Genomic DNA, 144,179 nt, shown 5'->3' with positions numbered 1-144,179 from the left:
ATGAAGAGTGTAGCATGTGTGTCACCTCCTCTCTTCCAGAACATAGGACTTCAGTAGCCTGTTGGTGAGATTGAGGACCTATGAAAAAAATCATTTGCCATCGATATGGCTTGACCTGTTTATCTTATTTGTGAGGAAACCAGGACCAGAGAGGTAATACCTATCCAAGATGGCACAGCTGACTAGCATTAAAGACTATATAAAGTATATAAAGTAAGCAGTATGTAAAGCATGCAGCTAGGGTACAGGTCTCCTCGCTCGCAGGCAAGTATTCTTTCTATTTTAGATGCTCTACCTTCATTTCAACATGGCTATGCCTCTTGTTTGCTTTAAAGTATATTTTCCCCTAATAATAGTGGGCACTTCAGGAAGGTGGGGTATGGAGAGATGGTGGTAGGGCTTAGACAGATGGAAAATAGGTGGGCATAAAATTTCACTTTGTGTATGTACGTGTGTATGTGTATCTATCTATGTATGTATATATATATATCCTTGTAAGCATATCAACAATGTGAATACATGATGTATTTAATTTTTTAAAGTAAACTCAAGGGACGCCTGGGTGGCTCAGTGGGTTAAGCCTCTGCCTTAGGCTCGGGTCATGATCCCTAAGCTCCTCCTTAGGGACTCCTCCTCCTGGGATGGAGTCCCACATCGGGTTCCTTGCTCAGCGGGGAGTCTGCTTCTCCCTCTGCCTGCCACTCCCCCTGCTTGTGCTCTCTCTCTGTCTCTCTCTCTGACAAGTAAATAAATAAAATCTTTAAAAAATAAAGTAAATTCAATTTAAAGATGTTGTTTAATAAGCTCTTCAAAAATTCGGAAGCGCAGAGCATCTCCATAAATGATATTTTGGCAACATTTCTTTTAATTTTTCCCCACTGGATTTCTACAAAGGTCATATTTTAACAGATTTAGGTTGATTCATCTTTGTAACTTCAATCGTTTTCTGAGAAAGAATAGAGCTTGAGGAAAATTTTTTGCCATGCCTCTTCCTGAGGTATATGGTTGGAGAGCTCACATTCTCTTTTTTGTCATCTAGATCTTTGCTATTCAAAATGTGGTCTGCAGGACAGCAGCATCTGCATTATCTAGGTGCTTGTTAGAAATGCTGGCTCAGGTGCCTGGGTGGCTCAGTTGGTTAAGCGACTGCCTTCGGCTCAGGTCATGATCCTGGAGTCCCGGGATCGAGTCTCGCATCGGGCTCCCTGCTCGGCGGGGAGTCTGCTTCTCCCTCTGACCCTCCTCCCTCTCATGCTCTCTGTCTCTCATTCTCTCTCTCTCAAATAAATAAAATAAAATCTTTAAAAAAAAAAAAGAAATGCTGGCTCTTGGGCCCCATCTCGGGCCTACTGCGTCTGCACTTTAACAAGATCCCTACGTGATTCAAATAGACATTTGAAGCTTTAGAAGCACTGGTCTAGGTAACGTGGCAGTTGCCATTTTGACCAAAGCTAGTGTCCTGAGGTGGCAAGCTGGAAAGCACAGTAAAAAAAAAAAAACCCATCCCTCTTATTAGATATGACAAACTTAGGCCTGACACATAACTTTCCTTTGAAAAGGGAATCATGATTGGCTTTCAAGCAGCCATAGTGGAGCTCAAACCCCTGCTGGTCACTGTATTAGGTCAACAATGAAGATGAGGTCAGTGATAATAATTGTAATAATATTTACAGTATATTAGATACTATACTAAATGCTCTACATGTATTATTTTAATGCTCACAATAACCCTATCTATTCCCATTTAGATAAAATGTATTCCCATTAGATAAAAAAAAATTACCAGAGTCTTTTCCAGCTCGGTTTTCTGTACTCCAGAAGTTGCAAGCTATAAACTACATTTCCCAGAAGCTAAGGTGCAGACATGCCACTCAAATGTATCTACTCAAGTCTTAGAGCCATAAGTGAACAATGTGCAGTGGAAGCCATCCTCTGGGAGATTAGATCTTCTGGTCTATTTGCAGGTGGGGGTATCTGGTTCTGCTGGGGCAGCGATAATGGGGTATCTGGCATTTAGTTTCAAGGGTCTTAGGTACCAGGCTTTGGGTAGCTGTGTCAGTGGTGTTTGGCTATTAAAGAACCACAATGTTGTTGGGTGATTGTCCTGCCTGTATTTCTGAATATGTGGTATCCAAGAATGATTTGCTGCACCTTCTTTCCCCAGAGATTCTGGGCACTGCTAAATGTCTTTTAATAAATTCCTATATTATCTTTTTATCTTTCCTAGAGTGGACTCTGTTTTCCAGTAAGACTCCAGCTGGTACAAAAATTGAGATCAGTTAAATCAACTAAAAATGAAAAAAAACAGTGGTACTAAATTATGGCACTTGAATATCAGTTTTCTAGAGAAGAAGGTGATGTTTGGAATATTGTAACACACAGATGTGAGGTTAGTATTTCCTAGAATAGCAGTGATGAAGGTGAAACTTATGTTAAGGGAACCAGTATTTTTTAAGATTTGTTGCAGTTCTCAAAATGTTCAATACCTAAAACAGATATATCTATAAGCCAAAGTCAAGTAGAGAACCAAAACAATGAGCTAGGTAAGTCATGAAAGGAAGAGAAGAGAAAGGAAATACAATTTCTTTGAACACTCATTTTGTGCCAGGCACTGAATTAGGGACCTCTATAAACATTAACAAGGGGATTGTAAAATAAGAATTATACAACATAATGGTTGGCAGGCAATGGTGGCTGGCGTTCAGGCTGATCAAGAGCAGTCAGAATTTTTATTAAAATAGATATATTTGGAGGCATCTGGGTGGCTCATTTGGTTGAGTACCCGACTCTTGATTTCAGCTCAGGTCATGATCTCAGGGTCATGAGATTGAGCCCAGTGTGAAGCCTGCTTGGGATTCTCTCTCTCCCTCTCCCTCTGCCCCTCCCCCCTGCCCTCTCTCTCTCTAAAAAATAATAATAGAATAGATATATTTGGAAGGAGATCAATTTTACACCATTAAAAACATAATATAAATACTAATAAGCAGTAATAATCTATTATGAACTTTCTGGGAAAAAAATAGATGCCATATGAGCAAGTCATGTAGGTGGATAATCTCAGTTGCTTATTATTTACCAAAAGGAATGAATGACTAAGTTAGGGTCACACAGAGAACCCCTTCTTAGTCTCCATTCCCCATTTCTTGCTTACCATGATTGTCCACTTCCTGTTTTCAGCCTCTGGGAATACTAGTGATCGTGGAGAATAAAACACTTCATCATCCACTTCTTCTGGCTTTCTGGGCAAGCAGTGTAAAAATGTCCAGTCAGAGGCAGCAACTTTAGCAGTCTAAAGAAGAGATGGGATGAGACTGTGTTTTGACTAGCATATGCGGCTATCACATTTGTCTTCTTCAATATTTAAACACACATATGGTGTGGAGTCAGAGACCAAATGCAAAGGGAGAGATGAGGCAGAGTGGTGGTTTAAATTCAAGGCACCAAAGGGAAACGTAAATGGTACTTTCAGCTTATGGAATTTTATAGCCATTTTTTTGATATGGGAGATCATTACTCCAAATTAAACCACTAACTCAGTTTTCTGGTTCTCTGTCTAGAGGGATTGTGGACATTTCAGTAAAGAGTTCTATCGGTACAATTTGTGGCTGATAGCAAAAGTCACCCATTATGCCCCAATATATTTTAAAAGTCACTTTTATGGGATTATGTTATATTTTGAGCTTATCTCCAAGTTACGGTTTTTAGCGGTTGAAGCACATTTCATCACTAATTAAGACACTTTTGAGAGAGCTTGTTTGGAGGTTCTAGCAGGGGAGCGCAGCTACTCGTATACCCTTGACCGAAGAACGGTCCTCCTCTATCGGGGAAGGTCGTCCTCTTCGACCGAGCGCGCAGCTTCGGGAGGGACGCACATGGAGCGGTGAGGGAGGAAGGGGACACCCGCCCGGCCAGCCAGATCAGCCGAATCAACCCTGGCGATCAATGGGGTGACAGATGTCGCAGCCAGATCGCCCTCACATCCTAAAACACTTTTGAAAGAGAGCGTGCTGAGATAGGAGTGCACTAAACAGGCTTATGGGCACTATGCACCAGAGGTTTCCTTCTTAATACAAAAGTCCTAACAGTTTCAATTTTCTCCAGCCATTAGTCCTAAAAGCTACATTTTCCCATCCATTTCCATTGTTCACTTACAGATTCAAAACTGCATTCCCTCATAATTTCTTACCTCAAAATTACTGCCTTTGTACTAAAATTTTGTTTTACTTCCCATACTTGTTCGAGGTTCAGAACCTTCTGAATTTCTAAAATAGTGGCAAAGTAACATGGGAAAGGAGTAACATTTGAGTCAGTCATACATCAGTGAGATGAATGTCCTTCAAGCCTGCAGTCCCAGCACCACAAAAATGCGTAAGGTTGGTCAAGGCAAGTACGAGATAAACCACAAGGAGTTTAGAATTTCTCCATGAACGTATTTGCCACATATATGACAAGGGATTAGCCATAATGTATAAATAATTCCTATAGCCAATAATGGCAAAAAAATAGAAAATGGGCAAAGGATAGGATAGCATTTTATAGAAAAACAGATGGAAATGGCCAGTAAACATGAAAAGATGTTTAGCTTCACTAGTAATCAAGGAAATGCAAAATTTAAAAAACATGAGATACAGATTTTAAAAATTAAAAATGTAAATAACTAAGAATAGAAAGAGTGTGGAGAGAGTATAAATTATCAATTCTTTTTTGGATGGCTATTTAGCAGCATTTATCTATTTTAAAAAGTATATACCACTTTACCCAGAAATTATTTTTCCAGAGATCGATTCTCCAATAATACTTGCACAAAGAAATATGTATAAGGATCTTCATTGCAGCATTGTTTGTAATTGGGATCATTGGAAATAGCCTAATTTATCAACATAAAACATAGTCCACCCAGACTTTGGAATTCTATGCAACCATTTAAAGGAATGAAAAGTATCTAAATAAATGGACAAGAAAATCTAAGATTTGTTAAGTGGGAAATGTAAGTCAGAATAATATGTCTAATACGCCATTTATGAGCAATCAATAGTTGTGTGTGTGTATGTGAAGGCATATATAAATACACGGAAAAGGTCTGCAAAGAGATGCATCAAACTGTTGAACAGTGGCTCCCTCTGGGAATAGTCACTGTTGAAGGGATGAAGGAAAGACACTTTCACTTTTTATTTTCCAAACTTCATTCTATTGACATGGATAAATAAGGAGCTTGTATTTATATATTGCTTTATCAATGAAATATGTACTGTGTTTGCTCAATCCCTGTCTCCACCAAAACAGACTAGCTGCTCTGCTGACAAAATCCCAATGTACACTTGCCCGGTAGAGTATTCCTCCAGAAGAGCCGTTCTCCAAGTGTGACCCGGGAGCAGCGGCATTGCAGTTCTTGGGTCCCACCTCTGACCTATTAATTCTGAACCCCAGGGGAGTGGGGTCCTGCCGGCTGTGTATTAACAGCTCCAGGCAATCCGGAGGCAGGCTCAACACTGAGAAGCATTGCTTCGGATCTTAATGAAAGGCATCAGAGTAGATGGGATTCCCCTGGGAATGAATGCCCTGGAAGCAGTAAGCAAAGCTAAACCGGACTTGAGAGGCCTTAACAACTAGAGGCAAGGACTAGCCTGAAGAACATAATTATGCAGCTTTTCTTAGAGGAGAAATCAGAAGAAACTGCATGCAACAAAAGTAGCAGTGTCTCTAGATACACACTGAGCAAAGCACTCCAATGCCTCCATGCCTCCATTGCCGTGAGAGGGAAAAGCTTGCTTCTCCCTTCCGCCCGGGTTGCAAATTCCTGCATCCAGGACAAAAGTGTCTTTCCAAAGGACATAGCTAAGCTTCAGGAGGAGAGAAATCCCTGGAGGATGCAGTCAGCGAGTCCTTTATAGGGAAGGAAAGGACAGTCGGCTGTCCCCAAAGTGAACGAGTGATTAGATGGTTCGGCCCTGTATGAATGGAATTAATGAACCTTCAGAGAGGCATCAATTTGTACCTTCATTGTAACCTGGTAACCTTGGAAAGCCTGGAGCCGCTTTTTCTTCTCCTCTTCTTGTCCCATGCTTATCCACGTGTCTGTAATTAATACATTGCCTCCACGAGCCGCTTCCAGTGGATCATTCGTCAGCGACAGCTTGGTGCCATTCTAGCATACACAAGCATGCCAGTTAAACCACTTCATGGGACAGAGAAAGGCCATTCTAAGTTTACATAAAAGGAGCATACCTCCTTGGCATATTGCTCTGCCAACTTGGTCACACTGGGATCTGGCTCATAACCCTGCAGAGGGAAGAATTCAACTATTATTTAGGCAATTGTTTTGTATTAGGCTGTCTTATATATGCATTATTTTACTCTCAACAGTATTCTCGCTGTCCTTCAAGTTGTAGCTCAGCCGCCTTCAGTGGAATGCGATATTTACATCTAGAATTCCAAACCTTCGGGGCGCCTGGGTGGCTCAGTTGGTTAAGCGACTGCCTTCGGCTCAGGTCATGATCCTGGAGTCCCGGGATCGAGTCCCGCATCGGGCTCCCTGCTCGGCAGGGAGTCTGCTTCTCCCTCTGACCCTCCTCCCTCTCGTGCTCTCTGTCTCTCATTCTCTCTCTCTCAAATAAATAAATAAAATCTTTAAAAAAAAATAGAATTCCAAACCTTCATAGTGCTTTTGGGAATTTAACAAGGTAACCAGCTGCCCCATCTTTCTCTTATTATCCTTGACCTCTTTAATTAGCAAGATAAACAGGGCGTGGTGCTTCCCAGCTCTCCGTAGTGCCTCTTCTCCTTCCTCTAATAGCGTAAAAGGATTATATACATAATTCTACAAGCTGATGCAGTTTTGTCTCCCATCTTTCCACGAGCTGTGTGGGTTTTTTGTTTTGTTTTGTTCTTGTTTTTAAGATTTATTTTTTTTTGTAACTTGTTTCTCTTTTTATTTCTTTATTAACATATAATGTATTGTTTGTTTCAGGGGTACCCGTCTGTGATTCATCAGTCTTACACAATTCACCGCGCTCACCGTAGCACATACCCTCCCCAATGTCCATCACCCCGCCACCCCATCCCTCCCACCCCCCTCCACTCCAGCAACCCTCAGATTGTTTCCTGAAATTAAGAGTCTGTTAGTTTTTTTTAATGCTTTTTTGTCTGGAATGCTTTGCTCCACTCACTTCCTGTGGATAATGCTTTCAGGTCTCAGCTCAAATGTCTCCCTCTCAGAAGAACCTTCCCCAAGCACCGCAGCTAAATACTCACAGGCCACGTAGCAGCATTCTGAGTGCAGGGCGTGCGCTTTGAAATGGCATTTACACCACAAGTACGCTGGTTTTGCTCAAATATATTTGTTTGGGATGGTTTGGTGAGAGCAGGGACGGCGCTTGGGTGAAGCACGCCAGGTGCCTGGGACACAGGGTCTACGCAGGCCTGTCAGAGTCTTTGTGAGCACAAATGGCACACCAGAGGAGCCTTGCTTGCTTGGCCTAGTCTCAACTCTAGGTGAGGGGACGTTAGGGGGCACTAAAGCCCCCCCCGAGCTATTCCAGACCCCCCGGTAGCCCTGCTGCCTCCCTCCCCACCCTCCAACCTGTTCTGTACACAGCAGCAAGGATTGTTTTCTCTGAAGCCTGCAGTGTTTACCACTTGCTCCTTAAGTCAAGGCTGATTAAGAGTCTCTCCCCCTGCCCGCATTCCGGGTTTCTGTCTCTTTTAATTCTTCTCAACATCTTGCTGCAGGAAAGCCCATCTTATTGTTACCGCCGTACATGTCTTGCCCTTTTCTGCCATCTCAGCCTTTCACCCTTGAACACCTCCCCCTGTCGCCTCCTGGGTGTCTTTGTTGGAACATGTCAGCTCTTCTTTTGTCAAACCTCTAGCCCAGCCTCACCTCCGGACCCTCCATATGGAGGTCTTGTCAGTCTAAACACCACAGTTATTCTCACCTTCCTCTATCCTTCTCATTTTCTTGAATTCTTAGCACTTATTATAAGTCGGGTTTTATAAATGCTCAGTGGAGCATTGTGGTGCACCCTGTGATATGCCATTCATATCCCCCCCTTCGTGAATAAAGGACTCATTCCCCCAGCTGCTAGGCGTGCTGCCAGAAGATGGCTTTCAGCCGCCAACCCTCTTTGGGCACTGCCTCAGCTGCAGAGAGCTGACTCATCCAAGGTCGCATACCCTTCTGGGGCGGCCTATATTCAATGACTGATTGACAGGAGGGGATGGAAACTTGACTCCCTCCTCCCAACTTGGAACAGCTCTAAATGGCCATCTCGGATCTAGAAGTCTCTGTAAGGTCAGATGAGGCTGTTGTTGGGCCTGCACTACGGCTCGGCTTCTTCCTCTGCCCACTCCTGCTTCCTTCCCTTCCCTTCCACAGATGTTGATCTCAAGGGCATGCCCTAATAAACATCCTGCACACCAAACTCTGTCTCAGAGTCTACTCCCAGGAACCTCATCCTGCCACAAGTATGTTCAGGTTCATTCATTTGAAACTGTGTCTATTTGCACACGAGTGTCTACTGTAGTTCCTTCTCTCATTACAAAATTCTCGAAAGAAACTACGCATGATGCTGCTGATGATGGCTGCAGACATTTTAGCACCCTCAAATAGCCATAAGTTCTGGAGCTTTTTTTATCAGGATTTGGAGAAGGTAATTAATAAAGCTTTGCTAATTTAGTAACTAATGTTGTGACCATTCATACTAGTAAACATAAATGAAGAGACTTGGCCATTACCCCATGTGCCTCCTGCCCTGAAAATTTAGCCTTCCCTCTAGAGAGCAGGTTTTATACTCCCTACATATAATCATTCTTACAGAAGGAATCAATAAGTACTTCGAGAACCAACAGAGAGGTTTGGAAATTAGAAAATCACCCAACCTTGCATGCACTGGGCCATGACTGAGAATACAAAGAGAAATTCTTTACTCACAGCTCAGCTTTCAATACTAAATCACTCATTGGCTTTTACATAAATCTTAAAACCAGAGGAAGAAGGTGATTAACAAACCCAGTTCAGTCTAAATATTCACTTAGAACAATGTTAAAATCATTACCATCAATAGTTTATGGAGCAATTTTACAGTCAAGGACAAAATTATGTTTTCTTGAACATGTAAGTTATTCTCAGTTGAAGAATGGGGAAATAGATTAATTATGGCCTTGGAAACTTCAGGGCTTCTTAAATTTACAATAAATCTCCTGGCTTTATCTTGAAAGAAAATAGGCCTACTTACAAATTAACTGAACAACTTCTGCACTATCGGACTTTCCCAAAGACTTTTTAAAACTCTAACTCCCACTAAGATTTAACAAAGTTTCAGCGCTCTCTGTCATTTAAATGAGTTTCTGCATAAGAACAATACTGAACCTACTTTGTAAGACTCAAATTTTTCCCTTTGGTGTTAATAAAACATCTCTGACACACCATAAAATGTTTAAATCCTATATTTTTCCAACAGAATAAAGCCTCTCCAGAAACATCTTCTAGCAGGGAACAGTTATTGTTAAGATATGTTTTCACTGTAAAAACCAAATGCAATCATAGTTTGCATTAATACAGAGCCTTTCTTCAAACTGGATTTGTAGTGACAGTGTGCTAACTTTTCCCATAAAGTGAAGAAGAACCGCCTTAAGCACATGTCCGATCTGACCCTTCATTTTCGTTTATGCTGAATGAAAGAGAATTATCTGCTGTAAGAGTTCTCTCTCTGAGTCCCCACAGTTTACTATAATAGGGTGGTTTCTAATACATGCTATGGTCCGTGCCCGCCATTCCTTCTGTGGCAAGTGTATTAGGTAGAATAGTATCCTCCCAAAATTCATTCTCAGCCAGAACCTCAGAATGTAACCTTACTTAGGAGGGTCTTCACAGATGTAATGAGTTAAGATGAGGTCGTGCTGGATTAGGGTGGGCCTACCTTAACGTGACTGATGTCCTCCTGTGAAGAGGGGCATTTGTATAAAGAAACACAGGCATAAAGACAAGAACATGGAGGCAGAGACTGGAGGGATGCAGCCACAAGCCCAGGAAGCCTGGGGCTGTGGAGACAGACAAGGAGGATCCTCTCCTAGAGGCTTCAGAGAGAGCGTGGGCCCTGCCACCATCTTGATTTTGGACTTCTAGTCTCCAGAACTGTAAACAATAAATTTCTGTTGTTCAAAGCCACCCAGTTTGTGGTACTTTGTTATGGCAGCCCTTGCAAACTAAGGCAGCAGGGCGCATTGACTCAAACTGGTTCAGCAAGAGCACTAGGGAAAAGCATTTTGTTTCCTTTTTCTTTGGCAGGAGGCAGCGGACAAGGCTGGTGCTCTACCCAGGTGCCATCCTAGGACTCCTTTTTATAGCTTTTGCTCCCTCTCCCCATTTCAATGGGCTTTTAACAGCACTTGCAGCTCTTCCTCAGAAGACAGCCCTCTGGCTACCCAGCTGCTTTTCCTACCAAAAGTGCCAGGGGATTTACCACCCTACCTCCCCTTGCTGCCCTTGACCAACGACTGGTTCAAAGGATGAAAGCCCACCTTCGGGGGCACATGGGTGGCTCAGTTGGTTAAGCATCTGATTCTTGATTTTGGCTCAGGTCATGATCTCAGGATCCTGAGATCGAGCCCTGCATCGGCTCTCAGTGTGGAGCCCGCTTGGGATTCTCTCTCAGCCCCTCCCCTCGCTCGTGTTCTCTCTCTCTCTATCTTTTTAATAAATAAAATCTTTAAGGAAAAAAAAAAGAAAGCCCACCCTCCTTGCCTCAGGTTGAGACAACTCTGGGGCATAAGTTACGCTCCTGAGCTCACCTGTGGGATCAGGCTGAAGCTTCCTTCTGTAGGATGGTGCCTGACATGGCACAAGCGTGACCAAATCATGCCGGTTTGCCTGGGAGTCTCCCGGTTTTAGCACCGATTGTCCGATGTTCCTGGAAATCCCTCCATCTTAGGCAAACCGGGATGGTTGGTGACTATAAATGGCCCTCTTAGATTCTTCCCTTTCTCTGTTCTTCTCCTATTCTCCTACAGGTCTTCCTTAGGAGTACTTCTTTAATAAATCACCTGTACACAAATCCTCATCAAATCCCTTGTGGGGAACCCAGCCCAAGACACTGATGCAGGAAGGGGTGAAGAGCACATGAAAGCCTTGGGGATTTGGGTATTTCCTACGAGAGAAATTCAGCCATTAACCCACATTGTGTAATTCATGTTCCTGGTGATTGGCAAATAAACATCTCAAACTCAAGAAGCAGAAGCAGGGAGTGATTTTTAGGCCTGACATATTTGCCTCTGGATGTCTTAGCTTATCAGAGTGAACCCTCGCACTCACTACTGAGATAACAGCAAACACATGCCTTGCCAGAAACACACTAGTGCACAGTAATTGTGAATAGTCATCTCTTAATGAGAGGGCCAATCCTATCTTTCACTTTGTTTCTGAAGCAGTCTCTGTTTAGGGGAGTTTTCCCTTTAAAGACTCCTGATTGGATATTAGTAGCCAATCAGAAACATAATGGGGAAATAGTAGTGATGGGGTATTTTTTTTTATTTTATTTTATTATGTTATGTTAATCACCATACATTACACCATTAGTTTTTGATGTAGTGTTCCATGATTCATTGTTTGCGTATAACACCCAGTGCTCCATGCAGTACATGCCGTCTTTAATACCCATCACCAGGCTAACCCATCCCCTCACCCCCCTCCCCTCTAAAACCCTCCGTTTGTTTCTCAGAGTCCATAGTCTCTCATGGTTCGTCTTCCCCTCCGATTTCCCCCCTTCATTTTTCCCTTCCTTCTAATGTCCTCCATGCTATTTCTTATGTTCCACAAATAAGAGAAACCCTATGATAATTGACTTTCTCTGCTTGACTTATTAGTGATGGGATATTTAAAAGGTTCTGTGGGGATCCTTCAGGACTGGTTTGTGTATGAGTCTCTTGGAGGGTTAATTTTTATCCTCTAAAATGCCTATTTATTTTGTATGAGACTGGGGGCATCTTAACATAGGGCTTCTCTTTGGGGCATCTATATTTTTTATTTGGGTGTATTTATTTATGGATGGATGTCATTTTGCAGGTAAAATACAAACATGTTAAGAAATTCAAACCATATAAAAGGATATACCATGAAAATAAATTCTCCCTCCTATCTCTGTCCTTGAACCTCCCAGTTCCCCTTCTCAGAGGCAGCAACCATTACCAGCTTCTTACATATCAAAAGGGTTACTTTGGACCCATGAAAGAAGTCATGCCTCCTGTACATGCTGTGTGAGATTAGCAGCAGAGCAGGCAGTATATAGGGGGCATTTTCACAGCCGCCTGGGACTCAGATTTAAAAAGCCGCAAGGCTGCTGGAGTTGAGTTTGAAATATAAGCTGGCGTAGATGCCATCACTGTGACCTTCACACTAGATTGACATTTTTCTACTAAATTGCAGTATTAGAAAAATGACAACATTCTCTCCATGCCTTGGGAACTCTATGCTGTCTGGATTTCATTGCTTTCTTCAGCCTTTTAGGAAAGCCTCACAGATGAGAGGCATCAGCCAAGAAGGGAAATGGGCACTCCAGAGGAAATGGGCACTCCAGAGGGAAATGGGCACTCCAGAGGGAAATGGGCACTCCAGAGGCCACATAGCTGTAACAGTAAGGCTGGTAACGTAGCTTTAAGTTTGTGGGCTCACCTATGCTTTCCTTGAATGGAAGAGAGGTTGTTTTCATTTAAGAAGGGCTTAGTGTCAAGGCAGAAAGTCCCCCTACCTTTGGAGTAGCCGCCTGAAGGTGCATCCCAAATTTTGCAGCACTCATCATGATGGAATGCAGAATGTTGTTCCCATCCCCAATCCAGCTGAGGGTGAGGCCTTTCAGAGAGCCATAGTGTTCCTAAGAGGCAAGGGAGGAGAAGATTACATCCAGGAGGAAATCCATTTACGTGAAAAAATTATTAAGGCTAAAATAAAGGAAACAGTCTTCACCTCATTTTTAAAGCTTTGTTGGAATGAATAAACTACTAGGTTTTGGTTGTTTTTTTTTTTTTTTTTTTTTTGCATTATACAGAGCAATTCAATACATGAATGTACAATCACAACAAATAGCAAAACGACTTAATATCTTAAACCATGACATCATATGAACTCATACAGAGACTCATAGTTTCATACATTTCAAATCTGAATCTTTGTTGTATTCATTCATTCATTCATTCATTCAACAAATTGAGTGCCATCAATGTCCAGAAGCTTTCCTTGGCCCTGGAGAGAGAACAATGAAGAAAGGAGACCAAAAAAAAAAAAAAAAAAAAAAAAAAATCACTACCTTTATGGAGCTTACATTCATTGGTATTAGAATGGGGAAACAATGCATCTGGAACAGTGGAACATGGTGTCTATGTTTGCATTTATATAAAGTTAAAAAACATGCCCATTAATATTCTTGATTGTTTACAGATATAGACATGTGTAGTTAAAGTATAAACACATGCCTGGGAATTATAAATACAAACATCAAGATAATAATTTCTTTGTGGGGTGAAAGGAAATGGAATCAGGGAGAGTTACACAGTAGGCTTCAACTCTGTTGAAAACAAAAAATTCTAAAGTAAGATTTGACAAAACTATGTAATGGGCACAAGGGTGTTTGTTTTATTTTTCTTGAACTGTCTGTAAGTTTCACAGATTTTATATATTCATAAAGATAATATTTTAAAAAGAGAAAGGCTAAGCAACTTTGAGATACAGAACTACTACATGGCGAACCTTGGATTTAAATCCAAGTCCATCTGATTTAGATGCCATGTTCTTAATAAGCTGCTATTTATTCATTCAACTACTGTTTTGAGTATCTTCTGTATGAAGGCATTGCACCAGGTCCTACAGGGGACAATATGGTGAATAGAAAATTTTATTGTCCTTCAACAAATTTGTAATCTAGTAATGATGAAGCCCCAGGGGGAAGCATTAAATTATCTGGCATATATGTAAAGCCACAGCTGCAAGCAGCCACTTGGTATCTGACATTGCTGTATCATCTTCTCTGCATGAATCTTATCCTCATCACCAAAGAGTTCCATTTCATTTTGAGTTTAACTTCACATTAATATGTGTGTGGCTTATTCAAATAAGGAGAAATATGGACCTATCCAGTTTTCCCTGTCTTCCCAGGACAGTCCATCGACACAGAAACCATGGTTGTCAGGATTCCCGGTGGCAAGACCATGTAGATTGGCTGTGGCAAACCAAATGAGATGAATATTTTCAAAGTTATTCAAGTTTCTAATTTAAGGGGACAAGGCTAAATTTGCCTCAATTCTATAAATTCTACATGTTCTTAACTCCAGTCTGAAACAATTAGTTTATTAAAATGATAGAAAACGACCTCCTTCTCAGAAAGTGATCTGGTAGTTGACCATTTTGAATATTCAAAGCATACTCTGCCAGTCTTCACTCCCAAGCCACAGAGCCGGATACATGTAGGGTTAAAAAAGCTTTTCGATTCTGTATGCACCAGCATTCTCTATTCATCCATTGTGTTAAATATGTCACCAAAAACCAAAATGATTGAGAGAAGAGGGGTTTGTGGGGGTTGCTAAAAGAGGTTGGGAATTGAGTTGTGAACAGAAGGATCTGATGATCTGTTTTTTAAATGCCTCGTCTCCCTTGGAGATCTAGTATTCACACATACACTATAATTCTTTGCCAAAATGATATTTGAAAACAAAACAACAATACCATGATTTAAATCATTCCATTTAGAGCTAGTCGGGAACAACTTATTTATTTTGCGCTTGTGTAAGGCAAACAAATAAGCCAACCTGGAGCGTGAGGTAATCAGCCAGGATCTGGATAGGATGGTACAAATCTGACAGCCCATTGATGATTGGGATGGATGCTTCTTTAGCCAGGGTATCTAGATCTGATTGTTTGTACACTCGAGCCAGCACTGCATCTGTCATGCTAGACAACACACTGCAGGAAACCAAGAAAAGATCATCTAAGTTAATCATGCTTAATAATTCCTTCTTTAAACATGATCTCAAACAGGAATAAACGCTAATAAATTAGAATTTTTGCTAAGTTACAGCTACCTATCAACATGACAGATTTAAAAGCTAATATTATGGCGCCTGGGTGGCTCAGTTGGTTAAGCATCTGCATTTGGCTCAGGTCATGATCCCAGGGTCCTGGGATCCAGCCCCACCTCAGGGCTCCCTGCTCAGCAGGGAGTCTGCTTCTCCCTTTCCCTCTGCGCCTCCCCCCATTTGTACTCTCTCTCTCTCATACTATCTCTCTCTCTCAAATAAATAAAATCTAAAAAAAATAAAAGCAATATTGAACATGTAGTCATTATAGAAGCCAGATGTTGTTCCACTGATCTCATCCAGTGACCACTGATTTTACTACTTTTTACAGAGATAAGAAAACAATTGTGGGCCTAACAAGTTATGATGATGAATTATAATTGATAAGGGGCAGTTGGTAAACTTAAAAGGGACAACACGAAAAACAAGGTATACAGAGAAACATTAATGACCTGGCATGTGGCTCATTTTCTTTGACATCATCCCCCAGACGTGTATACATTGTAAAATTGAAAGTACCTGTGTGGCAGTCATGAAGGTACACACGCAGATCGCCGCACCAGAGGAAACCTTCTGGGAGGAGTCCCATTAGCTGACAACCCCCAGCTGCTGTACTTTTGGGATACGCTGTAGGGTTTCCACTAAGGACACACTCCCCCCACGCTATTCCCAGCCAATGGCTGAGCCCAGTGGGGGCACCAGAGCAGAGCGATTGTGCCTGACATGGGCCTGCTCCAATGCGCAGTCTTTGCTCTGAGGTCCCCCATTGGCCTGGCCAAGGCTTTCTCAGAGCTGTGCTGCAGTCTCAGGTTCTTTTTACCCTCCTCCTTCTTCCCTCTTTTCCTTTCACTGGGGTAGGACCTGCATTGTGGTCTGAAGGCTTTCCCTGCCTACTCCTGCTTCCTCCCTCCTTCATCCTTCACAGTTCTTTCACCCTATAAATCTCTTGCATCTCTAATTCCATTTTGGAGTCTACTTCTCCATGAACTTGAATGACACAGACCACAATAAACTCCTGTAGGGGCCAAGCCTGAGAAGGCATTCAGCCTTTGTCCCTGCACCCTGTATAGCTATCAGCATCTCTGAAAAAGACAGAAAGTATTCAACATCGTAAACACAAAAATCCACCAAAAAAGCAACACGAACCAAATCATGGCTATGAATTCAAACAACACACAGAAAGATGGATGTAATTATTCTCATTTTATGGCTGAAGGACCTGAGACACAAAGAGGTTAAGAAACTTGCCCCAGATCACACAGCTAATTAAGTTGGAGGAGTTCATACTCAACCCAAAGTCAATTGAAGTCAAAAGTCCATGTTCTTGGGGCATCTGGGTGGTTCATTCGGTTGTGTCTGACTCTTGGTTTCCACTCAGGTCATGATCTCAGGGTTGTGAGATTGAGCCCCACATCAGGCTCTGTGCTCCGTGGGGAGTCTGCTTGAAGATTTTCCCTCTGCCCTTCTCCCCACTCGTTCTCTCTCTCTCTCAAATAAATAAATCAATCTTAAAAAAGTCCATGTTCTTACCATTACAACACATTGCCTCAACTTTGCACATGAAAATATCTGGAAGGAAAGCCTGGGATCCAGATTTTAACTTTTTTCCATGCATCAGAGTGATGGTGGTTCCTCAGCTAAATCTTCAACCTTGCAAGACTAGCAAAGATAGCCTTTGGTTTAAAATCTTGGTTTCTTATTATTTAAAGGGAAACCTCTACAACAGAGGCTTCTAACCATTCCAGTTTTAAAGAATTCTTTTTAATGACAAAAAAATTTGGAAAGCCTCTCATGATAGTAGTTAGAGTAAATATAGTCATGATTATAAACCATCTGGTTTGGGGTTCTTATTCTGGTTCTGTAACTTATTAGCTGTGTGACCTTGGAAATGTTATTTAATTTCTCTGTGACTGAGTTTCTTCATCTTTAAAATCATAATAATAATATCTATTCTATTGAGTTGTGAGGATTTCATGAGATTACCTATTTAAAGTGTATAGTACAATGCCTTATTCATAGTAAGAGATCAAAAAAGTAGTAGATATTATTACCATGTCAAAAGAAGCTGTAACTCAACACCAAAAAAAAAAAAAAACCCCACAAATAATCCAATTAAAAAATGGGCAGAGGACCTGAATAGACATTTTTCCAAAGAAGATATACAGATGACCAACAGACATGAAAAGATGCTCAACATCACTAATCATCAGGGAAATGGAAATCAAACCACAATGAGGTATCACTTTACACCTGTCCAAATGGCTAAAATCAAAAACAAAAACATGAGAAATAATAAGTTTTCGCAAGGATATGGAAAAAATAGAATGCTGATGCACAGTTGGTAGGAATGCAAATTGTGCAACTACTGTGGAAAAGAGAATGAACATGCCTCAAAAAGTTAAAAATAGAATTACTGTATGATCCAGTAATTCTACTATTGGGTACTCACCCAAAGAAAGTAAAAACATTAATTCAAAAAGATATATGCACCCCTCTGTTTACTGCAGCATTACTTACAATAGCCAAATTATGGAAGTAACACAAGTGTCTACCAATAGATGAATGGGTAAAGAAGATGTGATATAGAGATATATATCCACACACAATGGAATATTACTCAGCCATAAAAGGAATGAAATCTTGCCATTTGCAACAACATGGATGGATCTAGAGGTTATAATGCTAAGTGAAATAAGTCAGAGAAAGACAAATACCATATGATTTCACTCATATGTGGAATTTAAGAAACAAAACAAATGAACAAAAAATAAAAGAGACAAACAATAAAACACTCTTAACTACAGAGAACAAACTACCAGAAGGGGAGGTTGGTAGAGGGATGGGTGAAATAGATAAAGGGGATAAAAGTACACTTATCTTGGTGAGCACTGAGAAATGTATAGAATTGTTGAACCATTATATTGTACACCTGAAAGTAATATAACACTGTATGTTAATTATACTTGAATAAAAAGATTAAAAAAAATTTTTTAATGCATAAAAACTAAAGCTAGTATATATTCAGTAAGGTCCTCATAAATTTGTATTTTAATTATCATATATTTGGAAAATGAGTCCCTCTTATATATCTGAGATATATTATTTACCTCAATCGGTAGAAAACTGTTGGTGCTTATAAAATTCAAGAACCACTAAAAAAGCTCCTTGCCCCCAGGGATTAGAGAATCAAATACTGAAAACCATTTCCCTGTAACAATATCAGAGATTAGAGAATCAAATACTGAAAACCATTTCCCTGTAACAATATTCACATTTTTTTCAAATTTTCATAGATTTCTCATACCCATAGTTCCCAGATTTTCAGATTTCATGGATCAGCACAATTTCCAAAAACACATGGAGATCATAAGATTGCCAACTTTTTGCTTAGCTAATTAGGGGCATAAAACAACAAGCAATTATACACAGATAATATGTTAATATCTTCATTTAATAAAAGAAAGGGCATTTTATTTTATTTTATTTTATTTTAAAAAGGTTTTATTTTATTTGTTTGACATTGAGAGAGAGAGAGTGAGTGAGTGCACAAGCAGGGGGAGCAGCAGAGGGAGAGGGAGAAGCAGGCTCCCCACCGAGCAGGGAGCCCGATGCGGGGCTCGATCCCAGGACCCTGGGATCATGACCTGAGCTGAAGGCAGACGCTTAACCGACTGAGCCACCCAGGCACCCCAAGAAAGGGCATTTTAATGCCAAAAGAGGTATGAATGACCTAATCTGAAAGAATGATCCTTGAAATTGAATTAAATTAGGTTATGAAATTCACTATATTATCTTTATGTTTCTTATTTGACCACTTCTGATGAAAACTTCCAGGGTGCCTGCGTGGTTCAGTCGTTAAGTGTCTGCCTTGGGTTCAGGTCATGATCCCAGGGTCCTGGGATCGAAGCCCACATCGGGCTCCATGCTCTGCGGGAAGCCTGCTTCTCCCTCTTCCACTCCCCCTGCTTGTGCTCCCTCTCTCGCTGTCTCTCTCTCTCTGTCAAATAAATAAATAAAATCTTAAAAAAAAAAAAAAGAAAGAAAGAAAACTTCCCATGGCAGGGCATCAGTGGAGGGGTCAAGATTTGGAATCCAGTGCTCTTAACTATCTAAACACATTGTATATTGTAGCATGAAAGAGGTAAATGAAAGAGCCACTTTAAGTTTCTCTTGCAAAACAATTGATGTTTGATGGATGTCTAAGACGGGTTTTCAAATGTTTGCTGCATATAAAAGTCACTTAGAGAGTTTTTTTTTTTAATTCTTGGTGCCCAGACCATAATCTCTATCAATTATTGTCAGAAAAATAGAATCTCTAGGGATAGGACCTAGGGATCAGTATTTTTTAAAACTTTCCAGTAGATTCCAATGTGCATCCAAGGTTGACAACCAAAGCTAGCACCTCACTCCTCAGATAAACAGCATCATTATCACCTGGGAACTTGTTAGAACTGCAGAAAAGAAAGAGAGAGAGAGAGAAAGAAAGAGAAAGAAAGAAAGAAAGAACTACAGAATCACAGGCCCCACCCAGAAACAAAAGAAAGAAAGAACTGCAGAATCACAGGCCCCACCCAGATTTACTGAATCTGAAGCTGCATTTTAACAAGGTTTCCAGGTGATAATTTTCATGTTAAAGTTTGAGATGCCTAATAAAGACAGAATTGAGGCCACCATATTTTTAAAAGTACCATCCATTCTTTTCTTAGAACCCTAACCAGGCCAAAAAAAACTATCAAGGGATGGCAGCCCACAAAAACAGGATTTTGTCCATAATCTCTGGTAGGGAGTGCTTTCTAGTTCAACTGAAGGAAAAAGGCATCTGAAATCCTAAGAAGTGAATAATCCACTCCATTAAGGCCTCCCTCATTAGAATAACCAGGCCCTGAGCCATCTGATGACCTATGGCAATGTTTCCCAAACTTTGGTGTGTATCAGAACTAAATAAAAAACTAATAAACTACAGAGGCCCAAGCTCCTGAAATAGGGGAGAAGTCTGGGTCTTTGTACTATTACCAGGTTTTCCAGGTAACTCAGATAACCTTACAAACGTTGAGAACCACTGTTCTAAGGCAAAAGCTTTATATTAAAAGAATTTTAAATCTTCTTCCTTTTCTTCAAGATCTTAATAAAAATTGCCTCCCCAGTACAGATATACTGATGCTTCATGGTATGGAATGCAGGCTTTTAACTCTATCATGACGAAGTCACTTAGATGAAGGTAGATATCCCACTAAGGTTTATAACTGTAATCACTTATCAATTCCCTATTTCAGAAGAATTGGTTATCTTTATGATACCTAAAATCCTCTGAGAGAGAGATGTAGAGGAGTGTTTGACTGGAAAGGACTTCTTTAAATATGCATCACTTCCTAAATTGTGTACCAATAGGATAAAAAATAATCTGGATTAACCATTGCAGTTGACCTTCTAGAATCTCAGAAGGGAAGTCCGATTTTACTTCTATTGTAGCTTCTCAAATAATTTTAGGGAGCTAGAACCATGGGCCTCCAACCTCTTACAGTTTCAAGAACTTTACAATGTATTGGTGAGTTTTGCTAGATTTAGTGTGTATTACATGTAAATGTTATCTTAACCTCAATGATAAGGAAACCAAGGCCTTGCAAACCTTGAAGTAATTAGAGCAAGATTAGGAAAGAATGCAGAAAGATGAGGCTGAAAGAGGGAGACATGAGGGCAGCAGTTGGAGAAGTCAATGCCCTATAGACATGAAGTTTTCAAGATGATTGAAAAAGGGCAGTTGTGGTTCCCTCCCTTGAACAATCCCAAGAGCTCTCAAAGCAAAGCAGCCAAAAGGCAAGCATACATTTACTTGCCCTGTTTATAATATGGACTTGGTATCCCAGGAAACTGTATGGTAGAATCTTATGGGAGAGTACCTGGTCTGCTTTACTGAGGTTGCCCAACACCTAAAACAGAGGTTCATGACCTTGACTACCCATTAGGATCACCTCTGGAGGTATAAAAATCCTGATGCCATATTCTACCCTTTGGAAAGTTAAAGCCGAAGATATGGTGGAGAATTCACGTCGATATTTTTAAAGCTTACCAAGTTATTCCTATATGAAAACAAGACTGAGAACCATTGTCCTCAAAAATAGAGAGAGGAGGTGGGAGGAGAGTGGGATATTCTGCTGTGAGATGGAACAATGGAGAGGCAGAAAGTCTTAGTAGTTGCTGAAATCCCATAGTATAAGAAAAGTAAGAACTAACAACATGATATGCTATACTGGAAAGAACAAGATCTTATACACTTATAAAAGAGGTATTTTCGGGGTGCCATGGGTGACTCAGTTGGTTGAGTGGCCAACTTTTGATTTCCGCTCAGGTCATGATCTTGGGGTTGTGAGATCGAGCCCTGCCTCAGTCTCCACGCATAGCATGGAATCTGCTTGAGATTCTCTCTCTCTCCCTTTCCCCCTCCGTGCACTTGCTCTCTCTCTCTAAACAAATAAATAGATAAAATCTTTAAAAAAAAAAGACATATTTTCCTTTCAGCTCAGTCACTACCAGGAACAGTCCCATGGCAGCAGCAATAGCTATAATCTTTTCCTCTTCAACACTTCTAAGTATCCCTAGTGCCCAGAATTTGGTCTTAATATTGTTCTATTAAGAAAAAAAAAAGGGGGAACCAGAAACTATTACAGGAGAGTCGATTCTATGTCCTTAGGCTGGACAAAATCAGTATAGATCTATAAGACCCTGTTGTTTCCAGGAGGCAAAAGCGATTTTAAAATGGTAGAGGCAGTGCTAAAAGGAAAAAAAATCAACTTAAAGAGGCTCCTATTTGTCAAGTTGTGATCACCTATAGTAATAAAAATCATCAAATAAAACAAGTTGCACTTGTAAAAGTCCATCATGCTAATAAAGAGTTAATACAAGAAAATGTACAAAAATATAATTGTAGTATCAGTGAAGAATGACTATTACCATGTACATTTGAATTTATTTACTAAGTAAGAAGGTGTTTATATATAACTATATATACAGATAGATCTTTTATGGGTTCCTGTTAAGTATATTTCTTTTTTTTTTTATGTTCAGTTAGCCACTGTATAGTGCATCATTAGTTTTGATGTAGTGTTCAATGATCCATTAGTATATTTCTGTTTATAAAGCATAGATACATACCATTTTTAATGTGTGTAAATCACAAAGAATTACATTAACTTATAAGCCAAATTCCTAGAAATGGTAGAAACTAACATAAATGAGCAGATGCCATCAGCATTGAGGTTTTATATAAAGTGAAGTAGAAAAGGAGTCTAGCAGTTAACTAGCACCAGTTGCCATATACAGTTTCCAGTTAGAAAGACGATACGACCATTTATTCCAAAATAACTTAGTTAACTGTCCTGAAGAAGAATCTAAATTTTCAGACTCACCTTCCTGCCTCCCTGGGAATAAAACTTCTTGATGACCCGACTAATTATAAAACAATGTCATTAAGAAAGGCATATATTTTAAAATATCCAAACCAGGCCAGGTTAATATATCATGAAGAAATTGCGGTGGGTCTGCCAGAGATGAAAAACAAAGAAAATAAAACCTAAAGGATACCTTATCTTTTAATTTCTGTGAAAAGTCAGAATCTGTATGAAAAAACTAAAATCAGAATCCTATGGTAGACAGAGTCTTGCCCCACCCAAACATGCCCATGTCCTCATACCCAGAACCTGTGATTAGGTTACCTTAGATGGCAAAAGGAATTTTGTAGATATGATTAAATTAAGGGTCTTGAGACAGAGAGATTATCCTGGGGTGGGCCCAATATAATTACAAGGTCCTCATAAGAGAGAGGCAAGAGGTCAGTCAGAAAAGAGAGAAGATGCTAGCTAGCTGTGCTGCTGGCTTTGAAGATGGAGGAAGGCTGGAAAGGGTAAGGACTTGAATTCTCCCCTGGAGCCTCCAGAAGGAACACAAACCTGTGGCCTCATTTTAGACATCTGACCTCCAGAAGTATAAGATAAAAATTTGTGTTGTTTGAAGTCACTTAGTGTGTGGTAATTTGTTAAGGCACCAATAGGAAACCAATATAGATCCATGCTAAAAAGTGAAAGTGATGTGCTAAAAATATATTCAGCCTCGTGGCCAGCCATGTGAGTTTAGTTCATCTTGAACTACCACAACCCAACCAAAACTGAGTGTTCAGCAATCCACTTAACCTGCATTCCCTACCCTCCTGAGATACTCTTTTTTTTTTTTTCTTCCTTCCCAGTTTGGTAAAATTACAGAGATAAGTCCTGAAAAGGTGTCAGAGTAGTCTTTTGTAGAATTCCTAACAAACCAGCAATGTAGAGAAGTTTCAATTCCAGGGCCATATAAGGATAAGAATAAAAGTAGGGATAAGAATGTAAAACAACATCTATGATATTTATAGCGTGGTGCCCAGTTTTGTTGTTAAAATATTAATCAGCTCTGTAATCAATGGGCTATTTTATCTGTGTCTTTTCCTTTTTACAATGTTCAGAGCATCCAAGGAAATCAAAAATGCTAGGCTTGTGATTAAGTTAAATGTTTAAAAGCATTTGATTTAAGTTTGCAATCGGTGTTCAAACGGTTGAGGAGACTTGTTTTGTTCATTTAATATGTATTTGATTTATTGGTTAAGTAGTATGTGACTGTTTAAAGCAGTTGTTCTGAAACTTGAACACACGTCAGAATCACCAGGCGGGCTTGTTGGAACACAGTCAGTTGGGTTTCTGATTCAGTAGGTGTGGGCTGGGGGTATAGCTCAGTGGTAGAGCATTTGACTGCAGTAGGTGTGGGTTGGGGCCCCAAAGAACTTGCATTTCTAACAAACTCCCAGACACTGCTTATGCTGCTGGCTTGGGGACCACACTTGGAGAACCACCAAGGAATGCTAACTCTTTTATGTTTAAAGGAATGCCAAATGCTTGATAAATTCATAAGATTAATATTTTGGACTGTCAACAAAGTACAAAAAGTAGGGTCCATGGCTTTAGGCACAGAAAGCCCCGTGGACATTCAAGCATCTCTGGGCAAAAGGGAGTACGACAAAGCTTGATAGAAAATGCCACTTCTATCCTTCCACCACAGAAGCTGAAGGTGAAATAGAATTAATGATACAAGGGGCAAAGGAACAGCTCCCAGATTGTTTTCACACTGGAATCACTTATGGAAACAAAGATAGTAAAGACCTTTACTTACTTGGTTCTATTATTTTGTCAATGATGCTGCTTTCTACTTAATGTTTAAAGTTGCTATAAATCATAAAGAAATTACCACTCTTATTTTTCTTCTTCCAGGTTACTAAAGATCTTTTTAAAAAAACAAACAAACAAACAAAAAACCTTTTCACTGGAAACAATGACAAAGCTATAACTAGAGCTGGACTTACAGAGCCATTAACGGTAATCTGGGCTTTCTGTGCCTCTCCATCAATTTGAAACCCCAGCTTTAAGCATTGTAAGAGCTGAGTTATATGTGCTACAAATGAAAGGCTGACAAGTTAAAATACTCTCTCTAGCTCTATAATGACTTGATTTTTGTCCCTTTTCATTTCCATTGAATATATAGAGTTCTGTTTGCCATTTGGTGGATTCCTGCAGCTTTGTAGACAATCTTGGGCCTCTGTCAACGATGGTAGCAAAACAGCTTTTGCACAATCCGAATTACCCAAAGTTAAAGTTTCTCATATGTATCACTTTCCTCTGAATGTTCAATGGCCAATATTAGGGTTTATAAAAAACAATCCACAAGTTAAAACATCTATTCAACTTGATTTTACTTAAATGTTTAAAATGTGGTCTATTCCCCCTACCCCTACCCCCATCACCTCTTTTCTGAGGCATAGGACTTTAAATGGAAAGATGGTTCAGGAGATAAAATGTTAACATTGATTATTTCAGGATGATGGCAGTATTGGTTCTATCTATATTTTTCTATCTCTTTTAGTATTTTCTACCAAAAGGATGATTACTATAATAACCAAGGGAAAAAACCTCATATCATTCAAAAAAGAACATTTCTTCCAAACATGATTTTGAAAGTAATTGAGAATGAATTAAGGCTTCTTAGAGCAATGGCTAATTCTTAGCCTTGGTAAAGAAATGTATAAGATGAGCCTGGAACATTTTGCCATATCAAAAAGCAAGGGCGTTATCAAAGCCTGATAGAGTTATGTCAAAATGACCCAGTAGCCAACTTGAGGATGGATCACATTGGCCAAATATGGGGTAATTTGAGCAACAATAAGAATAATAACTGCAATGAATTGAAGCCTTCGAACATATTAAAAGTTCGAAACTCAAAATGAGTTTATAAAGAGATGAAAGAGCAGAAGAACATTGACAGGAGTCGTAAGACCGATTCAAGTTAATGTAGAAGAGAACTTTCAGGCAGTTTGTATAAACTCTTATCAGAACAGTCAGACTGCATAAAAATGAGACAAGATCGCATGGTATGTAGAGTGCCCTGATAGTGGATATTTTCATGCAAACTCGAGGACAATTTTGAAGAAATGGTGTGGAGGAGGCATGAAAAGGATGGCTGATCTAAATAACCCATAAAGACCTTTCTGACCTCGAATTTCTATTATTCTTTGATATTTTTACCTTTGGTGTAAGATCAAAACTTTTTTAGGAATTAATTAAAACCCCCAGAAGGCCAAAACAAAACAAAGCAAAACAAAGCAAAAAATACCGTAAGCAAAGTCCCCCATGTCCCCAGGAAGGCCTGATGCAGAGTCTATGTGGTTGGGTGAACAGACACTAAAACAAAACAAACACCCCCAAAACAAAACAATCAACAAAACAGAAAAGAAAACATCAATAGTGTCCTGGGCCAGATCTTAAGAGCAAACATGGATACTGGTGAGTGAGATGGACGATCATACAATAATCCTGATGCTGTTAGAAGTTGAATTGTTCCTAAATGTATTGGAACATGGTGAATGTGTTGCAAAAGCCAAAAGCAAACGGAACTTGTATTCTCATGGGGTCCTTCCACGCATTCTTCCTTTTGTCCTTATCCTGCCTTGAATCAGATTGTGTGCCCCCTAAATTCCAGTTTGTTATCAGTGACACCTCCAGTTAGTTGAATAGCTGACTGGCAAGCAGTGGGAGGAATTTTTGGCTATGCATAATACCACGGAGAAATCTATAATTATTAAAAAATGGATAGTTCCTATTTTTATTTTTTATTGAAGCAGGCCAAGGCCTTAGAGGAGGCATAAACTTTATCCCCAAAGTAAATTGGTCAAGGAATAAACTGGTTAACTGAGTCTCCCTCCAGGATGGAGAATATTCCAGTGCTCTGATGTCTCTACCCAGGTTATAATTTTAGTTATATCAATATAAGAACAATGAAGACACAAAATAATACCTTTAGCAAACGCAGATGGGCTCCTCTCAAATGGGCTGGTGTTAGAAGAAATCCAGGGATGTTGAATAATTGCCACATGCAATTTATTCATGAAAGCTTCTATAATGGCCAGATTATTTTGACTTAGGTATTAGTGCCTAGTTTTGAGGACCTTAGGGATAAATGGGTAGGGCATAATGGCATTGAGAATGACCTCCTCAAAATGTGCTATAGGAATTTCAGTGTTGGGTCACTGTAAGCTGACTATGAAACCACAGTGATGTCTCGAATTAAATTAGAGCTTTACTGAGATTGAATCAGGCCATAACTTGGTTCAGTCAGTATTGCTTGAATTTATTCTGTGTGCCTGTCCCTTATAACCATTATCTCATTCATCCTCATGTAACTCATTGAGATAAGTATTTGTACCTCCATTTTACAGCTGAGGAACCTAAGACTCAGAAGCAACTAGTCCAGTGTGGTATGAGTTGTGACTTAAACTGAAGCCCAACCTTGCTTCAAAGCCCCTGCAGTTTACACTATGGGAAACTGCCTCTATACTATGAAGAGTCATAGTTCACGTTGTGAAGGACTGAATTTTGTTACCATTTACCCAAGAACATAAAACAGCCATGCCTGCTAGCTTTTTGGTGACCTCTGTAAAGATTCATGGAGATACCATATTTTCAATTTATAGATATATCAATTTATTAGTACCTAATTAGGTGCAATATTTTAAAATGTTTTAGTAAGAAATCTAAGATTGCCTTTTTCGGTCTTAATATCACTTGTATAAATACCTTCGATAATAGTATTCCAGCTTTTTTAAAACATTCCTTTCAATATGATAGTGGTTCACTCCTTCTCTTGAGGACTGTGTCTCATCCACAAATCCCTCTATAACTTCCATTATTTGAGCTGTCAGAATGACTATGATTTGAAACCTTTCCATGCTGTTGCAGGGGCATGTGGATGTGTGATTGTGTAGTGGGTTGAATGGTGTCCCCTAAATTCATATCCACCTGGAAACTCAAAATGTGACCTTGTTTGGAAATAGGGTCTTTGCAGAGGTAATGAGTTAAGATGAGGTCATACTGGAGTAGGGTGGGCCCTACATCCGATAACCAATATCCTCATAAGAAGAGGAGGGGATACACAGAGACATACAGAGAAGATGCCCAGGTGAACATGGAGGCAGAGTTTGGAGGGATGCAGCTACAAGCCAAGGAACACCAAGGATTGCCGAGAGCCATCAGAAGCTAGGCAAGGCAAGGAAGGATTCTACCCAGAGCCTTCAGAGGCAGCATGGCTTTGCTGACACATTGATTCTGGACTTCTAGCCTCCAGAACTGTGAGCGAATAAATAATCTCTATTGTTTTAAGCCACCAAGCTTGTGGTCATTTGTATGGCAGCCCTAAGAAATACAGTAGTTTCTGCTGATTTTCCTTTCTACTAGTTTTACATTGGTGGAACACATTTTAGCCATTGCTACTGTAAGTTAATTATGTCTATAAGGAAAATAGAGTAGAACAAGGTTACACTGTTTGGTTTTCTGTGGAGCCTTTCATACACATCGTTCCTGAGGCTGCATCACTAGGTGCTGTATGAAAGTGAAGATGAGTGTAAAGTTATTATACCCCTTTCAACGGCGGACTCAGAGCATTAGACACCAACAGCCATCATTATGGAAGACACAGAAAGCCTTGAACATGGAGAGATAATGTCCCATGGCGTTGCGAAGTTCCATCCAATTTTAAACTTCCAAGGAATCCATGATCTCAGTCATGCTAAGGTGTCACTTCTGGGTGTCACATCTAAAAGGACAAGCCCAGAGTGAAGGCTTAGAGGTTAAGAGTGGGACTCTAACCCCAGTAGAGCACCAGAGAATTGCCAAAATCTGAAAACACCCTCAAATCTGAAGCAAATTTAAATGAAAAAATACGTATTTTTTGTGTCTTATGATATGTTAGGGATGAAAAAGAATTGCTAAGAGACTTTTCAAAAGAGGGAAGTGAGCAATGATTGATTCTGTCTGTTGGGAGCTTGGCCCTACAGGGATCCACACTGAACTGAGGAAACAGTTTAATTCTTGAGGCTCTCCTTCCATGGATGCAATATATACTCCCTTACCAGTTAGAGTGTATCTAGGTAAAGGACATTTAGCAAAATCCAGAAGGGATGAGAAGCCAGCGGTGCAAAACATGAGTTAACACAGCAGTCCTGAGATGGCTGTTTTTGAAAGACCTACTTGCAGGGTTGGCCCTTGGCTGGCATCTGGGAATTTGGTCTTCTGGAGGGTTCCACCATTCTTGGAAATAGTAAGGATGGCTCACTGCCTAAATTGTATAAATACTATGGATTATACCGGAAACTTCCCTTCCTTCTGGGAGTCTAGAATTTGGGTTTATGCTAGCCTGAGGGTGCCTATGTCGCCAGCCCTCAATAAAAATCTTGGGCACTGAGTCTCTAATAAGCTTTCCTGATAGACAACATTTCACATGTGTTGACACAACTCATTGCTGGGGGGAATTAAGCACGTCCTGTGTGGCTCCACAGGGCGAGGACCCTTGGAAGCTTGTGCCTGGTCTCCCCTGAACTTGGCCCCATGCACCTTTTTCCTTTGCTGATTTTCCTTTGTATGTTTTTGTTTGTTTGTTTGTTTGTTTTGGTTTTTTTGGTAATGGATCTTAGCCATTAGTATGACCATATGTTGTGTCCTATGAGTGAGCCTTCCTAATGAATTCTTGAACCTGGGGGTGATCTTAGGGAACCCGACACACCAGCTCTTCCACAGTATCAACCAACAGCTCCATCTCAGTGCTCCCCTTATTCCCCATTAGCACCCTCAGATTACACAATACTGAACTCAGACTCAGCTAAGGAGAATTTGCCCACAATATTTTGAAGAGTGGACAGGTTTTATTCTTGTAGTCAAGAAAGTAAAGAGCAATACGTTTTATTTTGAATGTGTATTTAGGTGCTTCTTGGTCTGATTTATCTTTCCTTTGGTGGCTAAGACAGGACCAACTTGTAAGGGTACTTTTTTAATTATCTGAAGATCTAAAATATGTTTACTTGCAAATTTTAAAACATTGCTTGCTGTCCTTCTCTTCCTGGATACATTAAACTTGTTCTTGCCTTAAGCTTTTGTAGCAGCAGTTCTTTCTATCTGCGATGCATTTTCCCACAGGTTTGCATACGTGCCTCTGCCTTTTCAGTCAGTTCTCAACTGTCAGCTCCTCGGAGAGAGGCCTTTCCTGACCACGCTATCGAAAGTCAGCCCCACCCCACCCACAGATCACCCTGCTTTTGCTTCATCATAGCACGTATCCCAACCTGCTATTCTATTCATGCTTTATTTCTTTGTTTAGTGAAAGCCCTCTTCCACTGAACTATAATTTCCACTCAAACAAGGATTTTGTTTGATTTGATCAGCGTTTTATTGTCAGTGCTAAAACAATTCCTGGAAGAAAAACTAAGCATTCAATAAATATTTTTGAATAAACAAATAATTAAATCATTTGACTAAATAATTAACACTTTGGAAATTGCACTTAACAGCTTTTAGGAGACTAGCCCAGTTTTGCCTTCTTTTTTTTTTTTTCCTTTTGCCACATTCACTGTATTCCCCCTTAGGTTCTCCTTTCACCAATGGGCAGTCACTGTTTTCATTCCACCAGGCCCCCAAAGTAGCCACACAGGCAGATGGAGAAGCAACACCATCAATCAGTGTGAGGCGTGCACTATTCTCTTGATTTGAAAAGGCCAGCACTGTCATTTAAACATCATCCAATCTCTGCATCTTACAAAGTTGGACTTCCACAGAAAGCAAAGAGGCAATTGCTATGGATTGTACGGTGCATATTGGCAGGGTAGATGTCATTAAGATTCACTTCCTTGCTTCTCCAGTTCAATTGCTTCTGTGAAAGGCAGTGGATTTCTCTTGTCTTCTTCAATTTAGATTTATTGAATTTCTGAATCTCAGCCATATCTTGTTTGTCAGATATTTTGGCAGATTAAGCAGTAACGGGGTACATAGAAGAAAGTCAGATTCCACAGTAGCTACTGTGCCCCTCTTTCTGACATCCCCATTGCTCATTTCAGCCTCTTCTGTTATTGCACTATCCTTATTCTCCTTGTACCCTAAGCATTTCCTCCCTGCCCTTCCCTAACTGCACCTGTCCTCAAGGTTCAGCTTTCTGCAGTTCTCCCACAGGGAGATTCTGGAGCTCATTTTCTACCACTGAGCTTACAGTTCTATTTATCCAGCTCTCAACTTCACCCAAGGTCTATCTCCGGTGGCTTGTGGACATTTGCATTGGAGGTTCAGCCTTTAATGCAACATATCTAATACCTAATCTAGCACCTGCTCTCCAAAGCAGAAACTCCTTTCATTTTTCTGCTTCTGCTAATGTGTCCACATATATTTTAAGAATAACAACTCTGAAATCATTTTGCCTCCACTATCAGTGTACCCTTCACAATCAGTTATCATGAAACCATATACATATTTTATTAGCTGACCCTTCTTTACCATTCCCTTCACTCACACACTACCATAGATTGACAGCACAACAGCCCAGGATCACTACACAGCCTTCTAATTCAGGGTTTCGCAAAGTGTGGTCCAGCCACCCATGCAAAAGAATCATTTGAGGAGCTTGTTAAAATATAGATTCCTCAAAACGATCTGAGCTCTCACTGTAGAATTAGAATTTCTGAGTGTGGGGCCCAGAATTCTGCATTTTTCTGCATTGGGATACACCTCTGTGTAAGGACCACCACTTGATATCTAATACACTCACATGCACTGGAGAGTATAAATTGGACCTTAAGGATCAGAATGCCCTCATCTTATAGAAAAGTAAACTAAGGGAAGTTTTCAGAATGCCCTCATCTTATAGAAAATAAACCAGGGAAGTTTTCAGCTATGAGTCACAGTAGGTAAGTGCAAAGCTTGGACTAGATCTCAAGCTTTGTGATTTTCAATCCATGCCTGACTAATAGCCTTTTAAAGGCCTGTGTCAGGGCGCCTGGGTGGCTCAGTCACTTAAGCGTCCGATTCTTGATTTCGGCTCAGGTTATGATCTCAGGGTTGTGAGATCGAACCTGGTGTCAGGCTCAGCGCTCAGCGTGGAGCAGAGTCTGCTTGAGATCCTCCCCATCTGCCCATCCTCCTACTCTCTCTCTCTCTCTCAAATAAATAAATAATTTTTTTTTTTTTTTTTAAAGAAAGGCCTGCATGTAAGGTTGGCCTTTGGATGGCATCTGGGAACTTTGATTTGGGGAGGGTTTCCAGGACTGATAAGAGTGGCTCACTGTGCCTAAATTTTTTTTCTTATAAACAGTATGGTTTAAAGTGAACACCAGCTTTCCTTCTGAGAGTCAGGATTTGGGTATATGTCAAACAGAGGATGCTATGTGATCAGCCCCCAATAAAAACCCTGGGTACTGAGTCTCTAAGGAGCTTCCCTGGTTGGTAACATTTCACAGGTGTTGTCACAACTCATTACTAAGGGAATTAAACATGTCCTGAGTGACTCCACTGGGAAAGGACTCTTAGAATCTTGCACCTGGTTTCCCTTGAACTTTGCTACATGTGCATTTTCCCTTCATTGATTGTGCTTATACTTCCACTGTAATAAATCATAGCTGTGAGTATTACGACTATATGCTGAGTCCATGAATCCTCCTAGTGAATCATCAAACATGGGGGTGGTCTTGGGGACTTCATGACATGCAAGCCAATGCTTTCCATAATGTATTTCACTGCCCCTCTTGTGGGCTGTATATAAGAGGTAGTAGGGGTAGTCAAAACAGCATCGCCTTAAAAAAAAAAAAAGAAAAAGAAAAAAGCATGATCTAAATGCTGATTTAGCTGCTAAGCTCCATTTCTTTTCTGAGTCGTGGTTTTGTCGTCTATAGAGCTGGGCCAATAATATATAATTTTTAAGGTTTTTACAAAGATTTAGAGATAATAGTATAAGAAACCCATCCTTTAGGGAGGAGCTATTATTTTTATTCAGAGTCTTTTGGATAAGATGGAACGATCAGAATGAATTCTATGGATCCACTTTTATGTATCCATATATCTATGTAGCAATGGAACTAATTATATAGACTAAAAGGTTCCAATTATGTTAGAACTTGTGAGCAGATTGTTTTTCTCAGGTTCTGTGTAGAGCTCCTCTAACTAAGGACTTGAAGTGGGAATTGTGTGGACAGCAAGCACAGCAAAGAACACGTTTATACTCATTCTCAGCTTTCAACCCATGCTTGGTTATTTGTCTCTTGCTTTTGGGTCCCACTCCACTGATTTCTGGGTCCTGACCTCTTTCTGGCTGCCAATATGCACTCCTTAACTCTTTATTGGATGCTCAGCTATTCCTCCAACTTTATCCTTTTCCAACCACTACTTCACACAGGATTTATTCACCATCGTTCTCTTGGTTCTATATGGAGGATCCCTACTGAAACTTCTCTCCTGGATGTGCCCCTGGCTTCATCCCTTAACCAGCCTGTAATATTTGTATTTGAGTAAAGTATAGTTTACTTTTGTGGAAGCAGAATTAGTAGGCAAATGTAATCCCAGTCAGTGGCAGCATAGTTGGAAAAAAAAAACTCATTTATGTTTATTTATTCTTTTAGTTCCATGCATCCAGAAGATGAATGCCACACTTCTTAATACTAACATTGTCCATCTGAAATAATGTCACTAAAAGACTTAAAGATGAGTTATTTCAAATCTCTTTAGCAATTCAAATGGGGTAGATTCTTTAGTATATACTAGAGCAGGTACCATAAAAAGTAGTGTTGCGAGGAGTTACTGATGGCACATCATTTTCAGGAAAAAAAAGTCATTAGTCTTTGATATCAAGGGCGAAATATTTAAACAAAGACATTTGCTTTGTATTTCTCAACCAAACATGATATAATGGTGACAGCATTGCATGGGGAATCAGGGGGCCTATGTTTCAGTCTTTATAATATAATTGTTAAGAGGCTTTTCCTACTTCTACTTTCATCTGAGTAGGGGTGAGCTACTAGTACTTGCCAATAGAATGGGAGTGGATGTGATTGTGTCACTTCTCTGCTAAGATGAGTTTGAAGCAAGTATCCCATCTCCATCCTCTCTTCCCCTAGGTCCTGATGGGATGTTAACACCCAGAACAACCTTGGAGGCTCACGCTGAAAATGGTAGAGCCATTCTCATTCAGAGTCCCTGAAGGGCCACATGAATAATTAATCCTTCCCTCTTACCAATCAGGAATATCCACACTATGTTAGCCACTGACATTTTTATTTTATTTTATTTTATTATGTTATATTAATCACCATACAATACCTCACTAGTTTTTGATGTAGTGTTCCATGATTCATTGTTTGCGTATAACACCCAATGCTGACATTTTGAGATTTTATGTTATAGTAGCTAGTACATTCCTAATTAAGTTGTTTCACCTCGTTATGCCAATCTATTTGGGTTGTTATAGGATTAAGTGAGTTAGAACAATGCCTAACAAATAATAAATGCTCAATAAATGTTAGCTGTTAATAGTATTACCTGCTCTGGGATGCTAACTAAGTTATGAATCATTGACCATGTCAGTTTCCCTGGACATCTATTTCTTCAACTGTCAAATATGAGTTACACTTGACGCTTTCTAGGTTTCCCTAAGTTTGAAATTTTATAATCAGAAACCTCTTCAAATTGCTAAGAAAAAAATTATCTTAACAGATAGAAAGTGACCAGAGGATGAGGGGAGAAGCATTCAGAACATCAGGTAAAGAGAGAAAGGAGGAAACAGAACAGTACAAAGGATGCTGAGAGGGAGAAAAAAAAAAAACCTTATTTAAAGAGAAGCATATTTTCTTTTTGAAATTCATCACTTCTGAAATAAGCTTTGAAGAGAAGATTTACAAACCGGGCTGTGTCCGTGAGACTTTCATTCACACCCAAATGAATATCTTGTGTGGTAAGAAAACAAGGGTGTCCTCCCAGAAGTGCAAAGCCTACAATAAAAGAAAAAGGGAAAAAATAGCACTTTGAAAAAAAAGAACTAAAGTAGAAAACAAAATTATGAGGAATTGACACCATCTCAACTGAGAAGTCAAACTCTTTAAAGCTCTGTAACATCTCTGCTAGGGAATTCCCAGGCAAAGCAAAATGAGGAACTGAGAGAGGTAGATGAAATTTTCTGTACACCCAACTCTCCTTCAGGTGTGTGTCCATTTCTCCACCCTATTGTTCAGAACCTGGCAATAATGGGGCATTGTTTCCTTTTGGAGGCCATGCCTGGTTTTGGTTCTTTAAAATATATGATGATATTCATCGTGAATTACAGTGGAATACTAATCAGTAATAAAGAGGAATGAGCTACTAATATATACAACATGGATGAATCTCCCAAACATTATGCTAGATGAAAGAAGCTACATACAAAAGAGTAGATAATGTATAATTCCATTTATATGAAGTTCTGGAACAGGCAAAACTACCAGAGAGTGGCGGAAATTAAAAGAGCAGTTGCTTCTGGAGAGGGTGGGTACCTGGGAAGGAACACTGGTGAACTTCCTAGGGTAATGGGAATGTTTTATACCTTGACAGAGTTTGTAGGCCAAAAAAAAGGAAAATAAAGTAAGTAGTTCCTTCTGAAATGGAATGAAATAATTATATTCTACCTATCTTATACAGTTTAAGAGTGTTCTCTTAAATATGCCCAGAGCAAATGGTTTTTAGCTAGAGGGTACTATGTTCTGACTCTAGCAATGACTATTCACAGAGCACTACCATGTGCTGGCACTTTATAAACATTCTTCCATTGAAACCTTGACTCTAACAAAAACACAGTAGATATTACTATATAAGAATTTTATAAGTCAAACAGAGAAAGACATGTATCATATGACCTCACTGATATAAGGAATTCTTAATCTCAGGAAACAAACTGAAGGTTGCTGGTGTGGTGGGGGGTGGGAGGGATGGGGTGGCTGGGTGATGGACATTGGGGAGGATATGTGCTATGGTGAGCACTATGAATTGTGTAAGACTGATGAATCACAGATCTGTACCTCTGAAACAAATAATACATTATATGTTAAAAAAAAAAAAAGAAGATAGTAGGAAGGGAAAAATGAAGGGGGGGAATCGGAGGGGAAGACGAACCATGAGAGACTATGGACTCTGAGAAACAAACTGAGGGTTCTAGAGGGGAGGGGGGTGGGGGGATGGGTTAGCCTGGTGATGGGTGTTAAAGAGGGCACGTACTGAATGGAGCACTGGGTGTTATACACAGACAATGAATCATGGAACACTACATCAGAAACTAATGGTGTAATGTATGGTGGTTAACATAACATAATAAAATAAAATTTAAAAAAAGAATTTTATAGACAAAGGTTCTGAGAGTCAAGAGTTTAAAACCTTGTTCAAGATTGTTTTTAAGAACTTACAGCCCTAGGGCTTGCCACAGGGGAGCCAGCCTCTGAGCCAACTTCCATTGGAATTTGCAAAGACAGGAAAATATAATGAAATTGTACTCAGTCATTTTCATCTGGAAAATCAAACAATTTGCCTAGAGCCCTGAGATCCCTCACAGATGTGATGTGCTACGTCCCAGGTAGAGTCAGAGAACATGAAACACACTAACGATTCTACTTGCAATGGGTCCTGTAGTAAAGAGTCTGACTCCATTTATGATGTTTCACTGCTACCAGTTTTCAAGCCAACCATCACACTCCCTTATCCTTCTGCCCTATATCTGGGCAAGCTGGTAAGAAAGTGCACATGCTCCCTCCCTTGGCACTAGCAGGAGGTTCAAACTAAACAAGGCCTGCCCTGTGCATGGGAAGCTTCACCCCAGCCTCACCTCCTACCCACACGAAAAGCCCAGGCCAGTATCATTTCTCCACTCTCTAATGCCACTTTGAGACCAGCGTGGGAGAGAGTCCTACCCTACCCAGGAAGCCACATTATGTGAGTAACAAACTTTTTCATGCTCTCCTGGTGCGTGTGTGGCATCCTCACTGTCAACAGTCAAACCAAATTTTGGTGGAAGGCACATTTCGTCTCTGTGGAGTGATCACAATAGGCCCTGGCATCACAGCATAGTTCTGAAATTTATTCATTCATTCTAAAAGAATGTGCCTGGTGATATTCTAGGCATTGGGGAGAGCATTATAAACAACAGAGTACAAGTCCCTGCTTACCCAGAACTTACATTCCAATGGGGAGAGCCAAATAATAAACTGAATGAGTAAATTAAATATGTTGTATGGTAGACGTTGGTAAGTGCCATAAGAAAAATAGAGCAGGGAGGGGAGATAGGGAATGTAGGGAATATGAGTTGTAATTTGAATGTGGTCAAAGAAGCCACACTGAAACATACCAGACAGTGGAAAGAGCATGTCCTGAGGTCCTTAGAAAGGAGCATGACTGGTGGGTTCAAGGCACAAGAAAATTGGTAGGGAAGGTACAGAGTGTGTGAGGAGGAGAGTAGTAGGAGGTGAGGTTGCAGAAGGAAGGTAGAAAGGAAACAACAACTTTGACTTTTGTCTGAGTAAGATAGAAAGCCATTGGAGGATTAGAGCACAAGACTCACATGATGGACTTATGTTTTAATATAACATCTGTGGTGGGGCAAGGGCAGAAGCAGGGAGACCAGTCCCTAGACCCGTTTGCAAAACTCTGGGTGACAGTTGATAGCTTGGACCAGGATGGTAGCAGCTGAAATGATGAGAAAGTGATTGGATTCTTGATATATTTTGGAAGTAGAGCCAGCACTCAGCAGATGACCTTGCTTCATGTGTCACTATAAAATGGTAGCAATCAGAGAACTTCCAGATTCCACCACCCATTTCCCCACCTGCCAGCATCTGTACCTATATATTCTGCTTTCCTTCCTATTAAGCATAGATGATCTTTTCATGCCCTATGTATGTACTAGAAGCCATGCTTCCTTGCATACTCAAGAACATTGCTCTAGCAATTCTTTCCTTTCTCCCTTACATTACCTTCATCATGAATATGCTATTCTCATTTTTTCACTCATTAATAAAAAACAAATGCAAATTTCCTCTTGTCCCTCTTTCCCCTGCTATGTACCCCTTTAACTCTTTGCTCGCTTTGCAGCAAAATTGTTTTTTCTTTCTCTCTTCGGTGCCTCTTTTCTCATATCCCCATAACACTTTGCACGCACCTCCCCCCCACCCCCCACAACACTGCACCAAAACTCCTCTCGCCAGTTACCAATGATTCAGCTAATGGCCATTTCAGTTCTCAGTTTTCTTGAATTACCAGCATTTAACAAAGTTGTTCACCACCTTCTCCTTGATAAACTTTCTTCACACACTGCCCAGGATACCACACCTTCTTGCTTTTACATCTACCTTAGTAGTTGCTCCTTCTCAATCTCCATTGCTGGTTTCTTCTCTTTTCCTTGACCCCTTAATGTTGATATCCCCCAGGGCCAGTCCTTGGTCTTCTTCTCTCCATCTATACTTAATCCCTTTCTAATCGTATCCAGTCTCATAGCCTGAAATACCATCTATATGCTGATGACTCCCAAATATCTCTAGGGTAAATCTCACTGCCTTCTCAACATCTTTGCTCATGTATCTAACAGACGTCTTAAACTCAATACTTCCCAAACTGAACCCTTGATCTTCCCTTCTATCTTGCTCTAACTGGTCCATCCTGTTCACAGTTGCTCAGGCAGAAACCTTGAAGTCATCCTTAACATCTCTTCTCTTACCCAATACATCAGAAATCTTGATGGCTGTCCCTTCAAAACATATCCAGAATGTGTCCCTCTTACCCCTTCCACTGCTACCACTCTGGCCCTTGCCTCCATGTATTATAGCTACCTACTGATGGATTTCACTGATTCTGTCTTGTCTCAACCCCCAACCTCTGCAGTTTATTTTCAACAGAGCAGTCCAAGAGAGCCTTTTAAAATGCAAGTTAGAGGTGCCTGGGTGGCTCAGTCGGTTAAGCATCTGCCTTCTGCTCAGGTCATGATCCCAGGGTCCTAGGATCGAGCCCCGTGTTGGGCTCCCTGCTCAGTGGAGAGCCTGCTTCTCCCTCTCCCTTTGCCCCCCACCCCAGCTCGTGCTCTCTCTCTCTATCTCAAATAAATAAATAAAATCTTTAAAAAAGTAAAAAAAGTAAAAAATAAAATGCAAGTTAGATCATGTCCCTCTGTTCAAAACCTTCCAAAGATTCTTCATTTCACTCAGAGTAAAAGCCAAATCCAAATAATGGAGTACGTGTTTTGCCCTCAGTTCCAGGAACATTCTTCTCCTTGTTTCCAACATACTATATCATCCATCCACTTATTTATTATGTCTATTGTTTATTGTCTGTGTACCCACTAGAACATAAGCTCAACAAAGGCAGGAATTTTCCTCTCTTTTGTTCACTGATTTATCATTCTCAAGAACCTAGAATAAATACCGGTACATAGTAAGGACCCAACAAATACTTACTGAACAAATGTAGGAGGGATTTTGACTCTGGGGAGGGGACCCATTCTTTTCACTTGCAAACATCTCTTAATATTGTTAACAGAAAGAACAGAATTTTCTATTATGTGTGAAGTGAGCTGATGGAATTTAGTGATGATTATAATCACTAATCACTCTTGAGTATTTAATCCGTTTCTAAACAGGGAATATCACCTACACAAATGTGAATACTGCACATTCACCAAGAAAGGACTTACTGTGCACCTACTGTTTGCCTAGCACAGAAATGAATGTCATTGAGGGTTGGAAACTATGGAGGAAGGTTTCAAAGAGTTTAAGACCTCCTGGCAGGTCTGCTCCAAGTCATACTCTTACTTCGACTAGAAGTCATTTTGCTATAACAATGCAGGATTAGGTTGCTGCCTTTTCACTTTCCTCTTTGTTCTACAAGGAAGACTCACATCAAGCCTGGACTTATGAGGTAGGGGTAGGGAGAGGGGTTATAGAAAATGTTAAGAAGTAGGAGTCCAAGGGGCGCCTGGGTGCCTCAGTCGTTAAGCGTCTGCCTTCCACTCGGGTCATGATCCCGGGGTCCTGGGATCGAGCCCCTCATTGGGCTCCTTGCTCAGTGGGGAGCCTGCTTCTCCCTCTCCCACTCCCCCTGCTTGTGTTCCCTCTCTCGCTGTGTTTCTCTCTCTGTCAAATAAATAAATAAAATCTTAAAAAAAAAAAAAAAAGAAGTAAGAGTCCCAGCCTTCAGCAGTTCTCGAAGGAGATAAGATGGGGGGACCTTGCCTCTGAGAAGGAATTTCTTCTGTAATTGTGGTCACTTGTCAGAAAGAAGCCTCAGACCCCAGTTTAAAAGCACAGGTCAAGCATTTGCCAGCTTCTCAGACCTGGCTGGTGATCAGTGCTTCTGGAGAGTACCAGGGGTTCAGAGCCACCTCTTGGAGCTGCCATTGCTGAGGAGAGGAGGGCAGAGGGACAGGGCTCGCCTCTCTCTTCACCCTTCATCCAGAGAAGTCTGCTTTTATCTGTCATTTGTTTATGCATGCATGTTGGATATTTTTTGAACAAAGGGTTTATTCTGTTAATATCTTAGGTTCTGGCTGGGAAAATAAGTGTACATCTGATTTTTCTCTTTTCCTCACAGATCTGTGCAAGCTTTATTTCTATTTAAATAGAAGCCATGCACTGGAAATGTGAGGGCTCTGAGGGCTCTTGCTGGTAGAACTAAGGCAGTATGAGCCTCTCTGTGCTTCACTTTCATACCTGCAGTATAGCATCACGATTTTTTACATTGTCACCTTTGTAAAGATGATGCATTTGAAATAGCTTGGAAAGCACCAGCTTCTCTGTCACCTTGAGAGTGAAATACCAAAGTTAAATAATGAAAAGAACCATCTCTTAGGATGCCTTGTGCATTTTTTCTATCAGCTACAGCACTTACCAAGATTAATAAATGTATCCTTCTATCTGCTCACTTAATTTGCAATAAAAGAATATAATCATTGGTAGACACATAGAAGAATTGCAGTTTGCCTGGCAGGCATACACACAGAATGGGGGAGGAATGAATGATCTACAACTACCACAGCGACGTCGGTACATCTCACAAACATAATGCCGAGCAAAAGAAACCACACAGAAAGGAGCATATGCTGAATGATTCCATCACAGGCAAAACTAACCTGTGATGTTAGAAACCAGGATCATGGTTACCTTGGGTAGGGGAGTAGCAACTAGAAGGAGATACAAGGGAGGCTTCTGGGCACTCTTAATGTCCTGTTTCTCTTTCTGGGTATTAATTACGAAGATGTGTTTACTGTAAGAATTCATTGAACTATGTGAGCTTCAGGATTTGTGCACTTTTCTGTAGGCATGTTACACTTTAATAAAAATATTACATGAACAATTCAGATGGCTTAAGTTAAGTGGCGAATTTTATTCTGTCCCCTGAGATAAGTAGAAATACGGTTGTATCTCTGCAACTCAGGCTGGGGAAGGAATCCTCAAGGACTTTCCTATGAGGAGGCTGGCACAAGTCTGAGGCAATAATAGACAGTTTTAATTACATCCTACTTTCATTCTAAATACCAAGGTAACAGGTTTTGATGGAAAATTGTGCCAAAGGACAACAAATAAGATGCACATGCGCATTATAGAAATGCTCTGCTATGGGTTTGGTTGAGGTTTACTGTTTCTGTAAGCATTTAAAGCAACTACTTATTCTGACAGATTCTCCTCCTGTTGAGTTTGGCAGGATGCCATGTACAATTAGACTCATGGATATTTATTGAAGATAATGATGAATACTCTGTGAACCATAACTTTTTATAGTCAGATGTTGCTTTTCTCATGTATTTGTTGTTACAGTTTGCAATTTTGTGCCAGTTTTAGAGCGCTTCTAGATACAAAACCATCATCCAACAAACTGCTTAATGCCATCTGTAGAAACAATTTTACTGGAATAAAACATGACTATTACCTGTTCAAATTAAATTAGGTCCTTAAAAAATACATTTAATCATAGCTTACAATCCTAGGTCTGCCATTTATTAGCTATGTGTCTGTGGGCCATTTGCTGAACCCGTTTCAGCCTGTTTTCCTCAATTGTCTTGTCCTCATGGAATTTTCATAAGGATTAAATGAGATAATCCCTGTAATTAATGTAGAGCACTTGGCACAGGGTCTGCACCCGAAGGCTTATTAAGTCTTCACTCTTAGTTTTATTAATAGCTTAACTACCACATTATATGTGAATGGTAAAACTGATCCTTATTCAGGGATATTTGACATCAAAAATAGCATAGCATCTGAACAGAGAAAAGTTGCAGAAAACACCAACAACTAAGAAAAATTAATTTTAAAAACCTTAAAATTGAGAAATGTCTATGTATTAATCCATTCTTCTGATGACTTCAAAAAAGAACACCTCTCCTAAGTACTAATGATAAAATAAAATTCTGCCCAACTCATAGAAGGCTGGCGTTGAAAAGGAGCAGAATATGAGAATTACTGACTGGTTTATGCAATATTCATTTTCCTCAAATGTCAACATGATTTCTTAAAGGAGCCATCTTTAAAGAGCAAAATGTTCTCATCTGTTTTCTTCCTGAGACTTAAAGACTAGGTGACACCTTATATGGTTCCTCTCACCCTCCTTTCTTCTCTCCAGGGGCAAGGGGAGTGCATTAGTAAGAACAGTGAACTTGAGATCTGTATCCTGGTGCTATTTGTATTACCAAGTCACTTAATCCCTCTGAACTTTATTTTGTTATATATTTGATGAACCTCATTACTGATTATTACAAGGCAAGAACTGTGTAAAATAGTTGTTTGCTTCTAAACCCTAGAAAGCTCTTATGGGGCGCCTGGGTGGCTCAGTTTGTTAAGCGTCTGACTTGATTTCGACTCAGGTCATGATCTCAGGGTTGTGAGGTCGAGCCCCACGTTGGGTTCTGCCCTGGATATGGAACCTGCTTAAGATTCTCTCTCTGCCCCTCCTCTCTCTCTTTCCCTCTCTAAAATTAATTAATTAATTAATTAACTAACCCTAGAAAGCTCTGATGCTTGTAGATAGGATGAAATATTTGAAGAATCAACCAATGTGTTTTTGTTTGTGGTACCTCCTCTTTGATCCTATCCATTCGTCCATTTGGGCAGTCATGTTATTGATTCAAGGGAGATCTGACAGAGCAGAAAGGCAGAGAAAAAGAAAAGAGGTGATATGTGGTTTATGAGTTTCAAAATGGACTTTTTGAAACATAACAGAGATAATAGTTTGAGAAAAAAGAAATTTTGAGTTTCAATAGCTTACGATTCCAGGCACAAACAGTAGATTTGAAAGAAATCTTGGATAGTCAGAGCCAGTTTTTTCTTCCTGCTTCATCACCTAGCCTCCAATACTGGGACCTTAGAGCAGAAAAAGAGAAGCAAGAGAGAAGCAACAACAGAAATAGAAATTGATGGACCTTTGACACTGTGCCCTGCTGTCTGCCCCCCCAGGCCAACTACTGAGGGGTGGGAAGCATGATGGAAATTTCAGATGAGTCTGGGGAACCCCAGAGTTGATAACACCTGTGTCTCATTTTTAAGACAGAGCTCTAGGAGGCAACACATGTTATAGAACTCCCTGGCACTCAGCCTGAAGAAGGAAGGATAGAGAAAGCCTTGCACTATCTCTGTACCCAGTATGACATGGAGAGCTGCCAAGGGTTGAGAGAGTCAAACCAAGAAATATTTCAGGTCCTGTGATCCAAGTGAAGCAAACTCCAGTGAATGGGAGACAGGCAAGGTCCAATGGGGATATAGAAGTCCCAGTGGACTCCAGTGTGGATATCTGATGATGATGTCCTGACTACCAACGCTCAGATTCCCATAGCTCTAGACATCTCCTTCACGTACTCTCCAGGGCTTACCCATGACTGTGGGGAAAGGGAGAAGAGAGCCTACATTGACAAAGTAAGCCCTGAAATGACTGAGGATGCCAAACATTGCAGAGATTCGGTTTCCACCATCCTGCAAAATTGGAGCAAGCAAGAAAAAATTCTTTACCTATTAGGACACATTTCTTACCCACATGAGTTTGAAGGCTGAGAATTTGTGTCCACTCATATTTTGTACTGAACATGAAAAGCTCTTTGGGACTTGTAATCAATTCTTCATGGAATTCCTACAGATGACGCTAATCTTTCTGCTTACAGCTTCTTTGAGAATTGGAAAGAACACTCAGAGGCTCACACTGCTACTCCCAGTGACAGTGTTTTCCCTTTGTGCTTGCTAACAAGACAGACAAATTCCCCCACTGGGCAACTCCTCCCAAATCCTCACCCTCTGGCCCCCTCTTCAGCATAAGTGCGAGTTTGTCTGGGGACTCACCTGTTTCTGTGGACAGTCTTGTTCGAGTACTTCTTTTTTCAAAAATCATGCCTAAGGACTTCCCTTGTAATAAGGGCAAATACTGAAAATTAAGGACAAGAATACAATTAAAATGAAAAATATTTTATATCCAATATCAAAGATTATGTTTCAAAAGTTATTCTTTACATTACCAGAAGATGTAGAATAATTAATCACTGCTTCCAAATAAGCATTCAAAATATTACTTAAAAAGTGAATTTAAAGTGTTTGTTTTTTTTTTTTCATGTTCTATACAAGTGGAGGAAAGGAACAGGAAAACTCCTACAGCTTATTGACTTGTAATTAGAAAATATTAGTTGCTCGGGGTTCAACCTGAACACTTGTTCCAAAGTATCTTAATATTTCCAACTGGAGCCATCTTTTTACCTAAATCCATGGAAACCCATATCAATGCTCAATGACCTTGAAGATGCTTGGTTCAGAAGTGTTTTCTCAGCTAGAAACAATGCTACTCTGTCACAACATGGGGCATTAAGACTCCTAAAGATGAAGCCCCAACTACACTTTAATCATGCATCCTTGTGGGAGTGCAAAGGCTTTGTTTCTGGAAATCATTTGGAAATGATCTGGAGAGTTTGGGTGTGGGGTGGGGCTTTTCCTCCTTCCTCTTCTCGTAGATAGACTTCCCGATAGGATGAGTTCTGGAACAAATAGATTCCTGCCAGCTAACTTTCCTTACACACAAAGTATGAAGAATAGGCCTGGGGTAGTGGGGGACCTTTTCTCCTTATTTCAGGTCTTATATGGGAATGTCAACTCATAATAGTTGGAGACACTCCTGTTTTCTAAACTTGGAGAGCTAATGAACTAGATAAGAGAACCAAGGTTGTGTAAAACTTCCTCAACCTGAAACCAGCTCTTTAAAGTGCTTTTGAACCAGCTTGGAACACGAAAATGCTTTCACAATTAAGCAGCCTAAATGAAGCTGCTGCATTAATTGTGTTTCAAACATAAATTGCTCAAAATGCAGAATAATGCTTACCGCTAAGCACCATATCCCATCTCTTCTCCTACTTGGTTACCACTTAATTGTTTCTTTGCTAATCTAAATTATTTTTAACACTGTCACATCACTATGAATTTTTGGACATTATCCTAATGATCATATAGCTGATAGTTATTCACAACTGAAATTTTTTGCCAGGAAAAAAAGTATCATCCTTATTTTTAACTTGATAGAAAACGCACAGAGACAAGAATGAAGGTATAAAAATAAAATCTTTCCAGAGAAATGGTTCCTTAGGTTCTGATCCAATTAATAATGAATTTCAACATTCCACATGAAAGAAGTGCAATGACTTGTCACTGAATAACTGATTCTTATGCTTTTTATATGTCTGTACACTCAGTGATAATCAATTACCTTGACTGTGTGATTTCATTACTTAGCTACTGTTTAGGAATTTTAATATATTTTCTTTCCCCTCCTTCTTCGGAAAGGCTGTCTTTAAAAAGGCTGGTTGGTAGTATCAGAAAGTAAGATGAAAATGCTACATACCTCTCCTTTCTGTTTTATCCTAAATTTTAGATCTGCCGATAGCCATAACATATACTTAATTTCTTCTTCTGTAAAGTTCTTTAGAGTGAGGAGGTCACGACCCTTCAGCTGTACTTTATTTTGTAGTGGTTGTCCACATCTACAAAAAAGAACAAAGAAAAAGAAAGAGAAATATATATTTAAGACAAAAAAACCCATGACCTATGGTGATTCATTGTTTTATTCTTGAAACAAAACATAGCAAATCACATGGAGCCTCATGTGTCTCTGCAAAGTGCTAATGCATTAAAATTGATATGGCTTTGGTTTACATTTTAGATATCCAATATTTTGGATGTTGAGAGAAAAGAAACCTTTGAGGAAGGAGTTGAATTCTTATTTGCTGGGAATAGCCATTTGCTGGGCTTTGCCACTTACTAACTGTGCAACTTCAGACAAGTTACCTAATCTCTCTCTGCACCTAAATTTCTCCCTCACCTAGAAAATGAGTATAATAATCTTATAGGGTTGTGAGGATGAAATGATTTAATGCATGGAAATCAGACAATGCCTGGCATATAATAAGCATTCGATAAATTTTAGCTCTTTTATTGATTGGTTATATGATTGATTATACAAACAGAATTTACAATGTCCATACAATAGAAAACATTTTCATTCTTTTTACCCTACCGCCCTTCAAATCTATTCTGGGAGATTTGTTCTTTACTTGTCCCAAATACAATGGGCCTTGTGGCTTTTCTAGTAACTTTCAGAAAATAAAATTAAAAACAATCCTCTGTGCTTACTTTATTCCTCCCCTAAGAGTCTCAGTAAAATAATGTGTAATAATAATAATGACTTTTTTTAACTTTAAGAAATGTACTGCAAGTTAACACCCTTTTTCCTTCCAGCTCATGCCTAATTCAAGCTGGCCCCCTCTAGAGGGAAGAGGGACCTTGAGCTGTTTGCTCTATTTCCCTGCCTTTAGTCCCTCCAAGTAAAGCCTAGGGAAGGCGAGGAGTTAAGGGTCAGACAAAGTCTGGTTCTGTTCTGGTACTTGAGGCTCTCTCTCTTGTGGGGTGCTTTGGAGGGTCCTTCGGAGAACTCTGTCATCACTGGGAATTTCTCACAGTAGTCCTTGGTGGTGGACAATTACATTGCTCGTGCCATCTGAGGGAACGCATCCAGACTCCTTTTGCAGAGATCTCCCCAACCTCCAGAGGTCTCTTGGCCATCATGTGAAACAATACCATGCTCGGTCTCTTTCTCAGTCTGTATTGGTTCATGGGAAGCTCTTCGTGCTCTTTGCTGTGACAAGAGTCAGTTTCCTTCCAGTATAGACTCTCCTCTTGTTCTGCCATCAAAACAGCTAGGCAACCTGTCCTTCTTACTCTAGGTTTCCCAGGTATAGGCCTGGATTTGGTGTGTGGTGTCCTCAAGCTGTCCTATTAAAGATATCGATGCCCTTGGAGGTGAGGGGAGAGTACCTCTCCCTGTCATACACAGTGGTAACACTTTAAAAGTCCTCTTCTAATCTACAACCCATCTCTTAGTTTCTGCAGTCCATTTTAGAAGCTGGAAGTGGTCACCAGTGGGTTGCAAAACTAATTCTTATGTATCTCCTTTGTTCCTGTTTTAATGGCATAGCATCTCACTTTGGAATGAGGGAAGAGTAACACCTATTGGGCCTGAGCAGAAACTGGGATGGAAAGAGTCCCATTTTAACATTTGGTAACATTGTGATGACAATAATTATTATTTGGGGCAATCAGTATCTAAAATTGAAAATGTTTATTCTTTCATTTTCCCAGTGTTATCTCTATTTAACAATAATTATATTGTATACAATTAGAAATTATGAATAATGAAGGGCAAATTGTGGTTCACCACAGGCACTAAACATTAATCTTACTAGAAGTAAAACAACTGTCACAAAATGATCATGCTTGAATTTCAGCTTAACGAAAGAGCTTGGACTACTTGAGATGAAGAGTAAATTCTTTGGTGGGATTTATGTATGTCTTGCAATGATGACAAGAGGATAGGTAGGAAAATCACAAATTCACTCAATTTGTTGTTTCCAATGCATGATGTCAAATAACTTAGATAAAGGAATATTTCACTAAACATCCAACTTTCTGGCAGAGTTGATTGGTTCATTTAGTCTTTGATAGATGAATAGATTTTTTTCAGTTGACTTTTTGTGACGTTAAGCCCTTCAGAGATTCTAGGTAGTAAGGAAAGGAACTTCCATAAAGATCGAGGGTTTATGAGTTAGTTGGCTAATGGTTGACTGATTGATTTAATATAAGATACTAATGACAGGGGCGCCTGGGTGGCTCAGTTGGTTAAGTGGCTGCCTTCAACTCAGGTCATGATCTTGGGGTCCTGGGACCAAGCCCCTTGTCAGGCACCCTTCTCAGTGGGGAGTCTGCTTCTCCCTCTCCCTCCGACCCTCTCCCCTGCTCACACTCTCGCTTCCTCTCTCTCTCTCTCTCAAATGAATAAATAAAATATCTTTTAAGAAAAGATACTAATGATATTCAATTCCAATAGAAATTAGTGTTTTCAGCTAATATGTGGATCAAAATTTTGGTCAACGTAACTATTTCAAAGATGTACCATAGCCTTCAACTTTTATTTTTTTATTATTTTTAAATTTTTTATTTAAATTTTTATTGACATACAGTGCAATATTGGTTTTAGAAATAGAATTCAGTGATTCATCACTTACAACTTTTTTTTAAAGATTTTATTTATTTATTTGACAGAGAGAGAGAGAGAGAAAGCACAAGCAGAGGGAGTGGCAGGCAGAGGGAGAGGGAGAAGCAGACTCCCCGCTGAGCAGGGAGCCCGACATGGGGCTGGATCCCAGGACCCTGGGATCATGACCTGAGTCGAAGGCAGATGCCTAACCAACTGAGCTACCCAGGTGCACCCATCACTTACAACTTTTAAAAATATGTCATTCATCTACTCTCTAAATGGAAATTTCTTTAAAGCAATGGTCCACAATTTATTTTTATTACAGACCCCTAACATTAAAACATTTTGGACATGGATCTACAATGTATGTTTACTTATTTATATAATATATGTGTTACTACCCTAATAGACTGTGTACAAAACAGAACATTAGAAAATGTAAAAGTTTAGACTGAGAAGAACCAAATATTTAAAAAATAAATTTGTAAATATACAAAAATATCTTGCTGGCTAAACAAGTTTCTGGAATAGACCTTCATTTTCTTCCTTCCACTTGAACCCTAGTAAAAATCTTACAAAACTGTGTCCAAGATTTGGATAATACTATTCAGAAATTTGATAATTTAAAGATATGACATTTAGGCAGAAAATGTATTTTTACATATGTATTTTGGTTATGTGTTTGGTTCTGATAATGTTAATTAGTGATAACATTAAGCAACACTTGGAATAAACAAGTACTGATATTGTTGAGAAGTAAACCCTTAAACTGATATTCTTGCATTTCTTACAGTCAACTGAATTTGGGTATCTGTAAACAGGTTTAACATCTGAGTTGAAGTAGAGGCATGCAGCTTAAACTTTCCCAATTCACATTTAGGGCATCTTTGCAAAAAAAAATTTTTTTTTTCTGGAATAAGGTCCAAGTAAGATAAAATCACAGGGGATAAACTCTCTTGACTCTGTATCTCAAATAAAACATTAATATTCTATGGCTTAAGACTTCCTCCAGTATTATTTTTAAAAGGGAAAAAGCTTTGCTGGAAAACCCTGCTCCCCAGGATTTGAGAAATTTTTTTATTATGTTCAATTAGCCAACATATAATATTTGTGAAACATCACTATGGTTATTGAACTCCCATCGACAACAGGAGAAACCACTCATATGCTAATTTTGAGGAATTATTTTTTGCTGAGAGCTCAAGCTCATTCTCCTGGCAATTTTGGAGCCCAGAAAAGCTGAGTCATCAGGGCAACACTTAAGGGATTCAGTACCCTCCCAAACTCTCAGCCCTTGCAGGGTTGTGTTGTATCTACTTCCTTCTAAACACAGGACTACAAGTTTCATTCAAGAGAATAGCATAGATCTTGGAATTGTGGTGGTGGTGGTGGTGTTGAATCTCAGAGAAAAAGAAAGGATGCATGGAACTTAATTTTTCTCCCCCTTCCCATGAGAGAAAGCAGGAAAATAATGGTGAAAGAGGAGACCCAACATCATCTTCAGCTACTTCAAAAAAGCTCCAACTTCCAGCTCTTATAAGCAGGAGACAGATTGGGAGAAGTAAAAGGTCTCTGGGTGTTTCTCAGATTTGTCCTTATACTCCAAGAAGTTGGGATTAGGGTTGGGTTAATGTTGTGCTGTTGGGATTGCACTGTGAGATGATGTTCTTGTTATTTCTCCATTGACAGATTCAAGTTTAAAGATAAAAGGAAGATACAAACATTCTGCTTGAATCTTCCCATTTTATCCAGAACTTCCATTTTAAAATTTATATAGCAAGAGAAACCTTATTTCAAATTATTTCTTTCAGACCACAAGTAATCAGAAGAATACCTCCTTGTGACTCCAATCTCCATAGGGCAGTTACTGATAATATCGCCTTCACTCTTGCCCTGGGATTGCGCCTCTGATAAGTATTAGCAGATAAGCTTTTTCTTTTCTTTTCTCTTTTCTCTCTTTTTTTTTTTTTAAATACAGATCATTCTGGCTTTGCATGGTAGTGTGGGACTGTAAATGACCATTATATCTGCAACCGTGCAGAGCAACCTTAATAATAAGTTAGGAAAAAATCACAATTGTTCCGTGACTTTTAATTTTTTGTCAAGACATGAAACACTCTCATATTTCCAGTTATAAATGTGTAGGGAAATGAAAAAAAGAGTAAAACAAATATATTTATTACACTGTAATTTAAAACATTAGAAATATTGAGACTTAGAGTGTTTTATTTTTTGTAAAACTGTCAAGAGTAGTTTGAACCATGCATGCTGTCTTCTTATTATATAGCATATGTTACAGAGCAAACATCTTGTCTATGCTCTGGTGAATTGCCGTACTTTCTAAGTTTGGATCAACTTCCAACATTTTATCCTTTGCACTTTCAATATGTAAAATATCTCTGATAATTCCTTGAATGTCTAAGTGTTTTGCTGGTGTCACTTCCTCTGGAACATCTTTATACTTTATGTCACAACCATTTTCCTCATTTATGTCGGTAAGTTTGTCTTCACTCAATTCCTCTGACTGCATAGCTAGAGCCTCTCAAACAGTAGCAGGGTCAACAATCCCACCATCAGCTATTTTTTCTATAAATGCATTCCCATTTGATTCAAATGTAACTGCCAGTGTTATTTTTTATTTCTCTGCTGCACTTTGGTCTCTGTCAGACAATTCCTCCTTTCAGTTATTCATTTTTATAAAATGGCACATCAGTTTGTCATTGGGGAAAAAAGCAGCGCAACTATACTCTTTGCTGTTTACGTAAACTGAATAACAGATGCACAGTGAGCAATCACCGAAACTTGATGTGATTGGTCACTGATCATGATGTGCAGCTGTTATTTACATAGTGATTTACATAGTGATTTGTATACAAAAGTGCCAGCAATGAGGTTTTTACTTTATGCAGCTACTCACAATTAATATACTATGGCAGCTGAAACTTGAACTGTGTACTTGAAAGACTGGTGTTATTTGACTCAACTGCACTAATTGAAATTCCTGCATGTTGGGACCTTGCAAAGGAAGGACTGCCTATGCTCCAAATGCTTTCTCATTGTAGGACTCTTTCACATACCATTCTTTCTGTCCAGAACGCTATTCCCTCAGCTCTCAATGCTGGCTCCTTCTCATCCTTAGGCTTATACACCACCTCCTGGGAGATTCCTTCCCTGACTGTACTAAGTAGTCTCTGTTTTGCCTTCATTTTGCTCATGATATTTACCACAATTCTTAAATATATATTTGTGTGTCTCTTTATATTACTTACTTTTTACCTTCCCGTTGAACTATATGATCCATGATGGCAGGGATCCTGCCTGTTTTATTTATTAATATATATGCAGTCCTTATTGCAATGTCTGGGATATAGTAGGTATTCAATAAATATTTCTTAGGTAAAAGGATGAATGAATGATATATCTCTGGGAAGAAGTAGAACAATTTGTATATGAATGAATTCAGCAGATTTCTGAGAATGAATTTAGAGAGATTTGCCATGATGGATTTTCAATATCCTGATCAAACTCTGATGACGAAAAAAAAAATACCAAGAGCTCCCAAAACAGAATTAATGTTAAGGGAAAAGCAAGTATGGGCTGTGGCCCAGGCTGAACACAAGGCTTGAGAGTCATGGAGGAAAACTGATTGTGGCCTAGTGTGTTGTTAAAGTTGAAATTCCCCAGGGCTCAACTATTCTCGGACAGTATTTACACTCCTGGGAACAATAGTTGGACATATGCACGTGAAACAAGAGCATTATAACCTTGGATCTCAGGCACAGCAGTCTGAGTCAAGTGCAAAAACCTGGAAAGCTGGTGAGAGGACCTGGTGGGACAAACTTCTGCCCATAGCACCATGAGAGCCAAATCCAAAGTACAGTAACAGTGAACTATACCAATACTATGGTTCCCTCTCTCCATGAGCCCCTCTTGTACAGAATAAGTCCCCAGGGTACTTGGGGACAAAAAGGGTAGAGAGGTAGATTCTGGAAATTTTTTAATTGCATCTCAACCAGTGAAGGGGAGTCATACCATTGAAAAATCATTAGAGGAGTCACCACCTTTCTCGATTCTATTCAGGAGGTGGGGCAGGAAATGTTTGCATAGGAAAAATAGCTGTTTTTCATAGATATCAAGAACTAACCAGGAAAATTTATCACTGGAAGGAAAGCAAACACAATGGTTCAAGTTTAAGTTCCTATCCTGTTTACTGTCTCCTCATAGACCTCCTCTTGGCTCTGAAATGGAGCTGCCACACCTCTTTCCTAAGCTATTTAAAAATTCGAGAAAAGTAGAAGAGTTCCACAATTGTACCATGTTGAAATGCCTCTGCCACAGGCCCCCTTTTTTTCTGGTCTGTATCAAGCATTTCTTGCTTTCTGGTGATAAATCGATAACTCAAATCAGCCAGCTAAAGCCACTGGCATAAATGGCTTCTAAGTTCTTATAGGGACCCCATGCCTCAGTTGGAAGCAGCCTACTCTGGTTCTGGAGCACCTGAACCAGGGCCAGAATTACTATTTTAGTGCTCGCATAAAATACTTGGTTTTCTTATACTTCAGCGTGTCTCCTTGGTAAACCAGACCTAAACCACATTATCATTTTTCAGCCAACACACAATAGGGAGGATACAGTATTGGAGAAAACAATGAGAACCATGTGCAGATTTTCTGTCAAAACTGTCATTGCAGTCTGGCTAAAGCCAGAGCTTTTGAAAAAAGCAAGACTAGTTCCTTACATTAATTTTATCCCTTGAAGAAATAATTACATAGATTTCTCAACCCCAAATCACTGAACGCTAAGAAGTTAAGCCAAGGTAATAGTAGACCTTTGTGTTAGCTTCACCCAAATATCTTCCTAGCTAGAAAATGGAAGCATATTCTGTATTGGCAGAATAAAACCTTTCATTGCAAGAGTCTGTGTTTTCCAACTCTGGTAAATTGTTTGGAGCACGGAAGGAGATCTGGATGTGTTCCCTTGTATAACTGTATTTTGTTGGAAGAGAAAGTGCTTGATTCGAGTAAAACGTGGTCAGTCAGAAACAGACTTTGCCAGAATAGGAAAAAATTCAGTGTTAAATGGTATTTTGATCCCCATGGAAAATTTGAGATGAAGACTTTATCTTCTGGAGGCATAAGAGGGAGACAGTGGGCCTTATGGCTGAGATTTTTGTCTTTCTTTAATGTTGCAGATTGATGCAACCATTAAAGCATATTTTCTTGGTGTTTTTTTTTTTCCTTTACTGAGATATTTTGGCTGTATTTTTAAAAAGGAGATTGTGCAAGGGTAGAATGACCAACTTGATCAGTTTGAAAAGATCAAAGTAATCAAAGCAGCGGAAAAAAAAGAGCAGTGGTTTTAATTATTCCAATTCTAGTCCTAGTTCAACTGTGACCTTGGGAAGATCATTTTCTATCTTTGGCCTCAATTCCTCATCTGAAAAATTAAGAAAATCAACTCAAAATCAGTGATCCATCTTGTCTTCATCTTCCACAACATCCATGAAGTTTATAAACACAAGACTTCCCATGGGTCATACTGGAGCCATCTGAATGCTCAGTGACCCGCCTTTAATTTCATCCCTTTCTTGCCATCTCAAGAAGTCATACTGCAATGCATGCGAGGGAGAGTGACTTTATTTTCACAAAACCCTTGAATCTCATCCTATACTGATTTGAAAAAATAAAGCACTAATTATCTCCAAATTTCTTTACTTCATTAACAACAATAACAATAGTCTATTACTAAAAATTGACCTGCAGCCTTTCTCACTGTTGCCTCATGCTCTTATGTGGTCTAAGTCACTGTTATAACTGAGTGACAGGTGGTTTCTAAGAAACCTGAGATCGTCAACCTTCTAAACTGGCATGACTTCCCATCATCTGAAAATTGAAGAGGGTTAGATTTGTACAGATACATTAAAGGGCTGGAACCCCGAAACTGTTGAATATCTGTATCTGCCTCTACTTCTTCTATCTCAGTTAAATCACTAAATTACTAAAAATAACAAACTAGAAATAGACTCAAATTTTACTGATGGCCAAGGGAAACATCATAACCCGGTTCCATGCCTGATCTCAGACCTTGTCTAGTTTTCTGAAGTCAGGAAATATGTTTTTAAAAAGGCATTCATTTTCAGCTATGACAGAAGATGTGAATAATCAAAGAGGATTATTTTCTCTCCTCTAGGCAAGAGCATGGATGGCCTATAATTGCTTCATCCATGTGTCCACGTGCATAGAGATAGTATGTGTGTGGGATGAAGGGAGCATAATGAGTTATGTAAGCCCTTAAGAGAGGTCTGGAATGAAATACCTGAAAACGAGTCACCTCCACCCCAATCCATAACCTCCACAAAATTGGGTGGCTTAGCTCAATATTCTCTGAAGAAATTTCTATTTGTGAGATGAAATTGAACTGCACTTACAAATTGGTCTTCTCTGATAAAGAAAGAGATTTTTTTAGTGGTTTCTTTAAAAGCTATAAGTGGTTTCCCTAATAGGCAACAAATCATGGGACACTGTCTATTATCCAAACACCTCCAGGCTCTAGAGCCTTGTTTGTGAGATGAAAAGCCTATGGATTGGGTGTTTTCGGCAGTCTTGGTGTCTGAGCCTATTGATTTTGGAGAAAAAAAGAAATAATAATTGACTAAAAATGATTGATTTGAGAGCCTGCCTGAATGGCTTCAGCCTCACTTAAGCTGTTATTTTTATCCTGTCCATGGCAATATGGCTGCTCACTTCAAAACTGGGCAGTCCCTATTTTGTGGCATTTCTTATTATGCTCTAGTGTTAAGATCATGTGGTACATTCTGTAGCAAGGTCTCTCCACCTTTCCCAAGGGATATGGAGGAAATAAAGAGCTCGAATCTCGGTGGAAGGCTGAAAATCAAAGTAAAAGTACAATACAGGCAGAGTTGACAAGGAGCTTTTCTCTGTTGCTGAGAGGTCATCAAAAGCCAGAGGTCTTACTGGAGACCAGCAATTCTGAGTTCATCTCGCTGGCAGGTTGCATAGCTAACTAAAATAGTTGGAAAAAAATACCCATGCCACATGAGAACGATACCATTTCAACATTATCCCATTTTCACAAGAGGCTTATGCTCTTAAGTTTCTAATGACATGGGTGATTCAAGGCTTTCATATTTTCAAATAGCAGGTATAGATTCAGGCTGATTTCGCCATGCTTTTGCCTCAGCCCCCATTCACTGTGAGAGATGGCTAGCCAAGACTCTGTGAATTACAGTCTGGCTATTGGATAGAGACGATAGAATATTAGTAAATACCAAAGAAGCCCAAATATTTGGAAGGGGTTTTACTTGCAAAAATTGAACTTGTCATCCTTATTTTAAAAATCAATCATCACTGTAATTTTCAAAGAAGAGTATAAGTTTAAGCTCCAAGCTTTGGTTATTCATTCAGTTGATTATTTTCAGCTCAGTGATGATTCTTTGTTAAAAACTCGGGAATAAAATTTCATCATACTTTTATCTGATGTACCTCAGTGGGATGGAATAATAAAATAATGAACATTCGTCTGTCACTTTACAGTTTGCACACATATTATCTCACTGATTATCAGTAGACTATGACTTCATGTGTCTGGTATGAAGGACCTTCCTTACCTTCTTTGCCACTGTATCCCCAAACCTTGCAGAGAGTGTGGCACAAAGTAGGTGCTCAGTAAGTATTTATTAAATGAATTGTTGAACGACCTCGTGATGTAAGCAGAGCAGATATTACTCTTTTTCCCATTTTATAGGTGAAGCAACATTACAGAAAATTTTAGTGACTTGCTCAAGGTCAATATAGCCAGCAAGTGGTGGTGCCAGGCTTTGAATCTAGTTTAGACTCCAAAACCTGAGCTTTCCTCCATATCTTTAGGTTATGTGATCTAACTCTAGTACTAATCAGTAAATGCCATAATCTGTCTGGGCCTCACTGACCTTACCTGTAAAATAAGAGAAGGCTAATATTCTGTGGCTCTGCAGTCCCATCTAGGTCTAATACTACAGGCTTAATTTACAGTATCATTTACAATGTCATCTGGCTTCCGAGAGTCTTCTCTTCACTGAAGAAATGGTGCTCGTAGTAGAGTCCAAAGAACACAAAGCTGCCAGGTGGCCCCAGAGGAGGTACTCAGGGCCACTGTCACAGGTCTGCTTCCTAACAGTGGGAGAGAACTTCCAGACTAGAAGCTTCTCCCTTTAGGAAGTCAGTGAAGTTGTTCTGAGGTTGGTTGTAAAGAGTCTCTGGGAAAATTCTATGTGATTGTTAACGTGCCATTACTCCAGAAGCTTTCTAGCAATGATGTGCACATTTCATGGCCTTCCTACCTTGGTTAACTTATTATCCCTGTCCCCTTCCCCACAGACACACTCCACGCCACCTTCCACTGCACGTTCAGTGTAGTGGCTGTAACAGGATGTCGCTTTTATAATGAATTCATTGGAAACAGCCTCCATTCATATGCTACCAAGAATTTCAGGGATAGATTTCAAATATGGATTTCATTTTAAAAAATATCATTATATGGGGGCGCCTGGGTGGCTCAGTTGGTTAAGCGACTGCCTTCGGCTCAGGTCATGATCCTGGAGTCCCGGGATCGAGTCCCGCATCGGGCTCCCTGCTTGGCAGGGAGTCTGCTTCTCCCTCTGACCCTCCTCCCTCTCATGCTCCCTGTCTCTCATTCTCTCTGTCTCAAATAAATAAATAAAAATCTTAAAAAAAATAAAAAATAAAAAATATCATTATCCTCATCACACCTAAGGCTCCTTTGCAGCAGCTTTGTAAATATTTATCCAATTGTTATTTGGAGTCTGGTTTTTTTATTTTATAAAGAACTGATTAATCCACACTCCCTAGAATGATAATTTTCCAGCAAACCCAAATACAAACTGAAGGCCCTGTGTAAATTAGTTCTAATTTTCTTCAGCCAGTAGCCTGCTTAAAATGTACACAAATGGAAGATGTCCAGAACATTTAGTCTGTTTTACCTGCCGAGGTTAACGTCCCCCCCCACCCACCCCACAAACAGCCTGCTATGAAATCTGATTACAGAGGACTGAGAAATGAAAGCTCAGCTGGAATTAGAGACAGCTGTCTCAAATAAGGGTCGAACCCAGCACTACACCCTGCAGAAAGAGGCCTTTTCAGGCTGCACTCCTTTTCAGAATAGAACTTCAGTTATCACTATGGTTCCTAAGTCAGACTCAAATCGCTGGCCATCACTTACCGAAAATTTCGAACCACGAAACTGTGACCATTTCTAAGAGCTGCATTGTTCAACAGGATCCTCAAATTAAACAGCATCTTCTTTTGATAATGAAAAAGATGATTCTATGCTCTTGAAAACGCCTCACCAAGGTAGACAGTGGGTCCACCTAAAAGCTAAGAACGATTTCAATTGTGGTGAGAGAGCAAAGGTAATATCAGCCTTCAACTATCTAATCAAATTCCCCTGGTTAGCGATACTGCCGGGCAGGGTACAGGAACACCTGAACTTTAAGCCAAGCTCCACCACTCTGTGTGTGTGTGTGTGTGTGTGTGTGTGTTTAGAAGGAATCCTGATTCTTTTGGTGCCCAAACTCCTCATTTTTCATAATATATTTATGCTGTCACATGCTTGTATGAAATCAATTGACAAGTACTCATTGAGCGTATTATATATGCAGGGCATTGCAGTACTAGCTGCTGTGAAGATACATAGAACTAACCCTTTCAGAAAATGTGAATCATCAGTGCAAAACCCCAGAGGTAGACATGACAGCCCTGAGTATTTCCAGTGATATTACTTTTGTAACTCTAAGTCTCAGCTTTCCCACAAAAACAAATAGAAAGAAATGCCCTGGAGCTATTTTTTGGTGGCAAGAAGCTGGAGTGGGGATAGAGGTCTAATAAAAAGATCTCAGTCCTGTAGCTCCCATTGTGCCTCGCACATAGCAGGTCTTCAATAAGCAAGTAGTTGCCTATTAATTCTTGCAGGGACCCACAATCAGTAGACGTGGGGACGGAGTACCATATGTTCCTCCTCCCCTGGTAGCCTCTCCAGATCACTAAGTGGTCATCTGACACTTTACATTCATTCATTCATCCACAGTTGTAAGTCAGATATTATTCAAAATCTGTTCTGTATCAGATACTGGACTAGGCTGGAATTTCAGTGAAGGAAGATGATCTCACTCTCACAGAGTTTACAGTTCAGTAAGGGTGATATGATTTGTAAATAAATATCGATAATACAGACCCATAGGAGAGGTCCAGATAAAGTGCTGCCATATCACAGGGAAGAGAAAGTACTCTAAGCCGGGAAGGGTGGGAGGCAGGGAAAGAGCGAAAGGGGTGGGGGCTGCCTCTTCTGATCAATTTATACAACTTTCACAAACCCAGGTAAGCACATGCTAGAACTTTATGCAATGCAAAAAAAAAAAAAAGGTGTTATTTAAAAATCAATAATGGCCACTACAAGGGCAGGGATGGTTGTAATGTCATAATTAATATCAGCAGGGAAATAAATCTTGATACTATTCCCTTCTACTTACAAAGAATGATGTGAAACAGAGAGGGAAAGACTGAAATGTCCAAACCTTTACTAAATCTTCTGTCCTGGAAAGAATATTCCAGGTAGAGGCAAGTGTTTGCAAGGGTACAGAGGTAAGAAGGTAGAGAGTGAATGTTCCAAGTGGGAGAAGAGATGGCTGCTTTGTTGGAAAAGACTGTAAAGCATCTTTGAAGAGGCAAAAGAAGCCAGTTGGACAGGTTTCCTAGAGTGAAATTGTTCTACGTAATACAAGGAAGGAAACTGGATGTTTGCAGTGAGATTCAGGGAAAAGAGTTCAAACGGCATGCTAATGCAAATCCTGTATCTTAGTCAAGTGTGCTACCTCCACAAACAACTCATGTTAGCAATGCTGGGGAAGAAATCCAGAAGTGCCTGAAAGGGGGCAGCACTTCTGAGATGCCAAAGCAACTCAGAAACCCTTGTAATTCTGTGGAGGTAGGAGCTCAGTCCCCCAGCGGGGACTAAGAAAACTGAAACCACCCATAACCCCAAGAGAGATTGGAAGAGAGAAGCTGCACCACAAGTGGGATGAGGTTAGAGGCAATTTCATTGACTCTCAAGAGGCAAAATATCTGGGTAACATGTGGGAAAGCACCTTACAGGATTTGACATTAGTCCTCAGAATTCAGCCAGAGGCTTTTATTGACCCACACCATGACTCCTCTAATTCCACGTCGACGCCTGGTTTGGCTCCCTACCTCGTTCCCTTTGTTCACCCAGTCCTCCATTCACTCATTTTTCTCTTCCACCAACAACAGCTGTGCAGCTGCCACAGGCTGGGTCTCTGTACCAGGTGGGCTCTGAGGGATAGAGTGATAAACAAGAGTGATGAGTACTTTCCCACATGGAAATGGAGTCAACCATTTGGGATGACTCCAGAGGACAAATTTTGTCTCCCTCCCCTGAACCCAGGCATTCTAACCAAGGGGGAGGGGCTTGTTCTCTGCTTCCTTGCATCAGGCCCCATGGGACCTCCAGCTTGGCTTGCTCTTCATCCAGCTTCCATCATCGGGGGGTGGGGTAGAGATTAGATGGGGTTCCTGGAGGTGGTAGCATTGATCCTTGATGAGTTGGGAAGAGTTATGGAGTTGTCAAAACTGGAGGGAGCTACAAAAGATATTACAGCAAAGGAAGGAACCTGTGAGTAGACCCAGAGGAAGGAATAAATAGGGTGTGTGGGGTAACAACAACTTTCACAGTGATGAATCCACCTCATCACTGACCATTTAAATGAGGCCCCACTACCACCCAGGAAATTATGAAAAACATAAAACCATGAGTGTCCATATCCTGTTTGTATCCCCTTTGCATTCAGTCTCCCCCTACGTACCTGCCACTTCTTAAGGAGAGCACCCACAGCTGTCTGCCTCAAGACACTCCTCACCCCTGTGTGGCAACCATGGGGCATATTTTACACAATCCCTTAAAGGGCCCTGGTGGGACTGAGCATTGATTATCCACAGTAGTAACCTGCTCATCCGTGTACCCTGTGGTAGCTGCCGTCCCTTCATTTTCTCCCTTCACTTGTTCCCCCACCAGTGCTTCCTGGGATCATCTTCCAAATAAATCACTTGACCTCAAATTCCTCTCTCAATATCTGCTTCTGTGGGAACTCAATATTTGCCCAGATCTACCTTTTCAGTAATTTTTCAATGCTGTCTTGTGTTCTCTTCCCGCAGACCCTCTTATCTCTTACTTGGTACCTGGGCTTTCAGTGTCAACATCTTCGTTCCCTACACCATATGGAACCCTCACTCTCAGACTGAGCCCTGGTTACCTTGAAACTGGTAGTGTGCTAGTAAATGTTTAATAACCAGCTCTTTAAAAAAAAGGGAAAAAAAAAGCTCTGATCTGTGGCATTGACCAATCTGTGTGGTGTATATGCTCCCACCATGGCCAGATTCAGGCTACCAAAGTGACATCACCGAACATGGAGTTGGGAAGAGAGGTGTAAAATTGGCTCCTGCAGGCCATTGTGAGCACACCACCGCCTGTGACTCCCACCCAGAAAGGAGAATCCTCTCTCAGTTTGAAAAGGGATATTGGAGCCAGATTGTTGAGGGCCTTGAAAGCCAAATTATGGGGTTAAGAATTTAATCTGTAGTCAAAAGAAGATTACTAAAGTTTTAGAGCTGGGGCAGACAGGTGGACATATGTTATTATCTGCATTGTATTTTGAAAATATCAATCCAGCAGCATTGTGTAAGAAGTACAGTGGACAGAAAATTGAGGCAAAGAGACAAAGGTTATTGTGTTATAACAAGGACATGAGTACATACTGAGGATGTGGAAATAGAAAACAGGATGGATGCCAGAGAGATTTAGCGATTAGATTCCACCTATCAGAACAGTTGATAGGATGTTGACAGAAGGGAGATGATAAAGTTAATGAGACTCCAGAATTTCAAGTTTATCCTGTCACTTGACATTTGAGTCTAAAATTCCAAATGGCCAAATGTTCCATTGGGGATATAAAGAATGTTAGTTTCTTGACATTTAAAGCTTAGAAGCATCATGTATGAATTTGCAATATTCCTTTGAAATTGCTTACTGTTTCCCTAGTGAAGTCCAGGCATTGAAGGGGGAATCAATGTGATGTAAAGAATTGTGGGAAGGATGCTTGAAGATCAAATGTGACCTCTGGCTGGGTTGCTAACAGATAGTGAATTTGGCCAAATCACTTGGTTCCCTTAAGACCCTCAGAGTCCTCACCTGTCTAAATAAAGGTTTTACAAAATGAGCTATTACACTACTTGGGAAGGTTTAACATGCTAACCAAACATGAGGTACAGTGTCTAAGAGCCTTGGCATAGCTATTGCCAAAGATCTATTGCAAATTTCAGCTCTGTACAAATAAGACATATGGCTGTTACTGCAGTGAGAAACTCTGTTTATTTCAGTGTTACTAATGACATAAATACTTTTTATAGCTGGTTGTCTGAAATCTTTAGGATCCTAAGAAACATAAAGCTTTTGCATGCAGTATACACTTTAGTTACCAGCTCTATGGGATTGTTGCTGGCTCTCTATCGTACACTAGATAAGAACAAAAAAATCATGTATCCCTATCTAAGACCAGAAGCCATCCCGTGACCATGAGGAGAAACAACACCAGAGGCCATCCTGTGACCGTGAGGAGAAGCAGCCTTAGAATGAAGTTGTGGTTGGCCAGAATGCAAGAAGGAAGGAATCTTGGTCATTTATGACATCGTTGAGTTGCAAAATCAACCATCCTCATGACCCTCCCTACCACTAGACACCTTGTTATATAAAACAATACATGTCCTTTTTGTTTAAGTCACTTTGGATTGAGGTTTTTGTCACTTACAACCAAATACATGCTAACTAATATACAATTTGGCTTAGGTTTTTGAAGGTTTATTTCTCATATAACAACAGGAAAACAATAATGTCCTTCAAAGATGTGGGTTTTAGTTCAGAACCTATCATTTATTTATTGAATGACCTTGGGCAAGTCAGTTTCCTATCTGCAAACAAAAACAATACTCTTTTTCTCTTCTTTTTTTGAAAAAGATTTATTTATTTATTTGAGAGAGAGAGAGCATGAGAGAGCATGAGCGGGAAGGGCAGAGGGAGACAGAATCTCAAGCAGACTCCCCTCTGAGCAGAGAGCCCCATGTAGGGCTCAATCTCATGACCCTGAGATCACAAACTGAGCAGAAACCAAGAGTCTGACTCTTAACCAACTGTGCCACCCAGGTGCCCCATCTTCATTTTTTTCAATTTTGATTAAATTTATTTTGATTAAATATTTTTATTTTGATTAAAAGAACATACTTAATATGTTGTGTAATTTAAAGTTTAAAAAAATTTTTAAATTAGCATACAGTAAATATGTAAATATGTAATACATATTTAGCGTACATTTAGCGTACTCATAGCATACAAAGAGCTATGAGTTGTAGCACATCTATAGATCCGTGTAACCACTACCGCAATCAGACATGGAACAGTTCCATCTCCCCCCAAAATTCCCCTTTAAATTCTTTTGTAGGCACCCCCTCCTCTCACCCCCAATCCCTGGCACACTGATCTTTTCTCTCTCTCCTATGCTTTTCCCATTTCCAGAATGTAACATAAATGGAATCATACAGTATGTAATCTTCTGACATTAGCTTCTTTCACTCAGTGTCTTACCTTTGAGATTCATTGTATTACTGTGTTTATCGCTAGTTTGTTCCTTTTTCTTGCTGAATAGTATTCCAGTGTGTGTGTATGTGTGTGTGTGTGTGTGTGTATCATAGTTTGTTTATTCATTCCCCATTAAAGGACATTTAGGTTGTTTCCTGGTTTTAGAACTTATAAATAGAGCTGTCACAAACATTTGTATATAGGTTTTTTGTGTGAGCATAAGTTTTATTTCTCTAGGGTAAATATTTAGGAGTAGAGTGGCTGGGTTATGTGGTAGGTATACATTTAACTTTTGAAGAAACTGCCAAAATATTTTCCAGAGTGGCTATACCATTTTGCAGTTTCCCTAGTAATGCATGAGAGCTCCAGTTGTCCTGGGTCCTTGGCAGCACTTGGTATTGTCCGTATTTTTCATTGTTGCCATCCAGATAGGTATGTAGTAGTTTCTTTTTTCTTTTTTTTTTTTTAAGATTTTATTTATTCATTTGACAGAGAGAGACACAGTGAGAGAGGAACACAAGCAGGAACACAGTGAAAGAGGGAGAAGCAGGCTTCCCGCTGAGCAGGGAGCCCGATGCGGGGCTCGATCCCAGGACGCTGGGATCATGACCTGAGCCGAAGGCAGGCGCTTAACGACTGAGCCACCCAGGCACCCCGGTACGTAGTAGTTTCTAATTGTGGTTTTAGTTTGCATTTCCCTAAAGGCTAATGATGTTAAGCATCTTTCCATGTGCTTATTTGCCATCCGTATATCTTCTTTGGTGAAGTGTCTGTCAAATCTTTTGCCTACTTAATTTTTTGTCCAGTTTTATTGAGAAATAATTGACATACATCACTGCATATGTTTAAGGCATACAGCATGATGGTTTGATTTATATATGTTGAGAAATGATCACCACAATAGGTTCAGCTAACATCCATCTTCTCATATACATACAATAAAAAGAATAGAAAAAAGGGAAAAATTTTTCTCTTTGTGATGAGAACTATTACTTTCCTACATTTCATATAGCATGCCTATTTGAATTTTTAATTGAGTCATTTGTTTTCTTACTGTTTAGTTTTGAGAATTCTTTATATATTCTTGATACAAATCTTTATTAGATATTCAATTTGCAAATATTTTCTTCCAGTCTGCAGCTTGTCTTTTCATTATCTTCATAGTGTATTTTGCAGAACAAAAGTTTTAAATTTTGGTAAGTTCAACTCAATGCTATATCCATGAGCTCTTTGCCTAAGCCAAGGTCACAAAGATTTTCTCCTATGTCTTCTGAAAGTTTTATAACCTTACATATTACATTTAGATCTATGATCCATTCTGAGTTAAGTTTTGTTGAGGTATGAAGTTTAGGTTGAGGGTTTGGGGGGGGTGGGCATATAGGAATCCATTTTCCCTTTCCTTAAAAGCCCTCTATGTCCTAGGTCATATCCAATTTGCTGAAGAATTCAAAAAATCCTTGTATGTTAATGTCCCTGAAATGCTTTGTGAACTGTAAAGCTATGCTCTATTGTAAGAACATATTTTGATGTGGCTTGGATATGCATGGGAATTGACAATAGAAAATAAATTAGGATTATGATTGTGAAATAAATCACCCATCAGCTGGCTACCATGTTTCTCTCTCATATGTATATCACTCACAGAGCTCCTGCTTTACAGAGAATTTGAAAATTACTTTTTAATTAACAGATATTAATAGGACTTTGTCACAATATTGATTCAGGGGTGTTTTCTTGCTGCATCACTGCTAAGTATTTGTTCAAACATGCAGGCCCTAGGGGAAATTGTGAAATCAGTGAAGATTATCTCTGATCCCCTCTCCACCTTTTTTCCCACCATATCCTTTCAATTGAGGCATGTGAAGAAGGTAGACAGAGTCCTACATGAAATCCCAAATTCTGAACCAGAGCATGAAATGCTGATTATCAAATTCAAGCGTAATCTCTTTTTTCTCTTGTCATAAAATCACATTTCCATTGAAGTCACTCTTCTGTTAATCATTTACTCTGGCAGTTGGTAATTTTAAGCAGGACCTCAAATTTTTCAGAGCTTAGATAAGGACAGAAATCTCAAGTTTTCCTACCTGGTGTTCTTTGTTTTGTGATCCAGTAAATTCTGAACTTAGAAGGCAATATTAGGAAATGCACACACAATTTATGAGGTAGGAAAAGGGCAAATAAATGTGGTTAATGATCCAACCTTAGTGTCAGAGGCAGATGAGATGCAAAAGGTGAGGTTATCTTTTATGGGTGCCCTTTTATTTGCTTAAGCTCCCACCCAGAATCCTAGAGCCATCTCTTTCCCAATAGGCTGATTCCAAATCCTCCCCTCAGAAGCACAGAGGTCAATCTGTGCATAAAGGAGATTTATTAGCACACCAAAGGCTATCAGGCATTAAGCAAACAGGGAAATCATAGCGGTTCAAAGTCTACCAAGGGCCTCAACAATTACACCTGATGCTCCCTAGGGCCCCAGATACTTCTAGAATTTGAGTGATGTGGGGGCCCTGTGAGGCTATTGGCATTGCTTCCCGCTGCCCAGCCCTTGGTCTAGAAGCACTGTCCCAAAAGTAATATCTGTGGCAATATTCTCACCTTGAGCCCAGGACACATTTCCTGGATGTCCTCAAAAATCACTGGTGAATGCCTTCCCCAACCTGTTCTGGCTCTTGATGAAAGCTACAGTCCTCTTTGTGGTTGGTCCCTCTCTTCAGACACTACCTGCAAAGTCCTCTTTATGTGTTCAAGATTGTTTTATTTGACCATATCTTCTAAGTAATTGTTTTATTTGACCATATCTTCTAAGCTCTGCTCTCACCTTAAGTGACTAGCTAAACATAGCCTTCTTTTAAGGCTGCTCTACTGGTAACATTTTGTGGCCTATAAAGATGGGACCTAACCAGGGTCCAGACGATAAACTATGAGAATCTTGTTTCTAAAGTGAAAGAGAAACAAGCCCTTTTCCTGGAGCTTTGTTGACCATTTGGAGTCTGGGTCATGGGGATTAGGCACTCATCATGACTGATTCCATCCTTCAGAATTCTTCAACTGGAATTCAACATCCTTTCTTCCAAAGAACCAAGGAGTTCCTGGCTTCCCAGGTCATCCTCTATAGCTCCTCAGTGTATTACCATTAAGAAATAAGCAAATCATCTGGGAAGCCGTACAAAGACAATTAATCCAGAGATTTCGGAGTCAGTCAATTACAGTTGAAGATCTATTTATTATGAGAAAATGCTTCATCTCTAAACCTGTTTTGTCCTCTGTTAACTGGTGGTACGATCTCATGACTTTGTTGTGAAGACGAAATGTGACTGATGGATACAGAGTACTATAGCAGTTCAATAAATGTTAGCTTTTAGTAGTTACTGGCATCAGAACATGCGGTGAGAGCCCCTACCCCCTATCCCAGTTGTTGGTTTATTATAGTCACTTTCCTAGAAATAAGAGAGAGGTGCGCCCTACTTTTTTTTTTTATCACCATTGTCCTCTAAATTAATCAAAAATAAGAAAGAAATAAAACCAGTGTTTCTCAGTGAGGACCTATGATGTGTTTTCTTCTCTCTTCCTTTTCCCCCTCAGTGATGGGAAAACCAGGGACTTTGTTCTCCCTCAGTACTTCAACTAACTTTTCATGTTTCGAATCTTTTACTGCCTATAGTATTTTCCTTCTGTAACCCTACCATGCTAACCAACCTATCCCATTTGAGATGGAAATAAGATAAAGTAATTAATGATTAAGTGCTTTGAAAATACAAAGGACTCTGTAAATGCCAACAGCCAGTGTTGCTTTCCAGTATAATGAAACAGTGTAATAAAAACAGATCATAAAATCTTTTTGCTATCCTGGCCACTACTCTTTTTGCCAGTTAAAATTTATAATTATTGCCTGTTTATGCAAAGCAATGAGGGACATGAAAACAGTCCAGTCGATTTTCCAAAGCAGGTGTCCCTAATCAATTGAACACAAAAAGTCTGGAGACATCATCAATACATTTTGCAAATTTCATATGAGAATAACACATCATGATCACCTTCAGTTTCCAATGATATGACTGACTCTTCCCCCACCCACAAGCTCTTTTTCTGCAAGGAATGTGCTGTTCACATCTCATGTCTTGTATGAGTTAGTTTATATCACTACCAGGTGTTTTATTTTATTTATTTTCTTTTATTTATTTGAGAGAGAGAATGAGCAGGGGAGAGTGGGAGAGGGAGAAGCAGACTCCCCTTCGAGCAGGGAGCCCGATGCGGGGCTCGATCCCAGGACCCTGGGATCATGACCTGAGCTGAAGGCAGACGCTTCACCGACTGAGCCCCCCAGGCACCCACTTGCAGGTGTTTTTGTGCACCATGCATCATAATAGCAGGACACTAGACACAGAGGATAAATAATCCAGGCAACCTTAGGTTAGGTAGGGGGCAAAGAGTAAATGCATTATTGAGTTTAGAAGACACTGTTTGATCAACTTAAAGTGAAAGCTATTTGCTCGTTTTCCTATTGTAATTCCGAATGGGACAACGTTTTGAACTTGCTAGGTATAACTGCCATACCTGGAAGGCCACCTATTTCTTTGTGTTTGGGGAAGCCTGGGAACTTTAGTATGATTCTACAAATGGCTGAGACATGGTGAAGGATCCAAAGAATTGGGTTTCCGTTAGAGGCTCTGGATAGATTCACCACCCAGGATTCAGGGTTGTTTTGGAACCCAACTCATATAAAAGTGTTTAACAATTTTGAAATTGATCACAATTTTCAGAACATTCTGTGCTATTTTTTTCTTTTTCATCCCGACTCTACCTTTTCATTTAACAAAGTAATATTGGCACCTGACACTCTTCCTTAACTCTATTAAGTAAGTATAATTAAAAGTTATTTATGTTCGATTATTTGCTTATCTGCCTCTTTGATTGTGCTTTCTCTTTTCATCAATACCAATTTTAGCTTCATTTAATCAAAGTGGTGAAATAATTAGATAGATAAGAGATTTAAAGTAAAACTGATGTATCAACCTTGGTAAGACTCTAAGGCCTCCTGGAATATTAACTTGCTTTATCACTCTTCTCCCTAAGGTTCACCTTGATTTTTACACACCTCTTAACTTGGATGGGGGATACTGGGGAAGCTATTAAAATCAACATGGAATGTCAAAAGGCAAGTACGGTTAGAATGCTTCAATATCTAATGTCATAGGAGGAATTCCACAAATACTATGACTTGCTGATATAGGTAGAAGTTTCATAGACAATGAGAAACTGGGTCAAACTGACTGTTTAGAACTACTCATTAGAAAAAAGGAAAGATTTTAGGCTATGCATTTATTAAACGTTTAATGTAAGCATAGTATCTTCCTTACTAGATTCTTGAGAGTTCTGAGATCATGGAATATTAGACATAGATGGACCCTGAATATCTTAATCCAACTCTCTTCTCCAGAGGACCAGGGAAATATAGTGACGTACTCAAAGTCAGGTAAAGGAGGGAGAAAGAGAGAAAAAGCAAGTGAGAGAGCAAGAAATAAAGTGGCTTATTGACTGTTAGAGAAAGCTCTTCCCTTCACTGATTGACAGAAAAGGAGGGGTCTTCTCTGCCCCCTCTAGTTCTCACTGTGGAATCTTAGTGTAGAGTCTTAGTGTAAAACTCTTCCCTCCCTCCCTCCACTCCCTGCAAAGCCAGGTCATGGACACATAATCAATCCAGCAGACATTCCCACCTGGGGCTTTGAACCTTGAAGGACCAAAAGAAAAAGAGCCAGGGAGATGAGATTTACAATGCTATAATCTACCAGCATTTCTGGCTGTGTCCAGTGGCTAACACCCTCTTGCCATGGTAACTAGGCCCAGTGGTGGCTGTGGACTACAGCGAAGTCAGCAGAAATATCCTCCCCCAATCTCTGGTTGCCTTGCCTTCCTAGTCTCCCCTCTTTGCCCAAGCTATTCCTCTCCAGACAGACCCTCTGTTAATTCTATGGGTTCCCTGATGATTTCCTACTAATCCTCTTCTCCACTCCCCTGCAAGAACTCTGGCTGATTCAGAAATTGGTACCACAAAGTGAGCTGCAGGCAACTGACCCTCAGGGAAAAGTGATAAAATCAGGGTTGGTTGACCTCCCCTTAGAAATACAGTGGCAAAACAGCCAATTAAATAATTGCTTATGGTCACCTGGAATGCTGGTTGAGAGTACAATTTAAGGAGAAGTGTGTGAAGGGTATAAGGAGTTCAGTGATAGCCAATGAGGTGGCTGCTTCTTAATGGTGAAAAAAGTCATCTGCCTCAGCAGATCTGAGATGGTCAAAGATAAACTCAGACTTTGGTTTGATCCTGTGTGCTGATGAATTACAATATCAGTGGTATTCACAGCCCTGGTTTCAGAGGTGTATATTGTGGCATTATCTGGGTTAGACTGAACACTAGAAAATTCACATGGAAATATATGAGAGGATTTAGAGAACCCTTCATTCTCATTGACTCTCCCTTGCCAGCTCAAGAAATCTCTCCTACCCTGTCTAATGACCCTGTTCTTCCCTTGATTGAAGATGTATTTTTACTGAAGGGAGTTACCTTGTAAGATGAAGGCAGTTCTCCTCATCCTCCCCCACCAATTTCCAAGATTGTCAGATCTCATCATAATTCTGGGAGGGGGATGGCAATGATAAAGTCAGAAGCCAAGTAGGGCAAAGAACTCCTGGATTTCTAGTTTATATTGAAAAAACTCTGAAAGGGTGTATGAGAATAGAGTAAAAGGATGCTTGATCAAGGATGAGAGATGTAATTTTGGGTTGGTCTGGATCCAACAGTTTAAGATTCACTGTAGATTGGGTAGCTATATCGAATCCAAGGAGTAAAGAAGGGAAATGCTCCTAGTGGGCAAAACTTCAAGTACAGTACCTTGACTGGCATTTAACCTGGAAGGAGAGAAGCCCTGAGGCATGAATCTATAGGAATTCACAAGGAGTTGTTAATGGTTTGGCCAGATGATTAGAGACATGGAAGGGACAAGATTAAAGACTGGAGACAAGTGTTTCCTATATGAATAGCAGCTGAAAAACACCAACATTGTGTTGAAAGAAATATATGTTCAATGGAGTTTAGGTATTAACAACCCAAGAGGTTTAGGTGTTCTATCAGGAAAACACTGATTAGGGCATTTTATTGGGTGGGCTAATATATATATACTTTTTTGGCTGCCCAGCATTTGAACCCCCAATTAGACTTAAAAATCTTATTCCCGCTCTCTTATGTAAGGATCTAGAGACATAAAGGGAACTTCCTAAGATTGGGAAATGGGGGAAGGAAGGAAATGAGAGAGAGAGAGAACAAGCAGACAACTAGAAACAACAACTAAATCTCTGTACTCTTGCTGATAGTCTTACTATCAGATTAATAAAGGATATCTAGGAGGTCATTTGTTAATGGAGATTTGTCTTTTTTTTTTTTTTAAGAGGAGACAAAATTGTTTTGTTTTTGAGCTCTTTCCAAATTTCTAGAAATCCCCAAATGTGTGAGTTTTGAAAGAAAGCAGCAGCCCAATTCTCATCAAGGAAGCCAAAGGAAGCAATATTCCCTGTCTTCTCTCCCCTTGTCAAAGAAGGTGAACTAGTAGGTGAACTAGCCCCAGCCAACTGGATGCTTCCACCCAGTACTTTGCTCTCAAGAATGTGGCCAAAAAACAAAGGGACAATGAGATTAGAAGCATGGTGAAAGCAGTGGCTTTGTCTAGCAATAGTGTCCTAGCCAGATTGCTCCTGCTGGGTAGCTTTCCTTGATCTATGACTTTTTTTTTTTTTTTCCGAGCCCCATTCCCCAATCTTCCCACTGATTCTGTGCATTAGTTGATAACCTCAAGTACTAGATATCAACCAGGAAAGTTGATTTGCATGGACTACATCAATGAGCTCCCTTTTCTTCTAGCTTCTGGTTGAGCTGGAGAATAGAGGGAGGGAGTAGAGTGAAGTCAAAAGATTTATCCTTCTGGTTTCTCATGAGGTCACCTTGGGTTGGCTGTTCCTCAACAGAAATTCACTGTTCCTCCCAAGGTGGCCTACTCTACACAACTCTCTCTCCTTCCAAGTTCTAATAAGCTCACCATCTCTTCGTCTTTTGGGGCCAAAGCTGTCAGCCCTGGGTCCTTGCACCATGCCTTGTGGTTGCCCCAACCCCCCAACACTTTGAAATGAGTTCCTTTGTAAATAAACCCTTCTCCAATTATCCTAATAAGAGGGTGTCATCTGTTTGTCAGAAACCTGACTGATATGCCTTCATTTTCCGGTTAACTTTGTGCCAAAGAAACCCAACAGACTTAGCATTCTGACAGGAGGATAAAGAAGGAGCCAAAGCCCAGAGTTGGGGTCAAGGGTGAAATTTTCAGTGAATGGTAATAAATGAGACTGAATATAGCCAAGGGACTCTGTTAGGAAAAAGTCACCCATGGAAAGGCATAGATAAAAATAGCTCAAAATCCACTTAGAGTCTTCAAACCTGACCCCTAATCATAAAGGGCAATGGCTAACAGTTGATTGTAAAAGGAAGCTTCTGTTCACAGACATACAATTGCTGAATAGTCGGGCCATTCATTTTTAAGTGTCTGGACAGTCATTAAGTCTTCCCTCTCTCTCTCCCAAGTCCTATGGTGTTTTACACAAAGGAAAATGCACATAGGTTCTTCCACATGTCTCCTCTACAGTTTTCTTCGCTGTCAGAGAGACACAGCTGCACCATGTTTGGAACAATGCAGCATGAAAAAGCTATTAATCTAGCTCCATCTAGACGCACCAAGCCTAACTGCAGGGCTGCCTCCAGTTTCATTATTAGAGTATGTACAAAGTAATGAAATTCTACAAACACGGGCCGTGAAACAAAAACTGGGAATTAAAGTTATGGAAGAAAATAAACAATATGTGAAGAGCCTGCTGAAAGCCAGGCCCCACAGATTTTGTACCCATAATCTCATTTAAACCGTACAGTCTTGCAAATTAGTAGTTATTCTCCTGATTTAACAGGTGAAGAATCAGAGGCAAAGAGTAAGCAACTTTCCCAGATTACTCACATAACAAGTGGTAAAGTCACAACTCAAAGCCATGCTATTCCAAGCCTATTTTTGAAATTGAGGCATGTATCCCCCAGGAGATCGTCAAGACAATCCATTTTGGTGGAGCAAAGCCAATGTTAGAACTTTTAGTTATTTTAATTTTTATCAGATTATCTGAAATCTTTGTGTGCATGTTTTATAATATACATAATAGGTAGTACAGGCAGACAAATATGTAAATGCAAGTGTATTGCTTCTACTGGGTAGTTTTCCTTGATCTTTGTCTTTATTTTTTCTGAGCCTCATCCCTCAAACTACTCACTGATTCTCTACACCAGCTGATAGCCTCAAGTACTAGGTATAGACTCAGGAAAACCGATTTGCATGGGCCACATCAATGAGCTTTTATATCATCTGACTTCTTGTTGGTTATAAGTGATGTGTGATCCAAAAAATTTGAAGACCACTGCTCTGTGCTCTTTCAAAAGGCAGTATAGTGTAGTTGTTGGAAGCATAGGTTCTGGAACCAGGTTGCACATGTTCACACCTCAAGCTACCATGTTTTAGCTGAGAGACGCTGGATAACTTAACTTCTCTGTACCTCAGTTTTCTCTTACACAATATGCAGATTTAATAATTAATACATAGAGTGCTTAGACCAATATCTGGCAAAATAAGAATATAATAATATAAGCCATTATCATCACATTACATGATCCTTCAAAGTCATCATCCAGGAAAGCACCTTGTCATAAAACTACTGCCATATTTCCCTTACAGCTCTTCTTTGGTACCTGGCTCCTGAGTTAGTTTGTGAGCCACCTGAGATCATCAGATCCATTTCTTAATAGTCACACTTTATTTATTGCCCCAAAGGATATTTTTCTTCTTGAAATTTTTTTATACTTTACATCAACTGAAGTTTCAAGTTATTTTTCAAAACAAATCTATTTTCTAAAATCTAATACAAATGCAAAGATTAAGGACTTACATTTCTGTAGGTTTTTACAGAAACATACCTCAAGCTCTGGAGTTTCTTCCAAGACGGTCAAAGCACGTTCTCAACAATTTCAGTGGTGCTAGACTAAGTGACCTCCCGAAGAAGGGGAAATGTCTCATTTGGATGTCTTTTATGTCTAGCAAAAGTAATGGTCATTTTACTGCAAAAAAATTAACCATTTTATTAGAGCATGGTGTAATATAGGGAGTCTAATCATCAGTGTCAAATAAAACCAAGTTTTATTCCTGGTTCAGTATTTGCTAATAGAATCACTTACAGATCATTAACATCTGTAAAGTGATTTAAAAATTCCTTGCTGCAGGTTCTGAGTGGGAGATGAGCTCAGTGAGGTGGAGAGCCAGATGATGTAGACTACTGTTAGGACTATGGCTTTTATTTTCAGTGAGCAGGGAAGCCATTAGAGGGTCTTGAGAAAGAGGAAGGCATGTCATGCTCTTAAAAGAATCCTTCTGAGGGGCGCCTGGGTGGCTCAGTCATTAAGCGTCTGCCTTCGGCTCAGGTCATGATCCTAGGGTCCTGGGATCGAGCCCCACATTGGGCTCCCTGCTCCACAGGAGGCCTGCTTCTCCCTCTCCCACTCCCCCTGCTTGTGTTCCCTCTCTCGCTGTCTCTCTCTGTCAAATAAATAAAATCTTAAAAAAAAAAAAAAAGAATCCTTGTGACTGTTAGGATGGAAGCAGGGACACTGATTAAGAAGTGATGGCAATGGGGGCACCTGGGTGGCTAAGTTGTTAGGCGTCTGCCTTCGGCTCAGGTCATGATCCCAGGGTCCTGGGATCGAGCCCCACATCAGGCTCCCTGCTCTGCGGGAAGCCTGCTTCTCCCTCTTCCACTCCCCCTGCTTGTGCTCCCTCTCTCACTGTGTCTCTCTCTGTCAAATAAATAAAATCTTTAAAAAAAAAAAAAAAAAGAAGTGATGGCAATGGTCCAGGTGAGAGGTGATGGTGTTTTGGGACTGGGAGGTGATAGTGGAGGTGATGAGACATAATGAGCTTGCAGGTATTATATATATATATATATATATATATATACACACACACACACATATATATTCTTTTATTTTATTCTCTATAATATATATATTCTTTTATTTGAGCATAGTTGACATACAAGTTACATTAGTTTCAGGTGGATTTGACAAGTTTATACATTATGCTATACTCACCACGAGTGTAGCTCCCATCTGTCCCATTACGTCACTATCACAATATCATTGACTATATTCCCTATGCTGTGCCTTTTATTCCCATGACTTATTCATTCCATGACTGGAAGCTTGTACATCCCACTCCCCTTCACCCATTTTGCCCATCCCCCTATCACCTGTCCCTCTGGCAACCATCAGTCTATTCTCTGTATTTATAGGTCTGATTCTGCTTTTTTGTTTGTTTATTCATTTGTTCTGTTTTTTAGATTCCACATATGAGTGAAATCATATGGTATTTGTCTCTCTTAGTCTGAAAATTAAAACTAGAAATACCCTATGATCCAATAATTTCACTACTGCGTATTTACCCAAAGAACATGAAAACACTATTCAAAAAGATATATACACCCCTATGTTTATTGCAGCATTATTTACAGTAGCCAAGATATGGAAGCAACCTAAGTGTTCATCGATAGCTGAATGGTTAAAGAAGATGCCACACACACACACACACAGGAATATTATGCAGCCATAAAAATGATGAGATTTGGCCATTTGTGACAACATGGATGTACCTAGAGGGTATTATCCTAATCTTGCAGATATATTTTGAAGCTTGATCTTTCTGAACATATATTTAAAGAGATAATGTACGTAAAAGGCCTCAATCAGGTATGTGGTATACAACAAAACCAATAAAGAGACATAATCATTACTACTTTATGGTCAAAACTTGTACAATAATCAGTAGATGGCCAGTTTGTTCAGGATTGGTATGAACTAAGATCTTATATTTTTTCCTTCCTGACATATTTTCATTTTTCCTCAATAGGCAGATAGCATGGTCCTGAGAACTAGGGTTCTGTAGCCAGACAGGTATGGGTTCAAATCTTGGCTCCATCTCTTACTGTTTGACCTAGAGCAAGTTACTTAACCTCTCTGTACCTCAATGTCTTTATCTGTAAAACGAGGAGACTCAATAAAATATACCCCAGAGAGTTATTTGAGGATTCACTAAGTTAATGTACGTAAAGTACTTAGAACTGTGCCTGCCACATAGTAAATGCTCATGAAATGTTAGCTCTTATGATTGACAACTTCTATTAGTTGTTTGATTTCTTATTTTTCATTTTGAACCCTTTTGTTTTGATTGAAAAAGCAAATTGTGTTAATTGTAAAAAAAATTAAACCCATACAGATATGTATGACTTAGAAATTAGAAGGCCTCTTAATTCCACACCCCAGAGGGAACTACTATTAAACAGCATAGTAAATGTTGCTCCAGATTTTTACCTATGTGTTTATCATACCTATCCATATATGCACATATGTTAATTTACTTTTTATGAAATGGGATAGTACTCTGCGTATTATTTTGCAATGTGTTTTGATCACTTAAAATTTGATCTTAGATATTTTTTCCATTTAAGTTCACATAAAACTATTATATTGATTTTTGTGATCGCATAGTATCCCCTTGTATGGAAGCCCAATAATGTATTCATTCAGTAGCTTAGTGAAGTCATTTAGTTGTCTTTATTTTTCTTTTTCACTGTAACAAACAATGCTACAGTAACATCCTTGCCCATATTCTTGGTGTAAATTTCTATATTTCTGTAGGAAAAAGTTCTGAAAGAACTTATCTGTAGAAATGGTTACATTGAGTAACAATGATATACCATTTTTTAAAAAATTATAATTTTTGAAAAAATCATATTTTTTCTGAATTTCTAAAAACTGTGAATAAATGTGCTTATTCTCCTACTAACCATATCCTGGCAATCTTTTTTTTTTTAAGATTTTATTTATTTATTCATGAGAGACAGAAAGAGAGAGAGAGGCAGAGGGAGAAGCAGGCTCCCAAGGAGCAGGGAGCCCAATGCGGGACTCGATCCCAGGACCCTGGGATCATGACCTGAGCCGAAGGCAGACGCTTAACCATCTGAGCCACCCAGGCGCCCTCCTGGCAATCTTTTAAATCTTTGCCAGTTTAGTAGGAAAAATAAATATAAGTTTTATGGTTTTATTTGCACTTTTAATAGTAGAGTTCATTGTCTTTTCAAATGTTTAAAGTTTAATTTTTTTTTTTTTGTACATACTCCCTATTTTTCTGCATTGATTTTTTTTTTGGTTGGGTTCTTTTTATTTTTTCCTTTTCTCTTCTTTAAGTTCTGGAAAAAGCAAGCCATAGGCTGGCAGAAAATATTCACAATACATAAAACTGACAACAAACACTAAGTATCTACTCAAAAGAAGTTTGAGCATTTGTCCACACACACACACACACACACACACACACACACACACACACAAACCCATGAATAGCCGTAGCAGCTTTATTTATGAGTGCCCTAAACTGGAAAGGACCCAAAGGTCCATCAACAGGTAAATGGATAAATAAATTAAGGTATATCCATAAAAAGGAACAAATTATTGATAAACACAACAACGTGAAATCATTTCAAAAACACTATGCTGAGTAAAAGAAACTAGACATGAAATTATACAAAAGACAATACTAATCTATGACTGGTGAAAAATCAGAATGGGTTTTTTTTCTAGGAGAGGGGAGTGGGAAGGGGAGGGGGAAATGTTTACCTGGCTTAGGGTGGTGGTCACATGGTGTAATGGTATAAACCTCTGCCAAAGCTCATCAAAGTATACACTTAAATGGGTGCGTTTAGTTTATTTTGGTTATGTCCAATCAAGTTGACTTAAAAAGAAAAAATTGTTTTGTTTCTTATTTTTTTAAGATTTTATTTATTTGAGAGAAAGAGAGAGCACGAGGGAGAGCACAAGCAGGAGGAGCGGCAGAGGGAAAGGGAGAAGCAGGCTCCTCACTAAGCAGGGAGTCTGACTCCGGGCTCGATCCCAGGACCCTGGGATCATGACCTGAGCCGAAGGCAGATGCTTAACGGACTGAGCCACCCAGGCACCCCTACAAATGTTCTATTTTTCATGTTTAAATTATTTTCAATAAAATAGCATCATATAGTGCATATCACTTTGTAATTTTATTTTTCTCAACATTACATTTTTTAGAGAATTCTTCATGTCCATACATGGAGAACTGGTTCATTTGTTACAACTGCTATACAATATTCATTCCTGTGTGAATAAACAGTCTTTCCATTCCCCTACTGATGGACATGTAGGTTATTTCCACTTTTTTCTAGGATAAACAATGCTGCTGTGAACAACTTCACGTATGACTCTTTGGGTACAGTTACGTGTTCAGCTTTATTTTGTTTTGGCAAATTATTTAAATAATGGGATTGTAATAATTTGCATTCTCACTAGCAAGCTTCCTGTTTTCCTAAATAGTCAAACACACTTAAAGTCAATAATGTTACTATTTTTGCCAATAATATGAGTATAAAACGTTATCTCGTGATTCCTTATTTTGCATTTTTGTTATTTCCAATGAGATTAAATATCTTTTTATATGTTTATTGGCCATTTGGATTTTTATCTCTGCGAATGCAATATCCTTTGATTATTTTGTATTTCTTATATTTTTGTCTTTTTCTTATTGACTCATTAGTATTCTATACGTATTCTGAATACTAGATCCTTTATCCAACAAATTATCTATAGTCACATTTACCAGCCTGTTTGTTTATTGCTTCAATAAAGTACTTCTTAGGCTTTTCTGTGAGTTAAACTCTTTCTACATAAAGTGTGATCCATGGGCCAGGAGCATCAGCATCAGCTGGGAATTTGTTAAAAATGCAGATTCTTAGGGCCCACCTGAGACCTGCTAAATCAGAATCTTAATTTTAACAAGACCACTAGATGATATTTATGTGCATTAAAGATTTTTAAATACTGGATTAAGTGATTAAGAAAGTGCAAATTTTCTTCCCTGGGGTAATAGCATAGTAGTCCCCGCCTGCTTTCTGCTGTTTTTTTTTTCTTTTTTTAAAGATTTTATTTATTTATTTGATAGAGTGAGAGAGCACAAGCAGGGGGACCAGTAGAGGGAGAGGGAGAAGCAGGCTCCCCGCCAAGCAGGGCGCCCGATGCGGGGCTCAATCCCAGGACGCTGGGATCATGACCTGAGCTGAAGGCAGACGCTCAACCATCTGAGCCACCCAGGCGCTGCTGCTGCTTTTTTATAAAAGAAATTCCTTGGCTTTGGACCTGTATGTCCTCAGTTCATATATCCTGGAGCTGTACCACAAAATTTCAGAAATCAAAGAAGCTATTAGAATCTGATTTATTGATCTCGGGGCCATGAGATTGAGCCCCGCATCAGGCTCCCCGCTCAGCACAGAGTCTGCTTAAGATTCTCTCTCCCTCTGCCTCCCCCTGCCCCCCAGTGTGCACGTGTGCTCTCTCTCAGATAAATAAATCTTAAATATAAAAAAAAGAATCGATTTGTAAGTCTGGATGTTTATGGGATTTCGTAGTGGGGTTTTCAAAGTGGAGATACACCTGTTTTTCTGATTCCCAAGAAAGAAACAGTGTTGGCAACTGCATTGTAATGCAATTCAAAATGCAAGCCTTGAAGGTTTTGTTGAATGCTGCCAAGAAAGGAACTAGTTCAGCCAGGAAGCATAATCCATCAAATGCCTTCCTTGTTCGTACATGCCTCTATTTTTAAGTTGACACAGAATGCTCCAGAAATGAATAACAACTAGAATTAATAGGGGAAACTGCCCAGAGTTGTGCATGTCGTCAGACATGTGGTGACTCCTCTATATCAACATGATTTCCTGAGGTTGGCCAGCTAGGAAGGGGAGCACACACGGTGAGAACACAGGACTGCAGCCGAGAGTCGTAAAATTATACCTCAGAACTCCCTGCCTTCTCCAGCACGAGGGAAGTGACTCCACAGGTTGAGACCATCTGGCTACGGGGGTGTGGTGGAAATACGTACTCCTTCCTGAATGTCACGGATGCTCCCCCCTATCCCCGCCTGCCCGTAGTATGCAGGGGCACAGAACACTGGATCTGGCAAGGGGTGGTAAGAAGCAGAAACGTGTTCCCTCTGGCCTGAAACATTTCATTTCCTGCTTCCTCTCTCTCTAGACCTGCTACGGCAAGCAAAGAGGTCAGGAGTCACAAATGGTGCAGCTACGAGATCAGTGGTCCCGGCCCCTGAGTGATCAGGTAAAGCAGATCCTCCCCACTGACCCCTGTTGGACATGTAGCATGAGTGAGGGAAAGAACACTTTTGTTTGTGTCAAGCCACTGAGATTTGAGTGTTGCTTGCGATGTAGCATAGCCTGGGTTATGCGGATACAGTGAGTATAGATGACTCTGCCTTATTCATGAGAGCTAACACTGTTGAGTGTTACTCCCTAGCCCAGGCACCACACTGTGTTCCATGTGCATGATCTAGTACCTCCCCTTCCAGGACAGACAATAGTATTATATATTATATGACATATGCGATATGTATCTGTATCATATGTATCAAGTTTATGTAGATACCATCTTTTTATATGTATATATATCATATATAAGATATAGATATGATATATATATGATATATATATATCATATATACATGCGGTATATTGTGCAAGGAGGTTTTCTTCCTTTCTTCTTGTTATGCTAAAGTAGTGTCTCCCCTTCTAGCTAAGACTAGTCCCTCCACAGGCAATCTGGATACCATCTCTTCCTCCCTTATAGTATTGGTTATTCCTTCACTCTCCTGAATCTGTGTTTTCTCTCCTATTTGCTTTGCCCCTCACCATTCTCAGGTCTCTCCAAACTTAAGAGAAGCTCTCCATCCACCTCTCTTGCCCCTCCAAATACTATCTCCTGTCCTCTCCCATCCCATTTCAGTCTCCTGGATGTCCAAACTGTTCACCCACACTTGTTTCTTTCATCTTTTCCCACTCTCTACTCCAGTATTGTTTCTTCCTCCATCACTCTACCAAACACTTCTTTTCAGCATTAATGATATGCATTGAGAAATTCAGGGGGCAGTTTCCACCTTACTTCATTTCTCAGCATCACGTGACACAACTGACCACACCCTCCTGTTGAAACCCTATTCTGTCGGCTCTCTCTCTGTGGCTCCTCTCTGCTTTCGAGCTTCATCATCTCTTGCTGGGCCATTAAATGTTGGCCTTCAGCACGACTCATCCTAGCCTCTCTTTCCTTTTCATTCTATAGTCACTTTCCAGTCTTTCACCTAGAAGTCTTTCCCGAGGCTACCTAGACCCAGGCACCCCCAAATATGTCTCTCCATCTGGGGCTCCTACTTGCCAATTGGCTGCTCAGCTCAGCACCTCCACTTTGATGCCTTAGTGTGCTCAAGGCTGAACTGTAATGTTCTCCCCACCCCGCCTGCCTAACTCCACCCTTCCTTCTCTTTCCTCGGTGTGCCCCATCTTAGTGAATGGCACCACCCTTCCCCTTTTTGCTTATGTTGAAAACCCGGGAGTAGAGCTGCATCAATACTTTCTGGAACACTCAGCAGCAAAATGTGCTTTCTCTTTTTGAAATTTAAAAAAAAAACAAACTTGGGGCGCCTGGGGGGCTCAGTTGGTTAAGCGTCTGCCTTCGGCTAAGGCCATGATCCCAGGGTCCTGGGATCAAACCCCACATCGGGCTCTCTGCTCAGTGGGGAGGCTGCTTCTCCCTCCTCAGTGGGGAGGCTCCTTCTCCCTCCCCCTCTCCTCCCGTGTTCCTACTTTCTAGCTCACTCTCTGTCTCAAATAAATAAATAAAATCTTTAAAAAAAAACTAAACATAGCATAACTAAAGGAAGTTTTTAAAAATTCTTATTTTCCCATAGTGACTATTATGATGCTTACACGAAGAATATCTTATTTTTCCCAAAATAATTTAGGGCCCTTCTTTGCTGTTGTTCTTTTTTTTTTTAAGATTTTATTTATTTATTTGACAGAGAGAGACACAGCGAGAGAGGGAACACAAGCAGGGGGAGTGGGAGAGGGAGAAGCAGGCTTCCCGCCGAGCAGGGAGCCCGATGCGGGGCTCAATCCCAGGACCCTGGGATCATGACCTGAGCCGAAGGCAGACACTTAACAACTGAGCCACCCAGGCGCCCCCTTTGCTGCTGTTCTAAGAGCTCTTTGGTAGTCCTGCACTGCCTGAGTCAATAGTCAGATACCATTTCCTATTGATTCTACCTCCTAAGACATTTTCAAGTCGGCCTGCTCTAGATCTGCCAATACACCATATTCTAAGCCATAGTGACTGGTTGTTGGTATATCTGCAGTAGTCTCTGAACCCTCCTCCTTGCTCCAATTTATTCCCCACAAATCAGCCAGGCAGAATGATTCCAGAAATACACATAGCTGATCCTGTCACTCCACTGCCTAAAACCCCTCAATGGCTTCCCATTGTCCTTAGGGTGAAATCTCAGATCCTTAACAGGCCCACAACCCTGCCACTTTGCCATGAGCTGGTGTTACCTCTTTGAGCTCCTGGAAAGAGCTCTGTTCTTTATGAGCCTTTGCCCACGATTTACTTTCTGCCCAGAGCTCTCTCACCTCTCCCAGCTTATCCTTCTTCAGTTCTTAGATTTAATGATGTTTCTTCAGATAAGCATTTCTTAACATCTCACACCATGTCAGTGCTCTCCATTAAACACTTTCTTTGTACCCCCCACTTTGCTTTGTAAGTAAATGATTATTTGTGTATTGCCTCGTTTAATCTCTCCTTCCAGTTTTAATCAGACTTCCTGAGAAAGTCAATAACATGCTCTCCTACACACAAGGTCCTTGAATCCAGCTTTGATTCCAGAGCTCGTGCCCACAACTAGCACATGTACATACATTTCCTCATCCTGGAAGTTGGCTTTTTGCCTCTTTGTTTTATGGTGTATGGGAAATTAAAGTTTGACTGTAGAAAAATCTCTCTGGATGAACCCTAAAGCAATGGTGTTCTAATGTTGGTGAATCTCTTTGTGCATTTCCTGTCAGTAGTGGATGGCGCACCTCAGCCTTCTGGGGGAGGACAGAGGGAGACATTCAAAGCTGTCGACAGGTTGGGCTGGCTAAACTAGACCCCAGCTCTCCTCCACTGTATAATCAACACATCCACGAGGGAGCAACATGAACCACCTTACAGGACTGCGGTAGGACTCATTCATTCGTTAAAGATTTAATGAGCATCTAGTATATGGAAGGTCTCGGGTTACATGCTGGGAATACAAATGCGTTTTGGATGTTTAGCAGAGTCCCTATTTCATTTAGTTAGAGACAGTCACTTATTACTAGTACTATTACAGTTATGTGTCGACGTTTGCCTGCGTCACACAGCATGAGTGACAGAGCATGTGATATTTGTGACGTTTGTCACTGTGCTTACGGGGTCCCTGCGGGGCCTAGATAAACCGCCAACATCAGCGTTGCGGGCTCAGAAGCATCACTGCGCGGCGTGGCCGCCCCTCCCCTCCCGGCCACCAGAGGGCGCGCGGCCTCTACCGCCCCGCCCGCTGCGTCTGCGCCTGCGCCTGCGCCGTGCCAGCCGCCCGGCCCTCCGCTCCCCTCCCCCGGCGCCGGCCCCGCCTCGCGCCCTAACGTTCCGCCTCCGTTGCCCCTAGCGGCTGTTTGTTGACTTCCGGGGACGCGGTAGTAGCCGATGTCCGGGGTGTCGCTATGGGGGCCCGGGGGGCTTCCGCGGCCCGCGTCGGGACTGAGGTGCTGCCATAGGCCCCACCGAATCGCCTTTGCCACCTTTCCGGTTCAGGCGCAGGCTCCCCGCACCGCCCTCAGCATGGGGGAACCCGAGGAGGTGGTGCCCGGTGAGTCGCGTCCGCGGGGGGGGGGCGGCGGGCCGGGAGGGAGGGTCCGCGGGCGGGCGGGCGGGCGGCCAGGTCCCGCCTCCGGGCCGCCCCGTCGGGGGAAAGGCCCGGGCGGCGGCCGCGGGACTGGGTCTGGAGCTCGGGCCGCGCCTCCGCGAAAGCTGGAGAGGAGCGGAAAGGAAGGCGGGGGGAAACACGGGGAAGGGGGTGCTTGTGTTTTCTTCTCTTTCTTTTAAAATAAGCTTTCGATGAGTTTCTCGAACGCGGGGGCAGTTTTTACCTCCCTATAAACTTCCGCAAAGTACCTCCCTCGAGGTCCCCAGGACCCAGTCATGTATTGAATGCGGTAAAGAGTGGGTGACTAGAGAGCGTGGGGTAAAAGGAAGGGGGGAAACAACTTAGAGAAAGGGGGTGCAGAGGGAGCCATTACGAGTGCTCTTTCAAGACTTTTTCTCTGAGCTCCAGAAATACAATTGACATTGTGACGCCGTACCACACGTATAGTGTAACAGACGTAGACGTTTCATGAAGTGGTGCTTATTCTAACCACTTGGTATGCTCTCAGATCTTTTTTATAGTACATTCCTTTAAAAATGATAATCGTGACCCACTAAATTGATTTTCTGACCCACTAATGGGTCGAGACCAACAGTTTGAAAAAAAACTGGATTACAGCAGAATCAAGTGTGTGTGTGTACATATATATTTAGCGTTTTCTGCCATGCTCTTGGCTCTAACATGATTAGATTCCTGACCTCCTGGAGTTCACAGGCTAGTAAGAGATACTAGAAAGTAAACAAAATGACAGTACCATTTCACAATAGATACCAGGTGACAGAGCAGTGCCACCAAACCCTGGCTTGGGGTGAGGGTATCAGGGCAGGCTATCTGGGAAGCCAGAATAGAACAAAACAAAATTATTCATTCTAGAAAAACCCAGAGTGTGTTCTAGAACCTGGCCTCTTCAATTTCAATTATCAGTTTGAATTGACACACCTCACAATTGTTCTCAAAGGGTTTTTCACAGTGGCTAGTCCCTTGTACATTATCATTTATTATTAATACTTATGTTCCCTATGTGTGATTATTCTCCTTGAGATTTCCTCAAAAGCTGGATCTGGCCTTGTGTGTGTGTGTTTAAATGGTTATTGAAAACTGGTAGGGATTTTTGGTCTCTCTCTAAAATGGTACTGGACCAAAATAGTCTGTGAATACTACTCAGATCAGGTAGTATTTAATGACTTAAGAATGTTAAATCTCAACATCCTATATCGACATGATGCTAATGATGAAACTCAATACTGTCCTGTTCCCATGTGTGGAGAAAAGCCTTCAATCGGGCTAGACTGTGAGGTGTTAACCAGTGTTAATGGGGCACGGATTTTATCAGTCAGCTCATTCCAGGGAGCAGGTGGTCCACCTGGGCACGGCAGGACTTTTAGTATCGCGTTGAGAACTGCCTTCCTTTTTTTACTTTCCACCAGTAAATAATACATATTTAGTAGATTTCATAAATAAAACCAGAATAAAGTCTGAGGAGTGAGACTGAAGGTAGAAGGAGGATGTAAACAGTGCTAGAGCGGAAGCAAAGCTGCCACAAGACAAGGAATCTGTATAGATAAGTTACTGAAAAAAAATAGTAACAGACAACATAGTAAAAGTTGTAAAATATACTGTCGTATATTTGCAGGTTCGGGTGCTGTGTTTACATTTGGAAAAACTAAATTTGCTGAAAATATTCCCAGTAAATTTTGGTTTAAAAATGATATACCTACATTTCTTTCATGTGGAGATGAACATACTGCTATTGTTACAGGTTAGTATTGAAATCCTAACTGAGGATGGTAATCCTTAGAGAACCCTAAATATTATAGATGTGCTGCGTTTCAAACATGTTGAATATATTTCCTTTACCAGAATAATGTTTTTTCTTTCTTTTATCAGAGAATTCTTGACAATTTGATTCATCAAGAGAGTGTTTTAAATTTTGAATCCCCTTGGTATATTTAAATATGATTTTGTATACACACTACTTTCTTGGAATAAATTTATTTTAATATATCTATATGATCAAAAGTGATTACTGCATAATCTTAGAAACATTTTTTTAAAGATTTTTTATTTATTTATTTGACAGAGAGAGAGACAGCGAGAGAGGGAACACAAGCAGGGGGAGTGGGAGAGGGAGAAGCAGGCCTCCCACTGAGCAGGGAGCCCGACATGGGGCTCGATCCCAGGACCCTGGGATCATGACCTGAGCCGAAGGCAGACGCTTAACGACTGAGCCACCCAGGCACCCCTCTTAGAAACTTTTTTACACCTAACAGAATCTGGTAACCCCTAGATGGACAGTTAAAACAATTCATTTTAACCTGTTTGTAACCTTGTAACCTGTTTCAACACGGAAAAGCAATACAACTTTTAAGTGTAGCTTTTTTATTGCTTTGTGATGACTTCATCTCATATGACTTTATGTTGAAAATGCTTCAGTTTCTTATGTCTTTTTCCTTCCCACCAGGAAATAATAAACTTTACATGTTTGGCAGTAACAACTGGGGCCAGTTAGGATTAGGATCAAAGTCAACTGTTAACAAGCCAACATGTGTCAAAGGTTTGGGGTCTTTTCTTCTTTATTGCTTTAAATACTTGCACTACATAAAGTACTTTTATTGATTGTGATGTTCTTTAATATCATATTAGGAATAATAAAGCCTTTAGTTCTTTAGTTTCCATTATTTACCTATTATTGGTGTTTAACTTTATTTTTTATATGATAATCAGAACTGCTTTTATATATTAGGGTCTAAAAATCACATTGCTTTTTAAACCCGAAGAACACAAAGGAAATAATAATTCTCCAGTATTGCACTTGAATATCCTTTTATTTTGCCTGTTTGTTAACCTGCTTAAATATTACTGTTATTGTATATACAAAGAACAACCAATACAGTATATAAGAATTTTGAGCTTTGTCTCATTTGTTAGAGTTGTGGACATCATGGTTCTATGTAGTTGTTGGTTTTATGAATTATGCTTTACCCTGCTGCATATAGTGAGTAGCTGTACTGAACGAGACATCGGGACTAGGGGTTAATTAGTACTAGTGTCCTTACAAGAACAGGACAAAATATTTTAAATCAGGACTGTCCCAGAAAATATGGGATGTATAATACCTTTACAAAGCTTTCTTAGCATTATGTGTAAAGCTTCTGTTGGGTTGTTACCTGTGAACATCAGCTAAGTTTGAGTGGTGATGGAGATTCTTTGGGATGTGCCAAGAGCAGTATTCTTAATCTTCTTAGCTAAATTTTTAATTTCAGCTCAAAATGTCATTGTAATTTAGCATATCCATGCTATTTATAGATAATGTTATGGAATTTTCAAAGTATTCTACTTGGTCAAAAAGTGTTTATTGAGCACAATGTACTATAAACCCTAGGTTGTTTGGGGTTTTTTTTGTTGTTTTTTTTTTTTAAAAACCCTGGGTTTATTCACATGATCTTTACTCTCAGATATCTAATAGATGAAGTAACAGATTGTCTAGACTGAACTTTGACACCAGGGACTCTGTCTTAGTGATCTTTGCAGCCTCTATGCTAAGCACTTAGGAGGGGTTCTGTAAATCTTTTTTGAACATGTAAATGAATGAGTGAAGAGCTTTACCATAGGTTATGCCTATGAATATTGGACTTGTAGTGTTTCATTGTGTGAGGTAGAAGGTGAACTTGACAATGGTGGTAGCAGATTAGGGAATAGATCAGGTTGGTGAGGAGGCAGCATAAAGTGCCACAAATCTCAGTACATATTCATGACCTGTGGAGATTTGAAAAATACATAGCAGACCTACTGACTCACATTCCCCAGGGGTGGGGCTGAGCTATCTGTATTTTTTTCAAAGCTCCGCTGGTTATTATGATGCACAGCATGTCCTGAAAACTTTTGGCTTATTAGTTAAGAACATCAACTTTGGAGTCTGACGGGCCTGGGTTTAAATCTCGTTTCTACTGCTTAGTTACCATTTGACCTGTGTTATTTATCATTTTTGTAACCATTAAATCTTTTAATTGTCATATTTTTTTGTATTTTTAGCTTTAAAACCTGAAAAAGTGAAATTTGCTGCCTGTGGACGGAACCACACCCTAGTTTCAACAGGTGTAGTATTCAATCTGTATGACTTTCTTTCCCAGTTTGAGGACAGAGTTCTCATTTGTGGCTTTGTAAAATTAATAGAAATGGTACCTTGGCAATAATAAGATTAGGATTTTTAAAAATGTAAATGGTTAGCACACTTGTTTGCCTTTGAAAATACATAGATAAATGTTAACTGGCTGCAGAAAATCTTCTTTTCTTGGATTATGTCAAGGGGAAGCCCATCCTTACCTATGCGCACACCTCAGGGGCTGCTTGCTCCTGATCTTGCTCTTTCTTTTCTTTTTTTTTTTTTAAGATTTTATTTATTTTTTTGACAGAGAGCGAGAGAGGGAACACAAGCAGGGGGAGTGGGAGAAGCAGGCTCCCCGCGGAGCAGGGAGCCCGATGCGGGGCTCGATCCCAGGACCCTGGGATCATGACCTGAGCCGAAGGCAGACGCTTAACGACTGAGCCACCCAGGCACCCGCTCTTTCCTCTTTTCTGAGGGCGAGTGGAAGCCACCCCCAAAAGGCTATTGATGTGAGCACAATTCCAATCAGCATCCAAATGGGCTGTGTATGTCTCTGTGTAGAAACTGACAAGGTGATTCTAAAGTTTATATGAAAAAGCACAGGACCTAGAATAGCCAAAACAGTTTTGAAAAGAACAAAATCGGAGGACTAACACTACTGATTTCAAGACCTCTAAGGCCACAGTAATCAAGACACTGGGCTATTTGCAAAAAGAGAGACAAAGATTATCAGAACAAAACAGAGTCCAGAAGTAGACCCACACATATATGCCCAACTAATGTTTGGCAAAAGTGCCAAGGCAATTCAGTGGAGAAAGAGTAGTCTTTTCAACAGATGCTGCTGGAGCAAATGGACATCCAGGCACTGATCACCGAGCAGCCTTTCTTACCTCCTTCTCTCCCATAGCCTCTTCTGTGTTCAGGTTATTCTCACCACCTCCGGCTCCTCCTCAGGCCTTTCCCCTTATTCATCCTTTTTCCTTGCTAAAATATCTTTCTCTCATTCAGATTCTTATCTTTTAAGACCCAGTATAAGTCTTCTTCCATGGAGCTTTCTGTGCCTATTCAACTTTGACTCATGTCATGCTCTGAACTGCTTTAGTATTCCACCAACTCTGGTTCACGCGATATGTGTTAAATCACGTGGCCTTGTGGTATGTTCCGTTGGAAAGCTAGTCTTGGTTCGTCAGCTAGGTGTCATCTTTTCTAATATAATCTAACTTTAAATTTTTACTGATTCAGGCTGATTTTGCCCTCAGTTTCCCCTATAATTTAGTGAGGCTTTAACTTCATGTGCATTTGTATGACAGGTATAACTAATTTTTAATATGGGTATGTTTTTAAAAATCTTCATTATTTTTGAGCTTACTGGCAATTTTTATTATCTGGGTATGATACACTTCATATTTAATTAATAAAGTAATTAACACACATTTACATAGTGTGTACAACAAGCAAATGCCATTCTAAGAATTTTATAAATGTCAGCTAATTTGATCTTTATAAACAACTCTGTGAAGTAGGCAGTATTCTTATCCCCATTTTGCAGATGAGGAAAATGAGCCACTGAGAAGTTAAGTACAGCTTGCCCTAGGTCACACAGCTGATGAGTGGCAAGCCAGCATTTGCACCCAGGAAATCTGGCTCTCCAGTCCTTTCTCCTAAACACAATACTATACTGCCTTCCTATTTAGCTAGAAAATTAAAATACACATAGAATTTTCATGTTTCTAATGATACTCTTTTTGGATTTGCCTCATTTTACTCGTTACATATTATATCTTAACTTTAATGGGTATGGAAGTTAAAATTAATGAACCACATCTCTTAAAATAGTTTGATTTGGATTATAAACTAATTTGGAAATTACTTTCCTCTTTTTGCTCTGATTTAATAAAGTGCTGCATTAGCAAGAAAATACATTCCACACATTCTGTGCATTTCAGTTGCTACTTAAGCTCTAAACTGATTTAGAAAATCTCACAAACATGTATAATCTTGCTTGTTTTGCTTGATTTTTGATACCGAATTAAAGTTGTTCACCAAATGGTAGGATAATAAATGGTAGGATAATGTCAGCTTTCAGCTTTCTTCACTGTTAACAGGGGAAATATCTGGTACCTGGCCTGTCTCGTAAAGATGGTGACTGTGGTATATTGATGTTTCTTTCCTTTTCCATGTGCAGAAGGAGGCCAAGTATACGCAGCTGGAGGAAATAATGAAGGACAGCTGGGACTTGGTGACACTGACGAGAGAAACTCTTTTCATCTAATTAGTTTTTTTACTTCCCAGCGTAAGATTAAGCAGCTCTCTGCTGGATCCAATACTTCAGCTGCACTAACTGGTGAGACTTTGTTCCACTTCAGGCTGGGAACCATCCCTTTCCTTTAGACCAGGATATACCAACTGAGTCACCTGACCCCAGCATTGCTGTTTCATTTTCTTTCATTAACTATGTGTTTATGAAGACATAAAAATTGAACTTTGAATCATGACATAGAGTCCAGTTTTGTGCTTATTTAGAGTTAGATGTAAACACACACGTAGCTGCCATGCCTCCATCTACTCCTGTAGATATTAAATCGTCATTTGTGTGTTCTGAACGTTATATTTGCAGCCGTTATAAGGTTGCTGTCAGAAACATAGAAATCTATTAGATATGTGTTATCAGAATATGGTCTGGCGGCACCTGGCAGGCTCAGTCGGAAGAGCACGTGACTCTTGATCTTGGAGGGTTGTGAGTTCGAGCCCCACCTTGGGTATAGAGATTACTTAAATAAATAAACTTTAAAAAATAAAATAAAATATGGTCTGTATTGGTCATTGCATCTCTCTGCCCTCCCTCTCAAAGCCCATATGAGAAGTGTCTTTAAAATGGGAGCCAGGATACACGCAGTGTCTGTGAAGAAGCTGCTGTGGGCTTCTCCGCTCCAGTGGGGGAGCTGTGTGGCCCATGGCGCTGCTCCGGCTGCCGGGAGGGCTGGAGTCACATCTGCAGCGTCGTGCCCGCAGTACCGTCCACCGTCCACTTAGCCTCTCAGCGTCCTTGTGGTTCCTGTTTTCAGTTTTCCTTTGATTTGCCTTATTATTAAACCACTTCAAAGATTTGAAAATTTTAAATTAAAGGACGTAAGTCTTGATAATTTCTAAAGTATTTTGCCTAGCTTCACTTTTTCTTCCATTGAAACCCTAATCAGAAAGAATACACGCTAATGCATTTGGGAGATGCTCTATGTGCTCAGATATCTCCTTAATCTCTGAAGTTATGGTATGTGTTTTCAAGTATAAATTGTAAAAAAAAAAAAAAGTGAAATGCATTTCTTTTTCTTTTTTGTCTTTCTTTAAAACTTCGTTTTTATAGTATTCTCAAGAGCAAGGTCCTCCAGGCCCTTTTGACCTGGGACTTGCCCAGGAAATGTCCAGTGTGGCTCATGCTGTCCAGTTCAGTTGCAGCCTGACTGCTTGAAAAGAAGAAACATTTGCTGTTCAGAGATAGTAGACTAAGAAAAGGTTGAGATAAAAATATGGACACGATTAGCATCATGTTATCCTCTGTCCTTTATCATCATAGAAGCCTTTCATAGGAGAAATTGAACTCTTATGCAGCTAGCTGGTGTGAATGTCTTAGTAGCACTTTTCTCTCAAGACACGTAGTTTTTCTAAATTAAAAAATAAATGCTGTGTTGGAAATATAATAACTCGATAGCCTTGCTACCTCTTAAAACCTTTTTTTCCTCCTTGTGTTTTCTTTATAGAGGATGGAGAGCTTTTTATGTGGGGTGACAATTCTGAAGGGCAAATTGGTTTAAAAAATATAACTAATGTGTGTGTCCCTCAACAAGTGACTGTTGGGAAACCTATCTCCTGGATCTCTTGTGGATATTACCATTCAGCTTTTGTAACAAGTAAGACAACATTTTGGATTCATTATGTTACCTCGTACTTCTAAGTGTTTACTCAGTTAATGATAAAATCTAACATTTTACAGTTCTGTAGAAATAATGCCATGGCAGCCTATGTAATGAAATAATTGTGGTCCGTTTTGGGTCACAATGCCTCTCCATTTTAGTAATGACAGTTTATAATTCAAAACTCTGAGATGTTAACTTTTTTAGTGAATATTAGAAAATATTAGAAAAGCAAAATGTATGTCAGAGACTTCTAAACTTTGGTTCTCAAACTTCTTGGATTCCTTGGCGTTGGAAATGAGATCTATGGGCCACTTTCCCTTGGGTGCACTTGCCTCTGTACTTAGACCTACTCTACTCTTGTCCTGCTAATTAGCTTTTATTGTTTCAGTAAGGGAGTCATAGACTTTCACTGTGAGAGCAAGGATGTAGAGTAGATGGAAAAGGAAGATTGCTCAGTATGAGATAAGATTTCCTTTGCTGGAACTTTCCTTACCATCCCCAGTCTCTCCCTTTCTGGGGCTCCCTGGCAACCTTTTCTGCCTTAGTTAAATATTTGAAATGTTATAGTCTGTATCTACACAGGGAGTGATAGAAGTATGATCATTCCATCTTATTGGTGGTTTTTCTAACAGCATAAACACCTAGAGGGAATAGTTTTGTGGCCCCTCTTAGATATCTCTAAATCTTTTACATTCTATGCACCTCATATTCAGATTTAGAAAGTGCTGATTGACCCATTCCAGTGGCGCTCAGATTTCCCAGTGAATTGGTAGCACCATGGTACCAAGAGAGGGCAAACTCCCGACTCAGCTGGCATTGGTTGCCACTATATCAGCTTGTATCTTGAACAAACTAATAATAAATATCGTCAAATGAGGAAGTAAGTGAATGAACAATTCATTGTGTTCCTTGGGGCAATGCTACCTACCAACTTATTGGCAACTTTCTGGCTCCTGGGGTTGGTGTAGTCTATGCTCACTTTGTTTATGAGACAAAGAAACAAACAAAAAACACAGACGGAAAAACAAATAAAAGTCCAAGCAAAAGCATTGTCTTCTCTTTAGATTTTAATAAAACTGCCAAATTCAGTTTTATGACTAAACTCTAGCCAGTAGGAAAACAAGGAATTGCTCATTGTAGCCAACAGGCATTGCATTGAGCTTTTTTATTTTGTTTATATTTATGCCTTTTATTTAAAAAAACAGCTTTGTAGGGTGGAATTTAAGAAACAAGACAAATGAGCAAAGGGAAAAAAAGACAAATTAAGAAACAGACTCTTAACTAGAGAACAATCTGATGGTTGGCGGGGGTAGGAGGGATGGGTGAAACAGGTGAAGGGGATTAAGGAGTGCACTGTGATGAGCGCCAGGTGTTGTATGGAAGCGTTGAATCACTATATGGTACACCTGAAACTAATATTAACACAACTAACTGGAATTAACATTTTAAAAATTAAAGAAAGTCAAAGAACATACACAAACCCAGCTTTATTGACATACATACTTTACATACTTTACAGTTCACCCATGTTAAGGTGTGAGGAGCAGCAGGAATTTATAGACAAAAGTAGAAAGAAACTCATCTGGACTTAGTAACTCCTTTCATGTAAGAGGCATGGGAAAAAGAGGAAGGGAGCCGACAGAGCACTTCTGTGCTAGTGTTTGCTAAATACTGTATAGAAAACTGTGGTTCAGAAAATTTCATTTTCTGTGCAGATCAATCCAGAAAATCAGTAGAGCTGGGTTTGTAGTATTTAACCAAGTTTTAAGTGGTGCATACTATGTGTGTTGGATGTCCCACAGCTTCCCCAAGTTCTGTTTTGCTAGAAGGACTCTCAAGCTTCAATAGCTTGAGAGTTATACTCAATGGCAAAGATTTATTACAGCAAAGGATACAGAGCAAACACAGCTGGAAGGAGATAGGTGTCCTCCAGAGAAGTCTAGCATACACTTCCTAGTCCTTACTCTTTGCTGCACAGAACGTGCTTTGAACTACAGGGATGTGTGTGTAATGTCCCTGCCCAGAGAAGCCCACTCTATTCTCAGGATCTTTGGCTTTTATGTGGGGGTGCTGATTGTGTAGGCATACCCTGCTAGCAACTAGTCACAGCAACTGAAACTCCGATCCCTCAACAGTGAAACCAAGTGTACGTTATCAACGTTGATGGTTGTTCAAAGCAACCCTAAGAACCCAAGCTGTCATAATTTGTTGTTCAGGTTACCAAACAAAATCATCAGTCACTAACATAAAGAACACTCCAAGGGCCGCATTCCCAGGGGTTGGTCAATGGTCAATCATGGTTCTCTTGGAGACATGCAGATAATAACCAACCAGATATGCTGTGTTACCTCTCTCCTCACATGAATGGTGATATGTTTTGTGTCAGATCAGGTTATGTAGCTACAAAGGTGTTTAAACTCCTGCCTTATAGAACTCAGTTCAGTTCATAGAAATGAATTCTAAAAAGTTCCTGCTTTCGAGAAGCTCATAGTCATAGTGTGGTAAGAACATAAAAAATCACCTACCAACTTATTGGCAACTTTCTGGCTCCTACAATTCCCAGATGGAATCTGTTTCCAAGTTAGAAATGATTTTTTTTTAGTAGTGTTAGTATGGACAAGACAGTGATTAAATGTCACGAGTTCCTTGATAAGAGAATTTTTCCGGAGGAAGTGCTATCTAACTGAGCAAAATCTGCTCTCTTAAGGCTCACTCAACATATTTCCTTCACACACAAATGCATTTTCTAAAACAAGTTTCATAAAAGCAGTTATTCATTTAACAAGTATTCACTGAGTGTTTCATATATCAGACACTGCTAGGTTCTTGGAATACCAAAGTGAGCGAGACAAAATCCATGTCCTAATGGGGGCTTAATGTCTAGTCGTTTTGCTTTACTATAAAAGGAAGTAGAAGAAATAAGATGGTCTCTATGTGAAACAGCTAAAATCATTTTCTAGTTCATTAGTAGCGATGGTCATGAATTCATAAAGATTTTGGATTAGCATAATCAAGCTAAGATTTTAGCTTTATTTCCTTACCATACAGTAAAAATATCTCAAGAAAGGGTAAATTGATCAAGTTGTCATTTTCTAAATTTTTTATTGAACATGAGAATGTGTACCCCAAAGACTAGTATTTTGTCCATAATTATGTCATCCTTGATCATTGTTCTTTTCCTTCAATAGCGGAGGGAGAACTGTACACATTTGGAGAACCAGAGTGTGGGAAGTTAGGTCTTCCCAGTCAGCTGCTGGTCAATCACAAAATGCCCCAGCCGGTGCCTGGAATTCCCGAGAAGGTGGTCCAAGTAGCTTGTGGTGGAGGGCACACCGTGGTTCTCACAGGTACGTGTGGATCCTGCTGCTCTGTTCCCTGCTTTCTGGGGTGGCTAATAAAAAAAAAAAAATTACACTCATTTTCTTCTGTTGTGATAAAAACACAACATCTGATCCACTCTCTTCACAGATTTTTAAGTCTATAATACAGTATTGTTATCTACAGGCACAGTGTTGTACAGCAGATCTCTAGACCTTACCTTGCATAGCTGAAACTTTATACCCCTTGATTAGCTGCAGCCCTTTCCCCCTCTTAGCCCCTGGCAGCCACCACCCTAGTCTGTGCTTCTGTGAGCTTGACTTTATTAGATACCTCATACAAGATGGCCTCACATCTTTTTTCATTAAGATCCCCATCTTTGATTTCCATAGTTAATACACATCTTTGGCCTATGGAAGAAAACTGTAAGTAGAAAAAAATGAATCTTGTGGAATTGTTTTTGCTAACATAATGGACATTTTCATGATCTTAACACCTTTAATGGCAGCAGATAACATTGTTTTTAACTTGTTTTCAAGGACAAACTGCCTTGCACGCGCATGTGTGTGTGTGTGTATTCTATATTTATCTAAAATTGATATCACTTTTCCTGAAATACCTTCTTTTCCCTGTTCATGCTGTTTTCTATATGTCATTGATAATTCTTTTCTTTGTGATATTCACAATGTAAAACTTGGTAATTTCTTTGTGATTTTTTATGTTCTATTATAGTAATTCGACAAAAAGTGTTAAGATTTTAAATTACAGATATTTAAAGAAAGTTAGAATCTTAATAGCAATGTCAATTTTGGCTTCTGAATTTTATATTTGGTATGACATGTCATTTTTCAGGATTCCAGTCAATACGGTAAAATATACATACTCCCTGATAGTATGCTTACTAAATTGTTGCCTCCAAATTTGTTCAACATTAGATTTATTTGAGTAGCATACAGGTAATACAGCTAGTGAACTATTGTATTTTTTTGGTCAAAAAGAAATTAACAGTTTCTGAAGTCACCACTTAATCTTCAGTAGCCCAAAGGTAGCAGTGTTGTAGGCAAATTTTGAATAATATCCAATTCTCAGATGATATGCTTACTGTTGCAAGGTGATTGAGCGATATTTTATCTTTAGATTTTCCTCTCATATTGCTTTTCCTTGACTTTTTGTTCTAGTCCAAGTCATGCTTGTTAAGCGGTGGTTTCCCAGAATTACAATTCCCAGATGGAATCTGTTTCCAAGTTAGAAATAATTTTTTTTCAAGGCCTCCATTCTATATTTGGAAATAATTCTGAGGTTTAAGATTTCTTTGATTTTTCTGCTAACAAAATGGATTTCCATATTTTTTTTTTTTTTAAGATTTTATTTATTTATGTGACAAAGAGAGACATAGCGAGAGAGGGAACACAAGCAGGGGGAGTGGGAGAGGGAGAAGCAGGCTTCCCGCCGAGCAGGGAGCCCGATGTGGGGCTCGATCTCAGAACCCTGGGATCATGACCTGAGCCGAAGGCAGACCCTTAACGACTGAGCCACCCAGGCACCCCGGATTTCCATATATTTTTAAGAAGATTTATTTTAGGAATTTTAAACTTAGAAATTAATCTATAAATTATCTGAAAATGTATTCTGTAGGCAGAAATTCAATTTATTCCTTATGTGTTCTGTAATTTCTCTAGTTTAAACAAACATTATAGAATTTATTAGGTGATTGAAGGTTACTCTAAAGCACACAAATGTTGATTATGTAAAAATAACATCATTCAACTATATATTATAAAATGTCATTACATAAAATGAGCACCCAGATAATCCATGATACTTTTAATTATACTTAAAATTTAAAAATGCCCTGAAGTATGATATTTTCTTGAAATATTATAGACATTTAGCTTTCTGTGGACTTAATTTTGAGGTTAAAAACTATGTTGCCAGAAATTATTCTCTCTAGATTTTTGTAGACTTTGGGATCTCACATACCAGTATGTGAGTTTTTGTATTTTAAGTTTTTAATTTTGTGACAAGAATATGAAGACCAACAGATGGTTGCGATCTTCTGATCTGCATTTGGCTAAATACGGCATTGCGAAAAAATGCAACCTTTTCATCATTGTATCATAAATAAGGGGGCATTTCAAAACAAAAATTAAAAAACTCTCAATTTTATTGTAAAAGATACCCTCTTAAATTATATTCACTTATCTGTATGGAAAATTTACTGCTTTGTCTGTTTTTCACATTTCTCCGTGGACCTGTGCAAGCTTTGTTATGCGCCAGCCCTGGTGAGAAACCTGTGTTCTGGAGTACAGTGTAGACAGAAATAGTCCTAACTGATGACGAAACAGACCTGAAGCACATATTGATTATCAGTTTGACTAAGTACTAAATTGAATACCTAAGAGTTATAGAATACTTTGAAGACCTTAAAGGAAAGAATAGCTAACCATCTGTTCTAGACCATTCCCTTCACCAAAGGGAAGGGCTTGGATTAGATGATTCTATGGGGGCCCTCCCTAGCATTGTTTTTCCTTTTGTCTATAACTCTGATCTCAAAATCTGTTTGGGTACCATTCATTAAACTACTTTAAAGATAATTTAAATTAGTTTATTGCCAATGAATTTATTTAAAACATAATACTCCACGTGACCGTAAGAGGTTAGAAAATAAAACTATTGGTTGTGGCGATGGTATGATTAGTTTCTACTTTGAATCGGGAAAACAGTGGACTGCTGAGAAAGTGTCAGCTTGGAACTTGGGAAACACTAAGTGAAGCAGAGTGATATACGTAATCTGAAATGTCATCGCCAGCATTAGCAAAAGCTAAGAAAGTTATAAGATGGGGTCCACAATGAAGTCTGGATCCCAAGGGAAAATAAGAACTTATCTTAACTTCTCTAGATTTGGACAAACTCAGGATCTCTACAGGGCAACAAGTTACTAGTCATGAAATCAAATGTATTCTGAGAAATCAGAATAATACTCATATGAAGCCACCTACTAAAACCTGTTTTCCTAATAGAGTATCATTTGTCAACATCGAATTACATTGTTAAATGTTACAAAGATGATAAGACCAACAATTGGATGAGTTGTTATATGTAATGTCCTTAGGTGAAAAAAAAAAAAAAAAAGGTAGAAACTGTCATCACTGCTAATCAGCCAAGTACCTGAAAGCGAACCCGATAGGGTAAGGAGCAAAACTTCTGGCACGTGACTCCGGCTGCCTGAATGGCCTCACTTCACAGGCTATCTCAGCCCACGTAACCTAGAGTGATCAGCAGCCAGCTAGAGATGTACAGATGTCTTCATTTACCCAGCACTCTACTGCTAACCTGACATTCAGAACTGGTGACATGCCATGCGATTATTAATTAAACTAAGAGATGGTACTTTTTACGTTAAAATAAGGATGTTTTGCCATAGCCTCAGTGTGGCTTCGTATCCTGACACAGCATATTTTCTTTAAGAGGTATTATCTCTTTGTCTTGTTTATGAAGTAAGTATTATTAGGAAAAATGTAAAGCCATACGACAGTAGATAGTTGTGTGTTCATCAGGATCCTCCACTGTCAGAAATAAGATGAGTCGATTAGTTACTTTTTAGAAAAATGTTCTTAAAACGGAATGTCCTAGTGTGTGTTCAAATCTGCCTGAATGCTTTCTCATGTAAGCCTCACAGCAACTTTATTAGAGAGGAATCATAACATCAGAGAATTTAGGTAACTGGCGTGCTGGCCACAGCCAGTAATAATGGAGGTTTGGACTCTCCTGCCTGAATCCAAAGCTCTTGCTCTTCCTCCTGTAGTGCAGAGAGGCGATGTGTGGGACTTTGGAGAAGGAGACCACGCTTCCTGACTCAGCGCCAGCCAGAGTTGTGTGTCTGAAGGGACCCTTTTGTCACCACCCATTTATCCTGTTTTTGTGCTTTTCCATTTCTCGAGAACATATGAACTAATGTTTACTAAGTTATTGGAGGTCTTTGGAGTCAAAAAAAATTAAAGGAAAAGCTTTTGTCCCCCCTTTCATTATTGTTGCGCTTCCTAGTAAAGGAACTTGACCTGTGAGTAAATCAAGCATATCTACGGTGAGTTTCAATTCTCATGCAAATTCTCCTCTGAAATTGTTTTACAAAATAGATTATTCTGTTAAACTATTTTTGAGAAGTAAGGAGTTCTTCTGTAGGAAACACTACTCTTTTTTTTAAGGCAATGAAAGGAATTAGCTTAATGACAATTGATGCTGTTTTTAAAGAGCTGAATGGTAATTATAGGGACATGTTAGGTAGTTCACTGACTGATATGTCTTTAGCAATTCTTTTTACAGTCATACGTAAAAGGTAAAATCAGGCCCATGCCATAACTTTTATAATCGTGTGCCTTGTCATTTTTCTCCTCCTTCATCATTGAGAATGTATACCTCAGCATTAGGTATTCTTACATGGATATTTCAGAGGCACTTAACTTTCATCACAAAAGTTTGAATGCAACAGTTTTCTAGATACAATGGTGACAGCGTCCGCTTCCCTGCAATCTTTTTCTTGTATTTGCTCATTCCCTTTCAGAGAAAGCCGTGTATACCTTTGGGCTGGGACAGTTTGGTCAGCTGGGTCTTGGTACCTTTCGTTTTGAAACTTCGGTACCCAAAGTCATTGAGCATATTAAGGATCAGAAAATAAGTTCTATTTCCTGTGGAGAAAATCACACAGCTCTGATAACAGGTACAGATGAGAATTTCTGTTACATATTTCTAGAACGGGGTATGTTTTACTACAAAATAAAAACTGTTGGAACGAATGTATCTAATGTAAGCAAAGGAATCAATAATTGAGAAAATGGGAGTTCTTGTTTAATATGCCAAAGTTGCCAAAGTGTAAAGTTGTAAACTCTTTTTTAACATTTCAGTTCAATTTCAAATCAGTGTAAATGATCCAAAGATTTAGAACCTCAAAACAAGTCAGTGCTGTCAGAGGTAATATCATAGTATTATACTTTGGCAGAAAGCTGGAATCTGTTTGAAATTGCATCAGTTTGAAGACTCTTAACTCTGCTCAGGCCAGAGGGAAAAGTCTTACAGGAAAGAACTTTAAAACGTTCTCCATGTTCAGTGTGACACAGCTACATACAGGCTGAGTAGATTCCTATGACGCTTTTGCCGCTAGGAGGCGTTTCCAGGAGTGACTGCTACTTTCTCCACAGTGATAGAAACACACCTCAAAGGCCACTAGGTGGATACCTGGCTCCTCTAGACCTTTTGCTCTGTACTTTCTCCTTTACCCAGGGAGATACTGCTTTGGGCCTGCTTCTCAACCTCAAAAACTAGGTGCTGCTAATATGGACCCAATAAAGATTCTCCCCTAGAAATAACTCACTTACCTGTAGGTAATTGATATACTCCACAACTGTAATTGCTTTGGAACAAAAGCCCCTGTAATTTCACTATTTCTAGCCCACATTTCAATCTAAAAATGAAATTAAGCATTAAAAAGGCAGAAATCATACAGTATTTTGCAATAAGCCAGATACTGGTATTTCTACATTTGTTTCCTTCTTTCTAAAAAAGCTACTGCTAAATGGAGCTCATCTAATGGTATCTAGTTGGGGCAACTAGTAATCCGCAAATACAATGTATACTACCGTATACTGTTCCTTCTTCCCCAAAGAGCCTTTCAGAGAGAACTACCTGCCCATTTTCAAGTGTCAATGTCTTTGTTAATGTAGTGTGAAATAAAACTATATAGAATGTAAAGAATTATTATTCACTCATAGTCCCAGAAGAGTTGTTGATATGTATCCCTTACTGCAGGGTCCTAATGTCAATTTCGCTGTCCTTACTGCTCTTTTTCATCAACCCTAAATTGCCATTGATGGGAAACACGTACTTTTTATGGATCATCTAACACACAATTAGATTATTTGGTTAAACTTTCATACTACCTTTCCCCCTGATGAAAGAAGTTACAGCACTAATAATTGACCATTAACTTTGTTTGCTTTTTGCTCATAAAGCTTCGTCAGGGGACAGGTGTTATGAATTTTTTTCTTTCAGGACTAACAAGAGGTGTGTAGTGAGTTATTCTGTAAGTTCTTACCAGTTCCCCATTATGTAGCCAGTGGCTCATGGTTTAAAAAAGCTTTCAAGTTCGAAGTACAATCAGGTAGCTTGGATCAGAGTTTATCTTTTCTGGCTAAAGATAATCAAGTTAAAACACAAAGCCTAAAAAGCACTTTGGGTAAAAAAAAATCAAGGGTCAAAAGAAGAGGAAAAGGGAAAAGGATGATAAAGGAGTATATGTAAAGAAAGGAAATAGGTAGCTAATAGTAAGAAATTTAATAAGAGTCTAAATTTGGGGTTTAAATACTGGTTATTGCTTATTAATAGGGCATTTATTTTCTGTATTTTTTTTAATATTTATTTATTTGAGAAAGAGAGTGATCGAGGGAGAGAGAGAGCAAGCACACAAGCAGGAGGGGCAAAAGGAGAGGGAGAAAAAATCTGAAGCATACTCCATGCGCTGAGCACAGAGCCCGACTCAGGGCTTAATCTCATGACCCTGAGATCACAACCTGAGCTGAAACCAAGAGTCAGAGCTTAACTGGCTGTGCCACCTAGTCGCCCCTCTGTATTAACTTTTGAAAATTTTACTGAATTATATTATTTTTTCTCCTCATTTTTCCTTCGGTTCTCTTGGATTTTCTTAGTATGAGATTACTTTGCCATCTTAAACTAGAAGTTCCCTTAGAAATGATCTTATCATTTCCTGGCTTAAAACCATTCATTCAATTTATTGCCATTAAGATAGAGTTCAGAAATTCTTAATATGAACCAACAGGGTCCTCTGTAGTGTGGTTCCTTCCTACCTCTTCAGACTCAACTCATACCACTGGCCCCTTTGTGCTCCAGGCACATCGGTTGCCTTTCAGTTTCTTGACTGTGTTGTTTTCTCTTGATTCAAAGCCTTCATATGTGTTTTCTTGCAGCTAATACCCTAATCATCCTTCAGGTCTGTTTGAAAGCCTTCCTTAATCCCCAGACTAGAAGGAAACCCCCCTCTTCTGCCCCCATCCTGGCCCCCTTTCCTTTCCTTCTGCTTCCATGGCACTTTCCACCACTTGAGAGAGAGGGTGTTAAGGAGGGCTTGAGAAGAGGAGTGAAGGTTCAGAATAGCTGCTCTGGCAGTGGGCAAAAGGGTTAACTGGAGAGAAACAGCAAGACTGCTTATCATTATCGTGAGCCATAGAGGGGCCCTCGCCATTGCTATAGGGACTAGTCAGCATGGTTGGTTTATGGCACTTCCCTCAGCAGCGTTCCACAGCCCAGGAGCTGAATCAGTAAAAGAGACAGTTGGATTGATCTAAGCTGGTAGTTTTCCACCAGCGGCCATTTTGTCACCCAGGGACACACGACAGTGTCTGCATACATTTTTGATCGTCCCAGCTACAGAGGCAGGGTGTTTTATGGACATTTAGTAGAAGCCAAGGATGCTGCTAAACATCTTACGGTGCACCAGACAGTCCCACACAACCGAGAATTATCTAGCACCAAATGTCAGGAGTGCCAAGGTTGAGAAACCTGAGGGGGAAAAAATAGATTGTATTGGAACATAGGGGGTCAGAATACAGAAAGAAGTCCCCTTCCCCTTGAGAAGATGGTGTGTATGAAGAGATGGCTCATGCTGGGTTGCTGCTATTCCACACAGTGCCTCACATGACTGGGCTTCAAGTTCACAAACCACCGATGGCTTAGTGATTTATTCTCACAGTGTCTGTTGCCTAATGTTACATGCAGGACCACAGAGACCACAGAGAGTGTGGAAGTATCACTGGATCAGAGTAAACTCAGTGCAGCATTTGAGGGGGAAATGGTAATTGCAATATAAGTAAATATATTTGCCTACTTACAAATAGATGCATACAAGTAAGGCTTCTATAAATCTCTCTCTTTTTTTGCATTTTAGATATAGGTCTCATGTATACTTTTGGAGATGGCCGACATGGAAAATTAGGACTTGGACTGGAGAATTTTACCAATCAGTTCATTCCCACTTTGTGCTCTAATTTTTTGAGGTTTATAGTTCAACTGGTAAGGACATCACATTTCCCTGTTTACATTTTCATATTCCTATATATTTGAGTCTTGCAGTATTTCATAGAAAATAGATACTTTTATGTTTGTTGAAAGAATATCATGGCTATATCTAATCAGTATACTCATTTCCTAAAAGTCAAATGTCAGACATCATGCCACTCAGAAAATCTGTCCCTTTCCTGATTCTCCTCCTTTGAGCATCGTCCTGAGTTCTCACCCTAATCTTGACTCTCCTGCTTTGTTCCCCTGTGTCTCTTGAGAACCAGAACTGTGCCATGCCTGGAAGCTTGGTTGTCTGCTCCAGCAACCAGCAGAGTGTCTGACACAATCACCTATAAATAAAGACTTATTTAAAATAATAATAATTTCACAATATTATGAAAGAAATGTTCAGAGTATGCTATTCTTATAACCACCCTGTAGAACACTATAAAGTTGCTAAAAAAATCTGTGTATTACAAATACTACACAATGGTTTTTTAGGCATTTTATTGAAAATCAGTTCTTTCTCAAAATCCTTTGAACGTTGGTTTCATTTTTCCTTGTTCCACCATAGTGCATGCTTACATTTTGCTCTAAGGACTTTTAAGCATTGAACTTCAGAAGTGTTCATGTAAAGAAAAAGGTTTGGAGACATAATTATCCCAAGAGACTGATTTCTTCTTGGATCACTTTTTTCCAAGTAGAACTTCTCTGGGTAATTTTTTTTAAGGTGTTTGTGTTACTCTCAGATTAAAATAACATTTTCTGACTTTGAGGAGGAACATAATGTGCCAGATAAATTGGAAGTAAAATGGTGTGTTAAACTTGTTCTAATTTTCAATTGTAGTGTTTAAAGAAGACATATTATAATTCGTGTGTGTGTGTGTGTGTGTATCTGGGAGGAGGGGAGACACACACTGACTACCTAGGAAGTCTACCATTAAGTAAATATTTTGTAGCTGAAAACTGTTAAAAACCCATTTGTGTTTGAAATCAATGTTGATTAATCAATATGTGGTTTTTTGCTGCAGGTGGCTTGTGGTGGGTGCCACATGCTTGTTTTTGCCATTCCACGACTTGGTGGGACAGAAGAAATGGAGTTAGAAGAAATAAATGATTCTTACTTCCCTGCAGCACCTTCTCTGCCCCTCAGCGATCTGAGCTCAGGAAATGTACTGAACAGAACTCTGTCAGCACGTGTGCGGCGAAGAGAGAGGGTATAGAGTTGGGGCCAGTTCTGTATCATGGCACTACAAAGAGAATGGGAAAAAAATGCATTTTCTTTTTAAATCAAAGAAGGGTCTTTTAAGATAGATTTACTAAGTAAAATGGTTAGAGGTGCAGGCTTACAAGCTTAAAGCAAATTCAGAGTTAAGCTGTTAAACACACAAATGAGAAAATTCAAATAATCATGGATAACCTTGACTTAATAGAGAGTGGATACAAAGCAAAGATACAGAGCATCCTTTTAGAGGCCTATCTTCGCACTTCAGCTTGAATGCTGAATTATTTTCTCAATTCCATATGGATTGACTTACTTTGCTTTTTATCTTTTAGTTACACCTCATGAGCCGTGGAAGGTTATACACTATAAACAATGAAATGTGGGAAACAGAGAAATAAGGACTTCAGTTCGAGATAGGGAATGTTCTTTCTCGTTTAAATTTAAAGGTTCTCATTCTGCTTTAAAATTATTTCAATGACACTTGTATTTAAAAAAAAAAAAAAACAGAAAATGCCAAATAATTTTTAAAGGAGATGTTCCTTTTTTAAAGAGTTGCTTTAAGTTCCAAAACATTCCCTTTGAAGTAAAAAGGTTAAGTTTGGCTTTTTGTTATGAAAAAGTAATATATGGAAAGACTGAGAAATAGCAGTATTTTGTAGTTATTGTTTGTTTAGGTCTCGTGACTAATTTTTTGTTTCCTAAGGAAAGCAGAGAGAATACACATATACTTTTCCCCATCGTGTGAAAAACAGGCTTCTAATTTAACAATTTAGAGCAACTTAGATGCAGAGATAACAAAACAAAACATTTTTGAGTCCTTGGGGATAATTTAAAAATGAATGTGGGACAGTGGGCAACTTTGAAGTCTCTCTCTTAAATATTTTTAGCAACTGGGGGGTAGTTTCTGTCAATACTAAACATATAACATCATCTAATAGTTTATTTAACCTGTTTATTTTAAAGGAGAAATCACCCGATTCTTTTCAAATGACACAAACTCTACCTCCAATTGAAGGAACTTCTGTGCCACCAGTTTGCTTTTCCCCCAGGCCAGTTCCTTTCTATATGTCTGCAAGTAAGTGGCCAGGGAAAATGATACTTGAAAAGGAGGACCCCATGCTGCCAGTGGAACCAGGTAACAGCTGATAACTCTGCCTGCTCACAGGAAAAGTGTACTTTTTATTCCTATTGGTGTCATGTTTATCTTAGGATGTTCTTGCCAATTAACTTGTTTTCTTCCTAGTTGGAGGCTAACATCTCTCGTTTGAGTGCCAGTCCGGGAATACTCTTACAAATACAAAGCCTCACCAGTGACCCTAAAAATCCCATGTAACAATAGCAGCATATTTGTATAGAGCAAATGTATAACATACGTGGTACCTTCTCTTATGTTACCTCCTTTAAACCCTGAAGCAGCTCCATGAAATAGGTGGGAGTTCTAAACTCTTCATTTGGATAGATGAGAAAAGCAAGGCTTGAAGAGACTGACTTGGCCAAGGTTACTCAACTTATAAATGAAGAGAGCCGGAGTTGAATGTGAATCTTCTGGACCTATGTGAAGTCTTGCATTTAGGCAGTATACCAGAGTGGTCAAGAACATGGGGTATCGGGGCGCCTGGGTGGCTCAGTTGGTTAAGCGTCTAACTCTTGATTTCGGCTCAGGTCATGATCTCAGGGTTGTGGGATCAAGCCCCGTCCAGCGTGGAGCCCTCTTAAGGTTCTCTCTCCCCCTCTCCCTCTCCCCTCCCCGCCCTTGCATGCATGTTCTCTCTCTCTCAAGAAAAAGAAAAGAAAAAAAAAAAGAGCATAGGGTATGGAGTTAGACTGATCTGGGGTCAGATGCCAGCTCTGACATTTATTAACTGTGTGCCTTACTTTGGGGAAGTTACTTAATTTCTCTAACCCTCAGTTTTCCTATCTTTGAAATGAGTTTAATAATACTTCTTTAGAGTGATTGAGATTAAATGAGATAGGGTATATAAAATACTTAGCACTGAGCCTAGCACCTCTAGGAAGCTCTTTATAAGTTATAGTCATGGTTATTATTAACACTTCTACCTCACTGCTTTTTAGATACACATTATATTTTAAATTGTAATCCCAGCTCTTTGGTTATTATACACCTCTTTTTTTAAAAAAAAGATTTTTATTTATTTATTTGACAGAGAGAAAGTGATAGAGGGAACACAAGCAGGGGGAGTGGGAGAGGGAGAAACAGGCTTCCCGCGGAGCAGGGAACCCGATGCGGGGCTCGATCCCAGGACCCTGGGATCATGACTGGAGCTGAAGGCAGATGCTTAACGACTCAGCCACCCAGGCACCCCTATTATACACCTCTTGTAAATAATTTTGTTTATAGGCATTTGTGTATCTTGAGTGTGTATATGTTACCAAAGGGCATATGCTTGAATAGTAGGGGCAGGGCAAGAAGCCAGGATCAAGAGATCAGAGTAAACAGTAGGTTTGGAATTAAGATGATTTGGGCACCTGGGATTAAGAACCACAGCACAGATAATTTTTAGTTATCTTTGGGATTAAGAACCTAGGCAAAAGTTGAGGTAGTAAAAGCAAGAATTGTGGGCCATGGGAATAGAGTATTATCTACAACTAGGACCTTGATCATTAGCAAGTTTCTTAAACTGTATTTTTTCCAAAGGTTTATTTTACTTGTTTTAGAGAGAGAGAGAGAGAGAGCATGCATGTGGGGGGAGGGGCAGAGGGAGAGGATCTCAAGCATGCTCCATGCTGAGCTCAGAGCGCAGTCTCAGGACCCTGAGATCATGACCTGAGCCAAAATCGAGAGTCAGACACTTAACTGACTGAGCTACCCAGGTGCCCCTGATAATGAGCCAGTTTCTCGCATCTCACACAGAACTTTTGTATGCTTCATTTTGAGATAAGCATTACTGACACCCTTCAGGCCTGTACATGGAAAAAGTGGAGTCTGACAACAGTGTATACAAGGAAAAGAGAAGTTTATGGTTTGGGGGAAGTTGTTTCCCACTTCAAGAGATTTGAATGTGAACATATACAGAGTTTGGTAGCTAGAGCCAAAGGAAAAGCTATTCCTTATCTTTTTGTGACTGTTTGCTAAAACTGTCTTAAAAGTATTCTGAAAGTTATATCTAACATATAACACTTTTTCTAAATTATTTGCAGACTTCAGTGTTTATCATGGAGGGAGGAAGGTCAGGGAAGACCTTGCTGAGAAGGTGACGTTTAAGCTAAAATATAAAGGATAAGAAAGACAGCCACATGAAGAGAGAGGTTATGTGCATTCTAGGCAAACAAAATCATATAGGCAAAGACTTGGAGGCAGTTTATAAGAAAAGGAAAGAAGACTGTTGGAGCTAGAGAATGCGGGAAAAGGCTAGACAAGATGTTGGAGAAAAGAGTGAAAAAGTATTTGTGATTTTATAGGCTGTGAGAAGCCTATTTGATTTGAGTGCTTTTCTTAAGTGCAATAGAAAGTCATTAAAGGGTTTCAATCAGTGGAGTGATGTGCTCCAATCCAATTTACATTTTAAGATGTTCACTTTTGCCTCTGTGTGGACCGTAGGCAGGAAAGACCAAAGGCAGGACGAATACTTAAGAGCCCTTTGCAAAAGGTTATGGTGTATGGTCCAGGATGTTTGCTGTGGAGCTGGAGAGAAGGGGGCAGACTGGGAGTGCATTTGAGACCTAGAACTAACTGAATTTACACAGAGAGAATCAAGGATGATTCTTAGACAAGAGGATGGTTGACAAGCTTGAGGGGAAAAAAAAATCGAGCTTGAGATACCTGCAGGACATCCAAGCAGAAATATGGAGCAGGCAGTTGAATATGCAAGCCTAAAGTTCGAAAGGGAGGTCTGAACTAGGGAGATACATTTGGAACCCAGCAACACAGAGTTGGTATTTACAATCCATGGGACTTGGTGAAATCACCTGTTAGATAACAGAGTAGCAAGACAAGAGAGCCAGGAGTCAGGCTGAAGAACATCTAACATTTAGAGGGTAACGGAGAAAGAGCCAGCAAAGAAATTTTCCTCAGCCCCCATCAGCTAGTAGGGTAAGAGGAGGGGAATCAGGAGAGAGTAGGGTCATGAATTCAAAGTACTGCTCATAGGCCAAGGAGAAAGCTCAAAGAAGCATCCCATGGATTTGGCATCGTGGAGAGTACCTGTGATTTGACAAGAGTAGCTTCAGGGGAAGATAAGAGCAGAAGCCAGAGGGCTAAGAGTTGAGGCATGAATGGGAAATGAGGAAGTGAAAAGGAGATAGGGTGTGTAGAGAATTCTTTTGCATATTTTGGTCAGGAAGAGGAGCAGAGAAAAGGGCTGGCAACTAGAGGAGATGCGGGGTCAATGGGAAATAGTAGAGCATTTTTGTATGCTAATGGACATGGAGAGATGGGGCTGGCCTACAGAGCAGTCTTTGCTAAAAGGAAAGACGCATCCTGTATTTCAACAGGAAAATGGAGGTAAATGTGTACATTTGTTGGGGGGAAAGATAAGGCAGATCAGGTCTGATGACTTTTTTTCTCAGTCAAGTGTAAGGCAAGGCCGTGAGCTTCAATGATTTCTATATTTTCCAAACCTCCATTCTCTGCCTTCTCCAGTCTATCCCATTAAGCACTTTCTACATCAGTCTTCCTCAGGCACAGCTTTAGTTCCCATCTGCTCCAGGGGCTTCTGAGAATCCCTAATATTTGTGAAAATAAGTGTAAGTTACCCCATGGAACTCCCACCTGCTTTTGTAGCTTCATCTCTCAGTACTCTTTTTCTTATAACCTTAATGTAGGTCACAGGTCTGTAAAGTACGGCTCATGAGCCACATCCCGCCAGCCACTTGTTTTTGTAAATAAAGTTTTATTGGAATCCAGTCACGCCATTCCTTTATGTATTACCTATGGCTGCTTTGACATGACAGCGGCAGAGTTTGAGTCGTTAGGATGGAGACTGTATATGGCCACAAAGCCTAAAATGTTTACTAGATGGCCTTTTACAGAGAAAGTTTCCCAACTCTTAATTTTGATCAAACTGAGCTCTTCACAGTCAGACTTAGTGGAGAAGGCTGTGAAGTCAAGACAGACCTGAGACCGACACTTGGCACTTCATTTATTCATTTGTGAAGTGGGGATACGCTGCTTACCTCTCTTGTTGTCATGGAGGTAACTCGACACGTGTGAAAGCATGTGTTCCCAGCACATGGTCAGCCTTCAGTAGAAGCCATTCTGCTGCTTCTGTTAGCACTGGGCCTCAGTTTCTTCTCCGTCCACCTCCACCGCTGCATCTCAGAATTCTACTCACTCTTCCCCGCACCTCTTTAGTGAAACATTTCCTGATTCCCGACATTCGGGTGTGATTTCTCATGCCAGTATATCCTATATTTTATATTCCCTTTAGATGATAAGTTCACTAAGAATGAGCCGTTAATTAAGTTGATTATCTTGCATGTAGCACTTCACATGAAATAAACACAAACTGATTATTTGCTCCTTTGAATTGAATGAATTTATAAGGCCGAGATCAGTGGGGACTAGCATTTTTAGCAAAGACTTCGTTCAGGAGCTCCTCTCAAATAAATATGTGGGTGCTAAGTGGGGGTGTAGTAATTGAGAAAAATGTAACATCAAGTAGAGCTCGTAAGTTTTAGTTACCTGCTCGATGACATAATAACCTGGCAGTTTTCCATGAAAGTTTCTAGGTGCTTGTACTAGTTATCTGATTTTTCACATAACAAGTGGCCTTAAAACTCATCTCACAGAGTTTGTGAGGGTCAAGAATCCAGGAGCAGCCTAGCTGAGGGGTTCTGGCTCAGAGTGTTTCATGCAGTTGCAATCATGCTTCAGATGGGGCTGTAGTCACCTGAAGGCTCCACTGGGGCTGAAGGATGCTCTTCCATACTCACTCGAGTGGCCATTGGCAGGAGGTTTTACTTCCTCAGTGCGTGGACTTCTCCCTAGGAATGGTCCTAGCATGGCTTCCCCCGGAGAAAGTGATGCAAGAAAGACAGAGTGGGGGGACCGAGATAGAAGCTGCAATAACATCACAATTATGGCTGCTTTGTTTTGTTGGCCATATGGAACTACCTGGTAAAATGTGGAAGGGAACGACACAAGGGGACCCATATCAGGAGGATGTGGGTCACTGGGACCCTTTTTGGGGACTCACTGTTACAGTGCTTGATACCTAGGTAGTAGTTCTCCCAAAGGTATAGTGTTTGCCTGTTCATATGAAGGAAGCAGTTGCTATCTCATCAGCATGGAAGTCTTTGAACTTTCAGAAATAGACTTTAAAACCTCTTATCACTATGAATGAATTCTGTTCAATTCCCCTAACATGAGGTTAAAGGACTTTAGTAAAATTATGCCTGCACTTTATATTACAGAATAATTTATTGTCCAGTTGTCTTTCAGTTTTCCATTGAAAGCTGGTTTTCTCTTTTCCCTTTTAATCAGATTATTTCCAGGATAAAATGGCCAAAGGGAAAGAGGAAGACAATTCTTCAGCAACAGATTCAGAGAGCCTTGGAGAAACTACTGATGTCTTAAATATGGTAATGGTTTTCTTATTTATCTGTATAGATATGTTTGGATTTCAGTTCATCATGTATTTGTATATGTGTACATTCTGTGCTGTTCCTTGCATTATAAAAGGTTTTGGTTTCATTTTGTTTGTTATTTTTATATGTTATATGTTTATTATTTTATTGAAGTATAGATTATATATAATACAATTAATTTTGATCCTCATATCATTAGTATGCAGTTGAGAGTAGATTATATTACTGTCTGAACTGTTTTGTTCACTTTATATATAAGAATGTATAAATATATAATCTTATATATAGTCTTTATTCTTTTTAGAACATATACTTTTTATTTATTGCAGACACATATGATGAGCCTGAATTCCAATGAGAAGTCATTAAAATTATCACCAATTCAAAAACAAAAGGTATAACATAGAGAGTTATTTTCATTATGGTGGGTAAGAACAGTTTATATTTTTTCTTGAAAGTTTTCTGGAAAGAATACATGAAAGATAAGTCTTCATTTACTTTAGATTTTAAAAGAGGATTACATTGTAGGTAGCCTCAACTTGGGTTTGTTCTGTTGGTATATATTTTGGATATATGACAGGATTTCATTGCTGAAATTTGCTTTTTGGTGTCACTAACAAGTCATAGTAGCCACATTTTCTTATCATCAAAGCAAAGGATTATTATGGCAGTTCATAAGTATTAGAAGAGGCTACTGTTGATCAGAATGGTTCTCGGACTTGGGTTGAGCATGACTTTGGTTGAGTTACCGTGTTGTTCTCAAATGTGATATTAACATCTTTTCTAGCTCTAAAATTTGGTGGTTTTAGTGAAAACATTTGATAATTGCTTTTCCAGTGTGTGGAATGGGCTTTAATCTATCACAGAATTGATAGCCTAAGAACAAAATTAAACATTTGGAAATTAATCAGAAACCATGCATGGGTGATAAAGAGAGACTTTTAATGAATGACCAGTGAATAGGAAGAGGAAGGAATAGTTGGTGGTTTTCACAACCCTGGAGAGGTAAAGGCCTGCCCTGAAATCCTTTGCTTCTGACTTTACGGACCAGACTTTACGGGATGAAAGGAAGGTGGGGTTTGGGGATTAGAAAAGTAAGTTGAAGAAATATGAATTGAAGGAAGAAGGCTTCTAGACAATATTTAATTTCTATTTCCAGTGCCTTTGCCATGTTATTAAGCTAAAAATCCTTAAAGTCAAAGTCACCGAAATGCAAGAGAATCTTGCTGAATTATAAAAATTTAGTGCCAGTCTTTGTTAGTCTTACCTCTGTTTTACTGAGAGGCATGGTAACAGCATTCCTTTTGAATATGGGAGAACTGTTGTCCTAGCCCAGTGTGGAAGCTCAGCAAAGGTTGACTGACTTTATTGACTGACTACACTTCCAGGCAGACATCTTTCCTGTGTCTCTCTTTCCTCTTCTCTTAGACCCAGGGCTCTGCCTCTTCTGAGCTATTTGATTGTGCTAGGGAAATAAAGAGACATACATTTAAAAATCATTTCTGGCAACTGGGCCTCTCTGCCTCTCTTTAGGGCTCTTGAAAGAATTGTGACTTTTTAAAGAATAGGACCTAGAACAAACAGAAGGAAAGCACTTCCTTTTATTTATTTATTTTTTTTTTTTGGTATTTATTCTCTTCTATTCAGCACTTCCCTTCAATTAGCAATAATCGCGCTTCGGATAAACCTCATTGGCTACGATACTGCCACTGCGCAAAGCTCAGCACTTCCTTTTAAACTGATATATATTTTATACTTCACGTAGTCCTTTTAAGTAGAGGCCCAACCAGACTTATTTTAGTGAATGAAAAAAAGATTTATTATAATATTTCCATATATTGATGTTTAACTTGTGCTGTTTTAATTTTTGGTGTTTTTGGCAAAAAAATGACCTCTTCCTAAGCCTAGCAGTCACGACAATTTGTAACACTTGATTTATTGAGGTTTTACTCTCCAGAGATGCAAATTCATCAAATATTTCAATTCATTAGCTTACAGAATTTAGGTCAACAATTTGATTTTTGTTTTATTTTGTCTAGCAAGAAATGAATTTCATATTCTTAGTGTATCATTCAAATTGCAGTGTTTAATTTCATAGTTTTTATAAAAATCTTAACATTTTACCCTAGATATTTTTCCACATAGTGGTTAGTTTCATGTATGCAAGTTATGATAATTAAAGAATATAATAGATAAAAGGAAGAGGGTCAATAATTTGAAAAGAAACATATTATTTAGTATGCTGATAAAAAGATTTCATTTGTAGTTTTCATTTCAGATTTTTCTTGTAGAAGTAAGCTATTCATTTTTTCCAATATTTAACATTTTCATATTTTCTTTAATTCTGTGAATTTCATGGAATTAAAAGACCAATCAAAATTTGACAATTAAAATAACAGGGAAGGTAGGAAAAGAAACTGAACCCAACTGCATGCAAGAGAAGTGTGTACATTTTTTTTACCAGTATTTTGCACAGTCTGGAAAGGTATTCTATTTAAGACTTGATTCAGATTAAGAAAAGGGGTAGAGAAGACATACTGATGGTCCTGTGTGAGTAGTGGCATCCTGAGAGCAGGCAGTGAGCATGCAGACATGTGTGCCACAGCAGAATCCAAGGTGCTGCAGACTCAGAGAGTGGCAGAAGTTATCTCCAGTGAAAGCCAAATCTGAGCAAAATGTCTGGTAAAACTGGACATTTTTATTCTGCTAGCGAAACTTAGAGTAATGCAAAATCTTGGCAGTGTTTTGTAGTAGATGATAAGTTACCTTTGTCAACTAATGGTAGTTTGACGATTACTTCAAAAATTTACAGAAACAAGAAACAATTGAGAAACTGAAGCAGCGTACAGCTCACTCTGGACATGATGATAGTAAAGGATTTGCAAGTGACGAGATGTCTAAAACAGTGAAAGAGGGGAAAGCCTATAAACAACTTTTGGCCAAAGGAATGTACATGATGCAAGCAGCTATGACTATGGAAGCATTTTCAGATGAGGACGTAGGTAATGACTCGGGCCAGCCTGGGTCTCGGGCTGACACCCGTGCAGAGGGTGTGCAAAGAGAGCTATTTAGACGTGAAAGTAAGCACTGTATTTATCCACCTGACAGTAAGGCAATAGCAAAGGCAAGTGATGGAGGCCAAAGACAGAAGGATCCAGACGCAAAAGAAACAGTCTCTGAAAAGGAAACTGAGCTGGCGGAAATGGCAGATCTGAAGGCTAGGAGACAAAGCGAAGAGAATTTAAGAAATATTGATATGTTCTTTGACTTACCAAATAGAGACATGAATATTGAGGATGAAGACAGTAACGATTTTGTTAAGGACAGTAAGAGGAATAAGCGAGATGTGATTTTTGACAGCGAAAGAGAATCTATAGAGGAGACAGACAGTTACTTGGAAGGCAAAAGCGCAAGTCAGCAAGGTACCACTGACAGCTTCGAGCAGCCCGAGTCAGTAGAATTTAGTAGTGGAGAGAATGAGGATGACGAAGTGGAAACCGAGCAAAACTTGTGGTATAGCAGAAAATTTCTCGAACAAGTACTTGAGGAAGAGGTTGAACACAAAATGTCCAGATTCATGGCAAGATATGATTTTAAGTGTGACCACTTGTCAGAGATCCCCGAAGAGCAGGAAGGAGCAGAGGATGCAGAAGGAAGTGGAATAGAGGAGCAAGAGGTAGAGGCAAGTGAGGAAAATGTGAAGGTGCCAGCAAGAAAACAGGAGGAGGAAATAGACATCCTGCCAGACGTCCTGACAGACAGAGCAGAGGTGAGTGAAGGCAAGGGAAAGGCAGGAGGTGGAGGTGAGGGAATCCAGTGGGAGGGAAATTCAGGAGTGGAACAGAGGCAAAGTGAGGAGGAAGAAGAGGAGGAAGACAAGGGAGGAGGAGAAATAGAGGGCCTGGGTAAGGGAGAGAAAGACCTAGAAGAGGAGGAGGGCCAGGAGCAAAGGGAGGGGGAACGAGGCCATCAGGAAGAAAGAAACAAAGGGATGGAGGAAGGAGAAGGGGAGGAGAAAAGAGATGAGAAGGAAGGGGAGGGGGGGAGAGGAGGGGAAGAAGACAGGGAAGAGGAGGAGGAAGAAGGCAAGGAGGAGGGAGAAAGGAAAGAGGAAGAAGGACAAGAGGAAGGACAGGGAGAGGGGAGAGAAGAAGAGGAAGGAGAGGGGGAAGCGGAGGAGGAAGGAGAGGAAGAAGAAGAGGGGGAAGGGGAGGAAGGAGAGGGGGAAATGGAGGAGGAAAGAGAGGGGGAAGGGACGAAAAGAGGTGAAGGGGAGGAGGAAGGAGAGGGAGAAGGGGAGGAAGGAGAGGGGGAAGTGGAGGAGGAAGGAGAGGGAGAAGGGGAGGAAGGAGAGGGAGAAGGGGAGGAAGGAGAGGGGGAAGAGGAAGGAGAGGGAGAAGAGGAGGAAGAGGAAGGAGAGGGAGAGGGGGAAGTGGAGGAGGAAGGAGAGGGGGAAGGGAAGAAAAGAGAAGATGAAGGGGAGGAGGAGGGAGAGGGAGAAGCAGAGAAAGGAGAGGAGGAAGCAGAGGAGGAAGGAGATGGGGAAGGGAATGAAGGAGAAAGTGAAGGAGAGGGGGAAGGAGAGGGAGAAGAAGAAGAAGGAGAAGCGGGGGAAGCAGGGGAGGAGGAAGAAGAGGGGGAACCAGGGGAGGAGGAAGAAGAGGGGGAAGCAGGGGAGGAAGGAGAGGGGGAGGGAGAAGAGGAAGGAGAGGGAGAAGAGGAGGTAGGGGAGGAAGAGGAAGAAGAGGGGGAGGGGGAAGGAGAGGGGGAGGAGGAGGAAAGAGAGGAGGAGGAGAAAGAAGGGGAGGGGGACCAGGAAGGAGAGGAGGAAGGGGAGGGTGAGGGGGAAGAAGCAGAGTGGGGAGTGAGGGAGAGGGAAGAGGAGGACACTGAGGAAGAAGAGGGGAAATACGAGGAGACAGGAGATGAAGAGAGTGAAAAGCAGGGAAGACCAGGTAAAGGAAAAGGGTCCAACAAAGCAAGCAAAATCAGAGGATCTGTGAAATATGACAAAGATAAGGCATACCCCCCAAAGTTTATTACTAACACAGAGGGCAAAGGGAAAGAGCATGAGGTACAGAGGTTCAAAATGCCAGTGCGGTCAAAAGAACTTTTAGAAAATGGGCCACCAGGTTCCAAAAGATTCTGGAATAATGTATTACCACATTATCTAGAATTGAAGTAACAAACTTTAAATTTGAAAGTTTGTTAAAGTTTTTAAATTTTTAAAAATTTAAATTTTAAATTTAACAAACTTTAAATTTAAAACTGTTGACCAGCCAACAGTTTGAGCATCTTACACGTAATAGGCACTTAATATGTTTTATTAAATTGCTTTTTGTCATGGTTACTTTATGTGTGGTACAATATAGACTGATAAAGACAACACAAAGCACTGGTAAATTTGGCTCCTCTTAAACTAATATTTTGGTATATTTTCCCCCCAAATTATAAATCTGTCACTAGAAAATATCAAAAGGTCATAGCAGATAATTAACATTATATATTCCTCATTAAAGACAGAGTTAGGAAATAGTATACTATAAGAATGTTGCATTTGTATATACAAACTGGTCCCTTTAAAGATGGCACAGATCCTTCAAGGCTATAAAAACATCTCATTTCTTATGAGTTTCTTTGGTCTCTGATTTCAATGTGCCTACTACGTAGAATAATTTTATAAGGTGGATGGTATTGTAAAGCTAAAATGAAGAATTCGCATTTAAAAAAAATAGTGCTCTTTTTTTACCTTTTATGTGTCCTTTTTGCAACAATCTACCAAGTGTCAGCTGGATTCAGAGCTTAGATCTTAATGTGCTGTCTTTTAGTTACTGTCTGGACAAATGGCAGTATATCTCATGAAATGGAGGTGAACCTAAACATATATTCGGGAAGTATGTAAAACTTGTAAGTATTTATTAGCCAGGCAGAGCTCCTCACTGGGGTTCAGTTTCCTCACGTGTAAAATGGAGCGGATTAGATGATAGAACTATAGTCCCTCCTAACTCTCAGATTCTTTTGTTCTAACAGGCTGATTTACTCCCATTGTGTTTGTCATTTGCATAAAAGTTTTTTAAGTTAGAAGAAAAATTGTACTTTAAAATTAATTGAGTTTTCTATAAATTATATATTGTTCTTTACTCTTAAAAACTTAGGAAGAGCTTTAATGTATCTTGTGTTCTGTCATTCTGTATTTCTAAACTATAACTTCTGAGCTTTAACTGTACTATCAGAATCGTCATTCCCAGTGTCTATTATGTACCCTCAGTGTGTTCTTCATTGACTATTCTGTAATTCTGTTTGTTGCTCGTCAGAATGTTTCAAGTAAAATAAAATGTAAATGTATACCATCAGTAATTGTTTGTGGAAAGAGAAACTAACACTAGATACTGAATTTTCGAGAGGCTAGATTTCGATTAGTGTAAATTCAATCTTCCCTTAAAACTTTCAGTATTTTTCATACAGCTAGATCATTTGTTCTTTATTCATAGCTCCCTTTTCAACTGGTTTCCCACCCCAGTCCCTTCCATATCTTGGGCATGAGGGATTTCTTCTACTTTTAGCAAGGAGAATCTGGATGGTAAACTTCCTGTGAATTTTGTGTAGTTGAATCCTGTGCACATTTGATTCTCTGTGAGAAAGAATATGGGGGGAAAGACTAGAATACAAAGAGAAGAAACTCCTAGGAGCAACTGTAGGTTTTGTTTTAGCTGCAGGGATCTCTGGTCGCTTCCCCTAACTAACCAAACACGCGAATTTGGCATTGCAGGGTTCTATCCAATTCTGCCACATTCAGTGACGGTCAGTGAAATGGAATTGGTGCTTTGATCAAGTGTGTGCGCTGTGTTGTTAATGCTAGGGCCCAACATGTTTATTTAAAACGTTGACTTAAAATGATGAACTGAGATGAACGATAGAATGGAGTTCATAAAGGAAAAGGCTTCAGGGAGAAAAGAAACTCTTAACCCTCAAGTTGTTAATGTCAAAGGCGAGACCTCACCAGCCAGCAACACTGAAATGGTGTTCAGAGCATGTGCCCATCTCAGTATTTGAGCTGGCCTAGAGAGCCACTTTCAAACAGCATTTCCCACCCATTTCTTCACATTTCCCTGGCCAACCGAAGTGTTGTATGCTCTTTTTGAAGCAGTAGCTCGGGCAGGCATGGTGTTCTGGTCAAGAGCACGGGCCTCGTCATTTTGAGATGTGAATTAGTACTTGGTAAAACAGATCGGGATAACTGGTTCCTTCTTCATTGTCCCCATCTGCTGGTGGATCGAGCTTTTATTGTAGTTTCTCACTGGTTATTACTGAGGCCAGCGTGAGGGGTGTGTGTGTAGAATCCGTTGAGTTACAGTTTCAAATGAGGACTCTGGCAGAAAAATATTTTCAGGTAAGCTACAAAGGAGTATCACAGAAACATCTGCTGCTGCCAAACCAGTAACTCTTGAGGTGAGTGCAATGAAATGTTTTTTGTAATTGCGTTATAGAGGTCAGCTTGCTCTGCACGTATACATTCAAGATAAAATGCTACCATAGAGGAAGGTGCTGTACTTCCTTCTTCCTTCACTCTTCCCAGTGTCCCTGACCTGTAACTTAATATCTGGTACATACTGTTCACTCAACAAATAAGCATGTACATGGCAAGCACCCAAAAGGGAACGGAAGCTTTCCCAAATCAGGGAGAGCTCAAGAAACGAGGGCCGCTTACAGGCAGCCTCCTGTGGCCCTTTTACCTGTCAGGGACATTAGGTGGGTACAGATGTCTTGAAAGGACACCAGGTAAAAGGAGTTCCCATGGCCCTGCCTTTAACTATGACTTAACAATGCCCTTTAGTTACCTGATCTATCCCGCACCCCCACTCCTGTGTTCTTTTTAGCCAGGGCTACCCGAAGATAAAAATATGATCTGAAAACAAATCTTTTGCTTTCCTTCATGAAGTCCCTTAATTAAGAAGACAGTGGTTTTGTGCCTTGAGTATGCCGAGAGTAAGATACAGTTCCGGATCTCAGGGGACTCTTGGCTGTTTCTATAGGCTGACCAGAAACTTTACCCAGACAATAGAGCGTTTCAGGAGTGGCACTTCAGCAGCCACTTCTGCACTTCAGCAGAGAAGGGCTAGGAAAGGGCTTCCAGGGGGCAACGGGGAAATGTCAGCTGAGTCGTGAGAAGTAAAAGCGAGTCATGCAAGCGGCAGGGGCAGGGCTTTCCCAGTTGATGGGAGCCCTGAGAGTATTTCAGTGTGACCACAACTTAAGAGTGTCTTTTGGTTCTGGGTAGAGAGGCAAAGGACCTTAATGTGTTTCTGAAAGATGTTAAACAGCAAGAGTAAGGTGATCACACTTGGGCTTTTGTAACGGTCTGGCAGCAATATGGAGGGTGGGTTGGAGAGGAACAAGACCAGAGCCAGGGGTGCCAGTTAGGAGGCAGCTCGAGGAGAGCAGGCAGAGACAGAAGAGGGGACTAGACAGTGGACAGAGTTGGGGACATGTGTTATCAAGAGAGCTTTAGGGATAGAATTGGAGGGCTTAGTAAAGAGATGCAACTTGGAGGGAGAGAGAAGGCCAAGCTTTTCTTGTTTCTGTGTGAAGAGCCAGGTGGAAAGGGCGCCATTGGCCAAGGCTGAGAACAGGAGTAGGGGCAGGTTTAGGAGCCTGCTTGGGCTTGTTGACCCAGGAGATGTTCAGCGGACAGATACATGTGTGGGCCTGGAACTCAGGGGAGATTGCTGGGTATCGCCAGCTTTTAGGGGTCATTGAAACCATGAAGTTGAGTGAGAGGCAGCACTCATAGTACGAGAAGAAGAGAACTGAAGACAGAGTTTGAGGAAACCTCAGTAGCTAATGGGGAGGTTGAGAAAGGGAAGTCTGAGAAGGAGGCGGTGTAGGGACACTTTCTAGGAAAGAGAGGTGCCACCCAAGCCAAGGAAGGCATGGTGGAGGGCTGCAGAGAGGTCTGGGAGAGGCCCAGCAGAAGGCTGGCCAGAGCTCACATTGCCAGCAAAGAGGGAGCTCCAGGAAGGCCGCCTTAGAGTCAGGGACTCTGATGCCCTGGGGGAAAACACCTTAGACTTGCACTTGCTATTACTATATACAAGGGTATATAAGCACAGGATGTTGTTGAAGTGAGCTGATCAGCAGAAAGGAAGAGACTACAGAGCTGTCAGTTTCAGGGCGGGGCGGGGGGGGGGGGTTGGGGAACAGCCCTGAGGGCACCTGTTCTGGTCTTCAGGTATTTGAGCAGAGCCGGGAAAGAGCCTGGGCACTGGCCCCCAGTAGGCCTGGATTCACACCCCAGCCCTTCACAGATTAGCTGTGTGGACACCTGGAAAAGCTTTTCTTTTCTTTTTTTTAACCTTTCTGAGTCTTATTTATTTCTTTTTGTAAAGGGAGGGGTCTTTGGATAGTTAAATTAGTTAACACATGAAACATGTTAGAGGTACTCAGCAAATGGTAACCCGTGTCCCTCTAATTAACCCCTCTGACTACATCAAGTCAGGTAAGAACTACCCTCAGGAATCTCCAGGTCACTGACAGATGTGCATGAACATCTAGTCATGTGGACCTGACTTCTGTTTAAGTACAACATAGCTGCCCCCTCCCCAAAATTGGCTTATGGAAGTATATCTGTGGGAATGAAGTAAGTAACAATAATGATAACCCCCTTAAATATAGGGTAGAGTGAAAGTCTGCACACCATACGTGGGTCCAGTACTGCCATTCAACATTTGAAGCGTGGTGAAAGGCTGATGGTACGGGACGACAGATTTCCCTGTGTCCTAATGTTTTTATCAAAATAGGTTAAAAAATAAACATAAAGAGTAAAATTGCCTACCAGCAAGAAGTTTGTATCCTCAGCATTGTAGCCACTTTTGCAGGCCTGCTTACAAGAGTCAAACTGGAATGGATTTTGTGGCAAAAATACCAGATTAGGAATGAACTAAGGGATTGGTACATAGAAAGGAGGAGGAGTTTAGAGACTGTAAAGTAGTGACATTAGAAGGCAATAATTTGGAGGTCAAACTGGGAGCCCTTCGGTGCAACCTGGCTTGCAGACTCACTTCGCTTGGTATACACAGTGATTTTGGTAACGCTTGAATCCATTGCCAACACTGAAATACTGGGAAACTTTATACTGTAGCAGTGTTTTCTGGACTTGACTTGGACCTGAGGCAGCACTGGCCCACAGTCCAGCCAAGGCGCCCCTCCACTTCCCTGTCGTCCTAGGCTGCTCCTGATGGGTCCTGCTTTCTTCCCTTGCTTGTTCTAGCTGCTGGGCTCCTGGCAGACAGTAAAGGGAGCTGTGCAAGAGGGTAGAACAAATACGTGAACACTTGAAATCAACTATTTTCTAGTGATAAGATCTGGGACTTTATGGCAAAAAGGTGCCCAAGCATCTTGTTTTTTGATGGCCCTCAGTGTATACTAGGGAGTCTTAAAATCACTTATATACAGATGCTCATTGTTTGCTTGTGTTATTTTCTCTGTAAATAATCTTTTTAATTTTGATACGAACCCTCTGAGGTAGGTATTGCTGGTGTCATTTTCCCATTCTACAGAGAGACTGTAAAGTAATATTATTAGACCCCTTGCTCAGGCCGTGGCTGATGGTACAGAGCTTGGATAGCAGTACCTAGGTCTTTGTACTGAATGCCCTCCCCGCGCTCTCTTCCTGCCTCAGTGAGTTCCAGTGCAGTAAAAACATGAACTTCCATGTTAACCCTTCTTGTCCTAAAAGCCTTGAGATTGAGATTTTAAATATATACATTTCCCCACGTGGTATTATGTAGATATAAGGTTTTATGCTCTATTAACCTATTTGGAAAACATTGTCTACCCTATATGACATTGAGGCATCTCATAAATTGAGAATTGTAGCACAAAATTTTATACTTTATAGTCGCTTTAAAAAACTTGTTTAAAACTCTTGAAATATAATACATCTAGAAAAGAGCATATCTCGTGCGTGTATAGCTCAGTGCATTTTCCACAAGGTGAACCCGCCCACAGAGTCAACACCCAGATCAAGGTAGAGCGCTCCCCAGCGGCTTCCCTTCAAACCCCCTTCCAGGCATTTCTCATCCCCCCAGATGACCACTATGCCAATTGCTGAGAGCAACCTCAAGTTTCTCCAGTATGCAATGTAGTATTCTTAAGCAAACTGAAACCTCATGAGGAACATTTCGGTTTCTTGATATTTCCCATAAGAAATGTGGCCCTGGGCCACACCCAAGACTGCAGCTCCCAGTGCTGTGCCTGACCAGCAAGACAACTGTCCCTCTGCGAGAGCCAGGCCCCCTTCCCTTCGCTCCTGCGGTCCCAACACAAGACGTGTTTCCGTTGACCATTCTAGACTACTTAACGTCTTATGTGGTTCTGGTGACAAGAATGTACTTAAACTTTGCCCTTTCTCTTTGTAAAATGACAGTATTCTGCCAATCTCTCCTAAATTGTTTCAGTTTGAAGGTAAGTACTGTGATTTAGAGTAGTTGTCCAGATGTGAATAGATTAATTCTAAATGTGCTTAAGTGCAAAGTTCTACAACTGATGTGATTTCTAGTGAAAATGTTTTCTAAGAGCTTTCTCAAATTTAGAAAATGATACCATTCCAGCAGTTACTCATTGTTACAGATTTTCATAAAGTTATGAGTAAATTTATAGTTCATTATAAGAAATGAGTGTTTTGCTTATTTCTAAAATAAGATAAAATGTCCTGTTCCTTTTTATAATAGCATGGTATTGTCTTACGGTTACATTAATATCTTAGTTAACTAGCATGATGGGAGTTGACCCAGGTGCTAAACTAGCAGAATTCTCCAAGAGAAGCGGACTTTGCTGCAACACAGCTCACTGACCCCTCCCTGTGGGAGACAGATGGACAGAGTCTGAAATTCTCTGTCTTGGGAACACTGTTCTTTCCAATTGGCCTTCGTTTATATACATTCATGACTACATCTATCTATCAGCCATAAATCTTAAATCTAGTTAATCTTGCTTCCCATTCCCCTCCAAAGTAGTCTCTGATCATTTTACCTTCTATGTGCTTCTGGCTCGGCATAATATACAATATAAGTCACTTAGAGGGGAAATTATGCAGAAAAAAAGAAAGCTTTAGAAATTATTGGTAAATGGTAGCTACCTCATAGTTAACCCTACCCAACCTAAACATGCAGCACATCCTTTAATATAGCTGTCTACCCTGGTACCCTGTTTTCCTCTCTGTGTTCCCCTCCCACATGCACCGCCTCATGACCTTTGCTTAACCTAAGTCAAGCCCTCTCAGCGTAACTGCGTAACTGCCGAAACTCTTAAATCTCCAGGCTTCGCTTCTGGATTGCTTGTCCTTGGTGAAAATGCTATCAGGCCACACCCTTAGTGCTATTGGCCTGAGGATGCCACTTAACGTCTGTTACTAAGTAACAGTAAATCACCCTAGCCTGAACTCTCACATTTGGTATTTTGCCAGAAGAAAGGTGAGTTAATTATGAAAGGTATTATTTTCAAACCACCCACTAAAGATTCTTTGGGTGTCCAGCTCATCCTTAGCCAAACAGCAACTAGGAAGGTGAACCATGAGAAGCTAGTTACTGTGTTGAAGGGATATAAAGGGTGTATATCGCCTGAGGCAAATATGGCGAGGTGAACTTTGTAAAAACATCCTTCAAGGGAGTAAAGGGCATTAATTACTTACTGCCTCACCTATTTTAGGGGCCATTAGAGAAGTGCATAAATGAAAAGCATAGGAAAAAAAGTCCAATAAGGAGCCTGATCTCTTAATGACAAAAAAATAAGCAGTATTCCACCCAAAATATGAAACTGAAAAAAACTCAGTATAGAATAAAGAATATAACTAGTATTTTTCACCTATATTTAGTATTACATGATTTACTCTATCAAATCCATAGACAGACTGTCTTATAATTTGGATTAGTTGGACAGGACCAGATAGACTAAGTTCTGCCTCTGGTTTTCCCTCTGCTTTAAATAACCGAGAGCAAACCATTTAAACTGCCTATGTCCCTTTATCTTCTTCCTGGAATGTAAGTAATTATACTTAACTCTCTCTCGTGAATATCAGTGAATTGTACTTCTGAAGTGATTTTAAATCCCTATGTTTTGGAAAATGAGCATAATATATAGATATGATTATGTTATAATGCTACAGTAGAAAGCTTTTTAACTTCTCTAAAGTTTAAAAGCATTCTTTTGAGACAGCTCAGAAAGCATATTTAATTTTTTTTCCATTTTAACCTTGTAGTAGACGCTAATAGAATTTTGGGAATCCTAGTCATCGAGAATGTTGAAATAGATCAATGTGCGGAAAAGCCTTGGTAATATAGTAACTTGATATGCACGATAGGCTATGCAGCATTTTATTTCTTTGCCTTCAGTATTTGAATTCGTATTCTGTGTATTCTTTGAGATGATATAAATTATTTATGACTGCAATATCAAATCTGTTTCTTTTAAAAAAAGAAAATCTTACCTCTTCCCTGATATCAATTTTGACACAGGATCATGAATTTTCAGATGAAGAACTAGAGGACATGGATGAGGAAATTGATGAATATCCGGAAGGCAAGAAGAACATACCAGCGGATGAAGCCAATGACAACTCAGCTGAAAAGGTATTGATTGACACCACTGAAAAGGTATGATGATATGTGCTTAAATCCTGAGATCCTGCCTAAGAGCAAGTTCCATGGTCTCTGCAGAGGGCAGACTCCAGCTTCCTTTGGGAGCAGAAATACTTCTCTGAATAACTTGGTTCATGCGCTATAGGAAAAGCTTTGGCAGATTTATAAATCAGGCACACTTTGTTTCTAACACCCTTTCCACACTTCTTGGTAGCAGTTTGTTCCCGGCTTGAGTGGAAATGAACTGATATGGGCCAGTACAATATACTGTTGAGAAATTAACCGAGAAGTTCAGCACTGGGTCCTTGAAATGATCAAATTACAAAGTTAGGAGCCCTATACTGGTGGCAGGAATGAGGCGTGGGTGTGTGCACACATACATGTGTATATTTACATGTATGTGGACAAGTGAAAGCTGTTCACAGCGGTCTTTGAAGCCGGCTGTGATCAGTTCTGTACAGATGTGGTGTAGAAGAAAGGAATTATAGGAAGAAAAGGGGGAGCTATCACTGAGGAAGAGGAAGTCATCCTAAAAGTGGAGCTAGGGATGCCAGAAACATCTCTTCTATTTGGCAGTTTTGTCCAAGAGGGACACTGCTAGGAGACAGTTGATAGGTTTGAAATCATTCATTTGCTAATGTTGCTCTGGGTTAACTTCATAGGTACAGAATTCAGAAAACGAAACTGAAAATGACACTATGTCGATTTGTTTTCATTTTCAGTTTTTGTACCTCTAATCATACCTTCTTGTTGATGAATCACTTGCATCTTTGGTCTGCGCAAGGCTTCTCTTTATTTAAATTGATTCCCTTTGTGTTCTCCTTTTCCATAACACAGACAACCACTGAAACACGCTTATCCTTTTATTTGAATGTGTACTTGTAAACCTGTGTTGTTTCATGTGCATGTATTTTTAATTTACAAAATGGGGCTGTGCTATCGAGATCATTTTCTTAATTCCTTTCTCAAGACTCCTTCCTCTCACTGAGGAAAAAAAAAAAAAAAGCTTCTAGCCGTTACTGTTTTCTTTCAGAGGGAGGGAAAGATTTATAAGGAATATTTATGAGTTCCAGTTTGGGTAGTCCCTGAAATTCTTTAACAGAATTCCTGAAACTCCAGTTTGACAGTGTAAAATGTTGAGCCAATTCATTTACCAACTAACGTTCCTGAATCTTCTTGGAGTTGAATTCTTGAATCATACAACATTTTGGAATCCAAAAACTTAAAGCTAGAAGGGACGTTAGCAGTCACTCAGCATCTGAGGCAAAAGCCCAGCAAAGTGAAGCAGTAGTCACGTGTTTATGTTGTTAGCTAGAGGCTGACTCGAGAACCCTTGCCTAAAACCCAGATGATGTTTTCCAGCCCATCACAATTACGTTTTTTATTATATTGTTTCTTTATCCTTTATAGGACAAGAAAACCAACCAAGAGGAACGGGCTATTTGTGAATACAATGAAAATCCAAAAGGTGTGAACACATTTGACTTCAGAAGGCCAGCTACTTTAACATACACGCACACATGCATGCATATGTATGCACGCATATGCTGTAGCTGAGGCGCTAAAGCCTACAGACGTGTATTCTGCTTCCTGCCTTTTACTGTCACATGGGCCTCATGACAAGCGCTGAAATACGTGACACAGGAGTACTTGTTCTCATTAATCACCACCACGGCTTCTTCATATAAAATATTCGCATCACTCCCAGCTACTCGTGTATCAGTGTTAAGTGGTTCAGGACAGGCTTTTCACTACCCTTTTTTTTCTTTTCAACCAGTAGTATTAAGTTGGGCTTTTGTCCCCCATCTCAGTTTATGTCTCTGGTGGGCACTGCCAGACCCCACTGCTAAAGACCAGGCTGGCCTGGAGCTACGGCTGGCCATCCCGTTATTTCCCCCAGGGCTCAGACGTGGGTCTTTCATCTTATCGTGGACATTTAAGACAGGTCCTTTCCCAGGCCTGACTGTTGGTGTCGGAAAACAGGTGCCACAGAATAGAGGGGACTGCGACTACCCTGGAGACCTACATTTTCTACAGCCAGATCATCTGGGTTTTGCTGTACAACCCTTATATTATGTTCCACACCATCACATCAAAGTGTGCTTTTTGCTGTGTTCTCATTAAAAATAACCATTCATAGTAGTAGATATCTGATCTGAACTTAGGCAGGAGGAGGAGGACTTCCCTTCATGCTTTTTTCCTTCTAACTTCAACAGAGTAGTAAGTTTTACTAAAATAGTGTCTGTAAGTATTCTTTGCAACTAATTAAAAGTAAGATTTAAGTAGTTGATAATATAAAATTATAAGAATGCATATACTTCATGAGTATACTTTAAAGATTATTTTTCCGTTATATAACTTGTGGATGAATTTGAAACACCAAAAAGTAACATGTCCATTTGAGTACAAAGAATTTAATTATAACTAGGTTAATTTAAAAAGGTAATTTATATTTTACAGAACTCTTTCCTGACACTCACTGTTACCTTTGTAGCTGTGTTTGGGTACTTGTCATGCAAACATCTCCAACACTGGCCGGGTCATTCTAGGCTTTTTTGCCTTAACTCAGCCCTCTAGGAACTATGAAGTAGAGACCTTGTCTACTGCCTCAGCGGTAGTGATACGCTCTCTGTAGTACTACCCCGTAGGTCAGGCTTGATAGCGTTGCACTGAGGGCATCAGGACTTTCCTTCTTCTCGTTATTAGAAAAACATATTTCTCAATATATTCTATTATAGGAAACATGCATAACCGTGCAAAGAGCAGTTCTTCAGAAGTCCTGGAAGATAGTGAATCAACACCAAGTAAAGACGTCAAAAAATCAAAGGTAAGTGAAATTTATTTTTTCATTTTAGTGTTAAGACCAAAGTATTGAATTGCTCCTTTTACTTTTTATATAGTGATTCATATAATTTACCTCCTTAATATGAGGTTTTATGGCCCCAAAACATGTGAAGAATTTCAAGTGATGTTTCATGTTTTAACATAGCTATTTATTTCCTAGACTTTAGATGGAGTCAGGTGGCCCAGCCAGAATTTAATAGCATGTTCCTTTCAATAATCCCATTCACACTGATTCAACTTACAGGAAAAGATACACAAAAGAACTTTCTTGCTTAAATTATGAGTATAATCATCATGAGAGTCTAGAAAAAAGTAAGTCAAAACCAAGAAATAGGAGGATGAATGCAAAAATAAGGATGTTGTTGCTTAGGAAACGTGACCACACGCTACGTCAGCCTCTCCTGCCAAATACCTGTTTTGGAGTTGTTAATAGTCTGAGAGATATGTTTCTTCTTCTTGGAAGTTACTCTTTCCACTTGCAGGGGAACCTTCTGTAATCATGAGAGCACATTTCCAGGTAGAAGCATTAGGAGGAAATGTGGAAGAAAAGATCAATGAAAGGCCTTGTTAATTCCTGTTCAGCCTTCCGGTTTCAGCTTAAAGTAGTTATTTCTACATAGAGGCCTTTTGTGACCAGCTGCACTTAGATAAATTATGTCCCATTACTATTCTGTCACGTAACACCCTTTTCTCATCCTTCTTTATATTTATCGTAATTGGCAATTTCATAGTGAAGTGTACATTTACTTGCTTTATGACTTTCTCTCTCCACTGGCCTTCAGCTCTGTGGGACAAAAACTATTTTCTGTTTTGCTTTCCAATGGATCCTTGGCATGTAGCACAGTCCCTGGTATATGGGACATGGTAAATGCTCAGTAAATATTTTTGGTTGATAATGAACTATAAAACGTAAGGAGGTAAGGAAGAGGACAGGAGGAGGGTAAAACCAGGAGCAGCCCTTAGAGGAGTAAACAGCCTGTCTTTTGCCACTCTGAAATTCCTTTCAGAATTACTTCAGAAATTTCAAGCTAAAATTTTGGCACAGGTCCCCTGTTGTTATCTTTTATTAAAAATTACTTTGTGAGTATTCTTATCTTTATAAAAATTGCCTTATGTTTAGAGATAGCTGTGACCTGGCTCAAAGGATACTCTCAGAATTACTCTCCTCCTTAGAATTATAACGTGTACCATCAAGTGTTAGGAACAGATTCTCTCTGTCTGGTAGAAAAGAACATTTCAGATATTCTACTCTACTTCATAGCGGTCCTGTGAAGACTTTTTTCCCAATTGTAAGAGCTCAGGGAAAGAGTCTGGAAAAGAAAGTCAAATATGAGGGCGGGAGATGAAAAGCAAAGGAGTCAGGAGACAGAAGAACCTACGAGGGTAAATGAAGTGAAGGAGCAGAAGAAAATATTTGAAACACACAGACCAAATGAAAATGTGTGTTCTAGAACACACGATCGAGTTTTGGGAATTTTTCAGGCTGTCCAGCCTTCAGCATGGCATTGCCCATCGGTGCGAGGATTTGGATACACAGGGCTAGGAGAGAGGGGAGCCAGGGGAGAAATGCCATGTGGCAGGGGGGAGTGGCATGCTCCCGTAGGAGCAGGCCAGGCAGGGGGCCCGAGCAATGGCAGCGGTGGACGGGACAAAGGTGAGGTCAGGCCAGGATACAGCAGGCTGCAGGTGCCAGGCTGAAGAATGTAGTCTTAAACTTGGATTCTGCTCAAATTCTCATTTACACCTAATGGGAAAATATGCTTCAGTAAATGTACATGTCCTTGGTTAAAGGAAACAAAAAGTAATGAAAATCATATTTACAAAGTCAAGCAGTAATAAATGTATTTCTACTTAAAGAATATACTGTTGGGGCGCCTGGGTGGCTCAGTCGTTAAGCGTCTGCCTTCAGCTCAGGTCATAATCCCAGGGTCCTGGGATCCAGCCCCGCATCGGGCTCCCTGCTCCGCGGGAAGCCTGCTTCTCCCTCTCCCACTCCCCCTGCTTGTGTTCCCTCTCTCGCTGTGTCTCTCTCTGTCAAATAAATAAATAAAATCTTTAAAAAAAAAAAAAAGAATATACTGTTATTCTCCATATTTTAAAAAGGAAATAGATGATTTAGGTGAGATTTTCTTTTAGTCAATCCCATATGACCTCTTTTAATCTAGAGTGTCTCTAACCTATTTGTACCATCCAAGCCAAACAAATCAAACTTTTTAAAGCTTGGAAAGTAAATGATGCATTAACTTACATCAACACATATTTAAAGTATATAATTTGATTTCTTTTGACATATGCATACACCTGTGAAACCATAATCACCAGAGAGTAAACAGTGCCATTGTTGGCAGAGGGTTCTTGGTGCCTCTTTGTGACCCCTGTCTATGCCCCCTGACCCCTGCTGTCCTCAGCAAACCACTGATCTTCCTTCTATCATCATACATTATTTTGTAAGTTCTAGATTTTTATATAAATGAAATCCTACACTGTGTACTCTTTTTGTTTGGCTTCCTTTGTTCAGCATAATTGTTTTGAAATCCATCCATGCATGTATCGATAGTTCATTCATTTATATTACTGAGTTGTATTCAGAGTTAATTTTTTATATGGTGAGGGTATGAATTAAGGTTTGTGGGGTTTTTTTGTTTGTTTTTTGTTTTTGCATATGGACATCCGATCGTTCTAGCACCATGTGTTGAAAAAAGACTACCTTTTCTCTACTGAATTGTCTTCACAGAAATCAGTTAACTTTTCCATGTGTGGGCACATTTCTGGAGTCTATATTCTGTTCCTTCGATCTGTTTATCTTGTGTCAGTCCCATACTGTCTTTGATTACTGTAGCTTCATAATAAGTCTTGAAGTCAGGAAGCTTTACTCCTTCAACTTTGTTATTTTTCGAACTTGTTTTGGCTATTCTAGGCCCTTTGCATTTCCATATGAATTTTTAGAATCAGTTTGTCAATTACTGGAAAAAAATGCCTGCTGGGATGTTGATTGGGATTGCTTGGAACCTACAGATGAATTTAAGAAGAATTAACATCTTAACAATATTAAGTCTCCTAACTCATGAAGATACTTCTCCATTTATGGATGTCTTCTATTTTTCTTAGCAATGTTTTGTAGTTTTTAGTGTACAGGTCTTGCATAGATTTTGTCAGATTTATTTTATGTCTTCTGTTTTTTATTCCCTGATGAACTGGTTAGAAGTTTATCAATTTTATTGATCTTTTCAAAGAACTAGTTTTTGGTTTCACCGATTGTTCTGTATTATATTTTATGTGCACTCTAATCTTTATTATTTCCTTTCTTCTACTTTCTTTGGGTTAATTTGCTTTTCTTTTTCTAGTTTCTTAACATGGAAGTTGAGGTCACTGATTTGAGCCTTTTCTTATTTTTTAATATAGGCTTTTTGTTCTATAAATTTTCTCTGAAGTACTTGATATGTTGTGTTTTCATTTTCATTCAGTTCAAAATATTTTCTGATTTCTTCTTTGACTCATGGGTTATTTAATTTCAAGATATTTGGGTATTTTCCATTGAGGTTTCTGATATTAATTTCTAATTTAATTACATTGTGATTGGAGAACATACTCAGTATGAATTGAGTCCTTTTAAACTTATTGAGACCTATTTTGTGGCCCAGAATCAGGTCTATCTTGGTTAGTGTTCCATGTGCACTTGAGAAGGTTGAGAAGCATGCTGTTGTTGGGTGGAGTGTCCTATCAATGTCAATTGCATCAAGTTGGTTGATAGCGTTGCTTAAGTATTTCCTATACTTCCTGATTTTCTGTCTACTTGTAATATCTATTATTGAGAGAGGAGTATTAAAATCCCTAAATACAATTGTGGATTCATCTATTTCTCCTTGTACTTCTATTAGTTTTTGCTTCATGTATTTTATTTTATTTTTGGTAAAGATTTTATTTATTTATTTGACAGAGCGAGAGAGCACAAGCAGGGGGAACAGTAGAAGGAGAGGGGGAAGCAGGCTCCATGCCAAGCAGGGAGCCCGATGCGGGGCTCGATCCCAGGACCCTGAGATCATGACCTGAGCCGAAGGCAGACACTTAACCATCTGAGCCACCCAGGCGCCCCAATTGCTTCATGTACTTTAAAGCTCTTATTAGGTTCTGTAACATTTAGGATTGTTATATTCTCTTAATTAATTGACCCCTTTATCATGAAATGACTTCTTTATCCCTGATAATATTTGCTCTGAAATCTGCTTGGTCTGATATTGCATAGCCACTTTAGCTTTCTTTTGATTAGAGTTATATGTCTTTTTCCATCTTTTTACTTTTAATTCGTTTGTGATTTTGTATTTGAAGTGCATTTGATTTAGGCAACAAAAAGATGGGTTTTGCTTTTTTTATCTAATCTGAAAATCCCTGTCTTTTCATTGGAGCATTTAGCCCATTTATATTTAATCTGATCATTAATGCAGTTACATTTAAATCTATCATCTTACTATTTGTATTCTTCATTATCTCTAAAAAATGCTAAAGTATATCTGTTATTAATAGAGCTGTACTAGCTTTCCTTTGATCAGCACTTCGATACATCTTTTTTCATTCTTTTACTTGTGTTTTAGATGAGTCTCTTGTAGATGGCCTATAAGCTGGATTTTGTCTTTAAATTTTTTAACATACCTACCTAAAATCTAAAGCTAGTTAATGTTCCTGTCTTTTCCTCAAGTAATACCAAGATCTTGAAGAGTTTTCTCTCCTATCACCCCTTCCTTTCCATTTTACATATTATTGTATCCAGTATTTTAATTCTTTGGCCTCACCAATCAAATGTTACTATTATTTGTTACACCACTTTCTTACTCACAATTCCGTTTTACATCTCAGATATCCTTCTTGGGATCCTTTTTCTTCTCCCTGAAGAAATCTTTTGGAAGTTCCTGTCATAGATTTCTTTTTGTAGTTAACTTTTTTAGTTTCTGTTCACTTGCAAATGAATGATCGTATGGCTGGTTGGCAGTTATTTTTCTCTTGATATCTGCTCCCATTGTTCCTATTAAGAAATTTGCTTTAGTATAATTGCTGATAACTTTGTATATAATCTATCATTTCTCCCTGGCTGGTTTTTTTACATTGTTTATCTTTGATGTACCTCAGTTCACTATGAGATGCCTAGATGGGAATTTTTTTGCTTTAACTTTCTTCTAATTCATTATGACTCTTGAATCTGAGAATTCAAGTCATTCATCGGTTTAAGAAAATTCTCATCCATTATATATTTGAATGTTTCCTCTCTCCTCTTTGGAATTCTGATACAAAACTTTTCATTCTTTTATCCATGTCTTTTAATGTTACTTTCCCGTTGTCCACGTCTAAGTAATATTTCAGGGAATTTCAGAGCTTTCATATTTCAGAGCTCTTTGATTCCATAGTTTCCTTACAGCTGAGACTAATCTTTTCAACCTACCTGTTGCATTTTTATTTCAGTGATTATATTTTTCACATTTTGAAGTGAAATTCTATTTTGATTCTTTTTCAAATCAATCATTTAAAAACTAGTATCTTGTTTGTGCTCATATTTTTTATTCTGGTCCTTTAAATAATTTAAACATACTTATTTTATAGTGTATATTTAGTTATTCCAATGTCAGACATCCTTAGCAATCTAAATCTGTTTGTTGCTCTGGTTGACTTGCTAGTACTATCTTGTTTCCTTATGTGTTTTGAAATTCGGATTGTGAGTGCATGTTCAACTGGGACTTTTTGTGGAACCCCTTTAAGACTTACATTGAGGCATATCCATCCATAGAGAATTTGTATTAGCCTCTGTTAGCTCCCCTGGGTGTTACCATTCCAGGACCACTTTCAGTTAATTTCTCAGTTAGTTAGGGCTTTCCCCCCTACACCAGTAAAGTAAATGGGAACCCCAGCCTCTCATTAGGAAAACATGGTTCTCCTTCACTCAAAGCATAGACCAGGAGAGCCATGGTATTTTGTCATCTCCCAATGTTTGTAGGTGGACTTACATTAAGGGCATAGTTCTTAGAGGGTCCCTACTTTGTGGAGGGGTCTCAGTACCAAGTTTCCACATTTTATGAGATCAAATATACATTAACAAAATGAGTCTAAGTTGTGCGATCAATAAATGCCATTTCATTCCTCCCTCGCCTCTGAGGTTTCCTGCTCCCTCTTCATTTGTTGGCCCACAGGGATTTTCCTTCATTTTGTTTTTGTGAACTTACTTACACATTATAAAATTATGTTTTTTGCACTTATTCAGCATTTCTTGGTATTTTGTAGTAGCAGAATTTTTCAAGATACAGATTCCTCCACAATAGCAGAAATGAAACAGGAGTTCCTCCATTGTAGCCCACAGACCCTTTTTCTAGACTCTGACTTTTTGGGTCGCCACTTTTCACTTGAGTTCCTCCATTCTTTAAAGACTAAAGGCCAGCTATTATTCACATCATTTTGGTTTCCAAAGGAGCCAAGTCCTCACCTGCTTTTGTTGTTTTTGGCATCTTGTCAAAACCAACGTATGTATGTGTTGTCACTCTTCAGGAATCTTATTTTATCTGGCTACATCCTCTAAAGGGCTAAAATCCCATGGGACTTTTCCATCGTCCTCTTTCTCAAATTCTCCTGTATGTACCCTATTGAGCACTCCATTCTTAACACGTTTTCCTCCCTCAGTTCTGAGGTGCCTCTCTTTCCTGATCTTGTTTCTACAAAGCTCTGTCCCCAGTGCTCACTCCTCTGCCTGCATCTCACACTTGGCTCTCCCTCAGTCTCTTTTCTTCTGTTCTCCTTTCTGCCTGCCTGCAGTCCCTGGGTTGTGGCGTCTGCTTTCCTCTGTCCGGCTGTTATCTGCCTGTTCACAGCCCCAGCCTCCCCTGAACAGCAGATCCATATACCCACCTGCCTAGTCAGACCCCTGGGGCTCCCAAAGCCATCATTTGGCAGCGCTCACATTTTGCCAGAAGTTCTGATCTATAGGAACGGGAGGTCTGTCCTCCTCCAGAATATCCTAGTTTTCCTCTTTTTTTCTCTTAACAACACAACAAAGTGAAATACTGAATTTACTCTTTGAAGAAAAATGATAATGTATTACCAAGGCACTGAGGTAGTGTTGAAAGTTAAACCCTGAAAGGTCTTGTTTCGGGGAGGAAGCATGATTGCCATTGGTAAAAGAAGAGGCTGATGGACACTGAGAGTGTTCCTTTGTACACATGGTGCCCCGTAAAGATGTGATGAAATAATGTTAAGACTAGTTGAAAATTATACCCCCTAAATACTGTTAAGTGACTATTCACTTACTGAAATGAATTCTTTGTGTGTGTGGGTTTTTTTCTAGATTTTCCTCTTTAAAAGGATGTCATTGACGAGTCAGAAAAGTATGCAGAGTAATAATGAGCCACTCCCAGAGATAAAACCGATAGGAGATCAAATAGCTTTTAAAAGCAGTAAGAAAGATGCCAACCAGAACCACATGGGGCAAAATCATCAGGATACTTCACCCCCCAATATGGAGAGAAGGTCAAAATCTTGTACAATACTATAAATACATATTTATGTTTCCGTGGTCACCAAGCACATTGTAATTTATACTTGAAAAACAATTTGACTTCTGAAGGAAAGTTTCTGATAACAAACTTTTAAAGACACAAGTTTAATAATATGTTTTATTTGGTTTGAATATTGCGACCAGTTTTGGTATTTATTTATGCTAATATTTTTGACAAGCAATTTTAAAATATGTGTATCTCAAACTCTCCTTCAAGTGTTGTGGCCTTGACTGTTCAGTGTTGCAATAAAATATATATTTTTATATGTGAAGTTTAAATTAAAATATTTCATAGTTTTTACTAAACAAATTCTTTATAATTTCATAAGGCAACATTTGCAATCTCATGACACTGTAACAGTTTTTAATGTATCTGCAATTTTAAAAAACTGAGTCAAAACTGTTTTTAATGAACATTTTAATAAACTATATCTGGTCGTTTCCACTGTTTTAAATGTATGAGTATGAATAAAATGTAGAGGTGCTTGGAATTCTCTGTCAGTTCACAGAACGGGGGCCAAAAAAATCTGTTTATGTTGAAAATATTGCGAGACACAAACTTCATTTACCTCTGAGTAAAGAAAATATCAGGGCCACCCTGTAAGCAGTACATCTTCGTGGAGAAACTCGAAATTTCTCTGCCTCCCAGTCTGCTTTAGGGAGGCGACGTGGCACGGAAATGCGGCAGATTCTGTGGTATGATCTGGAGTGTTTCACCTGCCACAGCTCGGCCTCTGGCCCGACCAGACACAGCCAGGCTTGCTCGCTGCAGCTGTCCGTAGCCGGGCTGGCCCCATGGCCCAGCTCCCCGCCGCGGGGATCGGAAGCATAAGGCTGCTAGGTGTACCCCGACAGAACCGCTGCCGTCCTGCGCTCACGGATCCTGCCCACTCAGTGGGGCACGCCGCCCTCGTTCTCACCATCCCAGCGCCCGGCTAACACACTTGTTCTTCACTCACGGTGACCATTGCGCCATTTGCAGACAGGAAAAGAAACTCCATTCTTGTGTTTCACGCAGAGGGGCGTTAGTCTAGAGTAGATGCGATCTTGAAATCTTACAAAATAGTCCCCTGTGCAAATACTACATTTAGGGAGTTCTGATCGTGCTGTTGCTGCTCTAGCACCGAGCCGTGGGCTATAGACCGCGAGACAGCTCACTGACAGTACTAAGGCACCCCAGTTGTGGCGGGCGGGATTCTAAGATGGCCCCCACGGTTTCCGTCAGGGCTGTGCTTGCCCTGAATACTCCCTTCCCCTTGAGTGTGGGCAGGAACCGTGAAGATGATGAAATACCACGCCGTTGCTTCGGTTCCATTATGTGGGAGAGGTGAGACGTTTTGCAGATGTAATTAAAATTCCTAACCCGTTAACTTTAAGCAAAAGGGAAATAATCCTAGATGGGTCTGACCTAATCAGGTGAGCCCTTTCAAAGAGGCTCTAGAGGTCAGACATGGAAGAAGTCGGAGCAATTCAAAGCAGTGGCGATGCTCTCCTGCCGGCTTTGAAGAAGCCAAGTGCCCTGTTACAGACAGGGCCATGTACCAGGGAATGGTGGGAAGCCTCCAGGATGTGAGGGCCTCCAGCCTCCAACTGCAAGGCACTGAATTCTGCGAATAACCAGTGAGGTTGGAAGAGGAACCCAATCCTCAGATTAAGCCGTAGCCCTGGCTGACACCCTGACTGCAGCCCTGTGAGGCCCCGAGCAGAGGACACAGCTCAGCACTGCCCAGGCTCCTGACCCATGAAAATTATGAGATAATAAATATATGTAGTTTTAATCCCCTAAGTTTACAATAATTTGTTATGTAGCGATAGAAACCAATAGCCCTCTTATTCTGACAAAAGGCCTTTCTGTATGGCGGCTTCCTCCATCAGAGCCAGCAAGAGAGTTAATGGAGGCTGCTAGCAAGACAGGGGTCACAGTCTTAGGTAACAGAATAATCATGGAAGTGGTATTTTGCCCCCTTTGACACATTCTATTGGTTAGAAGTGAGTCACAGGGTCTACTCATACTCAGGATGACGGCAAGGAGACCAGGAGGCAAGAGTCACAGGCACCATCTTAGAGCCTACCCACCATACCAGTCGTTTGGCCGATTACTGAAGAGAATGGGACAGGTTACAAACCAAAGAAAGGATTAAGTCCGAGCACTGGAAAGAGGTGGACATGAGACAAGCATAACAAACGGGCAGGGTATCCCTGCTTTCTCGGAGGCCTCAAAGCAGTTCAGACTTGAATAAGGCGGTTGGTAGAGAATCATCAACAGCAAGAGTTGGTTTTAGCAGTATGAGTAAATACTTTAAAAAAAAACAAAACAAAACTGCATAAAAGCACCGTACCAGTTGTCTGCCCATGGACTGTAAATGCTTGTGTTATATTTGTTTCCTAAACATGGTGTCACATCTGGCTTTTACTTTGAAGAAATACTGAGCACTTCCTCTGTGCCAGATATCATGCCAGAAACTAAGAACAGAGTCACAGTTACTGGGGAGTACAAGGGAGCAAATGGGGAATGACTCTGCATTCTCAACTGGAGCTCTTAGGGCAACTTAAAAACCTGTTTCCTAACTGGATGGAAACGAGATTAGTGGACACTAAACTTAAAAAAAACCACAAAGCTCACATATTTGAGAACTCTTAAGAAGCCGGAAAAGACCATTGATAGAATGGAATAAAATGATCAATTTATACCAGTTTCAAAAATAAAAGGAATTATATTTACTGATAACCTTAGCTTTAATAGAAAGTGAAATGATTTATCTTAATCCCCAAACTATTCATCTTCATTATCTTTTCCATGAATTCCCCTCTCTCCTTTATATAGTAAATTTGCTTTGGCCATTTTTACTGACATTTTGGGGACCTGAAAATAGAGTCTGTTGAGTTGAACATTAGGGGGTCATTGACATTGTTCAGATTACTATGGACCAAGTGTTCTAAGGATATTAATTTAGAAAATGTTAGTAGTGGTAGAATTTTTAAGGTATCATAAAACGGCAAGCAAATCCATGTCAAAACATTAAAGGAAAAGGAAAAATTGGGGGCACCTGGGTGGCTCAGTTGGTTAAGCGACTGCCTTCGGCTCAGGTCATGATCCTGGAGTCCCGGGATCGAGTCCCGCATCAGGCTCCCTGCTCGGCAGGGAATCTGCTTCTCCCTCTGACCCTCCCCCTCTCATGCTCTCTCATTCTCACTCTCAAATAAATAAATAAAATCTTAAAAAAAAAAAAGGAAAAATTGGTAGGCACTAAGGCCCTCCTATGTATGAAGAAACTATCCAGTTCTGAAAAGGTGCTTGTATTATTTTCTTAGGGCTTCTGTAACAAAGTACCATAAACTGGGTGGCTTAAAACCATAGAAATGTATTGTCTCATAGTTCGGGAAGCCAGACATCTGAAATTAAGGTGTTTGCAGGGCATGCTCCCTCTCTCCTAACTTCTGGTCACCTCAGACGTTCTTTGTCTTGTAAATACATCACTCCAATCCTTTGTCCTCAGGAGGCCTTCTCCTTCGGTGTCTTCACTTTGTCTGTCTTTTGTGCATGTCTATCTCTGTTCCCAAATTTCCCCTTTTTATAAGGATAGTAGTTTAGAACTCACCCTAATGACCTCATTTTAATGTGATTACTTCCTTAAAGACTCTATTTCCAAATAGTGTCACATTCTGAGGTCCCGGAGCTTAGGACTTCAGTGTCTTTTCCAGGAGACAGTTCAACCTGTAGTAGTATGTTAGTTTGAGAGCTCTACCGATTCCACAAAAAAAAAAAACCCTCAATTTTTTATAGCCTCTCCTCTCTTGTATTCTTACTCTGACTTTCCTAAAATGGAAAGACTCTTGCTAAATCCTGGAATTTTAATGATAAAATATCTTCAGTGGAGACATTTTGTGATGTTGAAACTTCTAAGATGCCACTGGTTACATCAAAGCAGGAATTGTAGCGGGGTTATCTTTCCCAGGATCCCAGACCCAGGGGGCCCGTGTTCAACGTCAAATGATTATCAAATAAATGATCACATGTGCAGTCATAGAGTTTGGATAAAGATTTGTTTCTTCGAAATCTGTACACACATACTGTAAGCTTGAACTCATTTTTTTAACGTATTTCCCATATGGTGTATTGCAGTATAATTCTACCCATAGGCTATTATAAATCTGTAGAGGGAAAAGAAAGTCTTTCCATGAGCAGAAGAGAATCTCTTCCAGCAGAAGTAGCAAACACCATCCGAAGCACCCCAAAGGGGAAAATTAGGCCAACTAGTTTTTAAATCATCAGGGTTGACAACAAGAATGAAGCCCAAGTCACTGTCACAGACTTCTACTCTCAGGGACCTAAGCGGCAGTGGAATCAGAGATGAAACTCAGAATAATTTGGTGAGAGAGCCAGACTGATGTCTTTATTGTGCTCCTGAATTTCAGTTAAGCATTTTTCTGCCTGCTTTGATTTTGCGAGGCTATTGAAACTGAAAACATTTCCGTACTCCAAATTTCCTTTTGCCAGGGCACATGGTTTAAAGATTTTTCATCTGATAGTAGTTCTTTAAACATCTTAGAGTATCTTTTTTAGACAGAACTTTAAAATGTGGTTTACTTTTTTACCTTGTAAGAATAAGAAGTCTCAAGAAGTCAAAAGAGGAGACAAATCAGAAGGTTGGAGTCTTCATCTCAGGAGTGAAGGGGATATTTTATTGAATTGAACGAACAATGCATTTAAACCAGGGGTCCCGTAACTAAAATATTTTCCAAGGCTAAGCAGGTGTGCATATCGGAACTGCTGCCACTGTGTTCTAGCTGGTAACTACTGTTTCTCAAGACAGGCCCAGCATTGCCAGATGCTCAGCATTTTTAAAAGAAGGTGGAAATCTGGGTTTTTCTATGGGTAACTCATTTGTGTGCATGCACGTACATGCATGCATGTATATAGGTTAGGGGGGAGCCAAGCCATAGCTGCGGGCCAGATTTGGCCAACAAGAAGCAATTTGCAACCTCTGTTCTAAACAGTACAGTATTTTGGCAAGAGAAATTTGTTCACAAGGAAAATATGTTAAAAGAATTAATTAGGGGCGCCTGGGTGGCTCTGTTGGTTAAGCAACTGCCTTCGGCTCAGGTCATGATCCCAGAGTCCCGGGATCGAGTCCCACATCCGGCTCCCTGCTCAGCAGGGAGTCTGCTTCTCCCTCTGACCCTCCTCCCGCTCATGCTCTCTGTCTCTCATTCGCTCTCTCGCAAATAAATAAAATCTTAAAAAAAAAAAAAAAGAATTAATTAGGCCCTGGATTTATCTGAACTGTAATCTTCCCTAGTTAGATACCAGATTTTAAGCAGCAAATGAGAGCTAAAGAATTAACTAGAAGAGTGATCTGATCATTCTACTGAGGTCATTTTTTTGTTGCATGCCTATGTACATTAGGCCTTCTTGAGTAATGGGAGTTGGGGGCATGACGGAGTATTAAGTATATTGAATACAGTGAAGTGAGATGTTTTTGCTGGAAGAAGCTACATTAAAGTTAAGAGACAATAGACCGACAGGCTTTTTGATAACCGCCCCTCCAACAATTGTAACAGGTGATACTTTGTCACACGGTCACTACACAATCCTCATTACTGAAAAACGTCAGGAAAGGCTATCATAACCCTAAAATTACCTACTAAAACTACAGCAGGGAAACTTACCTGTCCAGGCCAGGTTGCACTCCCAGATAGTTCCTCTTCCACATTCATCTGGCATGTATAATACATGTATAATATGATAGGTAAGGTGTCCTAAGTAAGGTTAGCAGTAGACTAGAGAGCTGTACCTAACTTTAAGAAATATATAAATGGGGGTGCCTGGCTGGCTCGGTTGGAAGAACATGCGACTCTTGATCTCGGGGTTGTGAGTTTGAGCCCCACATTGGGTGTAAAGATTACTTAAAAAAAAAAAAAAGAAATGTACAAACGACAGTGATACCTTTTTATTTTTACTTAAGAAAAGTCTTATCTGGTTCAGTCACTGGTAAACATCTGTCCCAAGGTGAAAGAAATTGTTTTTATATTCTAGAAAACCTATCAAACTTCCTCACAATCAATCTTTATGAGTAATTTGTTTAGAATTGTCAAAATAGTAGCACACTTTTTAAAATTTTTAAAAAGTGGGCATGAAGGTTATTGTAACAGAAAAGTTTTCTATGAAAAGTCTTAGTCTGTCAGTTGTTTGAAAATCATTAAAATTCTGTCCATAGGAATGTTTGATTTCATATGTTTAGATGTCTATTTCCCAACTTGGCATCAGATTTACATTAACTCCTTAATTATTACAATTATTTAATTTACTGCATATGGTAATTAAGAATTACAAAAATTATATAAAAGTGTAAACCAATTTGGGATTTAAAAGTATTTTCCTCATTAATTACTAGATACTATACAATTTTAGAAATTAAAGCTAGGGATTTTAATTATGAAATCTGGTTATTAACATCAATCTCTTGTGTTTTTTTTAATTTACTGGGAAACAGTTCAAATATGTAGGAAAGTAGGATCAATATAATAAACACCTATGAGCCTGTCACATAGATTTAAGTCAATTACACTTTGCTGTGTTTGCTCCATGTTCTACCCAGACATCCTGACATTCCAACCCTAAATACATCAGTATGCATTTCTAAAAATGACATTTTTGTACATAACTGCAATGCCAGCATTTTCATTTAACAAAGTTATCAGTAATTTTCTAATATCCGCTACTTACCACTCAGTCTCTTATTCAGATTTCCCTTGTTCTTCCCAAAACATCTTTTATAAGCCAGTTCACTTAAATTGAGAATCACTCAAGGTCCATGCATTGTATTAGGTTGTCTCTTAAAGTCTCTCTTAATCTTGAAGGGTTCTCTCATCATGTTTTTTTTTTCATGACACTAAGTTTTTACAAACTGGGGCACTTGTTTTGTAAAATAATCACAGGCTTTAAAGCAAGTCTCTAAGTGGCTCAAACGCATCCTAGCACTGGACACCGATAGAAAAGTTGGACAAATGTATGTATCTGAAGCACTTGAAAGTATCAGAGTGCTAACAAGATGTAATGGGGCCAAAATTCGGGAGGAAGGAAGCCCGAATGGATATGCTTTGCATGTGGGACTGCTTTTCAGCAAGAGGTATTAGTTGCTTCTAAAGTTTAACATTTTCAAGGAAATAATGCCAAAGATTGAGGATTTTGATAGAAAATGGAAACTATTTTAAAAAGGACTAAGTGGGCACCTGGGTGGCTCAGTCGGTTAAGTGGCCACCTCTTGATTTCGGCTCAGGTCATGATCTCAGAGTTGTGAGATCGAGCCCCACATTGGGTTCCATGCTGGTTGTGGAGACTGCTTGAGATTCCCTCTCTCTCTCTCTCTCTCCCCCCTTCTGCCCCTCCCCCTGCTTGTAGTCTCTCTCTCTCTCTCTCTCAAATAAATAAATGTTTAAAAAAAGGACTAAAAAAATCTTAAAAAAAAAAGGACTAAATGTGAATTCTAGAACTAAATACAAGCATTGAAATCAAGGCATAATTATATGGGCTTAATAGATTGGCAGAAAAAAATTGGTAAACTGAAAGCTAGGCCTGAGGGAAATATTCAGACAAGCACAGAGAGACAAAAGGATGCAAAATATAGAAAAGAGTCGGTGAGATATTTATGGTACTATGAAAAGGTTGAATATATGTATATTTGGAATCCCAAAAGGAGAAGAGAGAATAGAAGTACTATTTAAAGAAATAATTCCTGAGAACTTTTCAAGGCAAAGAGATATCAGCTCCAAAATTCAAGAGACATTACAAAAAAAAAAAAAAAAAAAGAGAGACATTACAAACTTCAAGCAGGAAAAACAGAAACCCACACCAATGCAGTTCATTAAAAACCTTTAACCAAACTTGTAATAACATATGACTCCTATTTTTTATGCTTCCTGACAGCTTTTAAGCCCACCTCTCCCTCTTCCCTTCTGCCCCACATTTGGGCAAGCTGGTAAGAAAGCCCAGGTGTGGGGGCACCTGGCTGGCTCAGTCAGTATAGTGTGCGGCTCTTGATCTCAGGGTCATGGGTTTGAGCCCCACGATGGGTATAGAGATTACTTAAAAATACAGTCTTTAAAAAACCCCCAGGTCCTCTCGTCTTTGGCAGCAGATGAAAGTTCGAACCTTGGCCTGTAGGCTGAAACTCCTACTCCAGCCCCACTCCCTGACCACCACACAAATTTCAAGCCAGTCTTCTTTGCCTGCTTTCTCAGACCATTCTCAGACCAGCTTGGGAAGCCAACCCTGCTCTCCCCAGTAAGCCTCATGATGTGTGTAATAAACCTTTCATACTTTCTGGGTGTGTATGTGACCTCATCACTTTCATCATCAGAAGTAAATCTTACGTCAAGGGTTCATTTCACCCACAATACCACTATAGATATGAATATTGAAAGTGATCAGAAAGAGTGTTCTATTACCTCAAAAAGAGCACTTAAAGACTTACAATTGACTTCTCAACAGAAACAAAATCTAGAGTATAATGATTTTTTTTAAGCACTGAAAGAAAACAACTGTCAAGTTAGAATTCTATGTCCAGAGAAAATTTGTTTCAGAAGTGTAGGTGAACAAAGGCATTTTAAGACAAAAACTGATACTCGTCGCTAGCAATCCCACACTAAATAATAATGGAGGTTTTTGTTCCCTAAGGTAGTCGTTCTCCACGGGGTGTGGGGGGGGTGTGATATTTGGAGACATTTTGTATTTGTCACAGTGAGGGTGGGGGTGAGAAGTGGGGATGCTATTGGCGTCCAGCGGGTAAAAGCCAGGGGTGCTGCTGAACATCCTACAGTGAACAGGGCAGCCCCCCTAACAAATGAATTCCCCATCCCAAAATGTCAATAGTACTGCAGTTGAGAAACCTTGCCCTAGAGAAAGGAAAATTTAAGATGACACAGACACCAGTTCACCAGTTTTATAGCAGCTCTCTTCGCGATCTCCGAAACCTGGAAACAACACGCAGATCTCTTCGATGGCAGAGGGAAAGCAAACTGTAGTAGGTCCATATGATGGAATACTACTGAGCATTAAAAAGAAATTACTGATAAATGCTAATAACACGAATGGATCACAAAAGGATTATGCCGAGTGGAAGAAACCAGTCTCAACTGGTTACCGATGTAAGATTTCATTTCTATGACATTCTTTGGAAAGACAAAACTAATGATGGGGAACAGATCAGTGGTTGCAAGGGTTTGGGGTGAGAGGAGCGTGTGACTACAAAAGGATAGTATAAGGGCATATTTTTGTTGTGTATCCTGATTTGGGTGGTGTTACCTGAAAATAATAAAATTTATAGAACTGTACGCCTGAAAAAGGTCGATTTTGTTACATGTTAATTTATAGATACAATCAAAATATACTTTAAAAAAAAACTATATTCAGCCAAATTGTATGTACCAAGACAATGTGGCCTGACAATCTAGCTTAATCTAAAGGTAAAATTTGGCTTATTGTAGAGTAGCGGTTCTTAGCCAAGGGTGTATGTAAAACACAGGGAAGTTTTAAAAATAATAATGCCTATGCCTTCCCTGGTTCCAATTCACTGGGTCAAGACTAGGGCCTGGATATGTCTTTTAAAATAACTCCGTAGGCATTTATCCTACATCAAGTGGAGAATAACTGATTTGAACTCACAAATTACTACATAACCTCAGAATGTTATTTCTCACAAGCCAACTGCCGTAATAATGGCATCAGAAATGTGCACATTGTTTTCTATGAAAGGTACTGATTGTGTCAGTCTAGGTAGTTTAACTGCTATAACAAACACTCCCTAAATCTGAATTGTTTCATACAATAAGTGTCTATTGGTCGTGTCAAAGTACACCAAGGGTAAGCGGATGGCCTTGCCTCACGCAGTAATCCAGGGACCTTGGCTCTTATCATTTGGTGGCTTTGGTCTTACCTTTGTGCCTTGGCGTCCTCCAGGCCTGGAAACTGTACATCTCCCCTCTGCCTGCATTCCACTGGCATTCAGTGGTATGGGCCCAACTTCAAGGGAAACTCAAAATGGAGGCTAATTGCGATCCCAGGAAAACAAGGAAACTGCCACAATTGAATGTACTTCCTCTACACGCCGATGGAGGGCATATGCACCTGCCTTTACAATGAACTGAGTGAAGGATGATGGACAGTCTTATACTTTCTGTAGTTTAAAACTCATTTTTAAGACCGTTCAATCAGCATAAAACAGTCAAGTTTCCAAAGCATAACTGTGTATTCCTAAGAAGACTAGAAAATACATAAAGGAATTTAACTGAGTCCCAAATTGCCCTTTGCCAGTGTAAGGACAAGCTCGC

The 144,179-nt window shown here is 39.9% G+C and overlaps 2 protein-coding genes and 1 pseudogene across 9 annotated transcripts in view; 1 reads left to right on the top strand and 2 right to left on the bottom strand.

Moving 5' to 3' along the window:
* Positions 1 to 57,439, bottom strand: part of OTC (ornithine transcarbamylase) — a 62,130-nt gene extending 4,691 nt beyond the window's left edge. Inside the window, exons 1-9 of the mRNA XM_045889361.1 lie at positions 57,213 to 57,439; positions 45,288 to 45,426; positions 43,748 to 43,829; positions 34,327 to 34,414; positions 14,791 to 14,944; positions 12,741 to 12,863; positions 6,226 to 6,279; positions 5,996 to 6,145; positions 3,152 to 3,289 (exon numbers count right to left, since the gene is read on the bottom strand). Of these exons, the coding sequence (XP_045745317.1) occupies positions 3,152 to 3,289; positions 5,996 to 6,145; positions 6,226 to 6,279; positions 12,741 to 12,863; positions 14,791 to 14,944; positions 34,327 to 34,414; positions 43,748 to 43,829; positions 45,288 to 45,426; positions 57,213 to 57,289 (1,005 nt within the window). The 5' untranslated portion in view covers positions 57,290 to 57,439. The remainder of the gene's footprint in view (positions 1 to 3,151; positions 3,290 to 5,995; positions 6,146 to 6,225; positions 6,280 to 12,740; positions 12,864 to 14,790; positions 14,945 to 34,326; positions 34,415 to 43,747; positions 43,830 to 45,287; positions 45,427 to 57,212) is intronic.
* A 24,887-nt stretch (positions 57,440 to 82,326) lies between these two features.
* RPGR (retinitis pigmentosa GTPase regulator) lies at positions 82,327 to 142,519 on the top strand. Of its 8 annotated transcripts, none has more exons than XM_064573918.1 (18): positions 82,339 to 82,615; positions 84,306 to 84,431; positions 85,134 to 85,226; positions 86,705 to 86,767; positions 88,963 to 89,121; positions 90,533 to 90,682; positions 93,877 to 94,035; positions 98,568 to 98,723; positions 101,961 to 102,085; positions 103,105 to 103,290; positions 104,262 to 104,433; positions 109,741 to 109,838; positions 110,174 to 110,239; positions 112,657 to 113,613; positions 123,356 to 123,493; positions 124,889 to 124,946; positions 126,217 to 126,305; positions 141,967 to 142,519. In XM_064573918.1, the coding sequence occupies exons 1-18, from the start codon at positions 82,453 to 82,455 to the stop codon at positions 142,012 to 142,014; spliced, it is 3,006 nt and encodes a 1,001-aa protein (XP_064429988.1). In that variant the 5' UTR covers positions 82,339 to 82,452; the 3' UTR covers positions 142,015 to 142,519. The 8 variants fall into 8 exon arrangements, with proteins under 8 accessions (XP_064429985.1, XP_054363645.1, XP_064429986.1 ...); XM_054507672.2 differs by lacking the exon at positions 141,967 to 142,519 and adding an exon at positions 133,641 to 134,292 and having other exon boundaries at positions 82,340 to 82,615; XM_064573917.1 differs by lacking the exon at positions 141,967 to 142,519 and adding an exon at positions 133,641 to 134,292 and having other exon boundaries at positions 82,342 to 82,615; positions 123,356 to 123,469.
* On the bottom strand, positions 111,499 to 111,565 carry LOC123851282 (U4 spliceosomal RNA; annotated as a pseudogene).
* Positions 142,520 to 144,179: the final 1,660 nt, after the last annotated feature.

The sequence above is a fragment of the Mirounga angustirostris genome, unplaced genomic scaffold, assembly GCF_029215605.1.
Source record: "Mirounga angustirostris isolate CCGP_5_RB_7025 unplaced genomic scaffold, mMirAng1.0.hap1 SCAF_11, whole genome shotgun sequence".
Classification (NCBI taxonomy): domain Eukaryota; kingdom Metazoa; phylum Chordata; class Mammalia; order Carnivora; family Phocidae; genus Mirounga; species Mirounga angustirostris.
This window is presented reverse-complemented; position numbering and strand designations above follow the sequence as displayed.

What these genes read in the sequence shown, in the direction of transcription:
- RPGR (XM_054507670.2), top strand. Translation starts at nt 82,453, where the DNA reads ATGTCCGGGGTGTCGCTATGGGGGCCCGGGGGGCTTCCGCGGCCCGCG. An exon ending in GCACACCGTGGTTCTCACAG is followed by an intron (nt 94,036 to 98,567) that starts GTACGTGTGGAT and finishes ATTCCCTTTCAG; the next exon opens with AGAAAGCCGTGTATACCTTT. An exon ending in TGAGGTTTATAGTTCAACTG is followed by an intron (nt 102,086 to 103,104) that starts GTAAGGACATCA and finishes TTTTTGCTGCAG; the next exon opens with GTGGCTTGTGGTGGGTGCCA.